This window comes from Sorex fumeus, unplaced genomic scaffold, assembly GCF_029834395.1.
Source record: "Sorex fumeus unplaced genomic scaffold, SorFum_2.1 ptg000265l, whole genome shotgun sequence".
Classification (NCBI taxonomy): domain Eukaryota; kingdom Metazoa; phylum Chordata; class Mammalia; order Eulipotyphla; family Soricidae; genus Sorex; species Sorex fumeus.
Genome location: NW_026606322.1, coordinates 27,120,524 through 27,264,138, shown reverse-complemented (window position 1 = coordinate 27,264,138; position 143,615 = coordinate 27,120,524). Strand labels below are relative to the sequence as shown.

The following is a 143,615-nucleotide window of genomic DNA, read 5'->3' as shown; positions in this document are numbered from 1 at the left end:
GTCCTCTTAGCTATTTCTTAGCTACCGAGAGTATTCCGCCCGCACGGAAGAGCCTGGCAAGCTATCCGTTGTGTATTCGATATGCCAAAACCAGTAACTACAACTGGTCTCATTCACCTGACCCTGAAGGCTTCACCGACATGGCAGCACTGAGAAGGATGAGAAAGGAGAGGCCGACAAAATCTCAAGGCCGACCTAGGCTGCCACAACGAAGGAAGACAAAAATGATCGTCTGTACTTTCAATGCACGTACGCTAGCATCAGATGCATCCATCGAGGACCTGATGGTACAAGCGCGAATGATCAAGTACGACATCATTGGTCTGACCGAGACAAGAAGGCACGAATCTCACCATGCCGTTTTCGACACTGGAGAAGAATTGTTCCTCGGAACATGCGATAAAAGAGGTGTTGGAGGAGTCGGTGTCCTTGTCAACACAAACTTGGCCAAGAGCATTGATTCATTCGAATGCCTAACAACCCGAATCGGATGTTTACATTTGAATAGATGTGGCTCACTGCCTGCAGTTTCTATCTTCGTCGTCTACGCACCAACATCTCATTATGATGAAAGAGAAATCGAGAAGTTCTACATGGAGCTAGAGAAGTTCTATAAAGAAGACCACACCTTCTACAAGATCATTGTGGGTGATTTTAATGCCAAGATAGGATCGAGAAGATCAGCTGAAGAACTTCACATCGGGACCCATGGCCTAGAATGGAACGAACAGGGTGAGAGACTGTCTGAGTTCATCATGTCGACCAAGACCATTCATGGTAACTCACAGTTCCAGAAGGCAGAATCTAAACGATGGACATGGGAGTCTCCCGGTGGACGATTCCACAATGAAATAGACCACATCATATTCAATCGACGGTTTTGCCTGACTGATGTCGCTGTTGTCCCAAAATTTCAAACCGGGATCGGACCACCATCTCCTTCGTGCAAAATTCTACTTCACAGAGCGGGGAGAAAGAGCTGCAAAGTTCAAAAAGAGAACTCCCAGAATGACCACCAACTGGGAACTCTTTGGTACTATTGCGGCAACATGGGAAGATGCCATTGTTGACAACATTGACGAGGAATACGATCGACTGGTTCAGCACCTCCATGAATGTTCGAGGAATGCCAAGAGAGAGATAGCCACAAAAAATCGCCTATCTTCGAAAACTCTTGAGCTAATTCACCAGCGTGGTTTGGCGCATGCCTCAGGCAACCACAAGCTAATGTCCAAGCTCGCAAAGCAGTGCAGAGATGTGATCAAGGAAGACCTCAAAGAGAGAAGAGCAGAAGTGCTGGTAGATGCGGCAGAAGCCGGGAAAAGTATTCATAACGCCCGCCTGTCCTTCGCCAACTACAAGATCAAGATGACTGCCCTCCGACATCCTGATGGATCCATCACATCCTCCAGAACGGCAATGGAGAAGATTATCCCTGACTTCTTCTCAAATCTCTTCGATAGCCATGTCCACTTGCCGACATACCAAATTCCACAGGATGGATATGTCGTTCCCAACGTTCTCCCTTCCGAAATCCGACACACCATTTCGTCGGTAAAGAAACAAACAGCACCCGGCCCAGACAAGGTCAGACCTGAACACCTGAAGAACCTGCCGTCAGTACTCATCAATACACTGGCTCGGCTCTTCACTCGCTACCTGTCTGAATGCAAGGTTCCGTCCCAATAGAAAACCAGCAGGACCGTACTACTGTTCAAGAAGGGAGACATCCATGACATTGGCAACTATCGCCCAATCTGCCTATTGTCTGTCATCTACAAGTTGTTCACTCGAGTCATCCTGAATAGGATTGGCAGAACACTAGATGAAGGACAACCATGCGAGCAAGCCGGGTTCCGCAAAGGATTCAGCACCATCGACCATATCCACATGATAACCAAGCTCATTGAGGTTTCTCGGGAGTTCAAGATGCCGCTCTGTTTAACGTTCATTGATTTAAAGAAGGCCTTTGATTCTGTTGAGACAGAAGTGGTCATTGAAGCCCTAGCCAATCAGGGTATTCAAGCCCAATACATCAGAATCCTCTGTGAGCTGTATTGCGGATTCACTACCAGGATCTCACCATTCTACAAAGAAGTGATCATTGATGTCAAGAGAGGGGTGCGGCAGGGTGATACCATTTCACCAAAACTCTTCAGTGCCACCCTTGAGAACATCATGCGATGACTGGAATGGGAAGGAATGGGAGTGAAGATAGATGGTCGGCAACTACACCACCTCCGTTTTGCTGATGACATTGTTTTAATAACACCAAACATTAGTCAAGCGGCATAAATGCTGGCCGACTTTGACTGTGAGTGTGGAAAGGTTAGACTACAGCTGAACCTTATGAAGACAATGTTTATGAGAAACAGCCTCGTTCCTGACGCCCCATTCGCTCTCAATGGAACGACCATCTCCGAATGCAACAGCTATGTGTACCTAGGTCGAGAGGTCAACATGACAAATGACCTGGCACCCGAGCTGCACAGGAGGAAGAGAGCGGCTTGGAACGCCTTCAAGAACGTCGAAGAAATAGCTAAGAGGACGAAGAACCTCCAGCTCCGGGCACATCTCTTTGATTCCTGGTGGTGCTCAGGGGGACCATATGGGATGCTGGGAATCGAACCAGGCTCGGCCACGTGCAAGGCAAATGCCCTACTCGCTGTGCTAACTCTCCAGCTCCATTTGATCCATTTTTATTTGAATTTTGTGTATGGTATAAGGAAGGGGTCTGAGTTTATTTATTTATTTATTTATTTATTTATTTATTTGCATGTGACCAAACAACACCATTTGTTGAAAAGGTTTTTCTTGTAGTAACTACTCATCTGCCTGAGAATCTGTCTCTGGATTTCAAATTCTATTTTACTGGTCTGAAAGTCTGTCCTTAGTCCAGTATCATGCTATTTTGATTACAACAGCTTTTTATGGGAATGGGAGTGGGGTATTTGAGGAGGTTGGAGCCCGCATTTGGTGGTACTCAGGGATTATTACTGGCTCTGTGCTCATGAATTGCCCTTGGAAGGCTTCAGGGGACCATATGAGGTGCCAGGGATTGAACCCGAGTCAACCACATGCAAGACATTTGTCCTGCTCTTTATGTTTTCTCTCTAGCTTCTACAGTTTCACAGCATAATTTGAAATTGGGAAGAAGTATCTCATCTTCTTTTTTCCCCCAGGATCTCTTTGCCTATTCTGGGGGTTTTATTACTACATATAAAATTTAACAGCTTTTGATCTATGTCTTTAAAAAATGTCACAGGCATTTTTATGGAGACTGCATTGAATCTGTATAACGCTTCGGACAGGATTGTCATTTTGACAACATTAATCCTTCCAATCCATGCACAGGAGATTTGTTTCCATTTCCTTGCATCCTCTTATTTCTTTTAGTACTGATTTATAGTCTTTTTTTTTTTTTGCATAAGTCTTTCACCTCTTTTATTAAGCTAATTCCTAGCTCCTTGATTTTCTGGGGCACAACTGTGAATGCTGTGAATGCAGTTGTTAGAAATTTCTCTATTTCATTATTTGCATGTAGGAAAGCCACGGATTTCTGCATGTTGATTTTGTAGCTTTCCACTTTACTGTGCAAGTCTATTCTATTACTTTAGGAACTTTAAAAAATCAGACTATTTAGGGTTTTCCAAGTATAATGTCATATCATCTGTAAATAATGAAAATTTTACCTTTTTCAACCTGCATGCCCTCTTATGTTTTTCAACCTGAATGCCCTCTTTTTTATTTTGGTCTATTTTTTATGAGCAAGATTTCCAATACTGTATTGAATAGTAATAGTGAGAGTAAACAACCTTGCCTTATGCCTGATCTTAAGGGAAGACTTACAGTTTTTCACGATTGAGTATAATTTTTGCAGTGGGCTGGGGAAAAGACTTTATCTACATTGAGGAAATTTTCTTCGTTCTCATTTTAAGGAAAAATTTTTATCATGAATGGATATTGAATCTTGTCAAATGCTTTCTCTGTTGTCTATTGATATGATAATGTGATTTTATTTTTCTTTGTATTTATGTGGTGTATTATGTTAATTGATTTTGATATTAAGGTGGTTACTTTTTAACAATGGCTTAAAAATTTGTTTTGTTAACCACCTTACCTTTTCATCTATAAGCCTGTGGCAGACAAGACATTAATATTATTCCTGCTTCCCACATTTGTATTCTATTACCCACTTATCAACTAAAAAAATCTTTGGGTCCACATCTGGTGGTGCTCAAGGGCTAGTCCCGATTCTGTGCTTAGGAGTGACCCCTATCTGCACTCAGGAGACTACATATAGCACCAAGAATTTGATACTTGGTACAGCCACATATAAGGCAAGTGCCTTGCTTCCTGTATTACCTACCTGGCCCCTGTTTCCCTTTTATAGCTGAGGAAACTCAGGTTGCAGAAGTAGACTTGGCATCAGAAGGCAACAATAACTCCTCAGTTTTCTCTGTACTCTTCTGGTGTCTTCCAGTTGATAAGCAAAGTCCATATCTCTTTGAGCTCAGTGGGCCAAGGAGCAGGAATAGAGATTCAGCACAGGCCTTTAGATGAATCTATTGCTGTGCAGGCAGGAAACAAATACATTTTGGTTTAGTTCTTGTTTTGACTCAGATCAATCATGTTCATTTGTTTCTGTCAGTTACTGTTGAGGTAAAGGGATAACTTTCTGAATTCATGACTTGACAATATTTTGCTTTCAAGATGCTTAAAAAAGTTTCTGGAAAAAGAACTTCTGAACCACAGTCGAGGATGAGAGTGGTGTCATGCCCCACCCTGCAATTTATTTGAATGATTATCTTCTCTCAGCTGTGTTGAGTGAGTCCTCAAACACTTTTGGATCTTTTTCAAATGAGACTTTCTCTCATTTTCAGAAACCCAAAGGATAAACTGTTGCAGAAAATGTTTTTACTTTCTCTCAGTTCTGTGTACTGATAATTTGTTTTTGTTATTATTAAGGTCAGTTTTTTTTTTAACCCAAAGGAGTCCAGTTTCCTGAATGATCTAAATCAGAAGAATAGAGGAACATGGAAAAATTGCTTCTTCCTTCTTGAAAACAAACAAGAGTTGAGTTTGGACCACAGGAACCTTCGAGAACAGAGGAATTCACCATCCAATTTGGTCATCCCTCAAGACTAGAATCTAGGAGGTTTATAACTTTCCCCCTGAAGTCTTTGTTCTCACAGGTGAATTCTCTGGGATCTGAGACAAAAAAAAATGAAATTTTTAAGGAAGGTATAGTTTCTATTTAGCCTCAAAGATCTACGGCAATACAGCCCATGCCAAAGAATCCAGGCTGACTTCCATTGTCTGCAGGCGAAACAGTCTATGAATTGAATTGTTGATCTACTTAACTCTTCTTCTGCTCCTCCCTTCCAGGAGAAGGAAGAATGGAAGGACCCCATCAAGATGAAACCAAGTGGTAACTATGACACCCATTTGGCTAGCTCAGAAGTGTTCATGCAAAAACACGAGAGAACAAGGGGGGAAGAGTATGTGAACTTCTAACCCTCCACCCCACATGCCACTGGGTTGGTGGGTGGCATGAGCAAGCCTTCAAGTTCCCCAAAGTGGGCGTTTTTATGGGCCCGAGTGACAAAGAACCAAAGACTAAGAACTTTGAGCTGCAAGTGGAAAACTACCAAAAATTACCAAAGCACTGCCCAGCCCTGCCTGTACTGAGCATCATGCCCTTGACGAGAGTGGGTTTAGATTCACTGCCCTGCTCTGATCCTTTAATGCCTGAGGGTGCCAGTAGAACCCCTTCTCATGTGTGTATAGGGTGGCTTGTTAAGAAGTGCATAGGTTTTGTTTCGTTTTTGTTTTTTTAGGGTCACACCCAGAAATGCTCAGGGGCTACTCCTAGCTCTGTGCTGAGAAATTACTCCTGGCAGCCTTGGGGGACCATGTGGGATGGTGGGAGTCAAACCTAGGTCAGCAACGTGCAAGGCAAATGCACTACCTGCTGTAATATCTTTCCAGCCCTAGCGTGAGTCTTAATTTGGTCCTTTTCAATTGCCTCATGTCTCGGTTGAGTGATACTTCATCAATTGGTGGGCGAGAGTGGGTGAACAGAAGTATTAATTAGGATGAGTGATGGTCCTTGCTACCTGGTTCTCCTTGCAGTGTTGGTGAACCCAAAATGTGAAGCCAAGTGATCACATCAAAAATGCAACATCAGCTCAAACGTGCCAAAGACAAGAGTATTTCAACTGCTCCCTGGTCTGGTGATATGAATGGTTCTGTCCTACTTAGAGAAAGATTATAATGTGTCTGAATAATGGTGTTAGGACACAGGCATAAGGAATTCCACAGGGTTTTCTTTTGGGGATTTATAGTTTGTCTTTTAGCATTTTGTAAAAGCATCGATGGAGATGGGGACACAGGAATCTGGGGAGGAATAGGGATATTTTCACGCTGATGATGGAATAGACATTGATTGAGGATGGCCAATGTGTTCAAGTCAACTTAGTTTGAGTGGCATGATTTTAGAGAACATGAGGTAGGAAGCAAGCGTTTTTTGTTTTTTGTTTTTTTTTTTTTTTCAGAAAACACATTGTGTCATGTATTGGAGACATGAGGTGTGGGAATGAGCTTGAATTTCCTTTTTACTGATAGTCCAGGCAAGAAATTCAGTCTTTCTTAAGGTCTGCTAAAATGAACAATGAAAATAAAATAAAATAAAATGGGCAATGATGCGTGACTATTTCAAGCATGGACTTGGGTGAGAGAGTACTTTGGAAAATATGGTGTTTTAATAACACTATATAAAATTTATATGACTTGTAAATAACATTGGTTGTCAATTCATGTATTGATTCAACAAACACAATGAATATCTCCAATGATCTGGTGACATGAAATAAATGACTGCTCCCTAAACCCACAAAGCTTAGATTTGACATATGAAAATGGTCCTGGGATGCAGAAAATACAATGTGGAAGCTCATAAATTTGGCAGTTAACCTGGATTTGAAAGATTTCCAGAAGGCATCTAGGACAACGTGATGTCCCAGCTGAGATTAAATGCTTGGCGAAGATGCCCCAGTCCACTTTATTTAAGTGTTAACCTCTATTCTCTCATACCTTACTCACTATCACTATTGCTATCATTATCACCCTGTTGTTCATCAATTTGCTCGAGCGTGCCCAGTAACGTCTCTATTCGTCCCTATCACGTGCTAGTGTAGCCCGATGACATACTGGGGGCTCTTTCAAGGCCAGGGAAATGAGGACCAAAATTGTTTCTGTTTTTGGCATATGGAGTACGCCACGGGGAGCTTGCCAGGCTCTGCAGTGCCGGTGGGATACTCTCGTAGCTTTCCAGGCTCTCCGAGAGGGATGGAGGCCTTTGGGGCAGCCTCTAATCACCTCTACAGGTGTTCCCAGTCAGGCATATATGTGGGCATGATACAATCAGTAGCCTGCCTGGTTCTCTGAGAGTGAGAATTAGAGAATAAGAGGTTCCAGGAGCTTGGTTTTATAGTCTCTGGATCCTGGCCGTTGATGGGGTTACATGGCAGTTGGTGGGTGTAACTGTCTAGCTACTGGAAGGTGGGAGAGCTGGGTGGAGGAGGCCCAGTCCTTATCCAAGCAGGCTTGGAGATCTCAGCCCCGGGTCCCGCACACCTGGGTTCCTCTGCCAGTCCCTTCATGTTCCTTACTCACCTCTGCTATATTTATTTTTACAGCAATGATCACCATCTGATACACCCTTCTCACTTACCTTTTTATGATGTTTCTGGCTCCAGCAGCCAAAATTAGTGACACAAATTCAATGCTTTCTCCTCTTCTATTTCCTACTGTATCCTCAGTACCTAGTCTTGTGGTACACAGTAGGCATTCATCTAATATCTCTGGGAATGAATGAGTAAGAATATGATTTGCGCACCCAAGAAGGCAGGAAAGTATATTCCAAAGGAGAACTCAACATAAGGAAAGATCAGGAGACAGATCAGGAGACAAATGGATGACTTTTTAAATTAATATTTGTATGTTCTTGGGATAAATGCCAAGAAATGGAATTTCTGGGTTACATATAAGCTATATTTTTAGTTTTCATTTTTTTCCCCAAAAGTTTCCTTTGAGTTTACCAAAGTCTGCAGCTTATACTTCAACAGAAAAAAAGGGATATTTTAAATCATGTTACTGCAGACAAACTGAAACAATAATGGCTATAGAAGTTTGGGTTGGGGTGTTTTGTTTTATTTTATTTTTTTTAGGGTGGACAATCTGTTAAGAAGAAACAAAATCTTATGTAAGCTTTTCTTTTCTTTTTTTATTTTATAAAAATATCAATATTCTTTGTCCAGATTTTAGATTTTCCAGAAGAAATGACTTTTGCAGTACTAAAAAAATTTTCATATTGTTTTTCACAGAAAATGAGTCAGATAACACTCACACCAACAGTGAAAGAAGGTTCCTTTTGAACCATACCCCTGTCAACACTGCTGATAGTCTTTTAAATATATGCTATTTTCAGCGGTGTGACATTGATTTCTCATTGTCATTTTTATTTGCATTTCCCTGATAATAAATGCCAATGAATACTTTTTCATATACCTATGAAATGACTGTATGTCTTCTTCATGGGACGAGTCTCTTCATTGGTCTCCTTTTTGGATAGGATTATTGGCTTTTATGTTATTGAGTTTTATGAATGATATAGCGATATCGTCTCATTTGTTGTTTTAGACTTTTTTTGCCTTTTGCCAATGGGGTTGAATTTTTAAAGACAACTCTGATGTCTACATCCTAGTTTTATTTACCTCAAAGTATTTTACAGATTTGGTTTAATCTTGAGGTCTTTAATTCACTTTGTTTATTTTATTATATTTTATTTATTTTTTGGTTTTTTTGGGTCACACCCAGAGATGCACAGGGGTTACTCCTGGCTCTGCACTTAGGAATTACCCCTGGTGGTGCTCAGAGGACCATATGGGATGCTGGGAATCGAACCCGCGTCGGCCGCGTGCAAGTCAAATGCCCTAGCTGCTGTGCTATTGCTCCAGCCCCCTTTAATTCACTTTGAATTAATTTTTGTAAGATATGGATCCAGTGTCCTTTTTTTTATTTGACTATGCAGTTTTCCTGACAACTCTTGTTTAAGAGGCTTTCCTTGTTCCACTTCCTGTACTCTGTTCCTTTGCCATAGACTAGTTATGCCTCAAGGTTTGTCTCTGGTTTCTTAATTCTATTCCATGGGTCTGAGAGTCCATTTTTATTCCAGTGCCATACTGTATTGCTTATGATTAGCCTATAAGATGATTAAAAATCAAGGAAAGCAATATCACCCATCTTCTTTTCCCCCCCTCAGAATTGCTTTGGTTATTTAAGGAATTTTATGATTTCAAACAAATTTTACTACTGTTTGTTTTAAGTTCCTAAAAAATGTTATTGGTATTTTACAGCTATGGCATTAAATCTATATAATGGTTTGGGTCGAGTTGATATTAAAATGTTATTATAATTAATGTAATGTGTTTATTATGGTGCTAACATGTGTGATCTTAGTGTACACTTTTCTACACCAAAGTGTCCAAGAACCTGCACCTGTGTCCCTGAGTCACCTCCAGTCCATGTACTTCCCCCTGCTCCGGTGTTCTCAGTGTATACTCTCATACTCAGATCAATGCCCTTACTCTGCTTCCATATACATCACAAATAAGTGAGACAACTTATGCTTTCCTTCTCTCTCTGGCTTGTTTCAGTCAACATAGTAAACTCCATTTCCACCCAGGTCGCAGCAAACTGTGTGAGTTCACGTTTTGTTACACCTGCAAAATATTCCGTTGTATAAAATATATATAATCTCACTTAAAAATATGTCTTTAATTTTTTAAGATTATACATCACTTTTAAAAAAATATCTTTCCTACTTTAATTTTTAATTAATATTTTATATATATTGCTCTAAAATCTTTATTTTTTATTGAGATACTGTAGTTTGCAATGCTATTCATAATGGTTTCTTATGCAAATAACTCCAACACCATACCCATCACCAGTGTACCCCTCTCTCTCCAAAGATCCCAGTACCTCTCCCTCCCACCCGCTCCTACCTCACTTGTGTCGATCAGTTCTCCCGTCATGCTGCCTTTGGATCTTTGTTGCTACCTCATTGCGTACCTTTAAATCCAGTATACAAGAGATCATTCCATCTCTCTCATTCTGACTGACTTCACTCAGCATGATATTCTCTAGTTCTATTCATGTTGCTTGCAAAATTGCATGATTTTGTTTGTTCTTAGAGTTGCATAGTATTCCACTGTGTATACACACCACATCCTTTTTAAAAATTTGTATTTTTATTGAATCACCATGAGATAGAGCATTACAAAATTTTTCATGATTGCATTCCAGTCATACAATGTCCTAACACCCATCCCTCCCCCCAGTGTGAATTTCCAGCACCAGTGTACCAGTGTTCCCAGTTTCCCTCCCACCCCTTCAAGCCAACCCCCACCCCAGCCTGCCTTCATGAAAGACACCTCTCTTCTCTTTCTTCCTCTCTCTCTCTTTCTCTCTCATTTTAGGCATTATGGTTTGCAATACAGAAGCTGAAAGGTTATGATCTATATCCTTTTATCTGCTTTCAACACTCAGCTCTTGTCCAGAGTGATCATTGCCAACTAATATTGTCATATTGGACTCTCCTCTGTCTTAACTATCCTCCATCTCCCACACCATTAATCCACCATTGAGCAATCCTCCTGAGCCATTTTCCCTGACCTTGGATATTAGTTTTGTACTTTTTTTTAAACATCCCACAAGTGAATGCAGTCATTCTATATCTGTTCCTCTCCTTTTGACTTACTTCCCTCAGCATGATAGCCTCCAGGTCTATCCATTTACGGACAAATTTCATGATCTCATTTTTCCTAACAACTGTGTAGTATTCCATTGCACACCCATATTTTTTTCTTTTTTGGCTTTTTGGGTCACACCCAGTGATGCACAGGGGTTACTCCTGGCTCTACACTCAGGAATTACTCCTGGCAGTGCTCAGGGGACCATATGGGATGCTGGGACTTGAACCCAGGTGGAGCGCATGCAAGGCAAACACCTACCCACTGTGCTGTCGCTCCAGCCCCCCACATCTTTTTAATAGAATGAACATTTTGATCATGTTAATTCTTCCAGTCTATGAGGATGGAATATTTTTCCATTTCCTGGTGTCCTTTTCTATTTCTTTTAATTGTGACTAATAGTTTTATATGTCTTTCACCTTTGTTAAATTGATTTCTAGATACCTTTTATTTTTGGATACTATTTTAGATAGTTGTCTTTTTTATTTCTTCTAGGTTTTTTTTTGTATATAGAACTGCAACAAATTCTTCTGATTTGAGTCTTTAGTTTGCTATTTGATGTATTGTTTATTTTTTCTAAGTATTTTTAATGAACCCTTCACTTTCACTGTCCTCCCGTTCATCGATTTGCTCTAGCGGGCCCAGTAACGTCTCCATTGGAGACTTTGTTGTTACTGTGTTTGGCATATCGAATACATCACGGGTAGCTTGCCAGGCTCTGCCGTGCGGGAGAGATACTCCCGGTAGCTTGCCGGGCTCTCCGAGAGTGGTGGAGGAATCGAACTCTGGTCGGCCATGTTGGCTGCGTGCAAGGCAAATGCCTTACCGCTGTGCTACCACTGTTCTTCTGGCTTATGTATAGTGAACCCTTCACTATACATAATGTCATTTGCAAATAATGATATTTTAACTTCCTTTATAGCACAGCGGGTAGGGTGTTTGCCTTGCACGCGGCCGACCCGGGTTCAATTCCCAGCATCCCATATGGTCCCCCCAGCACCGCCAGGAGTAATTCCTGAGTGTATGAGTCAGGAGTAACCCCTGTGCATCCCTTGGTGTGGCCCTAAAACCAAAAAAAAAGACACATTTGATCCTTGTCTTGTACCTGATCTCAGAGAAGACTGTATTTTCACCAGTGAGTATAATGTTGACTGTGGATTTGTGGTATATGGCCTTTACTGTATTGAGCGTTAGGAATTTTATCATGAATGAGTATTAATCATATGAAAGCATATTTTTTAATCTGTTGATATGAGCATACAATTTTAATCTTTTCTTTTGTTGGTATGTATATTATGGTAATTGATTTGTGAGTATTTAAATATTATTGCATTTCTGAAATAAACCCAATTGATCATGGTTGATGATCCTTCTTAGGCTTGTTAGGTTAGTTGACAAAGATTTTGTCTAACATCTTTGATTCAAAGTTCATCAAGGATATCAGCCTGAAAAAAATTTTTTTTTAGTAATACCTCTTATGGCTTTTGGTTGTAGGCTAATGTTGACTTCACAGAAGCTGTTGATAAGAATTAAATATCTTTGATATTTTGTAATAACTTTATGAGTATTAGAAGTCTTCTTTGAAGTTCTGATATAACTCACTACCCATCTGGACCTGGGCTTTTGTTTTTGGAAGACTTAAATTATTATTTCAATTTCCTTATTATAATTTATCTGCTAAGGTTTTCTGCTTCCTCCTGATTCAAATATTGGGAGGTTATATGATTATAGAAATATACACATTTCTTCCAACTTGTTCAATTTTTATTGTTGTGGGGGGAGTCACATCCCCACAGAAATGCTCAGAGTTTACTCCTGGCTCTGTACTCAGAAATTAATTCTGGCTGTGGTTGGAAGACCATATGGGATGCTGGGGATTGAAATTTTGTCATCCACATACAAGACAAGAGCCTTACCTGCTGTATTATCACTCTGACCCCTAGTTTATCCAACTTAGTGACATCAAGTTGTTCATAAAATTCTAACTGACATAGTTGTAACTGATATAAAGCTGTAACTGCTTATGATCTTTCATCTGATAATTTCTCCCCTTTCATTTGATTGTTTATTTGTTTCTCTATTTTCCCATGTATCTAAGAGTTTGTAAACATTGTTAGTTCTTTAAAAATAGACAAATAAACAAACTCCTGGTTTTCTCTACCCTTTGGATTCTTTTCTTGATTTCTTCTATTATTAGTTTCTGTTCTAATTTTTATTATTTTTTTTCCTTCTACTTTGGGTTCCTTTCATTATTCTTTTTCTAGCTTCTCCAGATGAAAGGTTAAGTTAGCAATTTAAACCTTTTCCTTTTTTCTGATGTAAACCTGTATTGTTATGAACTTCCTCCTAAGTACTGCATTTGTTGTGTCCCACGGGTTTTGAAAGTTTGCGTTTTTGTTTCTGTTCATTTCAAGGAAAATTTTTATTTCTACTTGGAAATTCTTTTTGACCCAATGCTTGTTTAAATATGTTGTTCAGTTTCCAAATAATAGGTGTTTTCTGCTTTTCTTTTCATAGTTAATATCTACTTTCGTGGCATTGTGGTTTGAAAAATAAATTGATATAATTTCTATCCTCATGATGTTATGGATATTTGAATTGTGCCCTGGCATGTTCTCTGTCCTGGAGAATGTTTCATGTACACCGGAAAAGAATGTGTATACAGCTTATTGGGGATGGGGGTCCTGCATCTGGGGTCTTTTTATTAGGATACGAATCCCATTAATGGGGACTCCATCCTTATATCCTAATCACTTCCCTCAGCCCCACTTCTAAATATCACAACATAGGAGATTAGGTATGAACAATATGAACTTTGGGGATGCAAACTCACTCTTCAGCATTTGGTTTGGTAGAAGATTCACATATGAGGTAGAATATAGATGGATGAGACCAGTGGCCAGATCAGTCAGCCAAATTAAAGAGTTCGAGTTTTATTCTAAAGGTAATGCAAACAGTTGAGGTATTTAATGGAGAAGCCATGCTAAGATATCATCTTTAGAGATATTAGGGTTAATATGGGAACAATGATCAGTGTCATCACGGATCTGGGGACAGGGAAACTAGGAGAAAGGCTCTTACAGTGATTTACAAGGAAGATGGTGATGTCCTGAACTGGCACTACTATGGCATGGTGGGAGGCATTTGGGTGGTAGAATCGACGGATGTGGAGGGCCTGTTGGTGCAGGGGCATGAGGAAAGGGGAGCTCAGGAGTGAGCAGGATTGAGGCAGATTTAAGAGGTTTTGTGCTTGGTGTGTTTTCTTGAGTGGTTCAAGTCAGATAGTAAAGCAGACTTCGATGAAGATGAGTTTAGGTATGGACCTTTCAACGAAACATGTTTTAATTTTATGATTAAACATGTTATTAAATTTATAACACATTCTAGAAGGGACCATGAAAATAACAGATACATTTTTTATAAATATTTTTACAGACTTAGGATCCAGTTCCCATCTTGTGATACTGCCAACTCTAAGGATACTACTTGCTCAATTGATAATTTACATATCTTCATGGTTATAATTCAACCTTCATAGCCATGAAGATTGAGCCTATTCACATGACTCTATATGATGCTTCATTCCCTCACTTTGAAGTGTCTGTGAAGGAGATACTATGTATGATTGCTTCTAGCTTCAGCTGCCAGATTGTTTGCCACTTAAGAATCCACAAATGATATCTGTCGCATTGATTTTATTCCTTTGTTACCTATCAAACAGGACTTGACACATTGATGGCACATAAAGAGCTATTGCATAAAATATAATCTGATTTTTCCTAGTAAGGTTGTAAACACGTGGTCTTCTGCTTTAGAAGGCGTTAGAATGAAATCTTTTTTTTTCCTTTTTGGGTGACACCCAGCTATGCACAGGGGTTACTCCTGGCTCTGCACTCAGGAATTACTCCTGGTGGTGCTCAGGGGACCACATGGAATGCTGGGAAACGAACCTGGGTCGGCCACGTGCAAGGCAAACACCCTACCCGCTGTGCTATTGCTCCAGCCCCTAGAATGAAATCTTGATTTTGAAGCTTTATTTGAGTGGCCTCAGAAAAGTTGCTTAATTCAGTAAAGCTCTGGATTTCTGTGTTTAGGAGTAAAGCTCCATGGAAGGGCATATGTGAAGTGTCTCAATTATTGCAGGACTGAAAGCAGGCACAATGTATGTAATTATTTCCTTCTTCTTCATCCTCCTTCCAGCACTTTATAGAGCAAGCCATTCCCTAAATTGCCACTGATGAGTGTTCTAGAGAGTCAAGTTTTATGGTAAACATAATTAAGAAGGTTACTCTTCTCAGAAAATTATGTAAAATGATTGTGAATGATTTTTGAATCACTTTATATTTTGTATGATCCATGACAGGATTTCCTGGTATTTGTACAGAGTTGAAAACCCACAACCTTTCAGGTACACCCCCACAGGCTAAAAGCATCTCTTGCACAAATGCAAAAGAAATGTCTTCTCTCCATTTTTGCAGACAAAGCTGCTCTTTTTAGGTGAGTTAAGGGATAGCTTAAATTCTTGTCTCCTACTAACTATAGGTTCTGACTCTTATCTTTAGTTTGAAAGACTTTGCTCTTTCAAACGTATTCTGTCTTTGGTTTCCTTTTCTGTGAAGTTAGATAGGTAATTCCGTAGGTGCTCCGAGTTCTAAATTCTGTGCACGGAATTCTTTCACTGCTTCCTACTCCTCTTCTTCATTTCTTATGTTAATCATTCCCTTCTTAAATAATTAAACAGCATAACAAAATCATCTTTCCAGAGGAAAAAATGTGAAATAGCCCCCTAGGTTCAGTCAGCAGGAAAAGGCTGACTGAATCAGGATCATTTGATCAACACAATGAAGCGCTAGCTCTGATTAGATGGGCTGTTTATGATGTCTCTGTCACAGAGGAGAAAGGCTGTGTATGATGTTAAATTGAAAAAAAAAACAGCAGAAAACAATCTCTCTGTTATGATAATAGCCATAGAAATCAAACCGAAGCAAACATGGAGCTGGAAAGAGAGGGGGAGGGCAGTTGCAGTTGCTTCCAGCAGGACTGCAGCACCATCACCTTCCTGGGCTCTCACACTGAATCAGCAGGGAACATCCTTAGCAAAACAGCAGAAATATGCACACATTCTAGAAAGGACCAGGAAAACAATAGATGGAGTTTTCAAAAGTAAAGATTGCTTTTGGGGGCCTGGAGCAATAGCACAGTGGGTAGGGCTCTTGCCTTGCATGTGACTGACCCGGGTTCCATTCCCAGCATCCCTTATGGTCCCCCCAGCACCTCCAGGAGTGATTCCTGAGTGCATGTGCCAGGAGTAACCCCCTGAGCATCGCCAAAGATTGCTTTTTGTCAGTGGGAACAAGTATTCCTATATTTTTAGGCTTCTCTCATTGGGTACCTTGTAAGTTTATCTAATACAGATTCATGGTTTTTGGTGCTTTAAATAATAGTACGGGTCAGGGGATGCTTGACCTCTGACAGGTTAGATGCCCGAACTTCCCTCTTTGTGTCCAGGCTCTTTCCATACCAGGAAACTTGTCCTGGTGGTAAGGATAAAGTCAAGTGTGTCCTCTAAATAGATTTTGCTTTGCTGTTGTGTTTTTTTTTTTTTTTGCCCCCTGCCCTCCTCCTACTCTTCACCTTCTCCTCCTAATTGCTCCCTTTCCCTGCTTCTTTTATTAAAGAATAGTATATGTGAAAAAAGAGGAGGGAAAGAATAGCACACATGTAATTTAATGCCCAGATCTGAAGTATATAGTATCAGGAGTTTTGACACAACACGAAAGCAACTCTTCTTTAATGAAGATATAAGACATTTTTATTTGTAGAAAGTTTCCTGTGTCTCTGTCCAGTAGAAACTGTGGAATCTAGGCAATCACCATTCTTCGTGTCATAAACCTAGATTCTTTTTCCAGTTCTAGAACTTTCTGTAAATAGAGTTACACAAATGTCCTCTATCTTTTGGACTGGCTTCTTCCACTCAACATACTGTTTGTGAGGGTCACCCAGGTTGTGTGCACCTTTTTGTTCCTAAGTAGAATATTCCCATGATTAACAAAATAAAAGCCTCAATGATATCTAGGGACTGATCTCTGCAAAGCTATGAATTTTATTTTATTATTTTTTTGTAGGGCGGTGCAAAGGGAACTTTGTAGGTATGCTTACGTTAAGTGTATTGAGAGTGGAATGTTGATCTCAGTGGGCCCGGAATGTCATCACAAGTAAGTGGAAGAGTCAATAGCAAAAAAATCAGGCAACAGGACAACAGAGGCAGAGAGGATGATGAGCACTTTAAGACAAAGCAGACGGGCACGAGAAGCTTGAAAGCAGCAAAGCTGCAAACAGATCTCCCCTGTATCCCAAAGAAGCAACCGACCCTGCCAATGCCAAGGAAACAGAGTTCAGTCTAGAAGAGAACAAAGTGGTATGATTTAAGCCACGAAGCGTGCAACAAGAGGAAACCAATATCATTCCTTTGCATGGACATATTGCAATTTGTTTTGACATTTATTTCCCATGCGCTTGGGTTGTTGACTGTGGGTTATTCAGAATAAATCTGCTAAGAGTATTCTTAGAAAAGTCCTGTGTGGGGCTGGAGCTATAGTACAGCAGGTAGGCATTTACCTTGCACGCGGCTGACCCGGGTTTGATTCCCATATGGTCCCTTGAACACCGCCAGGAGTAATTTCTGAGTGCAGAGCCAGGAGTAATCCCTGTTATCACCAGGTGTGACCCAAAAAGCAAAAAAAAAAAAAAAAAAAAAAAAAAAAAAAAGAAAAAAGTCCTTGTGTGGATATTAATTTTAATTTTTTTCTTTTAAAATTTTTTGGTTGTTATGCCTTGGAATGACTGGGGCCTAGTGAAGCGTTTTGTAAGGAGCTCCCAGTTTTCCCCGGTGATGGTGTTGTGACACTTCTACAGACAAAGTAGGGTACCTGGTCCTCAAAACAACAAACAAGCAAGCTAGCTGCCTAGAAGACTGGGGTCATTTCCAAAAGAAGTTCTAGAAGGTTCCAGTATGGCTTCATATCTGGATCCTAGTCTCTTATTTTCTTATCTTGAAAAAATAAATGGTTCTCCTAATGCATTGGCTCCATCCTCTTCCACTTCCCCCAGCCCTGAGCTCCCCACTAGCACACACTGTGCTTTCTCTGTGGGTGAGAGTCACACCCCCAGGGGGCAGGAGCCAGGGAGTCTAGACCTCAGGGCCTTGAAACAAGAATGCAGCGGGCTGCATGCCTTTCCCTCTGGGGCAGTCAACCATATTATTCTTCTGTTAATGGAATTTTTCTTACTCCCCTAAGTAGAAAAATACCAGTAGCCCAGAGACCGCCCACCACAATAGTTGATAAAACAGTCTAAGAAAATGCACTGGGAAAGAAGGGGGGGGGGTGAATTTGTTGTGACTTTTTTTAAAGGGGGGGGAGTTGTTTTGCTATTTTGGCTTTGTTTTTTCTACCCAGAGATATTTGCCCAGAAGCATTTCCAACCCTGGCCCCTCTAGGTTCCAAGAAGCCTTCTGAGGTTAAAACTTAGAACAAAGAGGAGATTGTTTTCCAGATGTGCTCTTCTTGGTAGTTCAAGTTTTGATACCTGAAGGAGGGTCTGGAATGAGGGGGTGGGTTAGTGGTGGTAGGTGGGAAGAAGTGTGGTCAGCTTGTAGACCGACCCCCCCTCCCCCCATGATACTTACACATATTGAAGTAGGCAGGCAGGCAGATAGGGAAGGCCCCCTCCCCAGGCGATGGCAGTAAATTTCCGAATAGAATAGCTCAGAAGTTGCAGAGGCCAACCTTGCAGAAAACAGGAACTAAGACCCTCACCTGGTGCCAGCACCAGACCCTGAGCAGATTTGATCCCTCCCCATGAAGGAAATTCCTTGAATACCCTAACTTTAGTGATTCAGCCCAGAAAAGACTTCAGAACATTCCAGACCAAGACATCCCAAGAAGATACTCTATAAAGGCCACCTTGAACAAAGGAAGGGCACGCATATGCTGCTTGCACCCATGTGGCTGAGCACATGAGGTGCCCGAGCATGTGTGTCGCCCACATCTTGAGATGTGTACTTTCATGCTTTCCTGTCTAATGCTGGGATGTGTGTAGGGCTCTCTCTGCCCTTGGAGAAGCTCATGTTCTCTTTTGAGTGCGTTACTTTCTCCCCTCCACACCTTCAGAAACCCTCCAAATAAAATCTTTATTGCTTGTCCACTCCTGAAATTCCTTTCTGCGAAGTGAGACAAGAACCCAGTAACCCTGGGTCCCAGATGCAGAGGCGGATGGAGAGAAAGTGACTGTTTTTCTCCTCCCTGCGTCACATGTCACCCATGGGGCCCACCGACATCAATATCATGGATCCTTAAAAAATAAGAATTCTTCAGCCTGCCAAAACACATATTCCATGACCTTCCCTTCATCATCTAGGAAGCGTTACCTTGCTGAGCACCTAAACTAGAAACCCTCCCCTTCCTCCTGAACCCATGTTCGGATAGGCCTCAGGGAGTTGTCTGTCTTTGGCCCTCTGGCCATACTGAGACTACTGGACGCTCAAGAGCCTGGCTGTCCATTGGCAACCTCTGGGGAACAAGGAGAGTCTTGTCCACAATTTCAGTGGATTTGAACCATTCAGTTGTTAGTGCTGGAGTTCAGGATGCTCTTGGCAGCGTCTGACTGGGCTCCCTGATGAAACCTGGGAGGCCTCTTCACATCTGGCAGGGAAAGTTCTGCCCCACTGGGCAGTCAGAGTAGCTCTGGAATGTGAACACAGCAGGTGGTAAGGGCCTGAACTGAGCGGAGATGAGGCCCCCTGAGAGCCAGTGGCTTGCCGAGGAGGGTATTTGGATGTGCCTCCCGGCTTCACACAGAGTGAGAAGTAGAACTGCTTCATTAACTTGTCTTGATTTGGAAGCCAGATGCACCAGGGTTTAGGCGAGACTGCCTCCCTCTCCCCGAGAATTTTCTATCTCCTTTATTCAACTTTATTCAACCAGGCAAGGCTGAGCTTCTTGACCTACATCATCTCTGGGGCCTCTCACCATGCCAAGAAGGGAGGGAGGGAAACAGTGGGGCAGAGCCCCATCTCTTTCCCAAAAAGTCTCCCCCCCCCACGAAGAACACACACCCTTATAATTCTATGCCGTGAGAGCAACGTGAGATCTGGGCACGTCTGGACTCCTCAGGTGAAGCCACTTAGCTCAGAAGTCGACACCTGTGGGGAGGTGTTGTGTGACATTGTGGAAAGCACGGGGCTTAGTTAGGTTCAGGAGATGAGGACATGAGTGGGGCCCCTAATTTGCTGAATTCTCACATCATCTCTAAAATGGAAGCTGCAGGGCTGGAGCGATAGCACAGCAGGTAGGGTGTTTGCCTTGCATGCAGCTGACCCGGATTTGATTCCAAGCATCCCATAGGGTCCCCTGAGCACCACCAGGAGTAATTCCTGAGTGTGGAGCCAGGAGTAACCCCTGTGCATTGCCGAGTGTGACCCAAAAAGAAAAAAAAATAAAAGAAGCTGCCTTCCTCACTCCCAGGACAGATCAGCGGGTCAATGGAGACCTTGTGAATGGCGGGCTTGGCCAGCTGTGGAGGGTTATTTCCAGGAGATTGTTCTCGATTAGGAGGGAGACATTCAGGCAGCATGAGAGTAACTTATCTGTGTCAGAGTGTGGCACCCAATGGCATCCCATGAGGAAGTTGGCATCCAGAGAGCAAGAGGGCATTGAGGGAGGAGGTGAGTACCTGGGAAGGTGGTGGTACCAGGTCAGAAGGATGGTAGCCATGGAGAAGTTTGTTACTTGGGAAGGCAAGTGATACCTAGGGGAGGTGGTTGGATCTGATCTAGGCAGGGAAGGCCCCTTCCAAAGGCAATGGCAAAGCCAACCTTGCAGAAAGCAGAAAAAAATGGGGAAAAAATAGGAACTAAGGCCTGATAAGACCCTCACCTGGCTCCAACAACAGACCCAGAGAAGCTCCTGCAGGAATAAAAGGCCAGGAAAGGAATTTCAAAGAAGACCATCACCCCCAACCCCCCTGGTAACCTCCTTAGGTAAAATCCCCACATGGGAGCAGGTTGGAGAAACCCTATAAAGGCCACCTTGAACAAAGGAAGGGTGCACATATGCTGCCCATGCCCATGTGCTGCTTGCGCCCATGTGGCCTAGCACATGTGTTGCCCACATCTTCACTCTTGAGATGTGTACTTTGATGCTTTCAAGTCTAATGCTTGGGGTGTGTAGGGGCTCTCTCCGCCCTTGGAAAAGCCCAGGTTCTCTCTTGAGCACGTTACTCTTCACTCTCTCCCACTTTCTCTCCATCCTTCCCTTCAAAACTTCCAAATAAAATCTGTTTTACTTCACTGTCTACTCCTGAAATTCTTCTCTGTGAGGCAAGACAAGAATCCAGTAACTCTGGGTTCTGGGTGGCAGAGGCGGATCAGGAGAAAATGACCATTTTCTCCTCCCCACTCCACCTGTGGCGTCCACCGACATCAGATCCACTTGGATGTAAGAACCAGTGGTGAGGTTGGTACACAACATTGGATCTAGTGGGAGATGTTGTTATCAATGGGAAATTTGGATCCAATGGGAAGGGTAGCCCTGGGCTGTAAAGGGCAGCCACTGGGGGAGAATGGACCTTGGAAAGCTTTATCAATGGATTTTGACTCATTCATTTTTATTATTGACTCCTGGGTTACCACTTGAGATGAACATACCATACTGGGGATGGAACTCACAGCTCCTGAACACAAAGCTTACACTCCAGCTCCTTGAGCTATATCTGAAGGGGCTTCATGGCCAAGATTCAATGAGATATGAAAGAGGTCTTCACGTTTAAATGAAAAGTAGCCCACAGTTAGATATCTTGAAACATCCATTTTGTCCACAATGATTTTAGATTTCCACTCCAGGAACATGAGTTAAGATGAAAGTCAGCATCCTTGTAATCAAAATCATCTCATCTTTCTCCTGCCTGGAAATACCTCTAATTCCTGAAGACAATGTTTCAATGTACTACAAGTCAGGTGGCATGACAGAGTGTAATAGAAATCCACTCTCCTCTTCCTGCCTCCCACTGTGGGTATTTGGCAGATGGCAGCACACACAGACTTCCCATCGAGGGGGAGACGGTCTGTTCTTTATCCCCAGCCCCTCTCTCTCTCTCTCTCTCTCTCTCTCTCTGTGCTGGAGCGAAGAGCTGGGACTGAGTTACAGATTCTGACTGCTTCATGGGAAGGAAGTGGGCGAGTCACAGCTGGGTGACTTGGCGTGGTGTGCTTTCATATCCACCTGATGGGATGTGGAGTGTCAGCTAGAAGGATCCTGAGGCCAGTTGGGGCTTGGAGCAGTTCACTCACTTTGTAAGCTTCTTTGAGCTCCCCTCCTTCCAGTTTCCTGTATTGGTCTCTGTGGTCAAGGCACACGGCCCTTTCCGGTCTCTCGAAGTACTGAATAGAGACCATTGTGAAGGAAAGGTTCAAATTGTGTACTTTCCATAATCAACCCACTGTAAGTAAAGATGCTGATTTATGATTATGTACACCTGAGACGTACATACATTTGGAACGCCGTTTAAAAATAAAGTATTTTTTGTCTATACAGAAGAAGAGAATACACATGATTATGATGTCACACTGATAGGTGATCTCAAAAACTATGGAAAATTCAAAACAAAAACTCCAAGGAATGGGGATTTTCTTTGTTTGTTTTTCTTCGAGTCTTTTGACTTTTCAAGGGATGCATGGATTGCTTAAAAATAAATTCTAAGGTTCGAGGAAAGAAAATATTGTTTGGGCTGCTTTCCAAATGGTCATTGACTGGTCATGTCCCAACCTCCTCTCCAAGTGCCCATGTCCACTGTCAGTGATCCATGCCTTTTATATTACACTATTGACTGTCTCTGTTAAGAGTCCTCATCACGACTATTCAGACTATTAAAAACAAGTTTCTACCTACACAAATGGTAGAGGTGTCCTGTATCTCCTTCTCTGGAAAAGTCTCCATGGATCTTTTGGGGTCAAAGAAAGTCCTAAACATCATCTTTGCTTAGATGAATGAGGAAATGGAGGTTGGAGAAGACCCCTGAGAGAGCGCAAGGGTCAACTGTGATGCCTGGGCTGGAAAGATAGTCCAGCACTTCAGGCTCTTGCCTTGCACACAGACAACATGGGTTTGACTCCCAGGACTATACATGGTTCCCTAAGCTCCTCTAGGAGTGATCCCTGTAAACAGAATCAGGCGTAAACCTGGAGAGCCTGGGTGTGGCCCCAAAGCAAAATGATTGCTGGCTACATTTTGGGGTTTGTTTTGCATTGTTTTGTTTTGGCTTTGCAGGAGGTTTCCCAAGCAGCACTCAGGAGGGTGAAGTTCATGGCTCCATTCCAGAGAAGGGTCCTGATTTGGCAATAAATTAACCAAAAACATTTTCAAAGAAAATAAAGGGCACGTGGCATGCATAGGGGTTTTGAAAACCTTCATTATATTCCTGGAAATCTAGAAGGTTCTGTAAGAATAGAACTGTGGACACGCCCAGGGCTGCTGTGTGTGTGTGTGTGTATGTGTATGTGTATGTGTATGTGTACTTGTATGTGTATGTGTGTGTGTGTGTGTGTGTGTGTGTGTGCATTCAGGAGAGGCCTGACAGGCTGTGAGCTCTTCTGACTGTTTAAATAGAATTGTACTGTGCTTGGCTGAATGATGACTCTATCAAGGCACACACACAAGAACTTCCAGGTAGACTAAAATACTTACTGGTTCCAATGATCTCTCTGTTGCATCATTAACTGACCACTAAGTTAATTTATCAGAGACTTCGGTGACATCATACAACAAATATTATGCTGTTTATAGAATTAATAAAGCACAACAGACAAGCAAACATAGAACAATAATAGTAAATCTTGCCTCAGACCTGATGTTCAGAGTTGGAACATTATTTTATTTATTTTTTGTGAGTATAACCTAAATGTTTAATGACAATGAATGGATAAAGTTGTGTTATATACATAACAATGGAAACTATGCAACGACAAGAAATGATGAAATCATGCAGTTTACTGCAACTTAGATGGATCAAGTCAAGTCAGAGAAGAACAAATTCCAGAATGATCTTACTTATCTGTAGTATACTGAGAAACAAACAAGGAAACAATGGATTAGACCATTTATTTTTAATTTTTTTCAAACAGCAAGAATAAGTTCATTTTATTTTTTATATTTGTTTTTACTAAAAACACTGTGATTTACAATGTTTTACAGTTGTAAGGGCTGGAGCGATTGCACAGCAGTAGGGAGTTTACCTTGTGCACGGCCGGCCTGGCTGAGTCAGGTTTGATTCCTCTGCCCCTCTCGGAGAGCCTGGCAAGCTACCGAGAGTATCTCGCCCACACGGCAAAGCCTGGCAAGCTCCCCGTGATGTATTCGATATGCCAAACACAGTAACAACAAGTCTCACAATGGAATGTTACTGGGCCCGCTCAAGCAAATCGATGAACAACGGGAGGACAGTGACAGTGACAGTAAGTAACTATACGACTTACTCATCATCACTGGAGGCCTCTCAATCTCACTTCTGTGTTTGGTTGGACACTTAACTACAGAACCTGGCTTGCAGCCCCAAAGAACCTCATGTTCCCTTGTGTTTCTACATAACCAAGAAAGAGGCACAAATGCATTGGAGTGGGACACTCCCCTTCCTTTGGGATGACTGCAAATTAATTTAATTTAAGCTGCCGAGAGTATCTCACCCACATGGCAAAGCCTGGCAAGCTCCCCTTGATGTATTCGATATGACAAACACAGTAACAACAAGTCTCACAATGGAATGTTACTGGGCCCACTCAAGCAAATCCATGAACAACAGGGAGGACAGTGCTACAGTGCTACAGTTGTAAATTGTTTCAAGCATGTAGTGTTCCAACACCACCAGTGTGACCTTCCCTCCACCAACATCCCTATTTTCTCTTCCATCTCCAACCTGCCCCCTTAGGCACATGACAAATTTACTTTATACTACTTGTTCCAACAGAATTTTAAGAAATGGCAACGAGAATGATCAGAAAATAAATCAATAAGAGCCAATTTGTGATTGCTATATGATTTTAGTCTATGTAAATAAGGAAAGAAATTCTTTTTCTTTAATAAAAATAGTAAAATGCCTAACCTCATTTATATAAGTTTTCAACTCTGAAATCTAAAGTATATTTTATTAAATTTTATTTTATATGTGGATCTCATTATGGTAATAATTATGATGCCTTACCTGTCATTAATAAAACTTTTTTTTCTTTTTTTTTTCCTTTTGAGCCACACCTGGCGATGTACAGGGGTTACTCCTGGCTCTGTACTCAGGAATTACTCCTGGGGGTGCTTGGGGGACCATATAGGATGCTGGAGATAGAACCCTGGTCGGCTATATGGCAAGGCAAACGCCCTGCTGTACTGTAGCTCCAGCCCATTAGTAAAACTTTTAAAGAAATTCTGTGCTAATCTATTTTGGAATTTACATGAACTATGTAAGGCCTACTTATGTAAATTTTCTCCCTACACTTTATATAAACACTGGTTTGCAAACTTGTTCATGATGATTTGTTAAGGCATTCAATATTCCAACACCAATCTCATCACCATTAACACCTTCCTTCACTCCACCATTGTCTCCAATATTCCCAACCGCCCCTCAAGTCTGCCCCCATATCATGCCCACAATAATTTATTTTATACTGCTTGTTATCAATAAGTTGCTAACAGAATGATCAAAAGCTATTTCCTTATAAGAAAAATTAGTGTGAAGTGTTGTATCTCACAATGGAGATTCTAAGTTCTTGTATGAGATATCACTAAGATATTGTTATAGGTTAAACCTTCTATTTAGTCAGGTGAGATTGGTTGACTTTTATGTTATATCCTACCCAATCTGGTGTGCTGCTATGGATTGTCTGTGTTGTAGTGTTGAATAGTTTGGAGATGTCACACGGCTGCAGAGGCAACCACACACTCCAGCAAGACCAAAATTTTTTACTGCATGATACAGATGGAGTTAAATTTTTAACTGGGGGGGGGGGCGGGGCTGGAGAGATAGCACAGTGGGTAGGGCATTTGCCTTGCACGCGGCCGACCCGGGTTTGATTCCCAGCAATCCCATATGGTCCCCTGAGCACTGACAGGAGTAACTCCTGAGTGCAGAGCCAGGAGTAACCCCTGTGCATCTCTGGGTGTGACCCAAAAAGCAAAAAAAAAAAAATTTTTTTTTTTAACTGGGTTGTGGCTTTGGAGTGTGAATGTGACAGTTGGGGCTTCTGGAAGTACAGGGAGGTGGTGGAAGGTAGATAGGTGATTCCAAGAAAGCCTGGAAATTTCAATCACAAAAACTCGCATACCTAAATTTCCAGCAGGTTAATTTCTGGGTGAGGCCTGATCCTGAGACAATGGAGTCTGGCCAGAAGCACAGAAGTGGTTTTGCCATTATATTATTTTAAATGATCAATTTTCTTTCTGTTTTGTTTGTTTGTTTATTTGTTTTATCTGGGGGAGAGGAAGCCTCTACCCATTAGTGCTCAGGGGGTTAGTCCTGTCTCTGAACTCAGGGGTTACTCCTGGCAGGTTCAGTGGACCAAATGTGGTGTCAGGGATGCAACCTGGCTCAGCTGTGTATCAGTAAAGTGCCCTACTCATTGTACTATCTCTTTGGCCCCTTAAGTGTTCCATTTTCAAGAGATAACTTGGGACATGTAAAGAAGAAAGTGTCTCTCATATGCAGTAAAAAAAGAAAATCAATAGTCTGTAACAGAGGATACATAGACATTAGATTGATTATGCAAAGTAAATCATCTGCTTTAAACATGCTAAAAGGTAAAGGAAATAATAGTTAAATAACTATTTTTCCTTTAAAAGGGAAAAGTTTTCTATAAAGTTCTAAGGAACCTAAAAAATTACAACTCAGTATTAAAAAATTATGGTATGTACTAACTACAATCCAAAGATGAACTTAAAAACTAATTTCTAACATAGAACACAAAAATGCTTTAAAATGATTTAACAAAAGAAGAGACGATGTACACATTGAGCACTACAGAGCTTTGGTAAAATAAACTTAAGAAGTAAAGATATCCTATGTTCCTGGTTTGGAAGATGGAAATCCTTTCCAAGCTGAGCCCAGTACCTCTCTCAAGACAAAGGCGTGATCTCACTCCTTTACATGTGTTATTCCGTTTTCCAATTCTATTTCTGAAGAGATTATTTATTTTCTGCATCGTATTCTAGACACCCTTGATGAAGATTAGTTGATGTTTTATCTATGTGCTTACTTCTAGACTCTATTCTGTAACATTTTTTTTTTGCCAGCTCCCGGAACTGCGCGGCCGCATTTGCGGCGACGCGACATCTTATTATGACATCTCATTATCTTATTCCTACTTTGGACAAACTGGCAGGCTACCGAATGTAGCCTGTCCACACAGCAGAGTCTGGCAAACTCCCCGTGGCGTACCCAATATGCCAAATACCAGTAACAATGATGGGTCTCATTCTCCTAAAGAGCCTTGAATATAATCTCAGGGCTAGGATGAAGGAGATGTTACTGGGGCCTGCTCGAGGCAATCGACGAATAACAGGATGATTTGTGTGTGTGTGTGTGATTCTGTAGCATTAATCTTTGTGGATTTTTATGCCAACTCAAATTGTTTGATTACTACTGTAAGTTTGAAATACAGTTTAAAACCAGAATGTAATGGCCCTTTTGTACTTTTTGCCATCAAGATTGTTTAATTTATTTGGTGTTTGGGCCATGCCGGTGATACTCAGGGTTTACTCCTGACTCTGCACTCAGGGATTATACCTAGCGGTGCCTCAGAGGACAATATGGGATACTGGAATCAAATCCAGGTCACCCATGTGTAAGGCAAGATCCTTACTCACTCTCTTATCTCTCCAGCCCAAATCATCAAGACGGTTTTGAGGTCCTTGTGGTTCTATGTGAACTTTAGAATTTTTTCTTGCGAAAAAGGTCATTGTAATTCTGATAGGAACTGAACTGAATTTGAGTTTCTTTGAATTATATGGATATTTTAGTAACAATGTCTTCCCATCCATGAACATGATATATCTTTTAATTTCTTTTTAATTTCTTTTATTAATGTCTTATGGTTTTTAACTCCTTTAGATAAAGTTATTCCCATGTATTCATTCTTTTTGTTTGTATAGTAAATCAGATTGTTTTCTTAATTTCTATTTTAAATAGTACATTGCTAGTGTAAATATAATTGAAATGAAATCAATATCTCATAGAGATATCTACATTCTCATGTTCACTACAACATTATTCACAAAGCCCAAAGTAGGGAAACAACTAACATGTCAGTTGATGGACAAGTAAGTGATAAATAGAATATTATTAAACTCAAAAAAAGAAGAAAATCTTACCACTTGAAAAAATATGGTGAGGAGCTGGAGCAGTAGTACAGCAGGTAGGGCGTTTGCATTGCACGTGGCTGACCCAGGTTGGATTTCCAGCCTCCAATATGGTCCCCTGAGCACTGCCAGGAGTAATTCCTGAGTGCAGAGCCAGGAATAACCCCTGTGCATCACCGGGTGTGACCCAAAAAAGAGAAAAAAAGAAAGAAAGAAAGAAAGAAAGAAAGAAAGAAAGAAAGAAAGAAAGAAAGATGGCGAACCTAGAGGGCATTGTACTAACTTAAATAAACCAAACATACAAAAACAAATACTGTATAATCTTACATATATGTTAAATCTAAATTATTTTCAGTTTATAGAAGCAGAGAGTTGATGGTTGACAGAAGTTGGGAGGTTGGGAAAATGGAAAGATGCTGGTCAGTACAAAATTTCAGTTATAAATGTGAAGAAGTTCTGGGACTGTAACATATAGATTGGTGAATACACACTTATTGTAATAATTGATGAAGCTAATAATTGTCACTGTCCTGTTGTTCATCGACTTGCTCGAGTGGTCCAGTAACGTCTCCATCGTGAGACTTGTTGTTACTGTGTTTGGCATATCGAATACCTCACGGGTAGCTTGCCAGGCTTTGCGGTGTGGGCAAGATACTCTCAGTAGCTTGCTGGGCTCTCTGAGAGGGGCGGAAGAATCAAACCTGGCTCGGCTGGGCTGGCTGCGTGCAAGGCAAACACCCTACTGCTGTACTATTGCAGCGGGTAGGGCGTTCACCTTGCACACAGCCAACATGGCAGCTAATAATACTATAATATATATATGAAATTTGTGGAGGAAATGGTTTTTAAATATTCTCATCAAAAAACAACCAAACAAGAAAAGTAACTGAGGTGTTGGATGTGTAAATTTGCTTTTTGTGATGGTTATTTCAAATAACATAAAATAAAATTATAAAATTATCACATATTGTTCCTTAAAATATTTATCCATGTTGGGGCTGGAGTGATAGCACAGCGGGTAGGGCATTTGCCTTGCACGCAGCCGACCAGGGTTAGATTCCCAGCATCCCATATGGTCCCTCGAGCACCGCCAGGAGTAATTCCTGAGTGCATGAGCCAGGAATAACCCCTGTGCATCGCTGGGTGTGACCCAAAAAGCAAAAAAAAAAAATTTATCCATGTTACCTCAGTAAAGCAAGGATAGGAAAGAAATTTTACCAGGGTAGAGTGTATCTCGCACACACGGCAAAGCCTGCCAAGCTACCTGTGACGTATTCGATATGCCAAACACAGTAACAAGTCTCACACTGTTACTAGGCCTGCTTGAGCAGATCGATGAACAATGGGAGGACAGTGACAGTAACAGATATGGTTTATAGTCTTCCTTAATATTTATGCCAGTTTTTTCTCTGTCCACTTAATGTAACGATCCAAGTCTTTAACATAGGAAAACTTTATAATTTATTAGATTACAGCCTCCCTTCTATGTGAGTTTTTGCCTATTGGAATTTATTTAATTGGTTAATTCTTTCAATCTCTTTGAATTTCATCTTAGTCTTGAAATGTCCAATTTGGGAGACTTTTATTTTTGGCAATTTTTTAACAATTATTTGCATGTTGAGTTCCAGAAGTATTCATTTTACTTTTGGAGTTGGGGATGAAATTATTTTGATGTGCTTTTCTTTGTAACTTCCAACATATCTTCTTGATTTTCATAGTACCTTGCTTAATAGATGTAAAATCTTTACAAATGTCACTGAGGATTGTCAAGTTGAAGCCTCATTGTCAATGGGATGGTGTTTGGAGGTGGGTTCTTTAGGAGAGAATAAGGTTATAAAGGTAAAATGTTACAAAATTGCAGTTTTTGAGTAGTGCACTATCTACTACTCTTTGGGGGGAAATTTTTGGCATACCACAAGGAAATTTCTGCAGATTCTAGGTTGAAAATCAAGTTAAGCAATCAACATGGATTAATTTCACAAGTGTCTGCGAAAAACACATACTGCAATATTCCATGTATGTGTGCATTTATGTATTTAATTCCTTTTCACATTGTCCTTGTTTTCACTTCACTGTAATAGTCCCAGAGCTAAAATGATTCCTAGCACACGGAGCCATTTAATAAAAACGTGTTCAGTGGACACCAAACAGAGATGCTTCTCTCTTCAATATTACTAAATGTTGCAACCAAGGTGACCAAAGCAGTTACTTGTATTTACATAGAATCATAAAAATTGGACTGGAGCGATAGCACAGCGGGTAGGGCGTTTGCCTTGCACGCGGCTGACCCGGGTTCGATTCCTCTGCCCCTCTTGGAGAGCCTGGCAAACTACGAAGAGTATCTCGCCTGCACGGCAAAGCCTGGCAAGCTCCCCATGACGTATTGGATATGCCAAACACAGTAACAACAAGTCTCACAATGGAGACGTTACTGGGCCCGCTCGAGCAAATCGATGAAAAATGAATGGGAGGACAGTGCTACAGTGCTACATAAAAATTAGACTTGATCTTCAAACCTCTTGCTTGCTTGTCTCTTTGTTTTTGGGTTTTTTTTTTTTGCTTGCTTATTTACACTCTAGAGAAGCCTGTGTTCTCTCATGAATATTTTCTCTTCCCTCTCTCTCCTTTCACATCTTTCTAAATAAGTTTCAATAAAGCTATCTTGCTTCACCAAAAAATCTAATACATTCAATTTAGCAACAAGAATGATAGATAGATATTCATAAAGTTTGCCAAGTGCTGACGTTTCCCACATGCATAGCTGAGCACTCATGATAAAATTATTCTTCAGGGGCTCGAGCGATAGCATAGCAGAGAGGGCGTTTGCCTTGCGTGTGACCGACCTGGGTTCGATTCCCAGCATTCCATATGATCCCCCGAGTACTGCCAGGATTAATTCCTAAGTGCATGAGCCAGAAGTAGCCCCTGTGCATCGCTGGGTGTGACCCAAAAAGAAAAAAAAATTATTCTTCAGGGGGTACCCTGAGACAATTGTGGAGGGAAGCAACACTGGTGGAGGATGTGAAGTTGGAGCAGTGTTTGCGTGACACCAATCATGAGCAGGTTTACAATTCATGAACTTCAAGAAACAAAAATATTTGTTCTTTTGAAACTTAAGTGACTAATTTTTTTTTCTTTTAGGGTCACACCCAGCAATGCATAGGGATTACTCTTGGTTCATGCACTCAGGAATTACCCCTGGTGGTGCCTGGGGGACCATATGGGATGCTGGGAATCAAACCCGGGTCGGCCGCATGCAAGGCATACGCTCTACCCGCTGTGCTATCACTCCATCCCCAAGTGACTAATTTTTAATTTCTATTATTATTGTCAAGATACTTGATTTACAAAGATTTAAAATTCATAGTTGAGTTTTATGCAAGGAGCATGTGTTTGTGAGTGTGTGTGTATGTGTGTGTGACCGTGTGTGCATGCCTGTGCATACAGGGGTTGGGAAAGAGAATACAGGCATGTAAACAATGTCACCACACTGTAGTAAATACAATTATGGAAGTAAACACAGGTGCATAGAGGTGGCATATAGGAAGGGCATGCAAATCTGAAGGGATTGGGGTGGGGTGTTAGGAAAAGCTTTCAAGAGCAACTGAGAACACAGCAGAGTTAAGAACAAATAATTATCCAGAGAACTAGGGGAAACACAGACAAGGCTGGAAGCTTCTTGTCAAAGCCCAGGAGAGGAGGTGCTTTGGGGGATGTGGGAAGTTTGTATGCACATGGAGGGACACACTGAAATCAGTTATGTATGTGTATATGTATTTATGTGTGGAAAGGTTATTCACTTATGACCCTGAGTGTCACTGAATCACCATGCTTGCTCTGTTTTCCCAACATACAGCCACTGCAATCACAGAGACTTTCAGATGAAAAAGCCTCTGAAGGAGCAAATAATGGACAGTTATGGATGGCACACCATGACATTCCTGCTAGTAGAATTTCAGACAGGTAAGGGACCCAGTAACTTTTTAAAAAAAAATTTATTAGTGAAACACCATGAGGTACAGTTGTAGACTTACAAATTTTTGTGCTTGGGTTTCAGTTATACAATGATCGAGTACCCATCCCTCCACCAGTGCCCATTCTCCACCACTGCTGATCCCAGTATCCCTCCCACCCCGCATCCCCCCTATCCCACCCTGCCTCTGTGGCAGGGCATTCCCTTTTGTTCTCTTTCCTTTTGGGTGCTGTGGTTTGCAAAAGTGGCACTGAGTGGCAGTCATGTTCAGTCTATAGTCTACTTTCAGCATGCATCTCCCATCCTGGGAGGATCCTCCCAACACCCTTTATTTGGTACTCCCTTCTCTATCTGAGCTGCCTTTTCCCCTAGTGTGTGCAGCTGGCCTCCAAGCCATGGAGTAAACCTCCTGGTACTTATCTCAGTTATTCTTGGGTGTTAGTCTCCTATTTTGTTACTTTATGTTCCCTAGATGAATGCAATCTTTCTATGCATATCCCTCTCTTTCTGACTCATTTTGCTTAACATGATATTTTCCATGTAGTACCACTTGTCTGTAAATTTCATGATTTCATCTTTTCTAACAGCTACATAGTTCTCCATTGTGTAGATGTACCAAAGTTTCTTTAACCAGTCCTCTGTTCTTGGGCACTCAGGTTTTATCCAGATTCTGGCTATTGTAAAGAGTGCTGCAATGAACCAACAAGTGCAGATATCACCGACTATACTTTTTTGCCTCTCTGGGATATATTCTCAGGAGTGGTATTGTTGAGTCAAATGGGAGTTCAGTTTCTAATTTTTTGAGAATCGTCCATACTGTTTTCCAAAAGGGCTGATCCATTCGGCATTCCCACCAGCAATAAAGGAGAGGGACCCAGTAACTTTGACATTTGAAAGTGGTGATCAACTGGTTGGGAGGAAAGGAATAGGATCAAGTCTATAAGGTTTGCAACTTTTGGCATAATATTTTGGCAACTCTTTTGGGGGGTGAGTGGGGAATTAGGACACATCTAGCAATGCTCAAGGCTTATTTCTGACTCTGTGCTCAGGGGTCACTCTTGGAGAGACTTGGGAAACCATATGGGGTGACAGGGATCAAAGCCGGGTCAGCCTGTGTAAGGCAAATGCCCTACCTACCTACAATTGCTCCAGCCCCTACTTTTTGGCAATATTTTAGGTGTTTGGCGGCATCATTAAAAAGGAAAAGGACTCAAGGAGCTACTACCCAAAGAAGACATATTAGGTTGAATTGGGTTTCTGGTCCAAGAATACTTTGGAACATGTGTAGAAATATTAGAATAACCATCTATAGGTCTAATCATTAGCCAGAATGTGGCATACAGGGTCCTGACGGAGCCTTCCAGGGTGCAGACCTGGGTCTTGTGAGAAGAATAGAGGGGAGTTGACCCAAAGCTGGCTAGGAGGGCTTGGTGGAACCAGAACTCAGGTTTGAAGGCACCAAAAAGGACCTGGACTTTTAGCATTACAGGAACCTGAAAAAATATCCCCAAAGGCTGGGAGTTGTGGATGGAATGAGGAGGGAGAGACAGACGGGGGCGGGGGGGGGGGGGGGCAGGCAGCCTGCCCAGTCAGGGGAGAGGGTGTTGAAACAATAGTGTGATAGCAGGGTGGCTGGGGGAGGGAGGGGTGAGACCCAATGGGATGGGACAGTTCCTGCCTGTGAGTACTTTTCCAGGTACCTCCCTGAGGATTAAAGCCAGGTTCCTGGCTTTTACCTGTGGGTCCCTGGTAAATTTCCCCCCTGGTCTGTTCTGTATACCCTAAAGCTATCAGGGATTCAGGATGGTGCAGCTGCAGGGAGGTTCAGTCACACCCTCCCCACGAGGGCAAAGGCATGTCTAGACTCATTACTCATGCTCTTAAGACCGGCTCCTAGAGTAAATGAGCTATTTTCATTCATCCCCACTTCCTCTGCTCCAGCAAGCCTTTGACCTCTTACCTGAATGCTGGGGAAGTCTTGTTGGAACCTTGGTGCTGGAGGTTTGATGGGTCAAAGGAAACTCTGCCTCTCCCCTTTGACCTGGAATTTTATTTCATAACACCATTTCAGGTGCTTTATGAGTGACGTTCAAGTTTCACCTCTGGCCAGTTTTAATTGGAGCCACTTCCAACAACTTATCGCCTGCTTTGAGTTGGCATATCCTATCAATGTAAGCAGGCACACTATAACACACACACACTCACACACACATGCACATACAACATATTTCAGTTGATATCTTTGCTGCACAAATGAGTGCTGGCTGCAATGCTATTTTTATATTTCTGCCTATCTCACGGAACATCATTTTATAATTATTATAATGAAAAGGCAAAAAAAATTAATTTGAAACCAGGGTTTTACTGAAAATTGGAGATTGTGTGTTGGAGTCCAGAAACAGACATCCAGAATGAGTTATGACATTTCTTTTTCTTTTTTTTTTTTAACTTTTTGGTTCACACCCAGGGATACTCAGGGGTTACTCCTGACTCTGCACTCAGTAATTATTCCTGGTGGTGCTTGGGGGACCATCTGCGTTGCCGAGGATTGAACCTGGGTTGGCCACATGCAAGGCAAATGCCCTCCCCACTGTGTTAATCACTCCAGCCCTGAGCTGTGACATTTCGAGTGCCTCTGGGACTATGTGTTTGTCTCTGCTGGTCTCAGAAGTGTCTAAGCCCGCCTCTGTCTGTCCCATCCCAAGCCTGAAGCATCTCTTTCCTGGAAACTGCTGCTGGCTGCTGCTCCTTGAATTCACGGAAAGTCACCAACCTCTCTTCAAGTGTCAGAGTCCTTACTACCGGTCGATTTCATCATCACTTCTGTTCTAGATGAAGACTTTCACTCGAGAATGTCTGTCCGAAGTCTGAAAGCCTGGGGTCGTGAGGCACAGATGCTTGGATCCCAAGAAAAATGGGTCATGGAGTGCTCTCGGCACGGCAGATATCATCCAATGGAGGACAGTGGAGTTCGGTGATTAAGGAGATGAAACCAAGGTCAGGTTCTTACTTGGTGACCTTGACTAAGTATCTGGGTCCTAGGGGCCTGGCTTTCCTCATCTGGAACATTGAGGGTAGGTGTTGGATATTAACCCTAAGTGTTTTAGATTTCATCAGTGAATTGCCCCTTTTCCTCCTCCTAGCAAAGCTCACAGTGCTCTTGTGAGCATCCCTAATCCCCTTAGTTTATCCTTAACCTTTCCTTTGTGTTTTACCTCTCATTGTCACAGTTCCCCAAGTCAATCTTGATTACTTATAAGCCAAAACTTTTTGGTAATGCTGGATTTTGTATTTGTAGTGAATTACTTGCTTTTCTACTTCCCCTATAACCTTTTTTGTATTTTACTATAGAGCAATGTTCTTTGGTTAAACACAGAAAGACCTTAATGCTATGCTCCTAATATTAAGGAGTTGATTGACTCTGAAATATGTCTACTCCTGGGAGTGATTACTTGGGCATAATTACTTGACTCAGGTTTCACTTGCTATAGTTCCTAAAACCCCAAATGGGAGGTCCTGCTGTGGAACTTGGATGGATCCGGTGGAGTGGCAAAGCTACCCCGGCATCAAAATGGGACATTCTAGAAAGCATAAATGCATGATCTTGATGCAACCTGTTATGACTTAAGAGACAGGACCCACATGGGGAAGGACAAGCTGAACTGGCCTGAGAACTTAGTCTGGGATTTACGGTAAAGGCCTCGCTTGCACTCAGAGCCCAGGTTTTGGGACCTTTATCTCTTACTGTGTTTATCCAAATGACTGAAAGTATTGGTAATAAGTAGAATTAATTGTTTGACTGTTTGACTTAATTGTTTGATATATATGATTAGAAGGAAAGAAAAAAGCAATATAGATAGCCCCGGGGGACAAAGCATCTCCTTGAGTTTATATCTCCCCTGAATTGCCTCTGCTGGAATGTTTTACCTCTGTAAATCACACGGACATGCAATCCTACACCTCTGACCCCTTCAGATGCTCTGAAGTGTGCTAGCAGCTCTGCATTAAATAGGCCATTTTCACCATCAGGCTGTGGTCCCCGTCTCTCTATCTCTCTGCTGGGGAGGCCTGGGGAGGATGGGAGGTGACTCTCAGCCACCAACTGCATACACATCCAGCAGCACCCACAGCAACTCACAGGTAAGGATGGATGATGTGAAAGTATGTGGGAATCACGGGAATTCCGCACATCACATGGGAAGTGTTTAAGAACTGTCCACTGTCAGAACCAGACCTAAAAGGGGAGACAGTGAAGGCCCCAGTGCTCCAAAAGAACACAGTTTAGATAAGCAGGCCTTGCCCAGTTCTAGCTTACCTAGTTCCCTCCTCCTTCCACTGCTGGAGAAATAACTCTGGTTGAAGGTTCTGTGGCTATCCAGGATCTGGGAAGAAGACTGTCTACATGTCAAAGGAATTGAGGAAGCTCTAGTTTGACTCTCCTGAACTTGGAATCACCATCCTACTGCTGATCAGACCTTGATTTTGGGAGTCAGGTAGGATAAGAACCTTCCAACTTCATCCTGTGCGGATGGACTGAGAGTCTCATGTATCCAGGTGTGGGCAGACTCTGACACACACACCCTCCTCCAAACCTCAGACACTCAAGGAAGTGGAAATTCTCCCTATTCTTCCTACAAAAGAAAACAAGGGGTCCATGATGAAGAAACTTCATAGTGGCTCCAAGGTTCTACTGGCTCCAAAATTGCCCGAACCCACACACTAATGCACTTCGGACCTCAGACTTTCATGCAATTGTTCCAGAAACAATGGAATTATTAGTAGAGCTCCCCACTGTGAGGGAATAAGAAAATAAATATAAATGTGTATGTATCTATGTAGTCAGATGTTTATTTAAAATTTGCATCTTTGAGTTTCCTACCAACTTGGGGATAAAACCTTCATAGCCTTCATAAGATTTATTCAGATGCTGCCTTTGTGGGAAACTTAGAAACAGCTATAGTTGCTTTTGAGGTGCACATGTAGCCTTTCTTCTCTTTGCCATTGTTGCTCTTGAAATATGTACATGGGACTAGAAGCAGGAACAGCCATACTAGAACCCAAGACAAGGCATATGTGATAAATGTAGAGTGGCAAATCATAGGAACCTTTTTGTCTAGCCTTACACATACTCAAACCTTTCCGTGAGACAGATATAGATAATCTCAGTTAACTTTTCCTGGGATGTTTGTTTTAGTGGCTGTCCAGTACCTTCATTAAACCTAGCCTTTGTATAGGAAAGCAAAAACAAATAACTATTTTCTTAAAAATTGCATTACAACTCAAAGGAAAAAAAATCAATGTGATTCACTCATTTAACAATTATTTAGAGTCATTAAGGTCTGAATGTGGACAGTCAAGAGTCTTCGTTAAAAGTGTCCCTGGATTGCTGATGAGATGGGGAGTGACCAAAGGAAGATGGAGAGAGGAAAAGGACTGGGATAGACCAGAGAGCTATCTTTAGACATACGAAGAGTTCCTGAGGAAGAGGGAATAGGCTTGTTCCTGGGTGGCTGAGCTGAGGACAATAGTTAATGTAGGGAACTGCAGGACTAAACCCAAACATCTCTACATTAGTCAGAGTTCTTGGCTCCAAGCAATTGGAGAGAAGTCCATCATCTCAGACAATGACATTCATAGGTGTTATATTTGGGGTAATCACAGATTTGGACAGAAACCAGACGATTGGTCAGGAATCAAGTACACTGATGGAGGGTTGGAGGGGCTGGTTAGCAGGAACCATAGCCAAGGGTATGGATCAGGAAGGGCCTGGTTACTATCGTGGATGACCTCATGTTACAGGCCTTCTGTTTATAAACTAATCTTGAGATCCCATAAAGACCCATAAGGACCAGTACAGACATAATATGAAACACAGCTAAGACTGAATCTGTGATAAAATGGTGGCTTATAGTCATTCAGTTATTTAAGAGCCATTTATTGAAAAGACTGTTTCTTTACTGGATTGCCTTGGCAGTTTCGTTGAGCATTGGTGACCATCTGTGTGTGGGTTGCGTTATGGACTCTCTATTCTGTTCTAATGATTGTTGTGTCTATCTTTACACCAGCATACCACAGCATGGTTTATATCCCTATACTCTTTTGGATAAAGCATTTTCATCCATTGACAGAGTAATATTTGTGGTGTGAGCTCTGGAATTGCTCACATACGAATTCTGTCTCCAACATTCATTAATTCTAATTCTTGGGGGAAAGTTACTGCCTATCTTTGTAACTCCATTTATTCACTATAAAAGGTGAATGGTGATAGTATCCACCCCTGGGATTGCTGTCAGCATCAAGTGTGCTTATTTTTAAAAAGCACAGAGAACAATCCTCAGTAAGTTTGTTTTACTGTGACTAGTGCACAAAACCATTATAGGGATCAGGTGCAAATGTCCCCTATCTCTGTGACTAGTACACAAAACCATTATAGGAATTAGGTGCAAATGTTCCCTATCTCAATTTATGGATAAAGAATTTGAGATGCAAAGAGATGCGATGACTTCACCAGTGTCACACAGCCAGAGACCATGCTCAGATCTTCAGAGTTCAAACAATTGTCTTCACTAACTGAGAAAGGAAAGCTCCTTTCTGTTTATGAACTAATCTTAAAATTATGTCACTTCCTCAAACGAAAAAATTTCAATTGGGTTTACAAGAAAGGAATCACATCAAGTATCCACTCAGTAGGTGGGACTGGGGGAGACCCTAGGAGAATCGAATACCTGGTGGTGAGGGGAGTTCTGAGGAGCAACCTGCTGGCTGGTGCTAGGAACAGACATTTCTGAATTCTGGGATGAGGCACTCAGGAGGATATTTTGAAGCCAACGATCTAAGGGACAGGTTTGCTTTTCTCTACAGAGAAAAGGTGACATCTTGCCTTCTTTGTTCACCTTTGCATACTTGGCCACACCTGGAAGAAGGAAGTACGGCCAGAGGTGAAGCGCTTGGAAAGAGTGGAGGCCTGGGGCTGGGTCACACGGTCTTCTGGTCTTCTGCTTTGCGAAGGCCAGGAATGGCCATGGTGTTGATCTCTCTCTTCACAGTTTCACCAACACTTACTCAGCGCCTCAGTACTCTGATCCCTATGGGATGCCCGGGGACACAAGAATCTCTTTTCTCACAATGTAGCTATGAACTGTGAAGGGCACAACGTGAAAAGGGAAATCGCCTGGTGTCTGTGCAGATTCTCTAAGGAGCAGAGAGTAGGGGAGGATTAGCTGTGGAAGAGATTTCTTGGAGGACACGTTGGTGAGGAAAGCAGGGAGGGAGGCAGAGAAGTTGTGAGAGCCTTTGAATGAACAGCCTCACAGCTCTGAAGGGGAAGAAAGGACTGGAGGATGGACACACAATGCAGAACAGTGCCAGCAAAGGTGTGGCCCAGATCCCTGTAAAACTGAGATGAGGGCTTGAGCGATAGTACAGCAGGGAGGGCATTTGCCTTGTATGCAGCCGACCTGGGTTTGATCCCTGGCATCACATATAATCCCCCGAGCATATAATCCTGAGGCAGAGCCAGAAGTAACCCCTGAGAATTGCCGGATGTGACCCAAAAAGCTAATAATAATAAGTAAAAGTAAAGGCCCTCCCGTTGATCATCGATTTGCTCGAGCGGGCCCTGTAACGTCTCCATTGGAGACTTTGTTGTTACTGTGTCTGGCATATCGAATACTCTCGGTAGCTTGCCGGGCTCTCTGAGAGGGGCGGAGGAATCGAACTCGGGTCGGCCATGTTGACTGCGTGCAAGGCAAACGCCCTACCGCTGTGCTATCGCTCCAGCCCATTATAATATTTTAATTAAAATTTTAATAATAATAAAAAGAACTGAGATGAGCCTGGATTTGGTTCCGTCTCTGTGCTCAGCTTTGGCTAGGAGAAGCCCAAGGACCGTGTGTCCTCAGCAGTAATGGAGAGGTGGGCTCTGAGGGACTTCAGCTAAGGATCAGAGAGGCTAGTCTGCCATGGCACGTCCCTTCACGTGGTCTGCAGCGTGGCAGTTTAGAGTGAGGATAGGGGGTAAGCCCAGGTGTAAAGAAATATGCCCTGTTAGGGTTAGGGGGGACTGGAGCGATAGCACAGAGGGTAGGGCGTTTGCCTTGCAAGCGACCAACATGGCTGACCCGAGTTCGATTCCTCTGCCCCTCTCAGAGAGCCCGGCAAGCTACTGAGAGTATCTCACCAGCACGGCAGAGCCTGGCAAGCTACCCGTGATGTATTGATATGCCAAACACAGCAACAATTGTCACAATGGAGACTTACTGGGCCCGCTCGAGCAAATCAATGAACAACGGGAGAACAGTGACAGTGACAGGGTTAGGGGAAGCTTTCTGCAGTGTAGGGGCCGACCCAGATTGCTGAGCAAAGAAGAGGAAGGGGCTAATTCCCATGCACTGCAGAGGGAGGGGTGGCCAGGCTGCTGTCACTGGTTTGATATGTGTGTGTGTGTGTGTGTATGTGTGTGTGTGTGTGTGTGTGTATGTATGTATTTTTAAATCATACCTGGTGATGTTCAGGGGTTACTCCTGGCTCTGCACTCAGGAATTACTCCTATCGGTACATGGATGGACCACATGTGATGCTGAGAATCAAACTGGGGTCAGCCGCGTGCAAGGTAAACACCCTCCTCTCTGTCCTATCACTCCAGCCCCACTGTGCTGTTTTGGAAAAGACTCACTCCAATGTAGTAAGGTGGAAATTCTTTTTACTTCCCGGGAGGAGGCCCTTCATTGCTAGGTATAAGCCCCGTCAAAACTTAGAGCTGTCGCATCTACACGCTGGTCTCCGTGTATAAGAGTAACACTTGCCAGCTGTGTGATTTGGAATCATCACGCGCAAAGGAAATCACTTCTTTCCCTCAGCACATAGATGAGCAGTGCTTGGGATCCTTCCGCAAGAAAGTGAACGCACTACAGCTGCATCTGCCACTGACAGGAAACTCCTAAGCCATGTGCTAAGGGGGAATGACAGCAAGATGCTCAGCCATGAGCTGGAGAGTAGGCAGGTGGGAGAGAAGGGTGAACTCTCTTAGCAGAATCAGGTGAAGAGATGTTGGAGAAACAGTTATTTAAATTCTGTGGTTGTTTCTTTTTTCTTTTTCTTTTAAAGCAGGGAGACAGCTCAAAGGACTGGAGTTCACACTTTGCTTGCTCGAGCCCCAGGTTTGGTCCCCGGTACTGCCTGAGAATGTCGGGGTGCAACCCCCTGAGGATAGAACTATTATTAGTTCCTGAACACCATCGATGTAGCCCCCTATACCACGCCAAGCCAAGCCAAGCCAAGCCAAGCCAAGCCAAGACAAACCAAATCAAACCAAACCAAACCAAACCTAACCATACCAGAATGATAGCAGGCAGAGCTCATGCACACAAAGATGATAAGATGCTAAAGGCAACAGAAAGAGGGAAGGGTGGGCTCTCTTAGCAGAACTACGTGAAGAGATGTTGGAGAACCCATTTATTTAAATTCTGTGGTTGTTTCCTTTTTAAAAAAATTTATTTTAATGAATCATCGTAAGATATAATTACAGACTTATGGACTTTCATGATTGTCTTTCAGTCAGTGTTCAACTACCCATCCCTCCGCCAGTGCCCATTCCCTACCCCCAATGTTCCCAGTATCCCTTCCCCCAACCCCACCCCTTCCCACCTCCTGCCTCTGTGGCAGGCACATTCTCTCTTATTCTCTCTGTCCTTTTGGGTGTTATGGTTTGCAGTACAGCTAACATGCAGCTATCATGTTTGGTCCACAGTCTATTTTCAGCGCGCACCTACTATCCCAAGCGATCCTTCCAGCCATCATTTACTTAGTGCTCCTCTCTCCCACCCAGCTACCTTTTTACCCTCAGCACATGAGATAGGCTATCAAGCCATGGGGCAGTCCTCCTGACTCTTCTTTTAACTGTCCTTAGGTGTTAGTCTCCTCTTATGTTACTTTATATTCCACAAATGAATGCAGTCCCTTTATGTCTGTTCCTCTCTTTCTGATTCATTTCACTAAACACGATACTCTCTATATTGATCCACTTACATGCAAATTTCATGACTTCATTTTTTTTCTAACAGCTGCATAGTATTCCATTACTATGGCTGTTTCTGTGTGATACCTTTCATTGTGAAAATCAGTGCAGGTGGGGAATGCGAGTCAGTGTGGAAGGGAGGGAAGTGTGACGCAGGCAGAGGAGAGGGCAAAGGTTGGTGGGGGCTTGTGGACATGAGGGAGGGGTGTGGTGAGGAGGGTGAAAGGCAGAAGGAAGGGCCTCCTTAAACCCATGGAGGAGTCTGGACTTTTCTCTGAGGGCATGAGGAGCCATTGGTATATTGAAGGCACAGGAAGAATAAACTCATTTTCCCAGAGAGAACCTCCAAGTATAAACAGAAACATGAAGTATCTTAGAACCCCTGGGGCCGGGGGAGAGAGGAGGAAGGAGGTTTTATTGGTTCTGAGGCAGAACTGGGCAGGGGACACTGAATGGGGTGTGGGGTTTGAATCCGTAGTCCTGGGTCCACACAGGCATCAAGTTCAGTGGTACAAACGGTCCTGCCCAAGGCTGGGTCCCCAACCAATCAATCCAGGCAGTGGCCAGATGACCCATGGCTTTGACTAGGGACTTGTCTCTGTCTAGTCAATAACCATGATTATCAGGAGACTCTCCTTACTGGATGCTCTCTGATGTTAATCAGACAAATAATTGATTAAGGAGCTTGTCATTCCTGGTCCTCAAGGCCATCTCATTTTGATTCTGAACACTTTGGAGCAGGGAGGGGGGAAGGAAAACAAAAGCTGGATTTATAAAGAATTGGTGGTAGAAACATAATCCTATGTGGGCAGCGTTGATGAAAGTCCTGGGTGGAAGGTTCTCGATCACCTAAGTGGTCTGTTCTGTTTGCTGAGAGAATAATAGAGGAAAACTTGCTTAAGGTGGTGCTTTAGAGTTTTCTTAGTATTTATGTATTTAATATTCAGCTTTACTCAAGCCGGGAACTAAGTTCCCATACTCCTTACTACATAGTGTAAGTCTCAGTGAACCTGGGCTGAAAGTGCAAGCTGATTTACTGTGAGATTACTATATTGACTTTGTAATCTTAATACCCTCACAATATTTTTCTCAGAATATGTTCCTGTTGCCATGATTGCCATTATGTTTATTTAAAAAAACTATGGAAAATTGGGGGGGATGAGGGGAAAGGTACTCCTAGAGACGAGGTAAATACTGTCTCCTGATTTGACATTCTGAGAGACGAAATCTAAGAGCTTCTGTTGTGGGTTTTGACTCCTTACCAGATCCGTCCTCACTGCAAATGAGCCTTTACTTCTAGTTCATTTCTGTCCTTTGTGGCTCCCCAACACTCCCACCTACCCATCATCTTCTATGTTAGCACAAGGAAGAAGCAACCAAGTTCAGCTGAAGGGCTTCTTCTGTGCTGTAACGGCCATCACCCAGGGCTCGCCGTGTTTCTCCTGGAGATGACCGTGTGTTGTTGGGTTGTTAGGAGGAATACCTTCTAACACAGGTGGACTGCGCCTTTGTTGAGAGGATCCTGCTGGCTTGACCTTCTTCCCAGGAAGTGTTGGCTGGTGAGGCCCTGACACCCACCTTTCAACATTCCTTGTGTGGAAGATCCCACGTAGAACTAGAACCATGACCTTCCTTCCTTCTCTGGGGGGAAAATCCCTGAAGAGAGCCAGCTGTTCTTTAGAGCAATAAAAAAAATCATATTAGTGCTTTAGAAAGATTAGAATCTTATGATGAAGATGGAGGAAGGTATGACAATGGGAGAGAGAAATACCAATACCCCAACTTGTAACCATAATTGTATGGATTAGGGAATGTGGGAAGGGCATTGAGGGGCAGGCATTGATGGCAGGTATTTCTTTTTCTTTTTCCTGAAAAAGAAACCCAGAGGGATGGGAGAGATAGTTTGGAGGGCAAGGCATGTGGCCAACCCCCTTCGATCCCTGGAACTATATATGGTGCCCTGAGCATCACCAGGAGAGATCCCTGAGTGCAGAATCAAAGAAAACCTGGGCACTGCCCCCGCCCCCCACATCAAACCTCCCCCCAAATAAATAAAGAGACCCAGAGTCAGTGTTGACACTTGCCTTATAGCTCAAATAGTTAATCAAACCAGCAAATTCTACCGACTCTTTCTCCTGATTCTCCTTTGGAACCCCACTTTCTCCAAGCCCTACCCAGTGTTCTCGGGGCTTCTCCTGTGGTGTACCTGCCCCTTTTGCAATCCTTCATTCCCTCTCACTATTCTGTCCTCTTCTTTTCAGCCCTCAACCCTGCACTGTGGAACAGACTTGGTGTCACACACTGCTCATCATACTCCCAGCGCCCCACCCACCCCCATCACAGTCCCTAAATTTCTAATACTGTGAATGCGGAGGTCCTGCCTTAAATCCTTGATGCTGGGATGATTCTTTGCTTTGGAGAACCATCACATCCAGAAATGAGAAAGAGAGAGAAAGAGAAAGAGACACACACACGGAGGGAGAAGGAGAGGGAGAGGGAGAGAGAGAGAGAGAGAGAGAGAGAGAGAGAGAGAGAGAGAGAGAGAGAGAGAGAGAGAGAGAGAACCCAGAGCTAGGAGGAGGATTAAGGAGAACCCTCCCAGAGTGCAGATCCCCTGAGTTTTGTAGAGGGTCCCTGACAAAATGTCTGGGAAACTGTTGCTGGAGGAAGGAGGCAGGGGTGAGGGGTAAGGGGGAGACAAACAGCACAGGAAGGATCTTGGAAACTGGAGAAAAGTGGCTGGCAGAAGAAAGAAGCAAGAACATTTGCCAAGACAACAGGACTCAGATAATGCCTAAGATACCTCTGGGTGCCTGAAGGCAGAAACTGAGATGCTTTCCCTCTCGTTTTAGTTTTCTTCTAATTTTCTTATTTCAGTTCTATTTAAAACTGTTTTAAGTTTTAATTTGTTTTGACTTGATTTTTGTCTGGGGATTAATTGGGTGTCTAGTTTTCCAAACACCATTTAATACAGATATGGGCTTTTCCCTGTCTTGGCTCTTTGGCTCACCCCAGGTAGTGTGCAGGGCTTCCTCCTGGCTCTGCACTCCTAGTAGTGCTCGGGGAACCATATGGGTTGCTTGGTCAGCGGCGTGCAAGGCAAGCACCTGACCTGCTGGACTGTCTCTCCAGTCCCACTCTTACTTCTGAAGGTGAGACGTTCCATTCTTTCTTCGACAACAAATTCCTCATTTTTATCTACCCACAGCACTATTTAGTCAAAGAGGAAATTAGTCTACACAAATGAATAATTTGTATTAGAACCAGTGTCATTACTCCTTGGAAGAGGATGGATTGTCACATCCAAGACCAGAGAGTGTTAAAGCCCAGATATTACAAAAAATATTATATTATTTTTTTTATTTGCTGGGGGGGTGGTTAGCAGTTAAGAAACAGAAGAGACTTCTTTGGAGGGGCTGCCTTGCAGTGCTCAGGACTTTCTCCTGGTTCTGTGCTCAGGGATCTCCTTTGGTGGGTTTGGGGGACCACATGGGGGTATTGCAGACGGTACCCAGGGCAGCTGCCTGCACGTCAAGAAACTCACTGCATTATGTCCCTGGTCCCAATAAAATAAACTGTATTGGTCATTTACTTGGCAAAGCCATGGAATATAGAAAATCCAAGGTTGAATTAAGAATTAAGAGATTGAATTAAGAGTAAGGACTCAGGTTTTGCTGTAGCCTAGGTCCAGATTTATGTTTTACTTAGTACAGTTATAGACTCTTTGCTAATTAAGTCTGGGCACCCAAAAATGGGTTTAATAATTATTAGAACCAGTATCATTGCTCCTAGAAAGAGGATGGAATGTGAAGTTCAAAACTAGAACATGTTCAAGGCCAGATATCACAGAAAAGTTATGTTCATAGCATCCTTGTCCTTATCTCTTTGAGGTGGGGGTGGGTTGGGAGGAGAGCGGCAATTAAGAAATAACTGCACTGTGGTAAGGACTTTGTGTGTGTGTGTGTGTGTGTGTGTGTGTGTGTGTGTGTGTGTGTGCGCGCGCGCGCGCGCTCAGGGCTGAGAGACCACATGAGGTGCAGGGAATCAAACCCAAGTCAATGATGTGCAAAGGAAAATGATGTGCAAAGTCGCCCTGCTTCCCGACTGTATGATTTCTCCAGCCCCTGTGGGAAAGATTTGACACACAGAGCAAAGGTCTGTTCGGTGTCTGATACATAGTAAATGCCCATTAAATTTTAACTGTTATTCTCTAAACTCTCCAAGAGCTAAGGAACATTTCCAAACAGACTCTTTCACCAGGGTAAGCTGAGTAGGGTCACAGTGGCAGGGATCTCGTTCTCTAATCTCAAGGAATAAAAAGATGCATTTAGTACAGCGCCTGCATTTAGAACAACAGACTCAAAGCCTGAGGCGGGGTGTGTATGTCTGTGTGTGTATGTGTGTGTGCACTGTGATGGTACAGCGGTTAAGGCCCCCACCTTGCACCCCGTTGACCCGGGTTGGATCCCTAGCACCCCTTATGTCCCGGATCCCTGTGTGCAGAGCCAGGTGTAAGCCCTGGGTACTGGTGGTGTGGCCCCAAACCAAACCAATGAAGGCTAAAGAGGGGAGGCCAGAGTGCACATTTGGGGTGTGCGTGTGTGTGTGTGTGTGTGTGTATGTGTGTAGTGTGAGCCTCCAGCCCAGCTCAGTAAACCAGGCTGTCTCTCAATGGCTTTCCAAGTATCCTTCAGCTGGCCCTCCAACCGAATGGCCAGAAAACATGGACAGAACATGATTAGTTCGAGCCCAAAGTATTGGCCTGCCCTTGGAAGCAACACGTGTGTCCAGGCCCGGGTCCCGCCTCGTTGGGCCTGTGCCAGGCGGTGCGAGCGAGTGGCCCGGGAGCATCAACTCATTCCCAGGCACCGCAGCCCCTGGAAGCAGGTGTCCTTCACGGCCCCTGTCCGCAGCGGCAGCCGGCCCAAGGTCACGCAGCCAGCGGGGGACGAGGTACATCCGAACCCTGGGGCAGGGGCCCGTGGGGGTTGGGGGGCGCACTTGAGGCCGGGAAGACGGCCAGAGGGGCCGGGGTTGGGGGGGGGGACCCGCTAGGGAGGGGGTCCCTCGCTGTCCTTGCACACCCAGCTTGGGGGAGGAGGAGCATAGTCGTGTGCGTGTGGGGGGGGGGTGCAGGAAGGTTCGAGAACAGCTCCGAGCCCCGGAAGGCAGCGGTGGTGGGCTGGGGGAGGGGGGGTGCCCCGCAAGCTTCCCCGCTGCAGCGGCCGCAGCCCCGCTGGGCAACAACAGCGTGGCCACCGTGCTGGGTCCCCAGAGCTCTGAGGGTGGGTGCAGCGGGAGGAACCGCGGGCGAGGGGCGCGCGCACCCACAAGCCCGCACCGTGGCGCAGGCGCACACGGGGGCTCAGGCTCGCCCGCCGCCCAGGACGAGACGGAAGGCATGGAAAGTTCCAGCTGGTTCGAGAACCCTAGGTAGCCAGGGGGTCGGCGGGGAGGCGTGGCGGGCGCGCTCGCTGCACCGCCCACCCCCTCCCCAACCCCGGCTCCGTGCTGCGGGGAGTGTCGGGGACGCGGGAGCCCGGAGAGGGAGCTGCAGGGCGGCGAGCGTACCCGCCTGTCGAGGGGGGCGCGGCGCGGCGCGGCGCGCGGGGGCGTGGCCGCGCCCGGGCGGGGGCGTGGCGCGGTGCGCGGGGGCGTGGCCGCGCCCGGGCGGGGGGCGTGGCCGGCGCTCTGCGCAGCTGCCGGCGTCTTTAAGCCCGGGCTCCCGCGACCGGAGCGTGCTTTCGGCGTCCGGAGCCTTCCGGCTTACCCTGTGCCCGCCCGCCGCCCCGCGGACAGCCCCGCCGGCTCGCCCAGGAGCCGCGCGCGCCTCCCAGGTCGGGCATGCCCCGCTACGAGCTGGCTTTGATCCTGAAAGCCATGCAGCGGGTAAGTGACCTTCCCGTCCCCCCTCGTCCTGGGCGAGAGCGCCCCGCGTCGCCGGCGCGGGTGTCTCCCCCCCACCCAACGCCCCGTGAGCCGCTAGGCCGCCGCCCCCCTCCGGCCGCGCGGCGGAGGGGAGGCCTGGGTGGGTGGGCAACTGGGGCTGGGGACCGCGCGCGCGCGAGGGGGGCTCTCCCGCAATCCCCCCCCCCCACCTCCCAGGCCGGCGCGGCGAGGCCGCGTGCGCGCGGGCGCGGGGGTGTGTGCCGGGAGGGTGTGACTCGCGCGCCGGCCTGCTGGGCGGGGTGGTGCCGGTGGTGGTGGTCCGGGTGGTCGCGGGAGCGGGGAGAGGACCCCCGGCGCCGCCCGCAGCGTGCCCGCCTCAACCGGGACCGTCCGCGCGCGCCCCCCGCACCCTCCTTCCTTCCCTCCCCCCACCGCAATCTCCTCCCGTAGGAGCGCGTTGGCCGGGCCGCGCGCTGGACCGCGCTCTCGGGTGAGGGGATTCCGTGGAGGTTCTTTTGTTTTCAACCCATCTTGGACTTCTCTTTTTCTGACTTCAGCGGGTTAAAAAAAAAAAAAAGCCGGCTCGCGGGCGAGGTGGGCTGGGGGGTGTGTGTATGCTGGGGATGGGAATGCCCTTAGCCCCCAGGTGGGAGGGGGGGGGGGGATGCATGCCCTTAGCCCGGTTTCATTCATCCGATCTGCGGCTTTTCTTGCGCCTTCCCGAAGAAACTTTTCTCCTGCCCTCCCCTGCTGTTTGGAGCCCCCCCCCCCACCCACCAGGCAGCGGCGGGAGGGGGGTGAAATTCCAGGTTTAGGGTCCATGGGGGACGCCCACCCGCAGCTCTGCATCCCCTGGGGGTAGGGGAGGTGGTGGTGTGGCCCGGAGTCAGCGCTTGGTCCTCCTGTGTTCTGGGCCATGTTCGCTACTAGCCTGAATTCCCTGAATTCGGTAATGTAAGGAGAGCCCCTTATGTGCCCTCCCCCTCCCCCCTTTTATTTTCCTCTTCTCCCAGGTATAATAAAAATAAAAAACGGAAGCGAATCTCTGAACTTTGGAAGCCTCTTGTACCACGCACAGCTCTGAGAGGCCCCTGGCGCACGTGGTGGGGGTCAGATTTGGGGAGGCGATAGGACTGGGGTGGGGGTTGGGGGGCGGTTTGGCCGAGTAGCTGTTAGGAAGTTTGGGTGAATTTCAGCCCAGGATCTGGCGCTATTGGAGATAACGAGGCGGGGGTAGGGGGTGGGGGGAATCGTTGCCACTATCTAGACTGGACCTCGGGGGTTTTGTCTAGAGAGTGGTCTTCGGGGGGTTTTGTCTAGAGAGTGGTCTTAAGCCCTGCCCAAAAGCCCCCCCCCAGATTCCAGCTTCCAGTATTTGGCAGAAGATCCCGGTGGTTACCCCCTGGAGAATGAGCCCTCTGCCCTCTGTGATAAGAATTTTAAAACAATCCAAAACACTTAAAAATAACGCATTATTAACATGGATAGACAATTATGTGCAAAAATTGTAAGCCCTGCTTCTAGCTTTTTAGGAGATGCTTTTAGGACCTGGGCTTGCTATTTATTCTATAGAAATGTGTTACCTGTTTTGAGGAAGGCAGGTCAATTTATAGAGGCACTGTTTTGTTAGTCCAGAGGCATTTGCAATGAAAACTCTGGGATATCTCTTCTGCTTTCAGCACAGCTGCCAAGTGCATTGGTTATCGAGCTGCATCTGCACATCGGTGATCTGTATTTCCTTTAATATGTTACTTGTAATTTTTTTGTGTCCTGAGCATATGTTTCAGGATAGTTTAGGTAGACCATGAATTGGACTTTGGCCAGAGGGACTGTATTCAGTGCCTGCCTTAATCTGGGCAGAGGGTGGGGGATGGGGAATCCTAGCAAGATAATGCAGGGGGGGGGGGGGCCCCAAACTGCAGAGAGGACATTGTAACAATAGTAAAACTGCTTCAGAGATCCTTGGCCTAAATGAAGTCACTGACTTGGGTAGTTTGTAAATGTGTAACAAAAGACTTCACAGTTCCAGCAGTCTTGCCTCCAATTTGCAAAAGTTGATTTCTAAACTTTGAGGGCTGGGAATAAAATGAACATATTTGCATGATGCAGAAATGCTGTGGTGAGCTGGTGCATCTTCCCCAGGTCCTGCGAAAGTGGAATCGGAACCCAGGTGGTTTGGGATTCAGCTGCAGAGTGGAAAGTCTCTGGTAACTTGGTTCCATCTTGTATATACTAGTTTTCCATGCTGCAGGCTGAAACTGTTACAGTGTGTCCCTGTACTTTGATGGCTGCTCCCTGCCAGTTATTTTTTGTATGTGTGGAAATCTGCTTTGGTGGCCAGCTCCAGGCAGGTATGGCGCTCAGGTGCCCGTTCTCAGCCCACTCTCCAGTGCCCAGAGCTGCATAAACATCTTAAGTCTTTTTGACTTCAGATGTATATCGGAAGATGTATGTCCGACCCTGTTGTTCCTTTCTCTAGTCTGCCCTCCCCCTACCCCCAAACACACAGAAACACAGAAACACACACACACACACACACACACACACACACACACTCCTTTGAAACTGAGCACACTAGAGTTTTAGAGATTTAAATGCATGATCTCCACATCTGCTAGAGAAGGAATCCTCTGCAGGTGACACCCATGTCCCTATGCCCCAGAGACTCTGGCTGAAGGGTCCAGGGTGTCCGGCCATTATGTTTGAGCTTTAGTCACACCCACTGCCATTCTTCCCCCCCTCCTGAAATTGGGAGCAGAGGCTTTTGTGGGACCTCCACAATGGGGCAAATACTTTTATTTCTGAATACAGTTCTCCCAGGAAAAAACATCGATTGGCAAGTGCCATGTAACTTGAACTTGATTTTACTATGTGGATATTTTTTAAAAAGTTGTTTTTTTTTTTAATTCCTCCTCCTACCCCCTCCCATGTGATCGGTGTGAAGAATAGATGGAGGGGTGCCACCGGACTCAGTGGTGGGTGTGGAGAACCCAGGTCTTTTAACAGGCGAAGACCAAAGCTACTTGGAAAAGTGCACGCTTAGACCTGACAGGGCCAGTCCTAGCCCGTCTAGCTAAGAGTCTTCAGAAACGCTTTTCAGAGTCTCCTGTAGACCCGCGAGCGCAGGCCCAGCTGTGAGCACTATGGAAGAGGCCTTCTAGGTAACTGTGGAAGAACCTAGCTCCAGAGGTGAGACCGGAGGCCGCCGGTGGTTGCATTATTCTTTTTCTTTTTTTCTTCTTTTCAGAAAAGAAAGGCCAGTGGTGAGAGGGTGAGTTCTCCCCCACCTTTCCCAGTCCTCCCTGCCAGGACGTTCTGGGTCCTGAGGAGGGAGACGCATGCTTTGGCCCAGACTGGGCTGAAGCTGATTCTTAAGGCAGCCAGAGAAAAGGATGCCTTTGATGTCACTTAGAAAATTCAGTTAGTGGCAGACTGACTTGCAGTGATGAAAATGGAGAAGCCAAGGGGAGGCTGTGGAAACTTACTTTGGGGATGGGTTCAGGAAGAGGTTTGAGGCAGAAAAAAAAAAAACCCACTATGTAGAACATTTCTATTTGGTGACTTGGGGACACAGCCATTAATGAGCATGGCTTAGTTCATTTTCCCAAAGGATAAGCATGGGTGGTGTATTTCAGAATTGTGAAAACTTTGCTTAAAAAAATTCTTTCCCCTAAAATCTTATTTTGGCTCAAGAATTTTTACGTGAATTAAAAAAAGGTCAGTGGTTTAAAGAATAGCTCACTGAATTGCTAAGTGAATGCCTCTGTGTACAAAAAAAAAAAACATTAATAAATACTCACTTGTATGTACTTTTCTAATGGGAAAAAAAGAGCAGGTAGCATCTTTAGAAATCTTAAGTCCTCTTATTAATACCGATTTCACAAGTTATTCCATATTCAGGACCCCACATTTATTTTTAATTACATTGAAAAGATTAGATTATAAATCTTAGAATAACTCCTTGAAATAGTTCTTTTTAGCTAGAGGGTTTTTTTTTTAAAATGCAGTCTGAATTGAATTTGCAATCTGGTTTGGGAAGCAATTGTGGTGACATTCCAGTTCCCAGGAATTAAAAAAAAAAAAGAACTTTTTAAAAAATATCCACATAGTAAAATCAATTTCAAGTTACATGGCACTTGCCAATCGATTTCTTCCTGGAAGAACTGTTTTCAGAAATAAGTTGTATATTTACTGATTGTGAGTGAAACAGTCTCTCGTTTCTCTTTACTCCAAAGCCTTTTTGATGAAGAGAAGTAATAGTGCATTTGTTCTAAGATTGTATCCAGGCTTTGATCTTCAGCAAGTTACACCTGCAGATTTTAGGTGACTTTTGGTGGAGTTGTAGGAGGCTAATGAATTCAGGTATGGACTGACCAGCTCAGGGGCCTTGCATCTCGTGTTGGTGACTTTTGATAACCAGGGAAAAGTGACATATCTGCTCTCAGGTGGCTGCCCGTCCCCGTTCAAGTGGATGTGCATTCGTTGCAGCTGTTAGCCAGCTAAATTCCCTTTTATCTCTTCTCTCTCGCAGGCCTTCTTTAAACAGCTTGGAGCTTTCATAATTACCCTGTGTATCTTGTCTGCTGGAAAGTAGATCTTTGCAATTCAGTTCCCAGTGATGAAAGCCGCATGTCGTCTTGCAGGCCATGTCATACTTTGCTTTGGTTTTAAAGTATTCTTGGGTGACAGCCTTTTGCCACAGCAAGTGATGGAAGGAGGAGTCCTGGTTCTGCCCCTGAGCTCCAGCTAAGCTGCCCGGAGTGGCTGGTGGGGGGGGGAACGGCCCGGACCCCCTTCCTGCTGGCCACAGATGCTTTGTACGTATGACTTCTCTCAGGCTCACGTTCAGTGTAGTTTTTTGTTCCACATGACTTACATAACCAAGTACTGCCACTCACTTCCTGTGAAACTTAGTTTCTTACATGGAGACTGCCATTGAATCGTCTCACTTTGAGTTTATAGAATTACCTTAAAAACGAAAGAGTTTGGAAGTGGCAAGGGACGAAATCGCCAGCATTTTCTCTTTGTGGCTCTCCTGGGGTGTCTTTGTTGCCTTTGTGGGATAGCACAGCTCACCTGATGGAGGGAAGGAATCCTTCCTCCTGCAGAAGGTCGTATTCTTAGCCCGTGGGAGTACTCAGCATGCCCACTGTCCTCTAAGGGAATCCCTAAGGGAATCCCATGTAAAGTGTTAGTCGAAGGTCAGGAAACTCAGATCTCTGAATGTCCGGTAAGTTACCACTTCACCTAAAGGAACATCTCAAACCTTTGGAAAAGGTGCGTAACTTAGGGCTGGAGATGTAAAGTATGTTTCATAGACCCAGTGTTTCCTGTCGTCTCTATTTACATGGCCTACAAGAAAGGATTTTACTTGGTGTTGGGAAGGGGGAGGACCCACACCAAGCAGTGCTCCGGGATCATCCTGGCGCTGCTCAGGGAACCAGAGAGGTTCTGGGGATCAAACCCAGGTCAGGTGCTTGTAAGGCACATGCTCTACCTGCTGGACACTGTCTGGCTCAGGATTTAACATTTATTTTAAATAATAGTAAACAATTCAAAATCTAAAACACTGTTCCTTTCTTAAAAAAAGATATGAAAATTGCATGAAATTTCAGATTTCAGAGATCATACGCAAATTTATAAAAACAGCCCTGTTGCAGAGTACAAAATAATCCTATTTACTCTCTGGTCCTTGCAGACCCTTGCTAATGCCTAACTTCCATACCTGGTGTAGATGTCTCGTTTCTTGGGCTCAGCAGTTCACTGCATTTATAGTATCACTTTCTGGGGGTTCTGCTTTCATTGATCCCTTCTTTCTCTACTGTGCCTCTGACTATTTTATTGTTTTATTGACCTTCATCTGATTTGCCCCCACCCCCCTTTTTTTTGTGGGTAACAAGCTCTGGCATTTCTGGCATTGGTGCTGGTTACTGACTTTTAGATGTGTGTAGCTTCTGTGGGTTGAACGTAATGAATCACCTAATTCAAGACTTTTCTACCTTTTTTTTGTGGCCGTCTTCTCTTGCCTTCTTGTCCCCCGGGTTTGGCCAGATTCAGTTCTATTCTCGGCTCCCTCCAGCCCCTTCCCTGCCCTGGGTGAGCCACTCATCTTTCTTGTCTGGACTCTTCGAGTTTCTTTGGACAGTCAGTTCCTAGAAACGGGCCTCAGAGTGCAGGGAAGTGAGCCTTCGCGATTTTTCAAAGACTCGAGATGCGGTTTTAACGAGGAAATAAAAGACAAAGCCTTGTAGAGTAATGCCTCCCTGGCGGCCTGGTTGCAATTTCCCTGTTAGTTGGTTGTGTCAGCTGTATTGGGTGCCGAATTCTGTCACACCTCTCTGTTCCAGAGACGTTGAGATGCCCATGGTGGCCTGTGATGGAACACATTCTTTCCTCAGCCTCTCCGGTCCACTCTCACCTGTTCTGCATCCTGTGTGTAGAGCGAACAGCTGCTGCATACGCTACAGACGATTCCTTTTCATTTCCTTTGGCACTGTGTTTTCGTTTCCCTGTGTCACTCTGTGCAGTCCTTTGCGTGCCTCCTTCTCTGCCTTGGCCTCCTCTCAGACAATTGATAGGGCTTCATTTGTGTTCACTTGGCACATCCTGGACCCCGGGGAAGCCTCAATGGTAGCCCAGCAGAGACGCTGCCTTCTTTCTCGGGTGGTGTTCTTCTCAGAGTCGCTTCCCACTCAGCATTCCCCTGAATTGGCGAGAGTTTCTTCCATCCCTGGCCAGGTCACAGACTCCCTTACAGTCAGGTGTGTGCCATTTCTGGTAGCCACTTGCCCTTTGCACAGGACATAGTGGCCCTCGTAGTTGCTGCCCGAGGGTCACCCCTCCTCTCTCTCCAGACCATTCTTGGTATGGGAGAGCAGGGTGCTCATGTATGTGCCCCCTAGTTGCCTGGCAAGCTGTCTGCCAGAGGAGGTTTTCAAGAGCTTTGATGGCAGGTAATCGTGTTTTCAGAATCATCATCTAAATATCATGTGATTGCAAATTCAGTTTCCTCTCTCTGAAAGCCAAATTGGAGTCTCGGAAAGAAGGAAGGTGAGTCCCTAAAGCAGCGATTACAGAGTGAGGTACGTCGCGCAAGTTCCAGGAGGACTTTCATTGATCTGCCATGTCAGTGAAACTGAAAGTGGAGAGTAGAGGCAACTCTTTCATAGATGTGGCGCACAGGATCAGTGGTTTCTAACTGTCTGGTGCCCGGCTGGGTTTCTTGTTGGGCTTCAGACAAGTTTGTGCTGTTTAAAACACGATCCACCTGATTTAAAAAAAAAAATCCATTTTATATCATGTCTTAAAATGAAGATGCAAAATGTGATTATAATAAGTAGTGGTTTTTCTTTTTGCCATAGTGGTCCACAGAATCCCTTTATTACTAAATATCCCTGGGTTTGCCGATGTCAGAAGTTGAAAACCCCGGGTTTAGGTCAAGCAGTAGGAACTTGAAGTCAGCAGAAGACTTCACATCACTGGCCTATTCTCAGGTGCTTTGAACCTTATCCAGATTGGCAAATGAATGTTTCTATATATTAAATTTAAATGTATAAATAATGTCCATCAGTATGGTCTTTGGGATTTTTCTATTGTTAGTTTTAGTTCAGTTTTTACTTATTTTGGGGTGTGAAAGCTGCTGCTTCTGTTGGCGCGCTAATTTTTCATTTCCTGAGTGAACCCAAGCCCCCGCCAGGATGAAGATATATCATGTCAGCATCCACAGGGACCTGGCACGAGGAGACTAGGAAGACGTTAGCAGGCAGATCCCTGGCACCGTCTCCCAGAGCTCTGTCCTGCTTTGACTCCCATTTCCTCACCTGGAAGATGGCGCAGTCCCTGCCGGAGTCTTTGCAGATGATGTGGTAGCGTGGCCTTGGAGGTGGCCATGTCTGGCGTGGCCTTGCAGCAGCTCTGTGATCTCAGGAGATGGCCCCCACTCTTGGATTTCTTTTTCTGTGAAAAAGAAGGACTCGCAGGGCCAATTGCATGGTGTGTCAGTTCCTTCATCAGAAAGAGTCTGTTCTGCCTGGTCTGGCATCCTTGCATTAGTTAGCACGTGTCATAGCCTGCGTGCTAAAGAAGCCGGGGCAAACTTCTGCCTCTGAGGTGGAGTGTATATTTTGGAGAGCGAGAGCTATATGTTGGTATAAGTATTTTGGAGAGCTCCCGGAGACTCCAGTCCCTCCCACGACCTTTGTCAGCCATTGTTGCATGTGTCTTCATCCAGAAGCCGTTGGCCTCTTGCCTGGCGGTGTTTGAAGCGTGAGAACTAAACTCCTTGTTTCTGGACTGCGAGTGCTGTCCGAGTCTCCCAGCTCACCCTATCTAGAATCCACAGGACAGGAGTTCTTCGGGATCAGGTAAAGGAAAGGGAAACTCTGAGGTGTTGCCGTGGGGCAGGCTTCTCAGTGTTCAGGTGCCTGAGGGAGTGTCGGCCCCAGAATCAAGGACTCCTGCTTTTTTACATTTGTCCACACTTGGCTTTGTCAAACCTCTCCTCGACACCTCCCCCGGCTTTTCCAAGGCGACAGGGTTGCATGATCCGAAGAGAAGGCACTAGGGACCTGGCTTTGAAAATGCGTTACTTCCAGTCAGGAGAAGAAACCCAAGTACAGAGGTGACACTTGCTGTGGTTATCGCCCTATCTGAGAAACAGACGTGATGGGCACCAGATCTTGGCCAGGTTGGCCTGCAGGTGTGGGGAGGGTGCCCGGGCCCTTGACTTCTGTTTGGGGCGGAAAACCTCGGCTACCCCTGGACGTCTGCCCTGCTTTCAGTGTGGTTCTGGTGTTGTGTGTGCCCATGGTGGATATGTGGATGTGGGGCCCAGTTCAGTCTGGGGGCAGGCTCTTGACTGGGCGTATGTTACAGAAAGGGGTACTTGAGGGTCCTCTCACCATCACTTGAACCTGTTAAGTCAACACACCATCTACTAGTAGCTTGTCGCCCCTTTGCTGGGGACTCCTTGGCAGTTTCCCGAGAAGGCTGTCGTGTGAAGTGCACCATTTTTATTTATTTATTTAAAAATTTTTTTCCTTAAATTTTTATTAGTGAAACACCATGAGGTACAGTTGTAGACTTACAAATTTTTGTGCTTGGGTTTCAGTTATACAATGATCGAATACCCATCCCTCCACCAGTGCCCATTCTCCACCACGTGCACTATTTTTAAACCCCGAGTTAGATACCACGCTTCCGTCAGGGAGGCCCTGAGATCCGGCCATCCCAAGCCAGAGTCCTTGTCCCCAGGAATGCCGTCTTGTGTGGGGCGGCCAAGAGCCAGGGGTTTGTGTTGCTTAGTCTATGAAGAGTAAAGCGAAGAAAAACTTTCAATATAATTTCCCCAAAATGAGGCATTCTGTCTGATTAGGATGAAGTCATCAGAAGCTGCTCATAATTTCGAGACCTGATGTTTTAGCTAAGTGGTTCTGATCCAGATTCTCTGGCTCTTTTTGCACCAGTTTACTTTTCTGAAATGCAAAAAGAAAAAGCCAGTGGCATTCATGCTTTCTGGTACCAGGTTTCTGTTCATTTCTTAGGTTCAGTTTAGGACATCAGTTCTGTTGGTCCTTCCAGTTGTTAAAAGTTTTCCTGTTTGCGGGCCTGTGGTGTACTTTTTGAGAATGTTTCTGTCTCCAAAAATGGAAAGATCTCTAAATTTCCCAGCCAAGCATCTGAGCAACTGTGTCAGTTTTGGGCTCTTGTATTAATGGCTCTTGTATTAATGACGCAACTTCCTGGGAGAATCAGTATCTGCTCTACCAGGAAGACTTTTTGTTTACGTTTCCTGGCCTCAGCCAGATGCAAGGAGAAATGTCTGGCATCAGAAACTTGGTGGCCCCAGTTCTTCGAGGAATGATTTTTCTAGGAATGAGAAGCTGGAAGCAAGTAGAATGAGGACAGAAATCATGAAGACGAACCCCATCCATGTTGAAGGTGGTCAAGGTGTTGAAGGCTTGATTATTTATAATAATCAAACTCTGGCTGGCTTACACACACACTCATACACACAAACATTCTCTCCCCCCCCCCACACACTTTCTCTCTCTCTCTCTCTCTCTCTCTCTCTCTCTCTCTCTCACACACACACACACACACACACACACACACACACTTTTATATAGAATCCTCTTTGGATGCTCAGGCATCTTAGGGTTAAAATGTGCCAAAAGGTACTCCAATCACAGAGATTAATGATGGCTGAACTGGGAGCCAGATTTTCAGGTTCAGGAGTTACCACTTCCTCCGGGTCAAATTGAATGTGTGCTGTGGTGAGAACCCTGGACTAGTCTCAACGGGAACATTGTGTCAGAGCTCTCTTTGAGTGCCCACTGTGCCCTGCATTGTTTGGGGGATCCGGTATCAACCCTAAGGTAAAGTTGCCTTATTTGTGCAGGCCACCTTTAGTACTGCCAGCAGGTTCCGTGGAAAGAGGGAAGGGGGGGAAGGGACAAAGTGGAGCAAATTCTGTTATCAGAGTGCTTGGGGGCAAGGCAGAGACCTCAGCTTCCGCGGAAGGAAGAGCAAGCCATTAACTGGGGGCAGAATAGCAGGAACAAGTGGTGATAAATTAGGTCTTAGAAGAGGGCTGGTCATAGTTCAGCTTGTGTTGGTTTTGTGCCATGGCCACACCTTCCTTAAAGGAATGGACCATAGCGTGTTGCCATAGTTGCTCAATGCCTGTCACCTGCCCCACTCCCAGATTTCTCTGAATGGAGTCCTCTCTCGATGTTGCCCTGAGATGCGTATTTTTCCCATCTTACAGAAGTAGGAACTAGACCCACTTCTATAAGCTGGAAAAGTGCAGTTCAGTTCGTGTCCATATGCTTTTCCCCTAGAATTACCAGTTTTGTGTAAAAAAAAAAAAAAAAAAAACAAAAACCCAGTGTCATTTGAGAGTTGCAGGTACCACTCAGGAATAGGGTCTCCTTAACCACAGCATGCTGTGCGCACTCAGTCTTGACATCGATGCTCCTATAAAATGTCCAGTTCTTGTTGAGCGTGAACTCTTGCCTCAGCAATCCCCGTTTATCTGTAGATGTAGTCAAGGATCTTGCATTTAGTGGAGTCTCTCTGCTCTCAAAGAGTTGTTTAAACTTTGCCGTTAATGACAGCAGATCTTGGGAGCTTGTCAACCCGCCAACTCTCAGGCGTCTCCAGCTGCGCATGCCTAGTTGCCCTCTCCTGATAAGAGACGGGCTCAGCTGTCGTTGGCTGGAATGGTAACATAGGATGTTGCTATCCTATTGGGAGGCCTGTCAGTTTGTCCCACTGCTGCTTTAGGTGAAATCCACCAGTGTTCTTCCCATGAGTTCTGAATCACTTGTTGCTGGTGCACTTGAAGGTCAAGTAGAGGAGATAACAACATTTCACCTGTGACAGTTTTAGCATCTAAGAGATACAGGTTTCAAACAACCTCGGTGCCTTTGAGACACCCAAACTATAATTCCTAAATGCCCATGATTGGTGTTGGTGCTCCTGTGTTTCTTTACAGGTAGTTTGCTTGAATCTAATCTCTCTGAATCCAAAGAGTTCACAGTTCCTTTTACTAGCCGACCTCCCAAATTCTTTACTATTAGTGCTTTCCATATCCTTTCCTTTCTGAATCTGGACCATGACTTTTTAGAGAGAGAGAGAGTGAGTGAGTGAGTGTGTGTGTGTGTGTGTGTGTGTGTGAGTATGTGTATGTGTGGTGAAGCCAAATAGTTTTTATTGAATGACGCTTAGTAATCTGTGGACTGGGTGGATGGAGGAAGAAGGAAAAGTATACATGTTCAAGAGAACTTGAGCTTGAGCGAGCGAGCCAGCCTGGAGGCAGTGACCAGCAAGGAGAGCCGTGTTCAGGGGAGACCTCGAGCTTGAAGGAACAGGCCTATTGTCGTCTTTGGTTTCAGGTATTTTTTTGTAAACTGGTGTGTAGAAATTTGACTAGACTCGGGTCGTGTTTGTTGTATGCCATCAGGAGGCGCGTGTCTGCCTGTTAGCAATTAGATTCATTCTCATTGGGTGCAGCTCCCAGCAGCCTTTCCAAAGCCCCTCAGCCCCAGTGCCTGTCTGCCTGTCCGCCCGGCATCCACTGTCATCATTCTCTGGGTCCTTTGCCACAGGCGAGTCTCTCCATTGCATTGTCCGTCTGTCTCGATGAGTTAGAGCTGTCTCCTGGAGAGCAGTTGTCAAGTGTTGTAAAAGGACCCTGGCGCCTGCACAGAGCGCGTTTCTGGACTCACCTTGGCGCCGCTCTGGAGTCCTCACTTGCCTCACCTGTCCGCGGGGCCTAGAGTTCACCTGTGGCTTAAGTATTAGCTGATCCGGCCAGTGGGACCCTGCAGGCAGCAGGCTTGGATTTGTGGAGTGGGCTGAAGGGAGCCTGCCCCCATGTGGCCCTGTCCTTTGGGTTGCCTGGACAGTCTCCATGACACACAGAGCACCAGCCAAAGGCAGGTCTGTACATGCCCCTGAAGGCCAGGTCTGGGGCCCTTCGTCGTCAAGAGGAAGCCTGCCAGGAGGAGAAGTAGCTTGCACTGCTGGCGGATGGGGAGAGAGAGAGGTGGGGCTCCAGGTCAGGACTGTGTGACGTCACGACGCACGGTGGGGGTGAGGGCTAGGGGTGGGGGGGGAAGGTCCTGCCTCGACCTGCTGGCCTTGGCATTCGGTCCCTCCATCCTCTCTTAGCCCTCCAAGACTGCTGAGCACTTGGCGTGGCGGAGGAAATGCCCTCCTCCTCTTGGCCCCTCTGGTCTGCCATTGCTTCCTGAGCAGCTGTTCAAGTCACCTACTTAAGCCATGCTTCAGCAGCTGCTGTACAGACAGTGGTGTAGACGCAGAGCGGCGTGGGGAGCCAGGTAAGGACCGCCGTCCTCATGCTAGGAGTCTGCATTCTGGTAGAGAGGAGACTCCAAATGTAGGTAAGTTTTGTGGTGCGTTGGAAGGGGGCAAGTGTGGAGGAAAAACAGGGCAAGGGCGGGTGGAAGGAGGTTAGGGAGCTTCCTTCTAAGCCTTAGTGAGAGAAGAGTGGATCTCGGGCGAATCTGGGGTGCAGAGTAGAGTGTACCCTATCAAGGGAACAGCCCGTGTTGAGGTCCAGAGGGATGTTGAGTGCGTTGTGCCTTGTAAGTAAAGGGGTGACGGCTTTGCGCTGTTTATGTCCTGTTGGGGGTCAGGGCCATGGGCACCAGTGCTGAGGAGGGCAGTTTCCGGGTGATGTGGAAAAGTGACCAGGCACTTGCAGATGGCATGGATCTCTTTTGGGGCAGAGCCCCGGGATCTTTGCTGACGGGTTGATTTTGGCATGGGCTACGAGTGGGAGCAGAGGAGACAGATGATTTTGACCCGAGCAATAGTGAGATAAGAGTCTCTGATTTCTGAGATGAGGAAGAATCTTAAGTCTTCAGGAGACACAAACCATGCCGTTCATGCCTTCAAGCACTTGTTCATGGTGCCTGGCTTCTGCTGTGAGATCCTTATCTTTGCCTCTGTCAGAGCATATAGCTGATAACTTCTTTTTAATTTGTTTTTTGTTTTGTTTTGATTTTTGAGTCACACCCAGCAATACTCAGGGGTTACTCCTGGCTCTGCACTCAGGAATTACTCCTGGCAGGAGTATATGGGATGTATATATATATTATGGGGGTATATATATTACTGCTGGGGGACCATATGGGATGCCGGGGATTGAACCTGGGTCAGCTGCGTGCAAGGCAAATGCCTCTACTCCCTATTGCTCCAGCCCCATTGCTGGTCCTTCTAATGGCTTAAAGAGGTGGGCATTGGCAGGGGAAGGCAGTTGGCCCAGAGCCATACACTCATGGTACCATGCAGGTGTAGCATAGACTGAGGGCCTTGCTGGAAGGGCTGATGAGCGTGGGGGAGGAGTCCTGGCGAGAGCTGCTGACTGAGATGCACGAGAGAACCTGGGGAAGCCCCAGCCTTGGAGCTGGTTTGTCCAGGGGGTTCCGCTCTGCCCGGGGCTGACTCCTTTCCCTCTTTTTCTCCCCCTCTGTATCCCGTTCGTGTCTGACCACACCAAGTTTTTCGTTGGATCTTGTCCCATGTGCTGACTGCCGTCTCCTTTGTTCACCTTTCTCAGAGCTCCGTCTCTGGTGTCTTCTCTGCAGGCAGAACCTCTTGAGGCACGGCTGGTTCTGCATGATGACCGATCAGCCAGTCATGTTGATACTCCTGTCAGTAAAGCAGCAGTCTGGGTTTCTGTTCTCGTCTCTAGAAAGAGAATCTGTCCCCCATATCCTCTGTTGGACCTGTCACAGTTCTCTCCCAAGTGTTGTGTGGACACTGAGCTGGCAAATGTCAGTGCTGGTGAGGACGCTGGGCCACTCCTGGCCAACTGGGCTGTACAGTTTAGTGTGAGGGCCTGAGGTTGTAGGGTCCTGTGGTGCCCAGGGGACCAGCAGTGGGGCCACCTGGGGGGTGGACATGGGAGCCGTGGGGTTCGGGGATTGAACTGTGGTCCCAGCTCATGCCAAGCTGGTGGCCCTGAGTGCTGAGCTTGCTCTTCATCCTCCCCCAACCCCCCATGTCTGTTTCCCACCTTTGTCACTTGGTGCTCCTGTTTGATAACGGGGCTTTCTGATAGAGCAGCTCCCCTTCGCTAGGTGCAGTGAGCTGACACGAATTCTTTCCCCAACAGAGACCTGAATGTTTGGTCTTTTGGGTTTCTGCGGTCAGGGAAATAGATTGCTGCTCCCGTTATTCCATTTTTGTGTTTTATCCCCTAAGAAGGAAATTCCTGATTTGAGTTGGCTTTACAGGGCACCCATGAGAGAGCTGAAACCAGCAGTGGGTGAAGGCCGCCCTCACCCGGAAGGGGGGTCTTCATTCTCTGAGACTTAAGAAGGGAAAAGCCACCCGTTGGTGTGAGCCAGACTCCTCTACTGGTAGAATCCAGTTACCCGAGAGTAACTCGGGAGAGCGAGTATGTGGACGAGGTGATAAAGCTGGTGGTTTACCGACTTTTCTAGCCGAATAAGATTTTTTTTGGAAAGAGATGTCTTATTTGCTCCAGTCTTGCCCCTCTTGCCCATCGGCTGCTGGCACACGGAGACTAGAAAGCCTGCAGAGTTGTCCCGGAGGCCATTGGGGACCAGTCATTACACTTCTCAGGGACTTTCACAAATGGGCATTGCCAAGATTGTAGGAACGAAAAGGTTCTGTCCAACGGAAAGTCTGACTCCGTATTTTAGGGCTTCTGTGATGTCTTAGGATCCTTGCAAGTTAGATGGAAAAGACCCCCTGGGGTAGTTGGAACATGTGCTTTATAAAGGCCCTGGGACTGTCGTCCTCTTTGCTGTACTCTTTCCGAGTGGGCAGGGGATGAAGATGGTCCTGTGGGCACATGCATGCTTGCTGTCAAACCCCAATCGTCAGTTTCACTCCTGGCATTGGCCTTCCTGTATCTTGAATCACCAAGTGGAAGCCTGCATGAAAGGTCTTCAAGTAGAGCTCTCTTACCCGAAGTGCTATGGTTGCCAGCCCACCTTTCCTGAGAGCAACACATGCTTGCCATATCATTTAATCTCGAGCCTTGATCTGTAAATAACTTCTGTGAGGACCCCCGTAGGCCTGGCATTCGGTTGGCAGTTTCTTTTTGGGAGGAACTGAAGTCACCCTCGCTTGCTGCCCGTACAGGTTGTTTGGCCTTCCCAGCATGCCTGCCTGTCGGTGGAGGAGGGTCCGTGCTTGAAGTGGGGACCCCTTTTGGCACCTTAGCGGGTCCCTGTGTCAGTTTGAGTATAGAAACAAAACTGTTCTCTAGTGGAGATTGTTCCTTGAATGAGATCTGTCCGCACTGTGTGTGGGGAGCCCAGGCCTGTGCTTCCTGCCTGTGGCCCCTACACACAGACCAGCTCTCAGAAGGGCCTGGGGTTCTGCAGCCTGTCCGGGTGGGCGCGTCCGGGGACTGTCAGGCGTTGGATGAGGAGCCCGGCCATGCCGGCCAGCCCCCTGCCAACTGGCCTGAACAGTGACTCCAGAGCCAAAAGCACGATGTTGGTCCATGTTACGACAGGGTTTCCCCAACATGGCAGAGTCCCCTCGGGACGGGCTAGGGCATGAGCTGGGATGACCCTGTGGGTAGTGTAACCTCCAGGGCAGCTGTGTTGCTTTCTGCCCTCCAGAAAGGTCCAGCAGGTCCCCAGTGATTGCTGAACCGGTAAAGGGGGCCAGTGGTCACCTCTGCCCTCTTCTTCAACCTTTGTGAACCAGCAGCCTTGTTGGATTCAGTGGGACTTGGGGCTCTGATAGCTTTAGGGATTTTTTTTTTTTTAAGTATAACATTTATTTGGAGGCTTTGAGGAAGGGGAAGGAGGGAGAGAAATTGAGAGAGAATCACACCCTTGAGAGAATGCAAACCTTCTCCAAGGGCAGATAGTGCCCCTGCACAGACCCCAGCATTAGGTATAGAAGCATGAAAGAACACATCTCAAAAGGGGAGATTCGGGCGACACATGTACTCGGTCATGTGGGCACAAGCAGAATGGGTTCAGGCAGCATATATGTGCTGCTTTAGGGAGTTTTTAAAATTTGTTCCCCAGTGGATGTTTAAGATGGGTCCCTTTGTTTGTTTTTTTTTGGGGGGGGGTGGGAAGCATAAAGAGACTTAAGTTTTGAATTTTGTAGATTGTCCTAGAATAATTTATTAGTCTGGAAGTTAAATTACATGGTCAGCTTAGTTAATAGAAGATGTTAGATTTGGCCATTGTGACTAATTATATTTCCGTTATAGTATCTGAAGGAATTTACTGGCTGTTTAAAATTTAGTCTGATCCTTTTTTCTGTCTTAGTTGCATGTTTACATCTCTCTTTGGATTGGTGCTTCGGTTGTAATTCTTCTGAGGACATGACACAGCGTCCGAGTTGTGTTCTAATTTTATACAAAGCTGTCAGTAAAATGCCACTTTCTGAGAAGGAAGGTTCCGTCTTTGGTGGTGGTGGTGGTGGTGGGGGAATCAGTGGTAGAAGAGCTTCTGTGTGAGGCACATGCACCTCTGCTTGACCCTCCAAAACACCTGTTACTGCCAGGAGATCAGAAGCCCAGCCCTGTGCTCTGCCTGTTCCCGCCGGTCCCCACTAGGGGAGCGTTTCTTTGTAGGACACCCAGCTGTTAGAGGCTGCAGAGCGGGAGAGAATTGTTTCCTTCCAAATGCCGCGCCACGGAATCAGCCCACTTCCTTGCCACTTCCATCCCCGCTTTATTACTTGTCCTCTATTTCTCATTTTTCAGAGAGAGAGTCCGTGATTTGTAAAGCCGGCAGCTTTGTTGGCCTATGAAAAGAGGCCATTTCAGCTGAAGAGGGAAAAAATAAAGAGGCTCGTGGTGGTCCCCCAGTGTTGCCCCCATCCTTGAAATAAAAGAAACCCTGGGAGGTGCTGTTCTTTGTGTTTTTGTGCAGAAACCTTTTCTCCATTTAAAAGAGGAGCCAGATCTGCTAAACTTCCTTCCACTTTCCTGCCAGCTTTTATCTTGATCTTTCGGGCCTGGCGCCTTAACCCCTCCAGGCCTGAGGCCACCCCATGTGTTCCTGGTTCATTCTGGCCTGGGAGTCCCCCATCACTCACGAGTGGGATGTCAGTTACTGCTCGGGGCGCCCTTCTGCAAACTAAGGGGCCTTGGGTTGCCTTTATTTCTCTTCGCCTTTCCCAGCTATCATTGCATGCTGGCCGCTGCGTTTTCGGGGTGAGTTTGGCACGCCTGTAGGACTTCTCCCAGGCTTGGGATGGGGTGGGTGGGCCGGAAACGGTGACTTCTGTAGGTTCTGGGGAGCCCCTCGTCCTGGCACATCACAACCCGCATGATTGAGGATGGGAAGACTGCTTTTGGTACTGGACACTGGGTTCTCCCCCGAAACCCAGCTGTGGAGGCCACTCCAGTAGGTATCCTGCAGACTCCTGTATCCCCCAAAACCTCCTGCATCCCACAAACTCTCCTGCACCCTGCACCCCACAAACTCCTCCTTCCTCTCCCCCACAAACTCTCCTGCACCACACAAACTCCTTCCTATACCCCACAAACTCTCCTTCACCCTGCACCCCACAAACTTTCTGTACCCCACAAACTCTTCACCCTGCACCCCTCAAACTCCTCCTTTCTGTACCCCGCAAACTCTCCTGAACCCAGCACCCCACAAACTACTACTTGTACCCCGCAAACTCTCCTTTACCCTTTACCCCGCAGATAATCCATCCTGCACCCTGCCTGCACTCCACAAACCCTCCCCTACCCTATATCCCAAAAACCCTTGTCCATGCTGGCCACCCCCCCCAGACTCCTCCCCCTCCAAAGGCAAAGCCCCCAGGTGTGTGTCCCTTCCGGGGTGTGTGTCCTGTGCCCCTTCCGGGGTGTGTGTCCCTTTTGGGGTGTGTGTCCCTTCCCTGGTGTGTTTCCTTGGCTCACCCCTGCCATTGACAAGAGCCCCCCTGCCTCCATGATCTTGGCTGGGGAGGGTTCGCCCCCAGGGGTGCCACCCACGGCAGGGACCAGCTCAGCTGCCCTTGGGATGGGGGCTTGACTCCTCCGTCCACTCAGGCCTGCAGGTGTCCTCTGGGCTAGTCATGTGTACCTGGTTTCAGTAAACCAGGGAGGGGGGATGGAGGGGGGCGGCGGTGACTCTTCCCCTGTAATATCTGCCCAAGGACCCGTGAAAGCTGGGACCATTTTGGGGGATGGGAAGATGCACACAGGACTGGGATGGCTCTGAAGGGGGTGGGCGTTGAGGGCTCACTTGGGGTGTTTTTATTCTCTCCTTGGGGCGTCGTTCTTTATGCCGCTATTTTAGGAGACCGTTTTCTTGGTAGCCTACAGAGCATACAGTACTTTATTATGTCCATAGGCAATAAAGGTGAGATTAAACCGTTTCTGTGTATGCAGTTTGATGAAGTAAACCTAATAACCTAGGCTGGCCGCTCCAGGCCCTGTCCTGGGGTGTTCTCAGTTCTTAGGTAGTGCTTTGGTCTGATTTGAACAGCTCTGAAAAGAGGTGTTAATCTCATATAATATAAAAATCAAGTTTGCTGCTTATTCTTAAAGGAAAAGTGCCTAGATTCCGTCAAACACATCTTTGTTGAGCATCGAAGTACACTTCTCCCTGAGGTGTAGGAAGAAAGAACCTTGCTCGAATTTAATGGGTAGAAGGCATTTGGTTGACAACAGTGGTTTCCCTGTTCATCTGTCAACTGTAATTATAATTAACCTGGGGTTTTAGAATTTGCCTTTTGCAGGATAAAAGCCATCAAATTTCCAAACTTGATTTTAGGTAAATTTAAATGTCTGTTTCACAGTGATTTTCTTAATCCAGGACTGCAAACTCAATGATTGAGTCATTGAAGATGATCCACTATCTAATGGTTGACAAGTGTCTTTCATGCTGAGGTCTGGAAAGGTGCAATAATAATCAAATTGTTTTCCAGTCTTTCAGAAAACATTTCTGCTTTCCTGCCTCTCTTGCTTTTTGTTCTCATCAATAGGAAAGCAGCGAAAAGAAACATATTTGAAAAAAAAAATCATCATTTTTTAAAAAAGAAAAAAATTAAACTTGGAATTCAGTATCTTTCTTAGAGACTTGCTTGGAAACAATTCCGATTGAACAGAAAGGAAAGGAACTTAACTTCTTTTGACTTTATTTAAAAAAAAATCAAAGATGCTAAACAACCTTCCAGTTTCTTTTGGTAGCAGAAAGGCAATTTTAGGCTTGGTTCTAACTTGTATGCTCCTGTGTTTTTGGGGGTACGGACAGGGGATGGGGGGCTAGCAAATGTTCAAATACCCCTTTAGGGCAGGGCCTTATGATTTCTAGGTTACTATCTGATAGCATAGAAAGACATTGGTAGTTGAAATTTGGGGATATTTCCCAACCGTATATTTGCATGGATTAAGTGGTAACCTGGCTTTTGGGTTGTGTGTGTGTGGATGGGGGGAGGGGTGTTCATGATGGTACCTGGCAGAACTGCCCCTCCTCTGTCTGTTCATTTAGGACCCTGTCTCTTGGGTGGGGGAGGGAGGGTGGGTCTTGGCAATTGGCAGTTGAAGAGGCCCCCCTGTTAATAATCAGTAATCAGTGTTCACCCCTTCTGGAAGTGCTTGCAGATTGCCTGTTCTGTGCTGAGGTGAGCCCAATGGCCTGCACACAATGCCACGGCCTTTAGTTTTCAGAGCAGTGAGGCTTCTTCAGTAAGAGGTGGATACATTTTTTCCTCCTTCGCGCCTAACGGTAAATGTTCTCACTGACTTTAAGTTTCAGTCCTGACAGTATGGCTTGTGGAACGAAGCATGTTTTCAACATTCCCTTGCACCCTCCCCAACCCTCCCCCACCCTCTTAAAAAAAAAAAAAGAAAAGAAAAAGAAAATTTTGTCTTTGTTGCGCCGATTTGCTAGCCTGAAAGTGTCCTGAGCTCGTGGTAAGCCCCTCCTCTAATTCAATCTTTGTCTTTTGTCTTTGCTGCCTTGCAGGGTTGGTACAGTAGGCTTCACTAGACTTAGCGGCAACTCAGAATTTCTCCTCCAGCACCTGAGTAAATGCTGATGGTCTTGTGGAGAGTGGAGTAAGAGTACGAGCTAAGTTCTCGAGCCCCATTAAGAAGCGGAGGAAAATTTAAAACTGAACTCCTTCAGAGTTTATCACAACCACCACCATCAAGACAGCAAACCAAAGGACAAAGACTTTGACCTGCTGTGTTGGCTCTGTGTAGCTCAGTCCCCTACGCGTCCCAGCCTGGGCTGGGGTGACGAATGAGTAACTAAAGTCGGACTCTTCTGTCACTGGACGCTCGTGTGCAGAGTCACCAAGCATGAGGGCTGTCCTGGAGACAGCAGACATTGCCATAGTGGCCCTGTACTTCATCCTGGTCATGGGCATTGGTTTCTTTGCCATGTGGAAATCTAATAGGAGCACCGTGAGCGGCTACTTCCTGGCGGGGCGCTCGATGACCTGGGTGGCGATCGGTGCCTCTCTGTTTGTGAGCAATATTGGGAGTGAGCACTTCATTGGGCTGGCTGGATCTGGAGCGGCCAGCGGATTCGCGGTGGGCGCCTGGGAGTTCAATGCCTTGCTACTCTTGCAACTCCTGGGCTGGGTCTTCATCCCCATTTACATCCGGTCGGGCGTCTACACCATGCCCGAATACTTGTCCAAGCGATTCGGTGGCCATAGAATTCAGGTCTATTTCACGGCCTTGTCCCTGATTCTCTATATCTTCACCAAGCTCTCCGTGGACCTGTACTCGGGGGCCCTCTTTATCCAGGAGTCTCTGGGTTGGAACCTGTACGTGTCCGTCATCCTGCTCATTGGGATGACCGCCCTGCTGACGGTCACTGGTGGCCTGGTGGCCGTCATCTACACGGACACGCTGCAGGCCCTGCTCATGATCATCGGGGCGCTCACGCTGATGGTCATCAGCATGATGGAGGTCGGCGGGTTTGAGGAAGTGAAGAGGCGCTACATGCTGGCCTCCCCCAACGTCACGCGCATCTTGCTGGCGTACAACCTCTCCAACACCAACTCCTGCAATGTGCACCCCAAGAAGGATGCGCTGAAGATGCTGCGTGACCCCACCGATGAGGACGTGCCCTGGCCCGGCTTTGTGCTGGGCCAGACCCCGGCATCCGTGTGGTACTGGTGCGCCGACCAGGTCATCGTGCAGCGGGTGCTGGCAGCCAAGAACATTGCCCACGCCAAGGGCTCCACGCTCATGGCCGGCTTCCTGAAGCTGCTGCCCATGTTCATCATTGTCGTCCCGGGCATGATCTCCAGGATCCTGTTCACGGACGACTTGGCCTGCATCAACCCCGAGCACTGCGTGCAGGTGTGCGGCAGCCGGGCAGGCTGCTCCAATATCGCCTACCCGCGCCTGGTGATGAAACTGGTGCCCGTGGGCCTGCGGGGGCTGATGATGGCCGTGATGATTGCTGCCCTGATGAGCGACCTGGACTCCATCTTCAACAGCGCCAGCACCATCTTCACCCTCGACGTGTACAAGCTGGTGCGCAAGAGCGCCAGCTCCCGGGAGCTCATGATCGTGGGCCGCATCTTCGTGGTCTTCATGGTGGTCATCAGCATTGCCTGGGTGCCCATCATTGTGGAGATGCAGGGTGGCCAGATGTACCTGTACATCCAGGAGGTGGCTGATTACCTGACGCCCCCCGTGGCCGCCCTCTTCCTGCTGGCCATCTTCTGGAAGCGCTGCAATGAGCAGGGGGCCTTCTACGGGGGCATGGCGGGCTTTGTGCTCGGGGCCGTGCGCCTGACACTGGCCTTCATCTACCGGGCCCCTGAGTGCGACCAGCCCGACGACCGGCCCGCCTTCATCAAGGACGTCCACTACATGTACGTGGCCACGGCCCTCTTCTGGGTCACGGGCCTCATCACGGTGATCGTCAGCCTGCTCACGCCACCCCCCACCAAGGAGCAGACGCGCACCACCACCTTCTGGTCCAGGAAGGGTGCGGCGGCCACCAAGGAGAGCCGTGCCGTCCAAGACGAGCCCTATAAGATGCAGGAGAAGAGCATCCTCCGGGGTGGAGAGGTGGGCGGCGAGGCCGGCAGCCCCACTATGCCCAACGGCAAGTCGGAGGAGAGCCTCAAGGGCCTGCAGCCTGAGGATGTGAACCTCCTGGTGGCCTGCCGGGAGGAAGGCAACCCCGCGGCTGCCGCGGCCGCAGCGTCCGCTGGCCACTCGGAGGCCGAGACGCCCGTGGACGCCTACTCCAACGGGCAGGCAGCGCTCATGGGAGAGAAGGAGAGGAAGAAGGAGCCCGAGCAGGGCAGCCGCTACTGGAAGTTCATAGACTGGTTCTGTGGCTTTAAGAGTAAGAGCATGAGCAAGAGGAGCCTGAGGGACCTGATGGATGAGGAGGCGGCCTGTTTACAGATGCTGGAGGAGCCCCCGACCGTCAGACTGGTCCTGAACGTGGGGCTCTTCGCCGTGTGCTCCCTGGGCATCTTCATGTTCGTGTATTTCTCCCTTTGAGCTCTGGACAACTGAGGCCCTAACTTAAAGATGGACTGGTCTTTGGAACACAGCGACAACAAACTTCTCTGACTGTTGCATCTCTCAGGCATTGTTTACGCTGTAGGTATTTAGCCAGGTTTTACTTAGGACAAATTAAAAAAAAAAATCATCTATTTGCAAGACTTTATTTTCCCAGAGATGAGTGAAAGTCACTTTTCCACCGAAATGAAGCAAGACTTGTTTCACAGACTTGAGTTGTGCAAATGTGGTTTTTAAAAAAATTTTTTTCCATACCAAAGTAAGGAGCGATCAGAGATGGTCGGGGAATGCTGACAGCAGAGCATATACAGAGATGCCCCAGGTCAGGGGTCAGGGGTCCTGGCTGCACTGCCAAACCTTGGGAGCCTTTTTTTTTTTCTATCCAGAGGTAGAGCACTCGCTCCCTTCCGAGTCCTTCCTGTTTCTGTGATGTTGACCACAATTTTTACAAAAAGGACTTAGTAGACATTCACTTTTGTACTGAAAAATCTAATGTGCTTGCGGGATCCTAGTTTCAGGACACGTTAGTTTGCCAGGCTCATCTCGTTAGCCTGTGGATCTGGTTGCCAAATGAAGAGAGACGAGTGTTCTCCTGTAGTTAACTCTTGTACCACCGGTATAAGGGATGCTGGGGAAAGGTCTTTTCTCTTCCGTGTTCTTCGCACCCCCGTCACACACACTTTTTTATTTTTTTCCTTCCCCCCCACCCCCCGCCCACTTTGAAGTTGTAAGTGAACCATACCGGACCAACCACCAGATCAGATGTCATACACGTTTGTCATGATTGTGTTGTTGACAGATGATGGGGGAGAAAAATGAACATTGTGGATGATCTGCAGATTTGGGGACCAAATTTAAGGATGTTGCTGTAGTGGGGGAAACAGCCCCTGAGGGTCAGCAGTGCCCAGTGGGGTGGTCACATACATTCCACTAACTCTCTAGGTTTATGTTGGTCACTCGCTGACACCTTTAGTAGCCAGATACCTTCCTTAGTGGGTCTTAACTTACGTGATGGGTCCAGATAGTTGAAGTGGGGGGGGGGGCGGGGGGAATGTCACGTCTTTTGTCTTGGCTTATCTTTCTTGGTGAGCTAATGATAAAGTTGAGATAGTTTTCAGAGGGAACATTTCTGTCTTGAGATGTTGCCACATTCTGATCCGACCCCCACCCCGTTCTCCAGACTTGTCATTTATACATGGCCTCTATAGATTTCTGCTTAAAATGACCCAGAGAACTTGAGGACGTTTCAGTGACCACTGGCCATTGATATCAGGACTCAGAGCTTGTGCTTTGCCATCGGGGGAACCTCAGAGCCTTGCTGTGGAAAGAATAGCGTAAGAGCTACCATGAATAAGCCCTTCTGAGTTCAGTAGTGTGTCTTCTGGGGGGCCTGTTACAGGTTTGTGTATGGCCCTCTGGGGATGGGGGACCCAGTTGCAGTTTTTTTTGGATGGGAGTCTTTTCTGTAAGCTGATTTTCCTCCTTTGTCCAGCAGAGGACAAAAGATAGTCGAGAAAAAAAAGGTTGGCTTGTTGTTCTGTGTCTGTGAGCACCTAGCTCTGTCCTTGTTCGGGACAGGTTGAAGGGACCTAATTGTGTATCTACTTTCTTTGGCCTTTGTTTTCTGTGATCTCTGATACTTTTGTAATTGCATGGTTTTATTATGCTTGTATTCTTTAGGGGAAGTTGTTACTTTTAAAGATACTTTTGTAGCTTTTGAATCAAAACTCAGTCCCAATGACTTCAGTTCTCTTTCTCTTTTTTTCTGGATATTCCCTAAACCAGTTTCCTTATGATGGGCTTGAGGGTCCACAGTTGATTGTAGAAACGACCAGGTGGCATCATGTCTCTGCATCTCCATGAGGGTCCTCCGTGGGCTGGGTGTGTAGATAAAAAAGCAGTTCATGTAAAACTCACATGATCTCTGACAGCTTTTAGAGTGCTTGGTAGAATTTTTTTTTTCCTCTTAATTTCCTCCTTAACCTGGGGGCCAAATAAGGGACTGTCCCTAGGAAGGCTGCCATGCTGAAGTGTACACAGTTACAAAGGCAGGCGCAGAAAACTCAGTATCCATATCAGAGCCCCAAGTTGGTCTTATTTCTTCAGAAGAAATGCTTTTCCTTTGAGACCCTTCCTTACCTTGGGTATTAGGATCTTGAATTTTTCAAATTGGCATGGGTTCCCCCTCCCCTCCCCTCTCCTCCCCTCCCCTCTCCTCTCCTTCTCCCTTCCTCCCTTCCTTCCATAGAATTTTTATTGAATCATTGTGAGATTAGGTTTCAATCATAAAGTGTTCCAACACCCATCCCTCTGCCTCTTTTCTTTTTCAATTTATTTATTCTGAAGATGTTGCTGATAACTCAGCAATGGAATTGGCGTTGTTTGGACAGCCTTCTTACCTCTTCTGTTCAGGGCATAAGCAGTTTTAGGTGGTGTTGGGAGGCCGTACTCTGACAACACCCCCCAACACCCCCCCCCCCCCCCCCGGCCAATGTTGAGTCCTGGTAGTTTGGAATTTTTTGAGTCTGTGGGGGGGGTGTTCCCCCCCCTTCTCTCTGTTGCCAACTTAATAGAATCCATAGAGTGCATCATTTTGTGTCTGTATATAGCTTAGGTCAGTTGAAGAGAGCCCTTTTCTGTAAATAGGGAATGACTTGTAGCACTTCTGCTAGGGTTGTTGGTCTTGCCAGAATGAATGTCACTAGGTTAAGACTGAAGTCCCCGAAGTTTGTCATCCCGCTTAATGCTTCCCAGCCCTAGAGAAAGTGCTGGAAGAAGAATACAGACAGCTGGTAGTATCTTCATTTCCGGGGACTCCTCCATCGGTCTTGTGAGGGGGAGTGTTTGTGGAATGAATCGTGGTCTGTCTTGAGCCTATTAGACCTTTAGCTTCCCAGTGGGGGAACTTGCTTGCTAGACATGAGCATCTGCATCCTGCATCCTCATCTTGGCCCGTAACAAGATCGGTGCTCCTAAGAGTGATTAGCGGAAGTTGACCAAGCTGAAATGAAGGGAGGAGGTTGGCGCTCAAAAGTACAGGGACGTATTCTTGGCTTTTTGTTGCGTGGTATCCAGGCCAAGCTTTTTGTTCCTTGGATCTGCCTTAGTTTCAGGGTTTGCCGAGAAGAGTTTTCTTGCTGTGATCGCAGAACGGCTGTTGACTGTTGGCGGGAGCCCACTTTTCCTGTCCATGTAAGAGCGTCCTGAAGTACAAAAGCTGTTAAAGCTTTTGAAACAGCTGCGCCCACTCCCTCAGGCCCTGCCCTGGTCACTCTGTCCTGACCAAGGGACTCCCTCTTCACCTCCTGCTTAGGGGACCATCAGGCAGTCGTGTCAGATTCAGCACCTCCGGTCTCCGCCTCCCCCCACCCCCCACCCCTGCACCCCGGGCTTGGTGTGGGCTGCTTTGTCTGTTTGTCAGGGAAAGGCTGGCCTGGGTCACAGCCATGCTCTGTGACTGACACCCCATGTGATGAGAGGGCACTCTTCGTCCTGGAAGGTGTGTGTGCAGAGAGCCTGGTTCTGGATGCAGAGGTGAGGCGGGGCTGGAGGCCAAGGAAAACCGTGGCCGTAGGGAGCCTTTTAAGGTCTGTCTTACACCGCCTGCCTCTCGGTGCTGCTGCTCTTACCCTCTCTCGCCGAGTCTTGAGTTGTGCAGCCTGTGATGGGTCTCTGTTGACCCTCCCTATGGCTGCGGAGAGGTTAGACCCTGTCAGAGCCCCCGTTTGGTGGCATCTGTTTCATTTGCTTTCCTTACCCGCTCCAGCCCTTTGTCTTATTTTCCAATAGTGACACCTTGGCATTCCTGTGTCTGGGTTCTGAGACGTACAGAGACCCCTTCTGGTTCATTCCGTCCATCAGAGGTTTGCCAGCACAAACGTCCCTAAGGAGCTGGAGAAACGGGTAAAGGAGCTGTTAGGACCCCTGGCGATCCAGGCTTCCTGTATTGGGGGGAAGGGGGAGGGAACGCGCATGAACTCACCCTGGCAGCAGCCATGGGAGCAGAGCCACAGAACTTTCTAGAACTTGATGCATCTTGGCTGCTGGATGGGAGGAAGCCCCTCTTTAGAAAGACGAGGGTCCCGCTGGCAAGTGAGCTCCAGCCCAGGAGGCCCTGGTGTGTGAAGCGCCTGAGCATGTTTGTGTGTTTGAGATGAAAGTGGTTGCTAGAGCGCAGAGATGTGGCAACGGGGAAACGCATCCGGTTTCCACGCTCGCGAGGGTACCGGGGAGCTAGAGGGTCAGTGACTCCTGTCATTGCAGAGTGGCTAGTAGCCTGAGCAGTCTTGGTCAGGGAGACAGATTCTTGCTGTGAATTCCCCTCTCCAGTGACACTTCCTCCTCGTCCTCCTCCTCGGTCGGTGGCGAGTTGCTCACTTGAATTCCTCTGTCCTCAGCACTTCTCAAAATCCCCTTCTGATCCACTGTCACTTTCCGCCTTCCTGCCACTTTGGCACAAAAGGTGCTGCTTGGCCCCCGTTTTAAAGACTTGGGTCCACAGAAGGGAGCGTTAGGACTGTGTGCTAGTCTACCCTGTTTGTATCACAGCAAGAACGACTCGGTGTTCACTAACATTCCTCAGTATTTTGTTCTAAAATTTTAGTTTCAAAAATGTTTTAAACTGAGAGGCCCGTAAAACTTCAGAGTCATACATGGCCCTGTGAAATAATGCCACAGCAGTGCCCCAGGAAGTGCCAGGTATCAGAGTCAGAGGTGAGACACTGGCGCCTAGAGGAATGCTTGGGTCCAGGTGGGCGCGATGCAGAATCGCTCGCTGGGTCCCCTCGTGCCCACTGATGGCTCTTCTGGGAAGCTTACTGCTCTCCCTGCCAGGGTCCTCAGACTCCCCTCTCTGCCCAAGGCCAGATGCTCTGCTCCTTTTGCTCCCTGGCTAGGATTCAGCTCAGACTCAGAATCATGAATAGGCTCTGCCCACCCGAGTCCACACCAGGACTCTTCGTCAGAAAAGGGAGGGTTTTCACGTAAGGCTCCATCTCCAGTGCTGGGAGTAAGGCTCTAAACTACTGATTTCCCTTGAAAGTTGTATTGTGAGAATTGGCCGTCATTAATGTTTGTCTTCATCTCCAACTCTTTGATAAAATAGGGTAGTTAGGGTGTTCTTGAGAGCCAAGGGTCCCATTAATCTGGTAATCCCGAGCTTTATGTAACCATTGGCATATATACTCTTCTACTCAGAAATCAAACAAACAAAAAGAAGTTTGATGCATCTGTACGATCACTCATTTCATGCACTTTACTTTTTAGGGGAAGTCCATGCTCTGCCCTTAGACCCATTGACTTAAACCAATATTGTAGCTTTGAAGTAATGGCGTGTCCATTGCTTTGGTTACTTAGGTTCATGATATGTTTTTGAGAGAAGGAGGCTGAGAGAAATAACAAACAGAAGACAAAGCACGGCGACCTCAGCCTTAGTGTGGGAGCCACGGTGGCCTTCCCCTCAAAAAGGCACTGTCCGGTTCCTGTTGGTGAGGAGGGGGCCTCTTCCTCGCCCCCAGCCCCCCCCGCCCCCCTTAGCTCAAGACCATTTACAGCCTGTGAGCTCCTCCACGAAGGGTCATACATAGTTCCGTGATTGGGGCGAAAGCACCTGCTAACGCTGGACAGTCAAGTTTTATTTTTTCTTGATGAATTTGCCCTACACCTTAGTGCTGCTGGATTAAGGAGCATTGGCTGGTTGCATCTCGGGACAGACCCGTCTCATCTCCATCACCTCTTACTGTATCAGTCTCATTGTGTTTGAGAAATGGAGTGGAATGTTCCTGAATGACATTTTCCTTTTGTCGTGCTCTCCTCATGGAAATGGAAAGTAAGCTCTTTGCCCTTGCTCACTTTGGCACCGGCCAATATATGGGATATTCCATGATGCCCTTTCCTGAAATACTCTTGTTTGTATTAGTGCCTTCAAGTTGCCATATGGACCCTGCTAGTTTACAGTCTTCCCTTCCTTGATAGAGAATTCTTATTTGTTACAGTGTCTCTGTTTAAGAGTTTGTTATAGCTAGTATAGGAAACATACGAAAAGTACATTTATATTTACATACTTTATATTTAGGTTCTGGGGAACCAAGTAATTGTTGCAGCTCAAGTGTTATTTATTCATCTGTATGTGTTTCTTTTGTGTCCTTGAGTAAATACCTAAGGTTGCTTAGAAGCCATGAATGTGTGGTGTAGGTTTGGTCGCTGTATGTACGCCCAGGAATGTGATGGCATAATGTCATTCCCCGGGAGACGGAAGGGAAAGGTCTAGAAGCACAGTCAAGCAAATGTCGGAAGCACAGGGCTCACTGGACCACCAACTGTTTGCCTCTGGGATGGTGGGGTGAGGACCCAGTACTGAAGGCCTAGGACAGAGGTTCCATGTGGCCTTCTGACCCAGCTGGTGTTACTCTGATGGCAGATAGGATTTAAAGGTCAGTGCTACCATTTTATTTGGGGGCCACTAGAGAAAAATGGGGATTCTGGGCTCTTGGCTACAATCTGGAATGAAAAATTGGGGAAACACAGTCTTTCGTGGAAGGAGTGGTTTCACAAACATCTGTTTTAACCTGTAGAGCCATTGGAGTTACTTTTAAAAAAAGAATTTTTAAAAAAATTGTTTCATTTTTATAAAGTTGTTCACAAAAATTGATTACATTTAATATTCAAGCACCAATCCCACCACCATTACATACCTTGCCCCACCATGTTTTGAATGTTAAAGAATTTTAATATTAAAATCTTTAGGTAAATTTTGCTTCCCATCAAATAGGACCTGATAAACTTGGAGAATTTTCACATTTTTAACCAGAAGATGCTATTTGCCTTATAATCTTTGTGAAGATTTATATGTAAGAGGCAAAACTACCTTCCTTTTTTCATGTACTTCGTTGCACTTTTCAATAGAGAATTTGATTCAAGTGCTTTGATCAGCAAAAAATTGGGAGGAAAACCTGCCAAGTGAACTACTTTGTTCATCTTGGTTGCTGTAAGGATCTTAAAGTGTTTGTTTTGTTTTGTTTTTGGTGGAGAGAGGGGATAGTCACCTGTCCCATTTAGAAGAAACTTGTGGAATGCATGTGCTGAAGAAGAACTAGATTTTTTGTTTGTTTGCTTTTCTTTCCTGTGTCATTGTGGCATCTTTGTTCCCCGGACTTGTCCCTTTATCAGTTGTCTTGGATCTTGCCCCTACATGAAAAGACAGAACTTTCAGAATGGGGGTGAAGTGACTACCTTTGTTCCTGCCCTGCCTTGCCGGAAAGACTCAGTCCACCATATTAGTAGTGAAACGAGGGTTCCAGCAAGTGTGGTTAAATGGTTAAATGTGACATATTTGAGAAGAGTTAAAATGTGAACCCCTGGAGGGAAAGCTGCTTCCTCCTCAGCAAAAAAAAAAAAAAAAAAAAAAAAGGAAAAAATGCTCAGTACATCCCTGCAGCATAGTTGAGTGATGAAAACCTTGTAAGGGGCCAGGAGCCAGGGACAGGGAAGAAGAGAGGTTTGAGGAACATCTCGGTGAACATTACGATAAAGCAAAACCAATTACAACTCCTTACGCCTATACAGGAGGTATTTTGTACCTTTCAAGTGTTGTTTTCGAGTTTAAAAAGAGTTTGTAAGAAGACTGCTTTGGACTCCAGTCTAGGTGACAGTAGTCCTAGCCGTGTAAATATGTATAATTCGACTCTTCTAATTTTCACTGTGAGAACTCCTGACTTTTGAGTGGCAAACAGATCAACAAGTCTCTTGCTCACGGGCCTCTCTTGTGGGGTTGTGACAACGCAGAAGCTTTATTTTCTTTCCTTTTTTCCAGTAATGGCATCCACATTCGTGTGACGTGATGGTATGGACTCCCTGCCCCCGCTTCCCCGCCCCTGCCCGCGCTGCTTCGGTTTGTCGATTGCCAACAGACTTGGGAGCTAGAGCGGGCACTGGCCTTTCCCTGCTTGGCCACTCCATTTTCCGGTGGCCAGACCTAAGTGGGGCGATCTCGTAGGAGCTGTGCCACGCTTCTCAAGTGCTTCCACCACCCCTCCCCCCCTTTGTTCTTTTCTTGATAAGATGGATATCAAAAATAGTTGCTGTGCAAAAGTTAGTAGTCTTCTTCAAGAAGAAAACCATTCCTTTTCTAATATCCTGTGAAATTGCTTCATTCATTTTATTTTTAAGCCAAATGTCAGCAGAGTACTGCTGCTTTTATCTAGCAGTTTTGATATGTAAGTATTAATGCATTTTTAAAAGATGTCTACATGGAGAAAAAATGTTTCCCACTGTCTTGCCTCTTAATGCTTTGTTTGGATTTTCTGTAAGAGACCAGTCCTGTGCGCTGGGGGTGTGTAGAATGTACACGTGTTAATTTTGTCAGTTACTGCATTGTAGACCAAATGTGATTCTAAATGAAATGTTCCAGTTCTTAGTGAGGTTTATTTGAATTGTGAATTGATTCCCAATGTACCTTAATTGTCCAGAATTTTTAAAGCTCTTTTTTTTTTTTTAAAAAAAAAGGTTTGACTAATTGGGTCCATATCGTTGTACAATGTTTTAGTTGCAAGCAGAAAGTAGAATTTGCTATAAAATCCGGTTATTTCCAGATGGAGAGAAATACCATTTAAACGGTAGCTTTAGAATTGTTAACTATACATGGCAATTCTAACTTGACTATTCTAACCTACTATGTACAATCTTGATTTTTAAAATTGTAGACATGTATGATCTTGGTTTAATGTTTTAAAAAGTGTTACTTTTTATTTTTTTTTTAAAGAGGGGAAAAAAAGAGCAAATATTCTTCAGAGCTCTCAGTTTCCACTCCTGACTGTAAAATACACTGTTCCTTGTGTACTGTGTGTTCCTTCGCCAGCTGCTGCATTTAGCCTTCAAAAGTATTTGGAAACTTAAGATGAATTACACTTCTTGCCGAGTATATTCTTTTCTGTGGTATTTCGTCCTGTAACTGAAGTACAGTAATTATTTTATGGAAATGTTAGCACTTCTGTACCAACTTTGAATAAAACGAAAAATTTACAGTGCTTGACTGAGTATGTTCAGTGCTGTCCTCCCTCCCGACGTGCCCAGGGTCTGCGAGGCCACCTCCCCCATCTCCCCCTCCCCTCCCTCCCTCTCCTCCCTTGCTCAGGAATGAGCTGCCCCCTCCAGGGCCCGATACTTGTCTATCTTTACCCAGTAATCATAACCCTTAGAAATGGACTGGGAATCTGACATGACCTAAGAATTTTAAGACATGGAGGAATATTGAATAAGTAAAAACACCTTGGGCTTTCACTTATGATTTCGAACTAATTACAGGCAAGTGGTAAGAGGGGTGTTAGAAGTGCCTGGGGAACCATCTTCCTCCAGATCAGCCCTTAACATCGGGCCCCATTTTCTTGGGCACCTCTGGCGATCCCTACTCCCCGCCAATCTCCTGCCCCACCCGACCTTCCGAGCAGCAGGGTGCGGGTGTCCCCTCTGCTCCCTAATGCTCCCTAATGATGATTTTTATCAAAGCACAATGTTGTTCTCAAAATTTGGAAGGTAATAGTGGGATAATGTCTGTACTGAAGTCTTGACTCATCACTCATGTGTGTCTGCCCTCCCATATACCAGCTCTTTCACCAGATACCACAGGCCCCTCTTTTACCATATACCAGATAGCCGCTCTTTTACCGGACACCATGTACCAGCTCTTTTTACCAGATACCATGTACTAGTTCTTTTACCATATACTCGTTCATTTACCATAGACCAGCTCTTTTACCAGCTCCTACCAGTTCAGGACTGGATTGCAGCTCGCCAGCTTTTCTCTCGCATGCTATTGACATTGGGATTTTGGAGCCGGTTTGGTGAGGGTCTCCTTTCCTCCCCACCTGGGGCTGTCCCTTTCTGCCCTCCCCACCTGGGGATCAGGTTGATGGCTGTGCACAGGGGGCAGGAAACCAGCACCAAGCACTGTGGCCTCAGCTGAGGATTCACACGGGAGGGCACGGAGCCCCCCTCTTCCTGCTGATGGTGCCCTTCCTGCTCGGGGTGAGGGGGCTGCTCTCCAGCAGGGGCTCCGTTTCTCCCCACCATGTTGCCTTTGGTGCGACACCTCCCCACCCCAATGTTGAAGGATTCCCTGATGACCCTTGTCTGAGTAAGCCACAACTCTCCAGTGATTTGAGGACTCTGTGTGTGTGTGTGTGTGTGTGTGTGTATGCATGCGTGCGCGTGTGTACATGTGTGCGTGCATGCGCGTGTGTGCACATGTGTGTGCATGCGTGTACATGTTTGCATGTGTGCGTATGTGTGTGTTGATTGTGTGTGTGTGTGTGTGTGTGCGCGTGCAGTAAGATGTAGACTCCGTGGCTTCAGTAGGACTCCACTGCCATCATGGCTTGGCTGTGATACCTCCTGTTGTGGGGCTGGCCTGCAGGCTAGTCTGTGTCCTCTGAGACCTGTTTCTGACCTGAGTACTTCCTTTGGCCCTGCAGGGGATTCCAGGCTCATCCAGCCTTTCTTCCCTGCCCTGGTCAGGACCAGGCATTCAGTGGGGAAAGGTCCTTAGGACCTCATGCCTAGAAGGCTGCTCTTCCAGGAGCCCTGGGCATCTGGGCCCTTTGCAGCGGGCAGAGCGGGAAAGCTCTTGGGCCCATTCCTCTGTCCCCACCCCCCACCCTGCTGGTCCTCAGAGCACCTTCTCCCCCGCTCTATGTGCAGCTCGCCCCTCCCCCAGCCGCAAGAAATCTGCCAAACACCTTGACCCCATTTCTTTTCAGCCCGAAAGACTCAATCGATGTGAGAAGGCTTGGTGTGTTTAAAAATGTCTGTCTTCCATGTATCAGCTTGAAAGTTTGAATATAGAGTTCTGGGCTTGATACAGATGTTTTTCCCTTCCTAGTTCCTATTGTCTGTCTTCTGGGGCTTCCTGGTTACTGGTGCCTCGAGGAACGTTTTCTTTGGGGGATGATGATGGTTTGGGCCACAGCAAGATGGGACTAGGGGACCCTTGGGGGGTGCTTTGGGTTCCTGTGTGTGTGCTGAGGCCAGACTGGGGTTGGCCACATGCAGTGGGGGGGGGGGGGGGGGAGGGGCAAGTGCCTCGTCCCTGTCCATGCAGCTTCTGTCCCCTGGGACTGCAGCCCACACGGAGCCCTAGTGGCTGGGTGCCCGCGTCCTCTCAGGACCCCTTTCTGTCTGGCTCTTGGCTCCCCAGCATTCTTCCAGTAGGTCCCACACAGGTGCTCCTGTTTTGCTTTTCTTCATTTTCTCCGTTGCTCTGCCCATCCTTGGAGCATTTGGAAACTCTGCTCCTTACTTCTCATCACAGGCTCCTTCCCGCTGCCCACTCTCCCTGCAGCCTCGTGCCCACTGTCTCCCAAGGGCCGCAGCTGCCCTCGAGGGGGCATAGGAATGAACTCTCTTCGTGTTTTCCAGATTCCTTTTTCTTTTTTCTTTTCTTCCTATCTGTTGCGTCTCTCAGGTTCTCAAAGATGCCAGTTGGGGCCACGGGATGTGTGTGGCTCAGTGAGAGAGCCCCTTCCTCGCGAGGCTCCGGGATCAGTGCTAGTACTGGCCCACGTCCCCATGGTCCCTAGCACTGCGTCTGAGCATGTGATGCCCCGGCACAGTGGCACAGTGACTGACCCAGTCCTCAATGTTGTCCCTGACTCTCCACAGTACAGGGAATCATGGGATCAAAGTAGGAGAAAAACACAAGTGCTTGGTTGGGGGATGGTCGAAGGCGTCACAGGGTCCTTCAGTGTGCTGAGTGGGTGGGCGCGTGTGATCGGGCCCTTCAGGGGTGTCTTAGAGCAGGCTGGTCCCCCGAAAAGTGGACCCGTGTTTGGGGGTTGGTTTGTATCGAATCCCCAGGAGATACACAGTTACAGAGTTGTTCAGTCACCCAAGGGCCCAACAGCTGTCCCTTCACCAGTGTCCATTTTCTGCCACCAGTGGTCCCATTTCGCTCCTGAGTCCTCTATGGCAGACACTTTTTTTTTTAAATTAATTTTATTGAATCACCGTGAGATAGTTATAAGCTTTCATGTTTGGGTTAAAATCACACAATGATCAAACGCCCATCCCTCCACCAGTGCACATTCCCCACCACCAATATCCCCAGTATACCCCCCCCCTTCCCACCCTCCCACTGCCTCCATGGCAGACAATATTCCTCATACTCTCTCTACTTTTGGGCATTATGGTTTGCAGTATAGATACTGAGAGATTATCATGTTTGGTCCTTTATCTGCTTTCTGCACACATCTCCCATTCCGACTGGTTCCTCAAGCCATCATTTTCTTAGTAATCCCTTCTCTATTCCAGTTTATGACAGTCACTTTCATTCTCCCCCCTACTCCCTCTCTCCTCCTATGCTCTGTGGTTTACAATACCAACAGGTTATCAGGTGTAACCCTTTCCCTCCTTCCAGCACTCAGTTCTTGTCCAGAGTAGTCATTTCCCACTCTCTGTCCTCACTGCCCTGCCCCCGGCTCAGGGCAATCTTCCTACCTGCCCTGGTTCCTTCTGTCCGCGGGGATTATTCTCAGATTTTTTTAATTCTGCAAGTGAGTGTGATCATTCTGTGTCTGTTCCCCTCCCTCTGACTCATTTCACTCAGCATGACACGCCATAGCCATCCGTGTATGTGCATATGTCATGACTTCATTTAAAAATTATTATTATTATTATTATTTTGCTTTTTGGGTCACATCCGGTGATGCTCAGGGGTTCCTCCTGGCTCTGCACTCAGAAATTGCTCCTGGCAGTGCTCAGGGGACCCTATGGGATGCTGGGAATTGAACCCGGGTTGGCCACGTGCAGGGCAAATGCCCTACCTGCTGTGCTATTGCTCTGGCCCTTCATTTTGTTTTTGTTTGTTGGTTTCACTGAAGGATACACACTCCAGACCCCAGGCCAGTTAAATGGGATCAGAGCAGAGGACTCTGGGACTGCAGAGAGCGCAGAGGGTGCTGAAGCCTGGCACTGCAGGGCCCAGGAGCACTGGATCCCTGAGCTCTAGGATCTCATCATCAGGTCTGATGCTTGCATAACCCTGGCTGTGGCCTCCAGGCCCCCAGGGCTGTTTGTTTGGAAGCGCCCCGCCGCACCCTTTGTGAGGTACTGACATTCAGTACACGCCATCCTTCCTCCCTGGTGACTCCTGTGACTTCCACGCCAGCTGTTCAGAGACCCACATGTCACATGACACCCCTCCCCCCAAACCATCTAAGCATTCACTTACGCCTTGAGCTTGCCCCCACTTGTAACTTCACCATTCCTGTCCACTTCGGAAGGTACCCGGCCTGGCCAGTGCCCAGTTGTTCTAAGGAATCTCACAGTGTATCACAGAATGGATCAGGGCGGGAGCGATAGCACAGTGGGGATCATTTACCTTGCATGTGGCCGACCTGGGTTCGATCCCCGGCATCCTATAGGGTCCCTTGAGCACTGCCAGGAGTAAGTCCCGAATGCAGAGCAAGGAGGAAGCCCTGAGGATAGCTGGGTGTGACCCAAAAAAGCCAAAAAAAAAAAACAAAAACAAAAAAACCCCACAAAAACCAAAACCAGAATGGATCTTCTTTTTCCCACTTTTTTCTACTTGCTTTTTTTTCTTTCTTCCAAAATTGTATTGCTGTTATCTCCCCTTCTTTGAAAAATTCCTTTGAAATCTTTCTAGTAAGTTTTTGTTGTTGTTGTTTTAGGGGCATACCTGCTCCTATGCCCAGGGCACACTCCTGGTGGGCTCAGGGGACCCTACGGGGTGCCAGGGATTGAACCCGGGTCGGCTGTGTGCCAGGCAAGCTCCCTCCCTGTGCTGTACTATCGCTCCAGCCCCTCTAATAGGTTTTCAGGGGGAGCATCATTGAGAATGAGGAGGCTGGCCGAGAATTGTCCCAGTTGCTGGGAACCCCGCGTGTCTAGTCTTCTAGTGCAGGTTAACATGGCAGAGCTTATGCGCCGTTCTTGCCTAGTTGGAGTTTTCTGTCTGCCTCCTCTTTATGTGCAAAAACTCTTGCTTGCTCTCGTCCGGAAGGGGCCGTGGATTCTTCAGTACAGCGCACGAATCCCTCCTTTTCAAACACTCAGAACTCTGGAAAGTCAGTGTTCGTTGATGGACCACACAACGGCCGCCACGCGTGGGCAAGTGACTGATTTCCTGGGTTTTGTTTGGTGTTTTGTTTTTTTTTGGTTTTGGGGTCACATCCAGCAATGGTGTGTGTGGGGGGGTTACTCCTGGCTCTGCACTCAGGAATCACTCTTGCTAGAGCTCAGGGGAACCTTATTATATGTTGGGACTCAAACCCAGGCTGGCTGTGTCCGTGAGCCAAACACCATACCTGCTATCCTCAGGCTCCAGTGGATTAATTGTTTCTGTTTGTAATAGTCACACTGCATCAAGTTGCCCTGTATAGCAACATGGTGAATTTCTAGTCCTCACCCCTTGGGGAAATAATGGCTGTACTCTTTCAAGCCTCAGGTTAGTTACTGCCTTTTATTTTATTTATTTATTTATTTATTTTTTGGCAGCTGATCGATACATCACCTTGTTTTATGTTTCTCTTGGAAGACATCCTCGTTAATATGTATTGCTGCTCCATAAACAGCCTCTCTGGAGGCAGCTCCCTCCCTCATGCCTCAGTGATGCTTATCTAATCAAGTATTTTATCAGACAGGCACATCCCAGGCTCCAGCTCCGGAATGCCGGCTGGCCGCCACTCCAGTGCACTGGGGCCCTCTCAGAGCTCCAGAACTGCCAAGGGGAAAAATTGCCCGATCACTTCTAGCCTTTTAGGACTCGGTTTCAGGCTCCTGCTTCGCAGCCGAATGCAGGGCAGGTCGTATCTTGCAGCTTTCCACTTAAACGCTTCCATTCACATGCTCGTGTCGGAGTCCCAGAACAGACCCTGTGCGCCCGGGCCTGGGGACCGCCAGCCTCTCATCCGATGAGTCAGGAAGAGCCTTGCGGGGTGCCTGAGTCAGGGAGGGGGCTGCAACCCCGAGGTGGGGCCGTGCTCTCCATCATTCCTCAGTGCTTCCAGGCCCTCGATCTGCCCTGTTCTCCAGAGCCTCGCAGTTCCTCAAGTGCTCCCTCCCCCTCTCGAAGGAAGGCACGCTGGAGTGACCGAGCCAACGCACATATTTGCCGCCCCCCCCCCCCCCCCCCCGTTCTGCACATCAGCAGATCCGACTCTTTCCCAAGCCTTGAAACCGAGATTTATTTTTTAAAATACTGGCCCTTCACCCTGGTCCACCATGCCTTTGGCTAAATCTGTCCCCTGGATTTAGAATGTTCGTGGCCTCTAAAACAGCATCTGTCTAACCCCCGGCTTCCACAGCTCTCTGCCTGATGTCCACTCCCTCCCCAGGTCCCCCGCTGCACTTCCCCGCCCCTGTCATTCTAGCGCCTCCGCCCCACTTCTGCAGGCTGAAGGGATTGAAATATAAAGCCGCGGAGGGGAGCTGAATTGTGGATGAAGGGGAGCAATCAGCAGGACAGGTGGGGCGCTGCGATGTCTACCTGATTCTCAGGCTCCTGATCAGTTTCCTGAGCTCTGGCATTCAGTTCCTCGCTGCCATAGCAACCGGGACTCCTGCCAGTCTCTCCCGCTTTCCCATCTTCTCTCGTGCTTCCGTAAGTGCCTCTGGGAGGGGGTGGGGAGAGGGCAGAGATGGGGAATCTCCCCGTGCACGGTCAGTGGGGCTGTGGGGGCCGATTCAGGACAGCAAGCCCCCGTGACTGCTGCCTTCATTTGGGACTTGCGACCTCTCCAGTCACCTGTGGGAGGGACGCCCTTCTCAAGTAGGGGGGAAAGCGGAACTTTCTTACCGCTTAAATCAGAGTCGGAGGGGAAGTTAATAATAACGGAGTCGCCTTTGTCACCTGCTCTGCAGCTCGTCCTATCTCTTAGGAGGGATGAGAAGCCGGCCAGCATCCTCAGTGATGGTGGTCCTTGCCCTTGTTCACCAAAGCCCGCAACCCTTAGAAAACTGCTAGTGCCTATTCTAGAACTTAAGAACGCTCGGGCCAGTCAAGTCCACAGTAGGTGGGAGAGAAATGTCATCCTGCGTATTCTTTGGGGGGGTCCCAGATAAGTCCATGGTGCTTGAGGAGATGGTCTTAGTGTACAGCTGTGTCCCCTCCCTGTGACACACCCAGGTTACGAGAAGAGGGGGCGACCATGTGTCACACCCGGCGATGCAAAGGGGTTACGCCTGGCTCTGCACTCAGGAATTATTCCTGCTTGGGGGACCATATGGGATGCTGGGACTCGAACCCAGGTCAGCCATGTGCAAGGCAAATACCCTCCCTGCTGTGCTATTGCTCCAGCCCCAGCATCCTTGTTTTTTAAATGTCCCTGTTGAGTTGGTGAGGACAGTGTGTTGGCTCGGCTGCCTGCTACTCGGACAGCTCCCTGTTCTCATTTGCTCCCTGTTCTGCTAACTCGGTGCTGTCTCCACAGCCAGCTCCTTGGCGGAAGGGCATGGCAGGTCCTTATGTTCCTCAGGGGCCGTATGAGAGGGGAAACCGTTTATGGCACTGTGACAGAACTATTCATGGCAGGGTTTCACGCTCACAACCTCCCAACCCCACACCCCCCACCAGGGCTTGTGATTGTCTCTGCCCCCCCCCCCCCCACACACACACCCCATCTGCCCACCATGATAAGGCCAGTTGAGGCATACAATTTTTTTCTTGTCTTTTAATTTTTATTTTTATTGAATCACCGTGAGATAGAGCATTGCAAAGCTGTTCCTGATTCGGTTTCAGTCATACAGTGTACCAATACCCATCCCGCCACCACTGTAAGCACCAGGGTCTCTGGTTTTCTTGTCCCCTCCCCCTCCCCCCTGCAAAACCACCCTCCACCTCAGCCTGTCTCTGTGGCAGGCACCTCTTCTCTCTCTCCTTTTGGGCATTATGGTTTGCAGTACCGATGCTTGAACGGTTATCACGTATGTCCCTTTACCTGCTTTCAACGCTCAGTTCTTGTCCAGGGTGATCATTGCCAACTAGTGTTGTCATAAAGGACCCTCCTCTATCTTAACTGCCTTCCACTCCCCACACCCTTGTGGTAATTTCCAACCATTGTCCACATTCCTAGCCTCGTTTTTCCCTGGTCATGGATGTTAGTTTCATGCTAATATGTGTGTGTGTGTTTGTGTGTGTACATATATGTGTATAATTATATATGTAATATATATATAATTATATATAATTAAATGGGCTGGAGCGATAGCACAGCGATAGGGCTTTTGCCTTGCACGCAGCCAACATGGCCGACCCAAGTTTGATTCCTCCGCCCCTCTCGGAGAGCCCGGCAAGCTACAGAGAGTATCTCGCCAGCACATCAGAGCCTGGCAAGCTACCCGTGATGTATTCGATATGCCAAACACAATAATAACAAGTCTCACGATGGAGACGTTACTGGGCCCGCTCGGGCAAATCGATGAACAACGGGAGGACCGTGACCGTGATATAATTAAATATCCCAGGAATGAGTGCAGTCATTCTATATTCTATGTCTGTCCCTCTCCTTCTGACTCCTTTCACTCAGTATGGTACTCTCCAAGTCCATCCATTTATAGGCAGATTTCACGACCTCATTTTCCCTGACAGCTGGCCACACACATTCTTACACTGATGTCTACCGCTCAGTTGTCCCCTGGAAATGGACAGGCCTCCAACAGCCCGGCCATGTATGAGGGTCTTTGAAGACAAGGAAACCTGTTCTAGACAGGGAAAAGTTGCTTTCAGTCTGTGTGTGCTGGGGGGAGGGAGGGTTGGCTTATTCTGAGCACTGGACCCACGTCTGTCCTACCCCGGGGATCTTTCTGTCCCCTGCCCCCTTCAGGGGTGCTTCCCCTCTGGCAGGAGGCCGTGGTTCTGTCTGGGTCTGCTGGGCCCCGTGGTGTGTCCAGGCCATGTGACCGGCCCGCTCCCACCCCACACGCACTGTCCAGGGCCCAGCCATGCCCTTGGATTCCCCGGGGAACAGCTGGAAACTGCTTGTCTGGAAGGAGACAGCTGCAGAGGAACGTTTCCAGATAAGCCATCCTCACATGCTGGGGGGAAGGCAGCTGGGATGGAGAAGGGACCACCAAGTAAAGGATGCTTGGAGGGCTCGCTCGGGATGGGAGATGCGTGCTGAGAGTAGACTATGAACCGAACATGATGGCCACTGAGTACCCATGTTTCAAACCTTAACACCCAAAAGGAGAGAGAGAGAGAGAGAATGACGAAATGTGCCTGCCACAGAGGCGGGGGTGGGGGGCATGGTTGGGGGGGCAGGAGGGATCCTGGGAACATTGATGGTGGAGAATGGGCACTGGTGGAGGGGTGGATGGGTACCCGATCATTGTATGACTGAAACATAATCATCGAAGTTTGTAAGTCTGTAACTACACTTCACGGTGATTCATTAAAAATAAAAATGGAGGAATGTTTCCAGATAAATACTCTGCCCAGCCGTAAGAAATGGCCCTGGTGTGACTGTTCTGGAACCTTCTGGGTGGCAGTGGGACCAAGGGCTTGCCTGTGTTTCAGCTCCCTCCAACTGCCTCGGATACATTATAATGTATATAACGTACGTAACTGGTGACGGTTATCATGTTTATAATTAATACATTATATTGGTGGCCTTCTCTGCTGCCTTCCTCCTCTTCCCCACTTATATTTGGTGGGGAGGCTTCCCTAGCGGTGCCTGGAGCCCTCGGGAACAAGTCCTGGGGACCCAATACTCAGCCTGATGGTTTGGTACCCAGCAGTGCTCAGGTGGCTGCTCCATGCTGAGGAATCGAACTCGGGGCTCCACACAGGGAAGGCCTGGCCTCCGCCACCTGAACTACCTACTGGACCCCTCCCCCACTGAAATCTGTTTAAGACTGTTCGGCGGTTACTCCGTGTTTGGTTTTTTGGGTTTGGGGCTTGGGGCCACACCAGGCAGTGCTCAGAGATTACTCCTGCCTGTTCACTCAGGAATCGCCCCTGATGGGGCCTGGGGGACCATATGGGGTGCTGGGGATTGAACCCGGATTGACCTCGTGTGAGACAAGCACCCTACCCACTGTACTATTTCTCCATCCTTACTTGTTACAGATAACCTGTTAAATGTTTCGTAGATAAATTCATAGCGCAGTTATGTACGCCAATATGTTTTTTCTTTGACCTCAAAAACCTTCAAGACCGGGCCTGAGTGGTAGTACAGCAGGTAGGATACTTGCCTTACGCCCTATATGGTCCCCGGAGCCCACCACCAGAAGTGATCCCTGAGCACAGAGCTAGGAGTAATCCCTGAGCACTTCCAGGTGTAACCCAAAAGTTTAACCCAAACCTTCAAAAGTAACTTTCCACAAATTCCTTAGTGCATAGGTTGTAGTCTAATTGGTGAGTAATCCCATTCAAAAAAATATTTGTAGCTTTACTTTTTTTCTTTTTTCTTTTCTTTTAAAGACAGTCCAGGCATGATTTAGATGATATTATAATTTTTTAAATAGCTTCTGGGTTTTATCATTTTCCAGTCCTTCGTTGCTTGGAGTATTGTGAATTGTGGGCCAAAGGGTTTTTTGATTTTGGCTCATGAAAACTGCAGTGAGTCATTTCCCACTGAATGAATTTTCTTGGTGGAGTTTGAAACCCAGCCCAGGTGTGGCCGGGTGCAGGCCTTGCAGGTGGAGGTTATCTGTGCCTGCCTCCCAGGTCTGCCTGGCTGCGCGCCCTCAGGGGACACACACAGTATCTAGCCAAACACCTGCAGACTCTCGTTTCTTGTGTAGGGGGCCCCCACACCTGCAGGGGTCACTCCTGGGACCAGAGGGGTTGCTGAAGATTGAACCTGGTTCAGCCATGTGCAAAGCCAGTGCCCCACCCACTGGTCTAGTGCTCCAGGCATGAGGACTTTCAAGGCAGAATTTCCAGGGACACTCACTCTCTCTGGAATGTTCCTGGAAATTTATTTATTTATTTTGCCTTTTGGGTCACACCCTGCAATGCTCAGGATTGTTAAGTCCTGGCTCTGCATTCAGGAATTACCCCTGGCCGTGCTCAGAGGACCATATGGGATGCTGGGGCTCAAACGCATGTGGGCCGCGTGCAAGGCAAACGCCCTGCCAGCTGTACTATCGCTTCGACCCTGTTCTGGAAATTTTAAAAACAAAGTTTTCTTTCATTTTCTTTTTATTTTCTTTTTGGTTTTTGGGCCATACCCAGGGTACTGCAGGGCTGCTCCCCATTCTGTGGCTTAGGGGTTCAGTCCTAGTGGTGCTCAGGGGTTAGACTGCTTGTGTTTCAAAACCCATGCTCAGCCGTTGAGCCATCTTTCCGTGGAGCCCGAAGGGTCCAGAAAGGAGATTATACCTTGAGGTCAAAATGTAGCCAAGATTTTTTAAAAGTTGTGGTTTTTTTTTTTTCCGAAGAAGTATTTCTATTTTCTCAGGTTTGGACCTTTCTTGGTTGGGTGGCAACTTAAAGGCAGGGAAGGCCCCCGTGTGGCAGACGACGCTCCCTTGTGTGAATTGCTCAGGTGGGGTGGCTCATGCATCCTGGACTCTGGGGGTAGGTTTGTTGACAAAGCCCTCTTCTGGGATGAAGCTACCTGTGGTTAGATCAGACCTTCATCAGTGATCCTAGATTCTTAGTCTCGGTAACCTTAATGAGAAGGCATGGTGAAAGGGAATTCAGGAGAGGGAATTAATTGAGGGGGGCCAGGATGTGGTGTTCTAATAAGAGTTGTATTCCCTTTATATGTCCCACCTCTTTGCTCCCTGGGTTGGAAACTTGGCCCTTCAGCATCTCCACACCATCAGTTTTCAAAAGGGGCCTGACAAGGGCCAGAGCGATAGTACAACGGGGAGGGCGTTGGCCTTGCACGCAGCTAACCTGGCCTCGATCCCCGGCACCCTGTAGAGTCCCCCAAGCACTGCCAGGAGCGATTCCTGAGCACAGAGCCCAGGAGTAAGCTCTGCACTTCATCAGGTGTGACCCCAAAAGGGAAAGAAGGAAAGCAGGGGGAGGGGGCCGTGACAGGCGTGAGCTTCACAGGGACCCTCCCTGGGGCTCTGGGTGCAGACGGCAGTGGCAGGCTCGCCCTCGTGCCCGTGTGCTTCCAAAGCAAGAGCGAGTTCCTGCTGAGACGCGAGCTGCAGGAGCAGCTCTGGAGGCGAGTGCGAGAGTGGGTTCTCCTGAGTGTCGTGTGAAAGCCCACAAGATGAGGAAGGGTAAGACGAAAGAGTTTACCGTTAAGGAGACGGGCGAGGTCCCGCCCCAGCATACAGACCTCTCCTTTCGCCTGCGTACGTCCAGCAATGCCCCGTCCCCTGTACCATTTCCTGACCCTGCCCCCGCTTGCCCGTGTGTGTGTGTGTGTGTGTGTGTGTGTGTGTGTCTGTGTCTGTGTCTGTGTGTGTGTATATGTGTGTGTGTATGGGGAGTTACTCAATTCAAGGAGAATTGAGCTCATTCTGCAATCTCTCTTTCCTGGTGTGTGTGTGTGTGTGTGTGTGTGTGTGTGTGTGTGTGTGTAGGGGAAGTTACTGATGTGCGGTGAAGGAGGAGAATTGAGCTCATTCTGCAGTATCTCTTTCCCAGTTCCCACTCATTCCTGGGTGCTTTCAGTTCCTTTTTTATTTTTTAACACCCCCCCCCCCCCCATGTGAACCTTCCAAGCCCCTCCTTCTCAGTGCTCCCCCCTTTCCCACTTCCCCCCAGTCTGAGCCTTGGCAGAACAGTGTCACCCACACTTGGGAGGCTGGGGAAAGTGAGGGGGGGACGCTGCTCTCTGAGGGCCCGCACACCCCCTCGCAGATGAGCTGGAGCGAGGGCAACGCTGCAGGGCCGCGCCATCCTGAGCTGCGGGCGGCGGGGCTCTCTGCGCCTTGTGGACCATATGTTTTTACAACTCGAGTAGCTGAGGGAGTGAGAAGAGCCGCCCTCCTGGCCCCCGCCCGCCCCGATCACACACGTGCTGATTCCAGGACTTTGTATTTCGGGTTTTCGCACAGGAGGCTGAGGCCCAGGTTGGCAGCCTGCGTCATGGGCAGGATCCGGGCCTAGTGGATGGAGGGGAACTTTGGGGAATCGCCAAGGAGTCCGCACCCATGTGCCATAGGTCTTTTTTTTTTTTTTTTTTTTTGCTTTTTGGGTCACACCCAGCAATGCTCAGGACTTGCTCCTGGCTTTGCACTCAAGAATCACTCCTGGCAGTGCTCAGGGGACCATATGGGATGCTGGGGATCGAACCCTGGCCTGCCACATGCAAGGCAAATGCCCTACCCGCTGTGCTATCTCTTCAGCCCCATGCCATAGGTCTTTGTCTCTATATGCCTGCCTGCATGGTGACCCAGCTTGGACTGAGGGGCGGGGATGACCTACTGCCTGGAACTCGGGACCCCCGATGTAGCGTCTCCCACGAGGTAGCTGTAGGAAACATGGATGGAGGCCTTGCCAACACTCCCTGGCCAGTTACTGTGTGGGGCAGAGAGCTCGCCTGAGAGTAAATAATTTAGGCTGTGCTGGCCAAACCATCTCTGCCGTCATCACAGATGCACTGTGAGCATGGGAGCAGCCGTCCACGCTGTATCAGTGCGTGGGCTGGTGGTATGCCGGTCAGACTTGATGCGTGACAGAGCTCGAGCTAGATGGAGCCTCTGGGGGGTTCCTTGGTTTAGGGGGATGAAGTAAGGTCTGTGGGACAAGCCATGTTCCCCGAATAAACAGGACAGAGTCTGTCCACCTCTGCCTCTTCTTGTTAAGTCGTCGGGTCATCTGAAATTATGGTGAAATAAATAAGGCCCTTGAAGCCGTCTGCAGTTTGACCCTGACATACCAAAGTTAAACAAAATGTGCTTTGATAATTTCCTAAGTTGCATTCTTGTTAGGTAGCTTTCCCCTTTTTTGGATAGAAGAAAACCTTTTCTTTCACAAGGCTCTTCGTTCAGGAGAGGGTGCTGTGTGTTCCAGACCATAAACACTCTCCTTGGAATTTAAACAAGACAAAGAGGTATTGAGAGATTGTCCTTTTTCTTATCTGGGAAAAACAGATTAAAATTTATGACCTGAGTAGATAATCGGGAGTCTGCAAACAGTATCCATTCTTCACTTGCACAAACTGTTCGTCTACCATATCATAAGTTAATTGATGCAGCGTCAGGTTAAGAAAGGGCCATTTTGGTGAAATGAAATATTACTCTGCTGGTAGCAAGGAGCGTTCTGTAGAAATGTGGAGATGACTGTGAATGGAGGAAACGTGACAGAAACTGACTCCACGTTGACTGGAGCTATAGACAAATCGTCCAGGGCTCGATGATCTTTTTACTGAGTTGGGGTGAAAGGAAGGAGTTCCGACTCCTGTTTTTATTGTTTTTCAGAAAATTTCTGTGTAATTACAAGGTCAGTTAAATATATAAACAGTTTCCAGTTAAGAAAGTTTTAAAATCCCCAGTGGGCTACAGTGTGCAATGGAAAATAATAAACATTTTTCTTTCTTTTGGGGGGCCGTGGGTTGAGCCCCACATGACAGTGCTCAGGACGTACTCCTGGCTCTGTGCTTGGGGATCACTCCCAGATGAGCTGGGGATGCTGGGGATTGAACCTGGGACCATGAGGTGTAAGGCAAACACCCTATCCGCTATAATGTTGCTGAACATTGAAATTTGTAAATCTTTCTGAAGGCAGTGGCTAAGGCAGTGGCTAAGGACCATCCCTCGGTGCTGAGGGGTGCTGAGGGGAGACCAGCAGGCAGGAGGCTGAGGAGGAGGCGCTGTCCCTGACATCTGAATTGGGGGTGGGGGCTCCAGGCTGGCAGCAGGGCTCCCCCCTGTGCCACAGCATCCTCAGACGCTGCTTCATCCCTGCCACACCCCACTCCTGAGGCCTGTGTCTTGGGGTGGACTTCCCTTCCGACCCTTGAGCTCTCTGCAGTCCTTCTAGCCCGTCCTACCACACTTTTCAATTTTTATTTTATTATTATTATTATTATTTTTTTGTAATTTAGTCACCATGAAATTACAAAGTGATTGCTCACGGTTAGGCATGTAATGGTTCGACACCACACTCCCCCCACCCCCCAAATGCCTCCCACCTACCAGTTTGCCTCCATGAGAGAAATTTTTTTTTTTCATGAGGTTTTGTGCTGGGGCCGGAGTGATAGCACAGCAGGCACACGGCACTTGCCTAGCATCCGACTTCAGTCCCCAGCACCCCGTCTGTTCCCTTGAGCCCACCAGGAGTGATCCTTCTGCTCAGAGCCAGGAGTAAGCCCTGAGCGTTGCTGGGTATGGCCCCAACCACCCTGCACCCTCCAAATTAAAAATTTTGCACTGTGGTTTACACTACCGTTGCTGAGGGGATTTTATCCATCACACGTTACCACCTTCCACCTTCCCGCACCATCTTCTCATCCCGGTTGAATCCTCCTTCATCATAGAAGTCACCTTCCTTCCCCCCCCCCGCCCCCATCCCATTCCCCTATCAGCCTATACCTGTCCTATTCTCCAGCCTCCTCAAGTGGCGTGTTTCTTACTGAATACCGGTTCTCATGTTCCTTGTTTCCATTGTCTTTGGGTATTTATTATTCCACCATTACATTTCTCTCTATCTTGCATATGAGAGAGATTATTTTGTGTTGGTCTCTCTCCCTCTGACCAGCCTTCACTTAGCACGATACTCTTCAGGTCCCTTCCTGTCGCAGCAAATCTCATGACTCTTTCCTTTCTCACGACCGAGTAATATTCCATGGTGTGCCTGTGCCAGAGTTTCTTTATCTAGCCACCGACGCTCGGACACTCAGGTTGCTTTCAGCCTTTGGCTCTTGTGTATGGCGCTGTAGGGACCGTGGCTGTGCAGATGTCTCTTCTCCATTTTAATTTTTGAGCCCTTCCACCCCCATGACACTCCTTCCCTGACCTTCTCTGCCCATGGAGCTGTTAGGATCGGGACCAGATCATCGGGCAGTGATCTCTTTGGGTTTTGTTGATCCTAATGTGGTATCTCTCTCTTTTTTTTTCTCTCTCTCTCTCTCTCTCCCCCCCTTTTAAAAATGAAAACAAACCACGGAAACCAGCCGGAGACGGCCGCTGCCCTGAAGCGCACGCTGGAAGCCCTGCTGGACCGGGGGGCCATCGTGCGGGCCCTGGAGAACCTGGGCGAGCGCGCGCTCCCTTACAAGATGCGCGCCCACAGCCAGCGGCACAGCCGGGGAGGGTAAGTGGCTGGTGACCCCTTTGCGAGAAAGGCCCTTTTCTTTTTTATTATTGAATCACCCTCAGATACAGTTATGAAGCTTTGATGTTTGAGTTTTAGTCATACAGTTATCAAACACCCATCCCTCCACCAGTGCACATTCTCCACCTCCAATGTCCTCAGTATACTCCCCCTTTCCAACCCTTCCCCTGCCTCCATGGCAAACAATTTCCCCCACACTCTCTCTCTACTTCTGGGCATTCTGGTTTGCGATACAGATACTGAGAGATTATCACGTCTGGTCCTTTATCTACTCTCAGCACACATCTCCCATCCCGAGCGACCCCTCCAACCCTCATTGACTTAGTGATCCCTTCTCTATTCCAGCTGCCTTCTCCCCCAGCTCATGAGGCAGGCTTCCAACTATGGAGCAATCTACCTGTCCCGTGTATCTACTATCCTTAGGTGTCAGGCTGATGTTATGTTGTTTTATACTTCACAAATGAGTGCAGTCCTTCTGTGTCTGTCCCTCTCTTTCTGATTCATTTCACTTAGCATGATACTCTCCATGACCATCCACTATGTGTCGGGGTGGACTTCCCTTCCAACCCTTGAGCTCTCTGCGGTTCTTCTGCCCTGTCCTATCACACTTCAGTTTTTTTTTTTTTTTTTTTTTTTTTAATAAGCAAAGAGCAAGGCCCTTTTTGCGCAGCCTTTTGAAGGCCCCGTCTGCCCTGGAGAATGACTGTCATTGCACATCCGGGATGTGCCTGGTGGAATCCAACACCAACCTTGAGCCGGTCCAGCCCATGCAGCCATGGTCCCAGGGTGCAGACGGCAGGTAAGCAGGCGGGGAGCGCCGGGCTTCCGAGCTGCTGAAGTGTGGGCGACTTTTCTCTGGTCCCGGGGCCTGTCCTGGCCGTCGTGCGGGCCCCTTCCTCACTGTGGCCCTTGGGAATAACAGTTTCCTGCTGCAGCCAGAATGGACCAATAGCCAAAGTCCGTCATACATGAGGAAAAGGCCTTCCCGTTCCACACAGTGAACACAAGTTCGTTTTGTGGTTTTTTATTTTTTTATGTTTTTTGCTTTTTGTCATACCCGGCAATGCTCAGGGGTTACTTCTGGCTCATGCACTCAGGAATTACTCCTGGTGGTGCTTGGGGGACCATATAAGATGCCAGGGATTGAACCCAGGTTGGTCGTGTGCAAGGCAAATGCCCTCTCTGCTATACTATCACTCCAACCCCCCACTATTTCATTTCGGTTTGTAATGTGCTTCTGCACCCCGCCCTACCCCCCCCCCCACCTCAATGGTACGCAGCCAGTTTCTCATTATGGTCACCAAGGGTTTTGCCGGGTAGCAGCACCGCACCTTCTATTAATCCTGGGGAGGCCAGTTTGTTGGTAGGTTCCAAGCTTCTGCCATCCCGAACGGCACCTCTGTCAGACCCGGGTTTCCAGCTGGAAGGAAGAACCTTCCCGTGTCACTGTGTTTCCAGGGAGCAGGCGATAGGGACTGAGACCAGTGTCAGCCTGGTGGGGAAAGTTCCCGGGCCCAGCCTCCCTCTCCCCGCTTGCCCGCCCCCCAGACCCCTGTCCTTTCTCTTCTCTGATTGCAGCGCCTGGGATGCTGGTCTCAGGACATGGCTCTCCACCCAGCCCCCACCAGTTATGGGCCCAGGAAGACCCTGAGAATGACAGGGCTCTGGACAGCAGGGCTGGCGTCCAGCTGCAGCTGGGGGCTCTGTGGACGGGCACACTACAACTGTGTCTCTGGACAGGTGCCTGTGATTCGCAGCTGGTGCTGAAATGAGCTTCAGCACTGGCCTGAGCAGAGTCACACTGCACACCACGATAGGGGGATGTGTGTGTGGTGCATGTGTGCATGTGTGTGCGCATGCTGTGGGGTGGGAGGCGTGTCCTTGGCCTTCGAGGCCCACCGTGCATATTTCGTTCTTTGATCGGTTCCCCTGGTTGCCGGCCAGTAACCCCTGAAGAGTGTGTGGGAGGCGTTGCTAGGCAACATGGGAGGCATCGTGGCTGGCCGTGTGGAGGGGAGTGGAGGGGGGCGGGCTGGAGGTCACCCGGGCAGCATTTCTGAGCCTTACCCACACCCCACGCGGCGGCTCGGGGGAATGGCGAGGAGGGCTCTGAGTCATGGGCTTGTTGTGTTTCCAAGGATCCTGTAAATCCAGGCCGGGCCCCCAGCGGCCCCTTACCCAGGTGCAGGATTTGGCTTCACCCCAGCCTGGTGTGACCAGCAGCCCAGAGTCCAGCCTCATGTCTGGTCTCCAGGTGTCTGGCTGCCCCGTCCAGCAAGGTGGTGCTAATGTCCCGGGTTGGGTGGATGGCGCAAGGTCCTGGCCCTGCACCGCCGCAGACAGCCCCCGCCCCACCTTCCCGGGCCTGCAGGGAGTGTGTCGCTGTCCCATCACTCATCTTCACGTTGGGCTTGTGTTTGTGGTTCTTTTCCTTCTGGGCTTCCCTGCAGGGGAGAGAAGCGACGTCCCCGGGTGTGTTATATGGACCCATTAAGTGGAGACACAGTCGGGGATTTCAATTGTCCAGTGAGCCAGGGGATTCTTACTTCAAGCTTGTTTTGCTTTTCCTGGGTTTTTGGGTTTGTTTTGTTCTGTTTGGGTGCCACACCTGGCATGCTCAGGGCTCTGCTACACTCAGGGATCACTCATGGTGGGACTCTGGGGACCATGTGGGTAGTGGAGATTAAACCCGGGTCCACAGCAGGCCAGGGCGAACGCTCTGCCCACTGTACCATCTCTCCAGTCACTTTCAGCTTATTTTTCTGTGATAAATTTGTGTTCTTTATCAAAGGGTGATCATTGAGTCACAAGTCATATCACTAGTCATATGGATATGCTTCTCCTGGAAGTGGAATGAGTGTGTATGTATGCATGTGTGTGTGTGTGTGTGTGTGTGTGTGTGTGTGTGTGTGATGTGAGGAGTCTTACATCATCTCATCCCTTCTAGATGTAGCTAATGCACATTAGCCGATAAACGGGCGAGACGCCTTTCAGCGGCGCATCCTCTGTTACCAGTTTTATTTGACCGCACTGCACTGCCTTCTGTTCCGATTGTACTTCCCAGCCGTCTTCACGGAACTTCCGCTCAGTGCCCAGCGGAGGTGGGGTCGGGCTAGTTGCCCCCTGGCAGTGAGGGGTGATGGTTCGCACAGTGGAGGCAGAGGGCAGACGATGTTTCCTCGGCTCCCGCCCGGCCATTCACCCTGCAGGGGTTTGTACTGGGCGTTTGGCTGGTTTGGTGAAGGTGTGAGAGACACGCAGTCAGTGTCTCCCGTGGCTGGGGTGCTCGGCCCTGGGCGTGCCCGCACTTTGGGAGTGATGAAGAAGGGACAAGGGATTTTTTTTTTTGCTTTTTGGGTCTCACCCAGAGATGCACACGGGTTACTCCTGGCTTTGCACTGAGGCATTACTCCTGGTGGTGCTCAGGGAACCATATGGGATGCTGGGAATCGAACTCGGGTCAGCCATATGCAAGGCAAATGCCCTACCCGCTGTGCTATAGTTCCAGCCCTGAAACAGGGGATTTGAACCTTGTCTGGTGCAGCCTTTCAGATGTTTGCAGCGCTGTTTCAGCAGGCCTATATTTATGTCAAATGTAACAGGCATTTGTAGTTTTGGGGAGGCACTGATTTGGGGGTGTGGGGTGCAAGAGCCCTCCCCTTTTAAAATTTTTTTATTTAGTATACATATATATATATATATCTTAATACTTTATTTAAACACCGTGGTTTACGGATTGTTCATAGTCCAGTTGATTTGGGCATTGGATGTTCCAGCAGCAATCCCCCCACTTGAGGGGTCTTCCCTCCAGCCTGGTCCCCTTTTACCTCAGCCACAACCCTGAAGCTTGCCCCCTTAGCAGGCATACAGCAGTGATTTGTGCTATGCATGGCTTGACAGCTGAATGGCTAAAGGAATTGTCAAAGATGCTTCAGTAGGGGCCAGAGTGATAGTACAGTGGTAGGGCTTTTGCCGTGCACGTGGCCGACCCGGGTTTGATTCCCAGCATCCCATATGGTTCCCGAGCATCACCAGGAGTAATTCCTGAGTGCAGAGCCAGGAGTAACCCTGTGATCGTCGGGTGTGACGGGAATGAGACCCGAGCCTCTCACTGGACTCCAGCCCACTGTGCTCTCTCCAGCCCTCCAGGGGGTGCTGGCGACTGTCGAGGTTCTCCAGTCTCTAGGATTTGACTGTGTGGGGCACACGGGAGCCTACAGGGTCACCTGCCCAGACTGAACCTCGCCTCCCTGTTGCAATCACTTCCGAGATGTCTGCTTTTGCCGCCCTGTTCACAAGCCCGAGTAAGCCAGAGACAGGTGAGAACAGAGTGTCCCAGTGACTTGAAGGGGTCACTGGTGTGCGTTGGTATATCAGATGTATGCCTGCCCCCTACTCCAGATGTGGTCATTATATGCCCAACTCATTAACATGGTCAGTTCCTACTGTTTTTTCCCCCTCTCTCCCAGAAACGTGTGAATCTGTGAGTTCACTTGCCCCACCAGAGTCCCTGAGGGTGACGCTCCCAGAGTGATGTACAGAAGCTGGGCAGGCCACTTCTCCACAGCTGGGCGGCGTTTTAAAGTGTTACTACGAGAGGGGCTAGAGCCATTTCACCGTGGAGAGGGCGCTTGCCTTGCACCCGGCTCTACCGGTTTGGTCCCCCCCGCATCCCAGATGGTTCCCCGAGCCTACCAGGAGTGATCCCTGAACACAGGGCCAGGAGTAAGCACTGAGCACAGAGCCAGGAGTGAGCCCTGAGCACAGAGCCAGGAGTACGTCCTCAAGTGCTGGCCGCTGTGTATTCCACCAGGCCTCCCGGTGGAGCTTGGGGGCGGGGTGGGTGAGGGTTCACTTTTTCAGGACAGGACTGTCTCTGATCCCTATGATGCCTCTGCACCCCTTTCCCTGGCGCAGTTGCTGCCCCCTGTCAGCTGTCCCCTGGGTGGTGTGAATTTAGAGGCCTCCCCCCTCCCCCCCGCCCCCCCGACTCTGCTCCGAGCCGGGCAGCCTTGGAAGAGCCCCCTGTCAAGGGGTTATGTCTATTGTCTGTCTCATCCATTCTGTGGGCGAGGCCATGAGGGCTCAGGAAGGCCCCTGGGGATAGAGGTGACAGCGCCCGCCCTCTCAGTCCCACATCAGCCGCCCGTCTCCTGGCTTTCCCTCCCGGATTGCGTGCCTCTTCCCCCAGGAGGGACTGGATTTCCGGGGCAGCCGTGGGACAGTTGGAAAGCCACATGGCCAGTGTGCCAAGAGCTCCCTGATGGGGTTGGAAGGTCCAGCTAGGATGCCCCCTCCTGCCCCACCTCTGCACTGCTGGACAGCAGGTGAGGGTCGGTGCTCTGCATGGCTCCATCGCTGTCCTCTGTCCTCCCCTCCCTGGGGCTGGGAACCGTGGCCAGGCACTGGTATGGTCCCCTGCCCCCCCCCCCCCCTCGACCCACGTGCGCGATGCCCTTCTGTTTACGGGGAAGCAGGATGATAAAAATAACTGGCTCAGGCTGAATCAGTGGAATTTTACTGACTCGCTTCCCTGCTCGTCACTCCTGCCGGGCTGGCGCTGGCGCTCTCGGGGAGACGCCTCCCTCCTCCCTGGCTTCTCTGTCCCAGCATCTCGTGGCCCTGCCCCCCCCCAAGCCCCGTCCAGGCCAGCCCTCATCTCCTCCCTCCTCCCCTCTGGGCACCAGAACCTCCTTTGGGCCCCAGGATGTGCTGAGGGAGCCAGATAGTGGCCCCTGAGGCAGGTAGACAAAGGAACAAGGAATGGAGCTTTTCCTGCTGCGGTGTCGGTGTCGGGGCTGCCCTCTCTCTGTGTGTGGGGGGGGATCCTTCCTACCTTTACCGAAGCGCCCCGAGATGCATGCGGCTGGCTCTGAAAGCCGCCCCCCCCCCCCAACTCTCCGCCTCCCCGCCCCCTCCCACCCTGAGCCCCGAGCTGGAAAATTCCACTTGTCTGCCAGGGGGGAAGGGAGGCTGGGAGGGAGTGTGTGACACAAAGAACCTAACCCAGCCTCCAGCGGGGCTCCCAGGGGGTGGGGGCGGGGGGTAACCAGGAGCTCAGCTCAGCCCTTCCCACGCCTGCCACGCCAGGCCACCACGTGGGGGACAGTCCCAGGAGCGAGGGCTGAGAGCTCTGTGCGAGAGCCTGTCTGGTGGGGCGGGGGAGGACCGGGCGCTGGTGGGGTTGCCATCTGCCCTTGCTACGCTGCATCGTTGGAGAACCTTGAGTCTGGTGGCCTGCACTTTGGTGCTGCGATGGGCCCGAGCCCAGAGCAGGGGACCGTGGCATCCAGGCGGGGGTTGCTAGCTCTCACTCTGGCCTCCAGCGCTGGGAACTGGGGACTGCCCAAGCCTCAGGGGTTGGACCTTGGCTGGGACAGCCTACCCTGACCCAGGGCCCTGCAGAAAAGTGGGCGCTATTCTATAGGATGGAGAGACGCATGGCAGAGGCTGGCGCCCCGTGGACACACACACACACACACACACACACACACTGTAGGGGGGGTCACACTTGTGGTCTAGCCTTTGGGTGGCCCACTGGCCCACGATACCCTCTCCCGGACAGCCTGCTCCCCGAAGCAGAGACCACCCAGCAAGTCCTCTCGGATGGTGGAGCTTCCCTTCCTTTCCAGAGGTGCCCACCCCGAGATGCCCCCGCTGGCTCCAAAGCCTGCCCTCCCCCTCTCACCATGAACCCCTGGTGCTGCTGGCCAGGCTCTGAGCAGGCCCAGACCATCCAGCCTTGCCCCCCGCAGGGCAGAGCCCTTCCCCCCCCCCACGCACTGTAGTTGTGGCGTCTCCCTGACATGGCCCATCGTGGGCAGCGGGGCAAAGTGGCTCTTTGGAGAACATTTCGCCCGCTCAGGACCTGCTTTTGACCTGAAGGTGGTCACTGTCACCACCACCTTTCTGGACTGTTCTGCTGGAATCTGGGCACCCCAGGTTTCGTTCCTTTCCACACCCAAGGGGGCAGGGCCACAGAGGGAGCCCCTATCCCGCCCCCCAGGAGGGGAGGACTCCCAGCAAACAGGAGTAGCCACAGGGGTTGGTGTCTATTCCTCAAAGAAGTTAGATTAGGGGTGGGATGGGGGGGGTGGTGCTCATGTTGTCTTTGAAGTGGGGCCATCAGGCGACGGGATCCCCACAGCAGAGAGAGAGGCAGTCTGCTCTCTGCTCGGTGTTGGAAAACACCTGTCTCACCCCCAAGGCACCTGTGGAGGGGACAGCCGTGTGTGTGTGTGTGTGTGTGTGTGTGTGTGTGCGCGCGCGCGCACATGTATGTGAGTGCGTGTGCGTGTGTGTGCCTGTGTGTGTGCTTGCATGTGCGCGTGTGTGTATATATGTTGTGTATGCCCATGCAGCTGTGGTTAATAACGTTGCTTTGTAGAGTTTTGATAAATGGAATCACAGGAAGGGCCTGAGGGACATCTCAGTGGTTGAGGACTGGTTTTGATAGTGTGAAGCCCTGGGTTGGACCCTCTGCACCCCAAAATAAATAAAAGAAAAACTGCCCCGAGCCGTGACATGGGATGAATTTGGGTGGAGTGGCCTCGGTTTCGTGTCACTGGCTGCTCGTGTTCTTCGATCCCGGAAGCAGAGGTTCCTTCCGGCGAGCTCCCTGCCAGGGCACGTGGGGGGGCTCTGTTCGTGACTACCCTCATTTCTGGGGCCCCAGGAGCAACTCCTCAGGGGCGTCCTGAGGCCTAGTTCCCGGCAGCCCTTGGGACTGACCTCTCTCTGGCCACTGTTCCCGAAGGTCAGGATTGAGTGTACCCCACTTGGGGGCTTTTGTTTTCAGTCATATCCGTGTCACTCAGGGGCTATCCCTGGCTCTGTGCTCAGGGATCACTCCAGGTGGGGCTCGTGGGTACCTTACGGGATGCTGGGGATCAAACGGGTAGACCACGTGCAAGGCAAACACGGCCACTGGACCTTCAGCTGGCCTGAACTGGCTGCAGTTTTCACGCACCAGGTCTGCCGGAGAGGGGAGAGGGCAGCCCTCCTGGAATTGGAGAAGTGCCGGAGGGATGCGCCCAAGGGGGCTGTGGAGACCAAGAGGCACGGGGTGCCAGGACAAAAAGCAGCCGTGGCAAGTGGCGCCCCCACCAGCCTGCCCAGCCAGCACTGCCCAGCACTGTCCAGCACTGTCCCCAGCTGTCCTGCCCCCAGCCCAGAGCCAGTGTTGGCCCAGACACAGATGGACCCGTGCCCATGGTGACTGTCACTTGGTGCTTATCACCCTCTGGTCATCTGTGCCCCAGGGCTCATGTGAGTGGAGGCGGTCACCACCCCCACGGTCTTCAGGATGCTGGAAAATTCCATAAGGTGCCCGAGGCTGTCTTCCCAGATAGACAGGGTCCTGGGGAAAGGCTGGAGCCTTCCCGCCTGCCAGGAGGGACCCTGCAGATGCAGGACTAGCTCTGCACACAGTGCTCTCCGTCCCGGCGCCCATCTGGCCCAGGCCCCCGTGGATCCCTGACCCTGCAGGTCTCTCTGTTCCGTCTCCTCCCTTGTGAGTCCTGGGCACACAGCACCTCCAAAGGATAGACAGGGTGCCCAGGGCCAGAGTCCCAGGTGTCACCCCATGGGGTTCCCACGCATCATCCTGTGTATCCCCTGTGTATCCCACCCGCATCACCCTGTGCTCCCCCCCATCCATCCTCTCATGCACACCCTGCCCTCCCCCCCCCCCCCCCCCCCCCCCGCATCCTGTTCCTCAATGACACCTGTTCTGGTGCTTCCTTCTTCCCCCTTGGCTGTGGAGAGCAGCGGAGGTTCTCCCCCGTGGAGAGCTGACACTCCCCTCTCGCTCCCTAAACGTGTCCAGGCATCTGGCCTCTGGTCCCGTCCCCTGCTTCCTGCAATACCGCCAGGCTCGCAGGCCTTGGGGGCCCTGGTCTGGACTGTTGAGGACACAGGTCTTCATCCTGCATCCCATAGGGCCCTCCGAGCACCACCACGAATCATTCCTGAGTGCAGAGCCAGGAGTAGCCCCTGAGCATCACCAGGTGTGATCCCCAAATGTGGGAGACATTGCAAGGCTTAGTTGGGGCAGATAGGGGTGAGGATTGAGCCCCCGAGACTTGACCCCAGCAAGACGAGGGTAGCCCCGGAAGCTCCCCTTTTGGCTTCCCGGCAACGGTCCCTCTCTCCACTGGTCAATGTCAGCTCAGTGGAACAGTGCCAGGGGACATTGGGCAAAAGGGACCCCAACCAAAAGGAATTAATTATCATCCATTTTACCTTATTTTATTTTTTTCTTTTTGGGTCACACCCAGCAATGCACAGGGGTTACTCCTGGCTCTGTACTGAGGAATTAGTCCTGGCCGTGCTTGGGGGACTATATGGGATGTTGGGAATCGAACCTGGGTCGGCTTCGTGCAAGGCAAACACCCTAGCCACTGTACTATCATTCCAGCCCCCCCCCCCCTTTTTTTAATGTAGGAGTACTGCTATTTATTCAGCTATTGATTAAGCTGATCGAATTGGGCATGAACTCCACATTGCTTTTTTTTTTTTTCTTGAATCACTATGAGAAACTTGTTCTTATTTTGTGCAAGTGTGTTCTGGAAGTGCCCCTCAGGTGTTTGTTTCTTGCCCCTTAGGGTATATCAGGCTGACCGACCTGGCAATAAAAGAATCTCTCTCCCAGGTGCTCCCTGAGCCTCTGTCTCTGTCTCTGTTTCTGTTTCTCTCTCTCTCTCTCTTTTTCTCTCTCTCTCTCTCTTTCTCTCTTCCTTCCCCCCACATACTACTCACCCCCCCCCCCCCCATAGGGAGAGCTGCCACAGCCTGCAGTCAGCCCAGTGACTCCTGCGTGTCGAGAGTAATACTGAAAAGCCAAAAAAATGCTTTTAAAAGGAGGAAGACTTGGACCAGGCCCAGGAAAGAGGTGGTAGGGGCTGCCTTTAGGGTCAGAGATCAGCGTGGTGGAAGGTGGCAGGTGAAGGGGGTAGGACCTGGCCCTCCTGGGTGGTCTGAGTGGAGATCAAGCTGCATACTCTGGTGGAAGAGGAGATGGCTGGATGACGGGTTAGATCCTGAGGCTGTGTGGAGTGGAGCGTTCCTGCCCAGGCCAGTGGACACTAGGGTTTGTGATACTTTTATGTCGTTTTAACATCAGCCTTACAGGGGCGCTATTGAGGCACATATTTAAAGTGTGCAATGTAATAAAGATCCATGTCTGTACGTGCGCATCGGATCACCATAGACGAGAGTGAAGAGTTTGGTTAATCCACAGGTTTCCTTCTGCCTGTGGCTTTTTTTTCTGTCCAGTTGACCTCAGGTCACTGCTGATTCTTTCTTTCTCTCGTGTTCTATAATTCTGCTTAGATTGACTCAGACAGTATGTACTCTTATTTTCTTTCCAGTCTTTTAAAAAGTTATTTTATTTACTTCCCCCTTCATTATCGCTTTTGTAGCTTAGGTAATGCGGTTGGTTAGACGTTAGTTAATGTTTATGATTTTCATGTAGTTCTGCATCTCACCGTCACCAAGCGGTCCAAGACCATTTGTCATTGCCAATCCCCCCCCCCACCCACCACCACCACCATTGCCCTTACATTAACTTCTAGCCTCGCCTCTTCCTCCCCACCATCCTCCCCTGCTCTCTCCCTCCTCTGCTGGCTAACCACGCTTCTGGCATCCAGGGCCAAGGGCTTGTCATTGTTCAGTCTTGGAACCCTTTCTATGGTTTGTCACTCTTGTTCCTTTTTGCTCAGTTTACTTTTCAGGTCATCATCCTACACTGTACCTTTTGTGCAGGGATTGACACTGTTTTATGGATATACCTATGAACTTAGCACGTTGGTGGGTCTCCCATGGTGGCGCCCATATGGTGGTTAGGGTCGAAGCAGCTGTGAGCATTCAGGTACAGGAAGTGGTGGAGACTCAAAGCTTGAATTTTCTGTAGAAACACTTAGGAGTGGAATGACTCGATCATAGCAGCAGGTGATTTTCTAAGAAAATGCCAACGTCTCCCAAGGGGTGTGCAGGTCCACCTTGCCCCTTGGCAAGAGATGCCAATTCCTGCTCATTTTTGCCAGCACCAGTCATTCTGATGAACTGGTTTCTTGCCCACCAGTCTGACCCTGCCTCTCTGTGCTTCTAATTTGCATTTCTCTAATCTCTCCGTGATACTGAGCATCTTTTCATGTGCCGCTTTGCCACTGTATTATCTTTTCATCAAAAGCTTGTTCAAATCTCATGCCTGTTTCTAAAATTAAATTTTGAACGTTTCTTTTTTTTTTTTTTTACATTGTGGATGCAAGTTCTTTGGCAGATACGTGATTTGCAAATTCTTTGTCTGTGGCATGTCTTTTATTATTTGTGTGTGTGATGCTGGGGATGGAACCCACAAGCTTTGTTTGGGATGGGCAAATGCTCTATCCCTGAGCGGTGTCAGCCCTCTCTCGTTATCATTTTATCTGTATCTTTCAAAGAGCGATTTTCAGTTGTGATAATTAATTCTGGTAAGTTTATAGGTTTTTGCCACAGAGATGGTATAAGGGAATCTTCCTTAAATCAAGGTTCAGGTTTTCACTTGTGTTTGCCTCTAGTTTTATAACTTGAACATTAAGATCCATGTTCAATATGAGTTCATTTTTGTGTGTTTCATTTATGAATCAAATTTTTGCATATGTACATCACTTTGTTCCCACAACATATATTGAAAAAACTGCCCTTTCTCCACTGAATTTCCTTTGTACCTTCTTTCAAAACCACCAGCATGGAGTTTAGGTTCTGTTCCTCACTCTGTATCTGATTCTCTTCCTGTTTGTGTGTCTTTCTATGACCACCGTTCCATGCCAATTGCCATAACTTCGTCTTAATTATTTTTTGCAATAGCTTCATAGTAAGTCCTGAAATCTTAATCTCTTTAATCTTTAATCTCCCAACTTTAATTTTTTTTTTTTATCAGCGTTGGCTATACTAGGTCCTTTGATTTGTTGTTTGAACTTTAGAATCAGTTTGTCAGTTTAAATGGGTGTTCTAGAATTTTCAGTGAGATGCTTTTGAATCTATATATCCATATGAGAATTGACATTCAAGCAGATTGGCTCTTTCATATCCATGAACATGGTCTGTCTCCAGTTCCGCAGGCGTTCTGTTTCCCCCAGCAAAGAGCATTGTTCTTATAGATCTTATGTACCTTTTGCCAAATGTGTTTAATTAGTGGTATATAACTTTAGGGTCAGGTTATCTGTTGCTTGTATATAGTTGATTTTTGTTTCATGCAACTTTGCTAAACACACTATTTTAACAAATTTTGTCTCCTGGATTTTTAAAATATTCACACACAATCATATCACGTACAAATACAGTTATTGTATGCCTTTTACTTCTTTTTTTCTTCAGTGAGAATCTTCAAATAAATGGAGATCAGCAACAGTGAGAGAGATCCTGTTTATTCTCCCTCCTAAGGGAGAATCATTCAGACATATCATATGGTATAATGTTAATTGTAGATTTTCTGATATGACCCTTAGAAGGTTGAAATGGGTTCTTTTAATCCATCTCTGCTGAGAGAATTTTATCTGGATTAAAGAAGGGGTATTTTCTTTTTTGCATTCGATAAGTTACATAAGTTTTTTATTTTTTCCATTTGTTGGTATGATGACTTACGTTCTTGATTTTGAAATGCTAAGTCAACTGGTCTTGAATTTGTGGGATTAATCCTATTTGATCTTGATATATCCTTCTCATATGTGATACTAGCCAATTTGTTTTTTTGTTTGTTTGTTTGTTTGTTTTTTTATGTAGGAGTACTGCTATTTATTCAGCCACTGATTAGGCTGATTGAATTGGGCATGGACTCCACCTTACTTTTTTTTTTTTCATTTTTTTCTAATTTTATTTATTGAATCACCATGAGAGCAGTTACAAAGTTTCTGGGTTTAAGTCTCGCTCATACAATGAAACACCCGTACCTTCACCAGTGTCCATTCTCCACCTCCAAAAGCCTGAGTATAACCCTCTTCCATACCCTTCCCCTACCTGTGTGGCAGATGATTTTCACATTACTCTCTCTCCACTTTGATTACATTCAATATTTTGACACCAGACCCACCATTATTATTTGGGATTTTACCCCAACACTCAGATATGCTGAAAAGGCAACAGTAGACAATTTGTTTTCTATTTCTGGTTATGAATAAATTATGATGTTGCGTGGCTGCAGTAGTGGCCGCGCAATTTTGAAATTACAAAATTTTAACGATTAAATCTGGGGGGATTTCTGCCAAAATCTGCTGGGTTCCGAGATTTGTTCCTGAGTCTCTTGGATCATGGCCGTTAAGCAACTTGATCAGGAGCCAGAGAGGCCTTTCGTGGGCAGCGACTCGGGGTCTCATTGGGGCAGGGAGGAAAGGACCGGCTCCACCCCCATCCTGTGAGACCCCGTGTGTCTCGTCACTGCAGGACCAAACCTGACTGTCCAATGACCTTTGGAGGATGGTGGCCACAGAGCCACCAAGGGGGAGCAAGCGGAGGGACAGCAATCTTTCCCCCTGGGGTGGCCCAGCGACAGTAACCTACTGCAGGGTCCGGATGCATTTCTTCCAAAAGCCACTGGGTTTCGAGATTGGTTTCTGAGTCTCTGGGATCATGGCCATTAAGCAGTTCAATCAGGAACCAGAGAGGCCATGTCTCCAATTATATAGCTGAGCCAGAGGTGGTTCGTGGGTGTGTCTCCCACATACCTAATTTTTGCCCGTTTACTTTCTTGGTAAACCTTGCCCCAAGTTTTTGGGGTCTGACCAAAGGCACAGCAGCAATTTTGGGGTATCTGGAAGTCTGAAGGCGCCATCAGGCTGCTGATACACTCGCCTTACAGGTGCAGATTGACCTGCTGGCAGCACCATACCCCCAGCCAATTTGTTAAAAGTCTCGTGTAGAAACTTTCATTTGTGTTCATGAAGATACTGCTTATTTTTGTTGTTGTTTGTTTCTCTTTTGTGTGCTTTCTGGTCTTAGAATCAGGGTAGTGTTGGCAGAGAACAGACTAGAAGGTCTTTCCTAGACTCTGGGCCACTTGTGTCAGAAGTGGGATTTCTGTCTTGCTTGTTAGGGAGAATTTTGTCAGTGATGCCATTTGGGCCTGTGCATTTCTTTGATGAGTTTGTTGAGAAGGTTTTCCACTGCGGTTTAAATTTATTTGAACAAGGAAGGCCTAGTTAATCATTCATTTTTTTCTTGAATGAGTTTGTGTTTGGGGGTTGGGGTGGGGCTCGCAGGCCTTATTCAGGAGACCCCCAGCAGCGGTGGGGGTGGGGGCGGGGGTTAGGATGGTCCCATTGACTCCCTGGCAGCTGGGCCTGTGAGGATGCTGTGCTCTGAGGATCCTGTTGGGGTGGGGGGGTGGGGGCGGACCACTTGGGTCACCCTAGCAGTGCTCAGGGACTTCCAGGCCCACGGAGGTGGTCTGTGGTGCCTGTAGTGAACCCATGAACCTTACCCAAGCAGCATCTCTCTGGCTCCTGAATAAGTTTTACATGTTGGTATTTTTCAGCTATTCCCCTCCTCTTCCCTCTTTCTGTCCTCCTCTTCCTCTTTTCCCATTTATTCTGCTCTTCTTTTTATCTAGTTTCCTAGAATGGAAGCGCAGATTGTTTCCTCAGATGGTTGATTTTGCGACCTTGCAAGGTGCTAAAGTAAGTTTCTGCTGAATATTGTTTTATTTTGTTTTTTGGGCCACACCCAGTGATGCTCAGGGGTTTCCTCCTGGCTCTGTAGAACTGCACCGTAGCAGTGTCCTCTCGTTGTTCATCAATTTGCTCGAGCGAACCCAGTAATGTCTCCATTGTGAGACTTGTCGTTACTGTGTTTGGCGTGTTGGATACGTCACGAGTAGCTTGCCAGGCTTTGCCATGCAGGCGGAATACTCTTGGTAGCTTGCCGGGCTCTCCGAGAGTGGTGGAGGGATCGATCCTGGGTTGGCCAGGTTGGCCGCATGCAAGGCAAAAGCCCTACCCACTGTGCTATTGCTCCAACCCTCCTGGCTCTACACTTAGGAATTACTCCTGGTGGTACTCAGGGAACCATATGGGATGCCGGGGATCAAACCCAGTCAGCCATATGCAGGGCAAACGCCCTCCCCGCTGTACTATCGCTTCAGTCCCTGAGTATTGTTTAGTGGCATCCTCCAATTTTTGATACATTTTTTAGTTCATTCAAAATTCTTCATAATTCCCATATTGATTCTTTCGTTGACCCAAGCCTTATTTATACCTGTGTGTGGTTTCCAAATATTTGGAGGTTTTCCAACAAGCTTTTCCCCCTATTACTCATATCCCTTTAGATTTTTATCTTTGTCCATTTTTATTTATTTCCTGGTGTTGGGGCCACACCCAGCTGTGTTGGGGCTTACTCCTGGTACTGTTTCTGGTGGGCTGGGGGACCCGACAGGGTGCTGGCAATCGAACCCAGGTCAGCCGTGTAGGGGTGCTATCTCTCTGCCATCCTTTAGATTTCTCGAGACTCATTCTGTGCCCTCGAGTTGGGGGGGGGGGTGGTGGATATGGACGCTTAGTCAGTGTTCCTTGTGCCATGAGAGCAGCAGTGCATTGGGGGAAGGGTCTGTGGAGGCCAGACCCAGCTGACTGGTGGTCCCGTTAGCACCCCTCGCCCCACCCCCCTTCTCCTTGCAGAGACACCCATCGGTGAAGGGTGTTTAGGAAGGGCGTTTCCACCCTGCACCACGAGACCGCCAGGTGGTTCTGCCTCTTTCTCACTCCTGGCCTTCACACCCTGCGTGCTGACCTCTGTGACCTGGCACGGACACACCCAGGGCCGCGGCCTCTTCTCTGTGACCCCCCAGCTCTGTATCATTCCCTCCACCGTCACCAATAGTCACTTGAGTGACTCTTCATCCCCCCACCCCACCATCCCCCCAAGCTTGGCGAAGAGTAAATGGCTGCTCAGAAAGTTTGCGTAACCGTTTTGAGGCTCTTTGAATGAAATTGCACAACACGCTAGCCTTTTTTTGGTTTGTTTTTTCACCGCCTCCCCCTCCCCCCTTCCCTTCCAGCTTTCTTTCATGGCTGGGTTTTCAATTCGGTTTTCCCTCTGGTCCGTGAGAATCCTGCCATTCATGCCGTTGCTGCTGCCATCAAATATTTGCCAGGGCTCCGCTGGCACCCACCACCCTTCTTCCAAGGCAGTTGGATGCCAGTGGCGAGAGACAGACAGTGAACAGAGGACACAGTGCGTGCCCGTGGTAGCAGGAGGAAAGCAGTGGATGGGGCCAGAGAGTCGGGAGGAGGCGGCGGTTGCTTCAGGGTGGGGCGGAAGGAATCCTGGATGGGATAAAGCCCCGGAGAAGGCTGCAGACCGAGCAGAGCGAGTGGAGGTGGAGGTGGGGGGCCCCTTCTTTTGTCGGGTGGTAGGTGGGCGTGTCTGGGGGCCTCGCAAGATGCCCGTCTCTGCTGGCCTATGGGCAGAGGCACGTCCTCACAGCCAGGTTCTCGCGGAGACTGTGTCCCTTGCCGGCTGTGTCTAACTGCAGGGTCGTCTCAGCCATCCTGGGCCCTCTTTCTTTCTTTCTTTCTTTCTTTCTTTCTTTCTTTTTTCTTTCTTTCTTTCTTTCTCTCTTTCTTTCTCTCTCTCTTTCTCTCTTTCTCTCTTTCTCTCTTTCTCTCTTTCTCTCTCTCTCTTTCTCTCTTTCTCTCTCTCTCTCTCTCTCTTTCTCTCTTTCTCTCTTTCTCTCTTTTTCTTTTTTGGTCACACCCAGCGATGCTCAAGAGTTCCTCCTGGCTCTGCACTTCGGAATGACTCCTGGCGGTGCTCAGGGGACCCTGTGGGAAGCTGGGAATCGAACCCTGGTCGACCCTACCTGGTCGGCTATGTGCAAGGCAAATATATACCCTCCCCACTTTGCTATCGCTGCAGCCTGACCTGGACCCTTTTTCATGCCCTTCCTTTTGCGCAGAGGGGGAGCCTGGGGACCCTGCTCAGGGGCAGGAGGTCGCTCTTAGAAAACGGAGGGGGCCACAGACTGATGGCCTTCTAGACGTTTCCACGAAAGGGTTCTGCCACCTGGTTGGAAAATTCCGCCTTGGGGGATAGCAGGTGCCGCTCCTGATCCCGCTCACTAGGGCTCATCGTGTATGAAATGTCACATCACAGGTGTGTGTGTGTGTGTGTGTGTATGTGTGTGTGTGAGATTTTGCTGGCTGCAGAGTTTCCCCAGTGTGTCATGGGCAGGAGAGGTTGGCACCCCTCACCGATGCTGGCCAGGCAGGTGTGTGGCACCATCCTGCGGGGAGGGGGCAACATGAGGACATCGACCCTGAAGCGTGGCGTGGCTGCAGGGCCTGCTGTCGGCACTGACCCCATTTTCCCTGTGATTGCAGGTACTTCTTGGTGGACTTCCACGCACCAACCACCATGGTGGAAAGCATCATGGAGCACTTGTCCCGTGACATCGATGTGATCAGACCGAACATCGTGAAACACCCTCTGACCCAGGAAGTGAAAGAGTGTGCAGGGATCGTCCCCGTCCCGCTGGAGGAGAAGCTGTACTCCATGAAGAAGAAGAAGTAACGGAAATTCACCAGCTTGTAGCCCTGCATGTCGTTCTCTCGCTTTCGAGCATCCTGGATTAATCATTGATGAGCCTGACCTTTCTCTGAGAGTGTCTTACAGGTGGCGTTTGATTTGTCAGAGGTATTTTTAGTGCTAGGGCCCCCCACCCCCTCTGCTGGCCCCCTCTGCTGGGGAGCCACTTGCTTAGGGCAACGCTCTGTGACCCGTGGCACCAGGGCCTCCCCCTTGGTGTCATTTCATTATCATCAGTTCCTTGCCAGTGAGGGTTTGGGGCCCGACATCAACGCTTGAACACCGTGTGGAAGAGAGCAAACCGTGTGAACACTACCTCGGTTGATGGAGCTATTCAGACCGTTCCACCATGAAAAAAAAATAACAAATTGAAGACCACCATATTAGGCGAGGAATAACATGATCAGGGGAATAAATGCGATTCTAAAAGCTTAAGCAGGTTTCATCCTTTATCGCCTGCTGTGGCACCTGGGGGCAGCTGCTGTTCTTCATCAGAGCGTCAGAGGTGGGCGGGAGGGTTAGCTGGTGGCCCACGTGGCTGCGGGGAGGGAGGGGGCCGGGGAGCGTCTGCCCTTGACTGCTGGGCCCGTCCACAGAATCAGCGTCATTTTCTTTCATCTCACTGTTTCGTGTGGGCGCTGCTCTTGGTGCAGTGACGTGTGTGTTCCGTGACTGTCCCTTGCTCCCTCCCCTCTTTGCTGTCCCTGAGCTCCCATTGAATTCTGCTTCTCTCTCTCTCTCTCTCTCTCTCTCTCTCTCTCTCCCTCTCTCCCCCTCCCCCCCCAATCCCATCTGGCTCCTTGCTTTGGACTAAGTCGTGCATCCAGGCCTGTGACCTGTAACAGGCTGAGCTCCGAACTTAGAGGCACTTGTAATAAGACACATCTCTCCCCACCCCAAACCTACTCCCACCCCCACCTATTTTTTCCCCTCATATTCATAGATTTATTTATTTATTTATTTTTAAAAAACAGGCCCAGGAAATAAAGAGACAAGTTCTGTTTTGAGGGTGTTCTGCTCTGGCAAGGGAGAGAATCAGGGTTTGGGATGTTGTTAAATTTTTGACACAAAGCGCCAACTAGTCATGGCTGGTAATGGATGTAATTAGAGTTGCCATATTTAGCTCTTGGGAATGCTGGTACCCCGCAACATTTGACTGTCAGGTAAACAGCAAATCGTTTTGTTCACACAAGGTGGCTCCATATTTTGCATGGAATTTACCAAGAGGAAAAAAAATAAAATACTACCTTGTTTGTCTGAAATTCACAATTAGCTGGGGGATCCTGGATTTTATATGGTAGACTTGGTGTTGGTGGGCTCCACAGTGACTTATGTAAAGCCAGGAGTAGAAAGACGGTCACGTTCTCTCCATCCGCCTCTACCATCTGGGACCCAGGGTTACTGAGTTCTTGTCTTGCCTTGCAGAAAGGAATTTCAGGAGTAGACAAGCAGTGAAGTAAATGGATTTTATTTGGAGGGCTTTTGAAGGTATGGGGGGGAGGGAGGGAGAGAGGGAGGGAGGGGGGAGAGAGAGAGAATGAGAGAGAAAGAGAATGAGAGAAAAGAGAGAAAGAGAGAGGATGAAAATAACACGCTCAAGAGAACCTGGGTTTCTCCAGGGGCGGAGACAACCCCTACACACATCCCAGCATTGGGCATGAAAGCATGAAAGTCCACATCTCAAGAGGGGAGATCCAGGCAACACGTGCTCGGATGCCACCTGTGCTTGGCCACATGGGTGCAAGCAGCACTTGGGCTAGGACAGCATATGGGCACACTTCCTTTGTTCAAGGTGGCCTTTGTAGGGTTTCTCCAACCTGCCCCCATGTGGGGCTTATACCTAGGTCAAAGTCCGTTGCTAAGGAGGTTGTCTAGGAAGATTGAGTGGTGATTGGTTTTTAAAATTCCTTTCCTGGCCCAGGAGCTTCTCTGGGTCTGTTGCTGGTGCCAGGTGCGGGTCTTATCAGGCCTTAGTTCCTGTTTGTTTTTGTTTTTTTTTTTCTGTTTTTTCTATTTTCTGCAACGTTAGCTTTTGCCATTGCCTTGGGAGAGAGCCTTCCCTATCCTGCCTACGTCAGACTCACATAAGGGAATACATTTTTTTCAAATTGGGGGACCCACCTTCTGTGCTGGGGAGCCACTGTCCAAGGTGCTTCTGGCTACAGAGCACTGCCCCGCCCTCTGAGCCGTCTCCCCTCCCCCATCAGCCATGAAGACCATCTAGCCAAGGAGGTAGGGGGTCTGCTTGGCTCAGCAGAACTTTGAAGATGGAAGAGAAATCTTGGCCTTTCCTGACCTGCAGTGGGTGGTGATGAAGGGAGATTCGAAGAATCTAGAGGCTTTTCAATGAGAATGACTGGCTGAGGGGCCTAGGGCTGACTTCACACTCTATGCAGCCAGCCAGCTGACGAGCTCTCCGGTGAACTGAGAGTTCCTTCCTGGCCAGCTCTAGAGCTGCTGTGCTGTGAGCAGGACCCTGAAGCCTCAGGACCAGGGTCCTGTCCCCGCCAGTCTGCACCTGGAGGCGTGTCACCTGCCTGTCACTAAGGTGTGTCATCGCCTTGGAAGTGTGGCTTGGGAGGAAGAGGCTCTCAGCAGCGGGAAAGCTCCCCAGCTTCTCAGCTTCCCTCAGCAGCCCAGGGACAAAGCTCACCGCTTAAATTCAGGGACGTGTCCGTGACCTGGGGAACCTCTGGCATACTGGATCCCCTCAGCTGAGAGCAGGCAGCGACTGGGAGATGGGTTTCTCCCTCATTTTTCCTCCTCCTGAGGTCATGGGGCGGGTGTGGGAGGGGAGGAGGGCAGCGCCCCTGAGCCAGACACCAGGCTTCTAACCCACTCCTTTTTTTAAAAAAAAAAAAATTTAATGAATCACCGTGAGATAGTTACAGACTCACAAACTTTCATGATTGCATTTCAGTCAAACAATGATCGAGTATCCATCTCTCCACCACTGCCTGTTTTCCATACCAATGTTCCCAGTATCCCTCCTGCCACCCCCAGTATCCCTTTCCCACCCCCTGCCTCTGTGGCAGGCACATTCCCTCTTATGCTCTATGTCCTTTTGGGTGTTATGGTTTGCAATACAGGCGGCCATCATGTTTGGTCCATAGTCTACTTTCAGCACACATTATTAAGAGTCCGGAGTCGAACACCCCTCAAGGACAGAGAACAGAGCCGGTTGTGCAAATCACATAGGAGGTTTATTGCTCCAGCTAGCTGGGGTGCAAGTATCCACTTGGTGCAGTGGGTTTTAAGAAGGACCCCGAGCACTAGGTTCAGCAAGTTCTTGCACTTTCATCTTGGCAAGTAAGCATTACTCAACAAATTTCTATTACTTGCAGAGTTCACATATATTTGTTGTTTTGGCCTGCAACACCCTGTCCACCTCCCTGACAGTTACATTCCGGACACCTGATCTTATTCCGGGGAATGTAATCTTTGACTACGGCATCTGGTTTTTCTGCTTTCCTTGTTCCTGGAAGAGGCCTAAGTCACTCTGAGTCTGTCATGGCAGTTCTCCAGCTAAGCGGGTCCTAACAGCATCTCCCATCCCAAGAGAGCCCTCCCACCATCATTTACTTAGTGATCCCTTCTCCATCCCAGCTGCCTTTTCCCCCAGCCTGAGATCGGCTTCCAAGCCGTGATAACTCACTCCTTCTTGCCCGCCCCTGCCGTTGCTGCCCTTAGAGGCCTCCCCCCAAAGATCTCCTCTGGTATCCTATGAGAAAGGTGAAAAAAAGGCCCCTTTAGAGAGCAGTGGTTCACTCAGTCGCTCAGACCTGGAGGCTGGAAAGAGAAAGTCAAGTTGACCTTCGAAAATAGCCACTTCCTGTCTTGAGGAGTTTCCGGAAGGCCTGTGTGGGTTCAAGGTCCCTTCTGAATCCCCATGTACCCAGGGCTCCTGCTAATCCTCTTGGAGAGATTTGACCTTGACCCTTCGTGATCACATGCCATCTGGAATCCTCCCGAGGAGGGGCCTGAAGCCAGGTGCTAATCTCCAGCCAGACTCATGTCCACTCAGGTTAAGACAAAGCCTTTGTCTTTTGGCTCCAAGTGTGGCCACCTTGTTTTTTTGTGTGTGTTTTTCTCTTGTTTTTTTTTTTCTTTTTAAATTGAGGCGCCACAGGGCTGGAGCGATAGCACAGCAGCCTTGCATGCCGACATGGCCGACCCGAGCTCGATTCTCGCTCCTCTCAGAGAGCCCAGCAAGCTACCGAGAGGATCTCGCCCGCACGGCAAAGCCTGGCAAGCTACCCATGATGTATTCCATATGCCATACACAGTAACGAGTCTCACCATGGAGATGTTACTGGGCCCCCTCGAGCAAATCCATGAACAACGGGAGGACAGTGACAGTGAGGTGCCACAACTGATAGTTCTGTCAATGACAGTTCCATGCGGACATTGTTCCTGCACCGGGACCCCCCACCAATGTGCCTGCGCCCCTTTGCCCCTCGGTTCTGTGGACCAGCTCTCCCGTTCCGCTGCCTTTGAGCAAGCCCGTCACATGTCTGTTTCCCTCCTTCCTGCGACTTCTCTCAGCACCAGGCCCGCTGGGTCCCTCTGGGCTCGATTACATCTCATTGAGCCGCCTGGGATTCCTCTGTGCACAGCGCAACTTGATGCATTTACCTGCCGTGGGATGAATCTTTGGGTGGTTTTTCCACATCCTGGGGATGCTACTAAGAGCTGCTATGTTCACTAAGGTGCCCTGTGCCCTGTGTTCAAATGTGTGGCTTTGTATTGGGGGAGTAGATGCCAAGAAGTGAAATCCCTGAATTGTCTGGGACTTCTGTTCTTTTTTTAAAAAAAAATTTCTTTAAATTTTTATGTTTTTAATGAATCACGGTGGGATACAGTTACAGACTTACAAACTTTCATGATTACATTTCAGTCACATAATGACCCATCCCTCCACCAGTGCCCTTTCTCCACCACCGATGTTCCCACCCCACCCCATCCCCCTCCTGCCTCTGTGGCAGGCACATTCCCTCTTACTCTCTCTCTCCTTTTCAGTGTTATGGTTTGCAATACAGGTACTAAGTGGCCATCATGTTGGTTCATAGTCTACTTTCAGCACACACCTCCCATCCTGAGCGAGCTCTCCAAGTATCATTTACTTGGTGTTCCCTTCTCTATCCCAGCTGCCTTTCCCCCCAGCATGTGAGGCCGGCTTTCAAGCTGTGGAGCGATCCTCCTGGCCCTTATCGCTACTATCCTTGGGTGTTAGTCTCCCATTATGTAACTTTATATTCCACAGATGAGCGCAGTCATTCTATGCCTGTGGGACCTCTTATTCTTGCTTTCTTGGGAGACCTCCATGCTGCTTTCCAGAGAGGTTGAAGCAAACAACAACCCAGCACCACACAGTTCCTTTCTCACCACATCCACTGTGGGCACTCTGTGGTTCTGCACTTCCTGGATCCCAGGAAGATGATGGAAGCCATTGGGCAGCTCATGTTGAGAAGCCTGAGTTGAGGAAGAAGCCAGCTTGCAAGCCAGCTTGCAGCCTGCTCCCTCCCCAGAGGCTCCAGAACGAAGCCCCTGGCCCTTCCCTCAGGGCTGCCGACTCTGGACCTGCAGCCTGGTCATCAGCCAGGAGTCCTGGGCTCTGGGGGAGCACGCGTTTAGCCTGCAGAGGCATTTGTGGACAGAGTCTGGGTGCCAGACCCTTCCGCCCAGGCCAGCAGTGGCCAGTGGTGATTCTTCTGGTCCCCATCCTTTATGGATGCTGATGGGCACGGCCATGCACAAAGACAATTCCTCTCCTCAGGCTGGTAGCTGGGGTGGCCAGGGAGTGTGTATGGCAGGGAGACTGCAAAGCAGGAGTGCAGTGCACAGGAAAAGAGAGCTGCAAGTGGCACAAGGAATCTGTCCTGAGGTGGGTGGGGGTGGGGCCCTGAGCTGGACATGACAGGGAAGGAAGACCTCTGAAGGGGTGCAGAGCTCTGGGGAAGAAACTTGGGGCAGGAATCAATTGAATCTTTGGGGTCTCAGGCATCTTTGGGGTGAGGGTCTCCAGGGGGAGCATTTTTTCTAGAGCTCCTCCCCCTCCTTTGGATTCTTCATAAGAGGGTTTGCTCCTTGATCTGTCCTGGCGTCTTCACCTTTGTCTTCCAGAAAGACTTTATGGTTTGCACGGAGGATGGGGGCCCAGGGAGGTGGGAACTCAGTGGAGACTTGTGGATCTGCGCAGTGTGTGGTGTGTGTGTATGTGTGAGTGTGTGTGTGTGTGTGAGTGTGTGTGTGTGTGTGTGTGTGTGTGTGTGTATGCACACACGCAGGGGGCTACTTCATGAAGTGAGTTACAGGTCCTAAAAGCTTCGGTGAGGGTCAGATTTGGAGTCCACAAAGTCTCTTGTCTTGGAATATCAAGGAAGGACCACTGGGCCCCGAACAACCTTTCAGCTCGGAGTTGGGTAACCACATTGATGAAGGTTCCATGTTTGAGTCAGGGGCAGGAGCTTCACTTCCCACTCAATCTAGAGAATCAAGTATCCACTGGATGTGAGGGATCGACACAATCCACCCTCAAGACACTTCCAGCAACAGCTCCGGATGGACTTTCTTCCTTCGCCCTCTCTTGATTCCACAAGGCAAGTATGATAACCCATTTCACACAGAGGCACTGGGGCCCAGAGAACAGAACACCATGGCATCTGTGGAAGGAGTGGAAATTGCTGATTTCAAAGTCTACAGTTCGATGGGGCTATTCCCTGCGGCCAAACCCCCAGTTTTCAGGTCTCTAGTTGTCTCACTGAAGGCAGAAGTCACACGAGATTTGGCAACAGGGAAAGATCCCTGAACGTGCAATGGCCAGAAATTAATTCAAAATCGGAAAGAATCATGAGTTTCTCTCATGAATGTGCCACAATCTTGAGGTGTTGCTGGTGGTGCTCACCTGGGTTGCATTTCCAGGGGGTGAGTGGACAAAGTGCCAACATTGCTGGTCTAGGCACCCAGCACCCTGGATTCTTCCTACCAACTCCAGCAGCAAGACCCCATAGTCATTGCCAAGGAGGGAACCTGGCCGGGCTTTCCTTGGGAGTTATTGATTGGTTCACTGATTGATTTTTTATGGAATCACCGTGAGTTATACAGTAACAAAGTTGTTCATGATTAAGTCTGAGTCATACAATGTTCCAACACCCGTCTCTTCACCATTACACGTTTCCCACCACCAATGTCCCCAGTTTCCCTCCTGCTTGCCTCTCTTGACCCACCCCTGCAGCTGTCTCTGTGACACACACACACACACACACACACACACACACACACACACACACACTCTCTCATTTTCCTTTTAGGGACTGTGGTCTACAGTACTGTTACTGAAAGGGTATAATGCATATCACTTTACCTCTTTTCAGCACTCAGTTTTTGTTTAGTGAAATCATTTCCAACTATCATTGTCATAGTGGTCCCTTCTCTGTCCTAACCACCCTGCCCTTCCCCATTGGTGTCATGCTTCATACCATGGACCAAACCTCCTGGCCCTCATTTTTACTGTCACCGGGTATTAGTCTCATACCATGTTATTTTTAAATATCTCCTTGGGAGTTTATAAAGGGAGGAATTGAGAAGACGAGGCCCTTGGCCTTCCCTGGAGGCCTCTTCACATCATCCTCCTTACTTCCTCACCCAGCTCAGCCTCTCCCTCTGTGTCTCCATGGTAGATGCCCCCATGGGCAGATTCAAAGGCCAATGGGCAGTGAGGGGAGGTGGAAACACTCAACTTTGGACACAGCCCACAGTGATCAAGACTCAAACCTTGAGTATCACGGAAACTGGGAGAACAGGCTTCATCGGTTCTTGGAAGGTGCGGGACAGATGTGGCATGGGTATGGGGGATGTGTTTGTGGATCCCCTAGGAGCGGGCAAGGATGGTATGAAAGAATGTGAGGTGTCGGTATGTTAGGGATATGGGGGCAAGGTCCGAGCCACCATCTGCTGAAGAGGTATGACTGCAAGGTGGTCCAGAAACTGAGGGGAGGGAGGACTGTGTTGGGGAATCTGCTACCTTGCTGCCAAGATGCCCCACCCACCCCGTGCCATGTGGCCTATGTGGTCATATGGAAGATATGGTTGTACCAGTGACCCACCCAGTTTGATTGATTGATTGATTGAATTGCCATGAAATACAGTCACAAAGCTTTCATGATTGAGTTGCAGTCATACAATGATTGAAAACCCATTCTTCCACCATTTTCCACCACCAATGTCCTTAGGATCCATCCCACCACCCCCAGCCCAGCCCACTCCACCCCCTGCCTCTATGACAGGCACTTTCCTTCTTTCTCTCTACTTTGGACAGTATGGTTTGCAATACAGATACTGTGAGGCCATCATGTTTGATCCGTTGTCTACTTTCAGCACACATCTCCTGTCCCAAGCAATCTCTCCAACTGTCGTTGACTTAATGGTCCCTTCTCCATCCCAACTACCTTCTCCCCCACCACTTGAGGCAGGCTTCCAAGAATGGAGCAATCCTCCTGGCCCTTGTCTCTAGGCCCACTCCTGTTTGGTCCAGCACCACATAATGGCCCCAAGAACGGCCAGGAATATTTCCTGAGTACAGAGCTAGGAGTAAACCCCAAGCACTAACAGGTGTGGCCTCAGAACAAAAAAGCCAATTTGCAGAGGCTCTCTGTTGTTCCTCAGCAGCACACAGAGCACTGGGCAGTGTGGTGCTCACTGCACAGGGACACGATTGGCCAAAGAAAGCTCAGTCTCTCTCGTGGTCAGCACCCAGAGACAACCCAGAAGTCGCCTGTCCCTCTGCCCTGTCTCTGCCCCTGGGAGCAGGCAAGCATAGTGTGGAAGGTGAGACATCAGCAGCACAGTTGAGGGCACTTTGCGATCACTTGAAAAGCACAGCAGTTGGGGATGGGAATGATGGTACAGTGGGAAAAGTGCTTGTGTTGCATACAACCGAACTGGTTCGATCCCCCGCACCCCATCGATCCCCTGAGTACTGCCAGGAGTGATCCCTGAATGCAGAGTCAGCAGTAAACCCTGAGCACCACCAGGTGTGACTCCCAAAACAAAAAAAGGACAGAAAAGAAAAGCAGAGCAGAGGATGACACTGAGAACATGTGCTCAGAGACCTCCTCAAGGATCCTGCAGCAACACACAAGCCTCATCTTGGTCTGGATCTTGGATATGATCTTGCAGTGACCTCAGACCTCAGTGTCTCCAAAAGGAAGACGTGGCCAGTGAAACTGCTGGTCTTGGAGAGGCTTTCCAAGTCTGGAAGATCAAGACCAATTTCCACCATCTGGTTTGGTAGTTGGCAGAGTAGAGAAAGGAAGGATTCCAAAGGTTTCTCTGAGGCCTAACCTTTGCACCCTTCTTTCCTTGTGATAAACTTCTTATGTGAGAGTGAGTGTATGTGCACGTGTGTGTGTTTGTGCATGCATGTGTGTGTGCATGTGCACACGTGTATGAGTGTGCACGCATGTGTGTGTGTATATGTGTGTGCGTGTGTGCATGTGTGCGTGTATGTGTGTGCATGTGTGTCCGTGTGTGTGTGTGTGTGTGTGTGTGTGTGTGTGTGTGTGCAGCTGTGGTTAATAACATTGTTTTGTAGAGTTTTGGTAAATGAAATCACAGGAAGGGCCCGAGGGGCCACTCTGTGGTTGAGAATTGGCCTTGATTGTGTGAAGCCCTAGGTTGAACCCTCAGCACCCCAAAATAAATAACAGAAAAACTGCCCCAAACCAGGACATGGGATGAATCTTGATAGAGTAGCCTCAGCTTTGTGTCACCGGCTGCTCATGTTCTTCGATCCCAGAAGCAGAGGTTCCTTCCAGAGAGCTTCCTGCCAGGGCGTATGCGACAGGGTCACCCCTGCAGGCCTGTCTCTGAACCAGGCATGTTCAAGCCCACGGCTTTTTGGGCCACACCACAGTGAGCGTTTGTCTCTCTAGACAAGGGACTCGAGCTTGATTGTTATGTGTGCTTTGGGGTTTTGTCCAGCTGTATCAGGGGCCACTCCTGGCTCCGCTCAGAGGAACTCCTGGCAGTGATCAGCAGAACATTCGGTGCCAGGGACTGAACCTGAGCATCCTCCTGGCCCAGCCCTTTGAGCTCTTGCTCCAGCCCTTATTTGGGTGTTTTCAGCTCCCTCTGCAGTAGTTGTTGACAAACATCTCTCCGCGTCATACCAGATTCCACACCCACCCGAGGATGGAGAGTTCCCATTTCCAAACACCCCCTAAAATATAGCATCATGTTAAACACGATAAACACTTCACCAGTTTAAGAAGCGTCCAAGAGATAGTTCTGTCATTTTCTTTCTTTTTCTCTTTTGCTTTTGAGGTGAGGGAGGGCCCCTGTGTGGTACTCAGGAGGCCTGGGCCCCTTCCTGGCCACTTCAGCTAGTTGAGCCGCAGTTCAGTGCAAAGATCCCAAAAATGTGACGCAGCTCTAGCCCTCTGGTGACAGGAATGAACTAGCCCACCTTGAGGGGGTCCAGGGGTGAGGGGGCCCTCCAGGGCTGCTATATGGTGCTGGGATCAAGCCAAGACCGACTGCATACAAGATACTTTAACCCATGTCCTATCTCGCCAGCCCTTGTAATTTGATTTTTATTAATGTTTTACTCATACCAGGGAGTAAGCCCAACCTCATGCACATGAAACCTGTGCTTGAGTGCTAAGATACATCCTGGCCCCAAGAACCTTTTTCTTTAAAAAACAACAACAACAACAACAAAAAAAGTGTGTTGGGGTTGGGAGTTCCCTAGCCCTGGGAGGCACGAAGAGACCAGACAGACAATGTTCCTGCGGGAATTCAAACGGGGTTTTATTCAGACCAGCATGCTAGGGCTCTGCAACATACCCAAGAGTGGGCAGAGGCTGAGAGCCTCGAACTCAGAAACAGGTCATTTTTTATACAGTTTGAGAACAAAGACCACATATTTTGCACATACATGTTTTGCTAGGTTCCTTGCGGCTTTTCTTGCAGTATCTCAACCCAAACATCTTGACCCGGTCATATAGTTTCAGTTTCCAGAACGGTCAAAACACTCTATCTATCTTTAAATAGTTATGTCTAACCCATACCTGACACATCTACTGGATTTAATCCAGCTTTGTAACCGAAAGGCTACTGAACTTGTTTACAGAAAACAATTTTGCAAGTGAATTCAAGCAAGCAAGGATTTTAACTCCTTCCTAGCCTTCCTAACTCCGTTCACTTGATGAAATGTCTCTACTATGAATAAACATAAGCTCATTCCCCTGGTCATGATTTCATCCACTCCCCCCAACCATCACCATTAATTACCTTTTTTATGTACTTCATTACCTTCCTGGATTCTTGTCATCTCTCTCAATAAGAAAGCAGAAAGGCTACCCAGCCCATCATGGCTCTCTCGAGGCAGAGACCACTGCCCCAGCCGCACCCACCTTTGGCCAGAGTGAGGGGGGCGGTGTTTGCTTGCTTGCTCCTGCCAAGGCCTATCCCATGCCAGATGCCCCCAGCCCTCACACACACACACACACACACACACACACACACACACACACACACACACACGCAAAGACTGGGCCTGGTTCTGCCTTGGGGACCAACGCCGTTATACCTTTATTCTTGCTCCAGAAGATCTCATGAAAAGACCAGGCTTTCCAGAACATCTCCCACTTCTGCCAACTCACTCCCCATGGAGCCCAGGACAGCTTCTCTCTCTCTCTCTCTCTCTCTCTCTCTCTCTCTCTCTCTCTCTCTCTCTCTCTCTTTCTCTCTCCCCTCCCTCCTCTCATCTCCTCCCTCTCTCCTTTCACTCCTCTCTCCTCTCTCCTCTCTCTCTCCTCTCTTCCCTCTCCCCTCTCTCTCCTCTCTCTCTCCTCTATTTTATTTTATTTTTTTATTGAATGACTGAGATACACAGTTACAAAGCTTTCATGGTAGGTGTTTCACTCATAAAATGCTCCAACACCCATCCCTCCACCAGTGTACACATTTCCCACCACCCATGTCCCCAGTAGCACTCCCACCACACTACCCCCACCCCACCCCCAGCCTGCCTCTATGGCAGGCACTTTTCTTCTTACTTTCTCTCTACTTTGGGGCATTTTGGTTTGCAATACAGATACTGAGAGGCTATCACGTTTGGCCCTTTACCCACTTTCAGCACACATCTCCCATCCAGAGCCATCCCTCCAACCATCATTGTCATAATGGTCCCTTCTCTATCCCCACTGCCCTCTCTCTCAGCCCTTCAGGCAGGCTTCCCACCGTGGACCAATCCTCCTAGCTCTTGTTTCTACTGTCCTTGGATATTTCTCTCTTATTGTTACTTTATATCTCAGAAATGAGTGCAATCACTCTGTCTCTCTCTCTCCTTCTGACTCATTTCGCTCAGCATGATACTCTCCATGTGTCCATCCATTTATAACTGAGTATCATGACTTCATTTTTTTCTAACACACACACACACACACACACACACACACACACACACACACTCTGTTCCCCTCTGTTCTCTGATCTTTGGGGCTTCACCTGAGAAGGGGTCGCCTTGGAGCTCCTGATTTCCCTGGAACCTTCTGTGTTACACACTTGCCTTGCACATGGCTGACTGGGATTCCATCCCTGGCACCTCATATGATCCCCGAGCATCCCCTGGTGTGATTTCTGAGCTCAGAGCCAGCCCTGACACCAGCGGGTGCCCCCATTCCCCTCCAAGAAAGAAAACTCAGCTACAGAGGAGTAGCGGAACTTGCTTATACAGCCTTGTGATGGGTCCGATGAAGAGAGTAGAGTCCCCTGACTTCCTGTCATAGTTATTTATTCGTTTATTGGTACTGGACATGGCACCCAGGGTCGTATGTGTGCCAGGCCTGTGTTCTACCTCCGGGCTACAAGCCTGGCCCGGACTCAGGCTCTGACGAGCCTGGCACCCCCTTGTCCTTCAGGACTTGTTTGGGTATCACCTTCCAAGTGGAATATTCCCTGAGCCCTGGCTTCGTGATGCAACCCAGCCCCCCCTCCATCCCCCGCCTGTGCCCGCTGTGTTTTCCACCACTGCCCTTCTCTGCCACCTGATACAGGTGTTATGTACTTCACTTGTTTATCTCATAAGCTGCCTCCCTCTAGGTGGATCGGAAGCCCGTTGGGCTGGGAATTCGATCTGGCTGGCCCAGGCAGGCCTCCTCAGGCACTTGGGATGAATGGAGACTCCTCTGAGAGAAATGCTGGGTGGACAGTGTCCCATGCTACCCCCCCACCCCCTCAGACTGGGCGAACCCACTCTCTTCCTGTCCTTCGTACGTTCCAGTTGGAGGATGGATGGTTACCAAACTCAAGAAACATAATGCCGCATATTAGCAGGGAGATGGGGTTCATCTGTCTTATTGCTCAGCCAGCAGAAGTGCTAGTCTGTACGGAAAATGGATGTTAGCACACCCTTTGGGGAGTGCATGGAGCAGGGAGGATCTGGACAACTTAGAGCCACAAGTTGAAGCATCATTTATTGAGGATCTTGGCATCCGACAGTGTTTGGGGTCTATGTGCTGTGTGTTGGAGATCAACCCATGGTCAGCTACATGAGAGGCAAGCACCGTAACACCTGTACTATCTCTCTGGCCCCTTGCATCATAAAAAACTCAGTTCCTATGTGTAAATGTAATACATTAAATGGTCATCTAATATAGAACATGGTTTCTCTTCACATGAAAGATAAAGTCAAATAATAGCAGATACCTTGATTAATTCTATGTACATCTTACATTGGTTCACAACCAGTACTAATCAATGATTTATGTGTACAAACCCTTCTCTCTCTTTTCCTCTTTCACCCCTGCTACTGTTGAGATAGATATATATCCTGAGTAATGATGGTGTATGGCATTCAGGTACCAAAACACTCAACAAACTATTCTTTAATAAAACTCCAAATGCTGAAAATCATCAAGGTTTTCCATAGCAGATGACAGGAATTAGTTATGCATGGATTTAGTGGACCTTTAAGAAAACTCATTCCCCAGCAGTCTGAGAGATTTTTTTTATGTGCTATCAGAAGTATTTAATTGGTCTATCATTTTAATCAAATGACATTTAAACTATACCTAATAGCATTTTAGATTCATCAAACTTAATGTGCAAATAAAGTAGACTTGGACGGAGCCAGATAGAACCACTTGTATAAGGAGTACATTGAGAGATCAGTGCAGCCTCTCTGGGAGACGCCACAATATACCCGAGTCAGCGCCTGGCTTTGGGAATAATTTTGAACATGGAACCCTGTACCAGCGTGGGAAAAAAGCTCTATCCTGAGAGTTCTCTGGGCTGAGAGTGGTTAGGAGTTCAGCCACAACCACTCACCACGCTTGCGGGCTGGGCTCTCACAAGGCAGCCTGGGGTCCACTGGGGGACCCCGATTCCTAGGAGAAGGTCCCTGGCGTAAAGATGAGGGGACTGAGAGAAGGGGACAAGGAGACCCCTTCTTGTCAGGTTTCTTCTCTGCCCCAGTCTTCCCCCTGGAGCCCCTTGGGAATATACGCCTCTAGGGTATCATTCTCCCTCTGTTCCTCAACTGGTTTCTCCTCAAATTAAATACATCATCAGGGCAAAGATGATCTTTTACTACAAGGCACTTCCTCATCCAGTAGTCTATATTTCACAGATCAGTGAGTTCATCCTGTTTCTTTCTTCTGGCTTACTTCATTCAATATATCTTCCATTTCCAACCAGGTTGCAGCAAATTGCATGATTTCATCGTTCCTTGCAGCTGCATAGTGTTCCGTTGTGAGACAGAAAGGAAAGAAACCAAGGTCAGGGGTGGAGAGGAGGAGGAAGAGAACAAGAAGGAAGAGGCTAATAGGAATTCAGTTATCCCAGTGATATGCGTGAGGGGTAGAGGCATGTACACAAAACACAGATACAACAGATTGAAAACATGAGATCTAAGCGGCAACCACTGAAACTTTGTAATGTGCCTGTCAAGTTGATGGGTGGGCAGAGGATTGGAGTGGGGGTTGGGATGGGGAGGGAATCTGGAGGGAAGTTGACCCCGCTGGAGGGACTGATGTTGAATTATTGAGTGCCTAAAATGAAGATATCAGTAACTTTGTATATTGTGGCTCTTTAAAATGAATAAATCACTGTCACTGTCACTGTCCTCCCGTTGTTCATCGATTAGCTCGAGCGGGCCCAGTAACGTCTCCATTGTGACACTTGTTACTGTGTTTGGCATATCGAATACATCATGGGTAGCTTGCCAGGCTTTGCCGTGTGGGCAAGATACTCTCAGTAGCTTACTGGGCTCTCCAAGAGGGGTGGAGGAATCGAACTCAGGTCAGCCATGTTACCCGCTGTGCTATCGCTCCAGCCCAAAATGAATAAATAATTAAAAAATTAAAAATAAATAAATGTGTCATTGTTGGTGGACGGGTTTTATTTTGCCTCCAAAAACCCAGTCTGAACTGATGCTGAGATTTCAGCTGCTTTTGGGTTGAATTGGACCATCATAAAGAAGACAGCCTACAACTGGGACCCCATAGCCCTGGGAAGCCCTGAGAAGGGATGGGGACAGTGTTGGACCCTGGTCGTGAACCATACCTGGTATCTTTTCAGAAGATTCAGGAAAGGGACGGAAATGACTTGAGTGGTAAACAACGAGCCTAGGATGAGCCAGGCCCTGGGTTTCATCACAACATGACCTGTCGCCAGCCTCTGTTGCCAGCACCACTGGGTGTGACATGAACATAAAACATAAAACATTTGGAAAAAAGACTCAGTGGTTCCCCCACACTCTAGTTGCTGTAGCTGTCTCAGAGGCTTGTGCTGATGGGAAGTTTTCGTCATTCTGTCCTTGACCATCACTGCTTCTTTCTGAAACAATGACTGAGTGGTTAGAGAAGCTACTGGGAACATTTCCAATCCCAGTGAAGAAAGTCTGAGCCAGCGAGCAAGCACCCAGGGACCCAGTCATTTGGGTTGTGTACCAGCACCAGCCGAGTCCTGCCCGGTCTGTGGCATCCCTGCGGGCTTGATTATGCGCTTCTGATGTCAAGAGACCCAAGAGGGCTCTGCACAGCACAGCTAATAATAGAATTAAGACGATGAGAGCAGTCTGGAGTCTTTAGCTTGAAATTAAAATGTACAAAGATCATCTTCGGTTAAAAAAAAAGATGAAGCCCCCAATCAATTGTGAATCGTTTTCACAGAGGATAGAGGAAGGAGAAATGGATTTGGGTGGAGTAAGAGCAAGGTTGCAGAAAACATCCTTTCAGAGTCTGATGAGAACCTGGCGGGGCCTGGCAGTGGGTCTGGTCAATCCTTGGGGACTAAAGTCAGGAAATGCCATCTGTCCTCAGAAATCCTGGGGGTTTCTTGGAGGGGGCGGTGTCCAGAAGGCCCCTGGGAGTCCCAATCCCATGATGTCTGGATGAAAGTTGAACTCCATCCGTCCGCTCCTCACGGAGTGCTGAATGTCTGATCCAGGACCTGGTGAAAGAGTGCCGGCCATCTGGGTGGAAGGCGAGCTGACCAGTTACTCTTTCTCCCTCATGACACTCGTTCTTTAGGTGTCAGGAGTCCAAATGGAGTGTGAGTGGCCATCTCAGGCTTTCTTTTGTCCCTCATTTTCTAAATTCAGGAAGGAACAAGCACGGGGATTTTTAGGTAAGTTTTGAGTTCTCTCTTTTTAGGGACCGTCAAGAAAAATGGCCAATGGTATGCCCACGGCTTGTCCTTAGTGCACTCAGAGCCCTGCCAAGTATTGTCTGAGGATGGTTTATATCGACAGGTCACCAGCTGATAGTCACAGATGCTGGAAAGTTTCATACAAGCTTGTCAGTCTGTGCTCTCAAGGCAGAACCCATCAAATGGGACTTTGGTTACTCTAGGAGTCTGACCTGGAGGGCATCTGCTCACAACTCAGGAAAGAGTGGGGAAAGGGTCAGGAGGTAGAACACATGCATAGTTTGGGTTTGATCCCAATCTAACATGTCACCTCTTCCCACCCCTCCCCTCCCCTCCCTTCCCCTCCCCTCCCCTCCCTTCCCCTCCTTTCCTCACCTCTCCACGCCTCTCCTCTATTCTCTCCTCCCTTCCCTTCTTCTTTCCTTCCCTCCTGTCTCCCTTCCCCCTTTCTCTTATCTTTCCTCTCCTAACACCCCCTACCTTTTCTTCTTCTCTCTCCTTCTCTTTCCTCTCCTCCCCTCCTCTCTCCTTTCTTCCCTTCCCTCCTGTCCTTCTCTCTTTCCCTCCTCCCCTCCTCTCCTCCTCTTTCTCTTCTCCTTACTCCCCCTCTTTGTCCCCTCCCCTTCTCTCTGTCTCCTCTTCCCCCTCTTCCTCCTTCTCTCCTTCTTTTCTCCTTCCCATACTCAACAGTCCTTAGAGCTTACTCCTGGCTCTGTGCTACGGCATCAATCATGGTATGCTCAGGGGACCAGATATAGTGCCAGGAATAGAACCAGGGTCAGCCATGTGCAAGGCAAGCATCTTAATCCCTGTATTATCTCTAGGGCCCCACAGTGCTTTAAACGCTCTTTCCCCCCTAGGTACTTTGTATTTGGGTTTGAACTTAGCTATGTCACAAAATTATGTTGTATTAAATTTGAAACGTGCATAAGTTTGTTTCGACACATTTTCTCATCATCTATGTCTTCCATATTGACCAGAATGTCTCTGTTCTCACTGGTTTCTTTGTGGACTCATTGTAAGAGAATAAATGTTTGTATTCCTCCCCCCTCCCCAAATTCCCATGCTGGAATTCTCCCCTTCAGTGGCATGTAACAAGAACAGAGAAGGCTGATTAAGGCATTAGAAGGGGGCCCTCATAAATGGGATTCGTATGTTAGAAGGAAAGTTATGGAGCTTGCTTCTTTATTTGCTTTTTTACCTATTATTTGTTTTTCTCTTTCTGTCCCTGTCTCATCTCTCTCTCTGTTTCTTTGTCTCTGTCTGTCTCCTGTCTCTGTCTCTCTGTCTCTGTCTGTCTCTGTCTGTCTATCTGTCTCTCTCTCTCTCTCTCTCTCTCTCTCTCTCTCTCTCTCTCTCCAGGTAAGGATATTGCTGCTAAGCACCTAACCATGCTGGCATCCAACCATGATCTTGAATTTCTAGCTTCCAGAACTGGGAGAGAGATGTTTGTTTCAGCCACCTTGTCTGTGATGGTCTGTTCTAGCAGCCTGAACTAAGGCCTTAATCAGGCTCAATTTTCATAAAATATTTTATGAATAATGCAGGAGAATTTGTTTTCAAAGTTTAGTCTCAAGCATTACGTAGATCTCTGAGGTTTGACTTCTTTGTTATTCACTTGTTCCACAACATGAGCTGTCGTTTCAAAGAGCGAAGGTGGCCTACGAAGGGGATTGTGGATTCATCTGTTTCTTCTTTTATTTTTGAAAGGTTTTTCCCTATATATTTAGAAACAATGTCATTAAGGAGTATATTATGGCTCATGACTCACTTTCTCTTTGAAGTGTACCTATTAGCATTGTAAAATATTCCCTTTTGTTCTTTTTCAAGCTATTTGTCTTAAAATCTGCTTTACCTAATCTTCATATTGCTTCCATTCTCATTTTGTTTACTCTTGCCTGATACATATTCCCATCTCTTTCTTTCAAGTGTCTTTTTGAAGTACTTTTGCTTGCCTGTGTTTTTCATAAACAGTATCTAACTCATAGTGCTGTAAGACTATTTTAGTATATCTCTTATTCAGTGGAGGAATTTAATGCAGTCACAATTGTTGAGATGTCCAAAATCTTTGGACTTAGAGTTTTTTTTTTCCCTTCAATTTTTATTAGTGAAACACCATGAGGTACAGTTGTATACTTACAAATTTTTGTGCTCGGGTTTCAGTTAAACAATGATCGAATACCCATCCCTCCACCAGTGCCCATTCTCCACCACCACCAAAGGACTTAGAGTTTTAAAACTGAAGTTAAACTGTTTTTTGACATTTATAGATTTTAGTTGTATATCATTAGAGGACAACATGTGTATGTATGCTATTATATTCTCCACTGGAAGGGGAAATTCTTTTACCAAAAGTGAATAATTCCATTCTTGATCATTCAGTTGAGCCCACCTGACTTACCCATCTTGGTTTCCCACGACTCATTTGGTGTCCACTGACTTGATCTTAATGCCTACAAGTTTATTTTTGTCCCATTTAGTTCCTTCATTTTGTTTTGTTTTCTCACCATCTAAGAATGGAATCACTTGGTAATTGTCATTCTCCATCAGACTTATTAAGCATAGCATACTCCCCTCTAAGTCCTTCCGTTTTGTTGTAGGTGGCAGAATTTCCTGTTTATTAGCATATTTTGTTGTTGTTTTTGGACCACACCAGCTGTGCTAAAGGCTTTCTCCTGCTCTGCACTCAGGGATCACTCCCAGCAGGGCTTGGGGGGATCTCATGGAATGTTGGGAACGGAACCTGCATGCGAGGCAAATGCCTTATGCATTGTGCTCTCTCCCCAGTCCCAGGATTTTATCTTTTTTGATAGCTGAGTGATATTCTGTTGTGTGTATATGTACCAAATCTTTATTCTAGTTTCTGTAGCTGGACACTTCTGTTGGTTCCAACTCTTGATTGTTTTGCTTTGTTTTGTTTTAAAGCCTGGATACGTATCGGGTTGTACTTAAGAGTTTACATTGTGGTAAATTTAGAATCTCAGAAAGTCTTTACTCTGTTTTTCATGCTTATTTTTCTATGTTGTCTTTTCTTTCTCCCTGGTACTCCTAATATTCAATATTTAATGGTCAAAATTTTGCCAGTGTACCATATTTTTGAATCTGTATTAAAAAGATCACATATATAAATAAATATATAGACAGTGCTACAGGGTAGTGCTACATATATATCATTTTTATGATATATATCATATATATACATTTTCAAAAAATTGAATCACCATGAGATAGAGCATTACAAAACTGTTCATGATTGGGTTTCAGTCATACAATGTTCCAACACCCCAAATTCCCTCTATCAGTATACAGTTCCCACCACCATATTCCCACTTTCCTTTCCACCACCCCACAACCCCCCTCCCCCAGCCTGCCTCTATGGTGAGCATTTCTCCTCTCTCTCTCTCTCTCTCTCTCTCTGTCCTGTCTCTGTCTCTCTGTCTCTGTCTCTCTCTCTCCTCTTGGGTATTATGGTTTGCAATCAGATGCTATGTCATATTTTTTTATTCACTGTTTCATTTAATGAAATTTTGGCTCTATGCTCTCATCAGGTAACACTGATCATGTGGACCAGCTTCTCTCCTGGTATCATTATGAAGAAGTTCAAGGCTGAACTACAGGTTTAAACTGTTAGAACACTGTGTTTTTTGTGCTAAGTATATGGGGATATTTTACACTGGGATGGATCAGAATGCAAAACCCTCGGATAGGAAAAATACTTTGATAAGGGAGTATCTCCGACTCCAGATGGGATTTTTCAGTCTGACTACACTCAGAACAAATACTGTTTTCATTTATTTTTAATTTTTGAAAAAAAAACATTTATTTTTACTTTTGGGGCCACACGTGGTAGTGCTCAGGGATTCCTCCTGGTTCTGCACTCAGGGATCACTCCTGGCAGTGCTGGGGATGGAGCCCAGAACAGCCACGTGCAGGCAATGCCTCACCTGCTGTGCTATCTACACAGCCCTACATTCAGTGTTAAGCAGCAGCAGAAGTGTTGCCAGTTTTGACACAGATCTTGTCTCTTTTTGGTTATTTGCTGGAATCATTCCCCCCCTCCTTGTTATCTGTTTACAGACTCAGGCACTTCCTCACTCCTCTCCTCACCATATGTCCGCTGGGAATTGTTGCTAACTGTATCTGGGTCAGGCACCTACAAACTCTTGTTCATATTCTTGCCTTGGTATGGGCAGCTCAGTTAAAGTACCACACATGGGGTGGCATTACTCCAGAAATTCATTTCTCACAGTTCTGGAGACAGGAAGTCCAAGATCAAAGTGTCAGCAGATTTGGTTTCTTTTGGGGGCTCCCTCCATTGCATACAGATGACCATGTTTTTGCGGTGTCCTCTCATCTCTTTGTGCAAAAACTCTCTTCCCTAGGTTCAAATTTCCTCTAACTTGGAGGACTTTAGTCCTAGTAACTCAGGAGCCTACACAGGCCATCCTCCTTACACCTCTGGAGGCTGGACTAACGTTGAAACTCAATATGGTTAGCTGAATGCTTGTGTGAAAATCTCAGTCTTATTCTCTTTTCTGATTTTGATATTCAAAGAAGCCGTGATGCATACAATGACATTAAATGCTCTCTTAAGGTAAACTAAGAGAAATCAAATGAATGTCTCTTTATCATCTATTTTCTCCTCTCTGAATCCTCTGCTATGGCATGAATAGGTGGTCTCCCCCCCCTTTTCCCCCCACCATCAAATATCCTATTCCATGGCAATTAAATGAATTCTATGCCTGAGCTCAGATTCAACCCCTGTTTTCTCTGGCAAAGTCACTAGATTTCTCACAATAGCTCTATGAGTGTTTATCTGTGGGGATTTAAATCTGTAATTGCAAGCTGTATTTACCTGCCTGCCTTGGGAATTTAATTCCTTTTTTCCTTTGATTTCTTAACACACTTTTTCTGTTTCATCATCTTGGTTTTCATGCTCAGCCCCAAGCTCTGACACATTTTATTTTTTCAGGAAACATAGAGAAATGCTGTGTACAGATCATGACAGTTATTTGTGGTTGATCTGGTTTACAATAATGAAAATATGGGATACACATATTTTCCTTTGGCTATTTTATTCTTTTGAAATCTTCGTTTTTATATTTTACTTTCAGTCCTCTGAAATTTTTGATCTCGGAAATAGCAATTTAAAACAGCTCTCCAGTAATATACACATCCACAGTGGTGTTTGTGGCCAAGCATACAAAATTCATGGATTCTTCGTTTAAATGTTAAATGGCTACATAACCAGATTTTCTGTATAGGATAGAGATCTCTATTTGGAATTGAATTCTACAACGGATACCACGAGACGAAGGCTTATAGTGCACATTAGAATTTCACTGAATGTAAGAGTGCCCCAGTGCTCTCTCATGAAATGATGTGATTATCTTGTGATTGTCTTCAGTGCCTCATTTCAAGAACCAAGAGAAATTCATGTTCTAGCCCATTCTGAACTATATACTAAAAGCCACCATTTGCGCGAACTGATTCTTATCTGGTTCATAAGCATGATTCTATTCTACTAAGAGCAGTGTTTTTCCTTTGCTTATTGGGGCCTTCCTGGATTATGAATTAGACTAGATGTATCCACGGGCTTCCGAAATTCCTTACCTTCTCTTACGGGGCATGTATTCACAAGGGACTATTGATATGCCTGCCCCTCCCTTTAGACAGAGGATTCTTTCTGTGCCAGAAACATCTTGGGAAGCTGATGAGCTCTATGGATCTTATTTCAGAATCTTTAAGTGCATAAATTAAGACACTTTGGGTTCTGGCTCAGGGCAAGACAGAGTAAGCACATTTCACTCTGCCTGCCAACTAATGCTACTCTAGACCCCAGATAGGATGCATTGGAGGCTCCAAAAAACAAATGGCAGCTGTCTTATGAGTGAAGAAAACAGAATCTGAAATACTATCAAATTGGTGGTGAGTGACCGTTCCCCCCACCCTACCCCCCCCAAAGGATCACCCAGCCTGGATTTAACACAACCAGAAACAGAAGTGGGCATTGGTGCTGCTGGACAGAAGCCCAGGAGAAAGCCCACAGAGAGAAGGGGTTTAGGAGAGATGGAGTAGTAGAGAAAACCCTTGTTTTATTTATTGTTTTCTCTTCTCCCTTCCATGTGCTCCTGTTTCCCCGGCAATCCAATGGTTTCAGGAACATGAGTTCACAGGAAACTAAAACTGATTAGAGGAACTGAGCTTCCAAGGGAGTGTGTGTGTGTGTGTGTGGGGGGGGGGCTTCCCAAATGCCTTTTTTCCTTCTCTGTCCTTTCACTACTTGTCCTTGGACACAGAAGCAGTTGTAAAGAGTCAGCATATGTGAGCACATTAAGTAAAGCCTCTCTTTCCTGCCCAGAGGAACAGAAAATTGAGCCCCCAGCAACAGAAGAGGAGAGACAGAGGAAAGGTCTTGGGAAAGCCAGAGAAACTGTTTTTGAACTTCTGAGCTCACCTTGATGCATGAGAACAGACCTGGTTCTAAGTAGACTTCGAGAACAGACTTCAAAGTAGACCGTTACCCATGTTTCAGATTGGCTACCATATAATGAACATAGGGATAAACCAGCCAAAACCATGCTGAGACCACTCTTCACACGCTTGCATGAGCCTCACGCATGAAGGGACCAGCAGAGAAACCCAGGTGTGCAGGTCCTGGGGCTGAGATCTCCAAGCCTGCTCGATTCAGGACTGGGCCTTCCAGTAGCTAGACCGTTACACCCACCAACTTCCGTGTAACCCCATCAACGGCCAGGATTCAGAGACCATAACACCAGGCTCCCGGAAGCACATGGCCGCATTCACAGCCGCGCGACTTTTTATTCTCTAGTTCTCACTCTCAGAGAACCCAGCAGGCTACTGAGAGTATCATACCAGCACATATGCCTGAATAGGAACACCTGTAAAGTTTATTTGTATTTTCAGGCTACCGAGAATATCCCACTCACACGGCAGAGCCTGGCAAGCTATCCGTGGTGTATTCGATATGCCAAATCAAGTAAATACAATGGATCTCATTCCCCTGACCCTGAAAACAGCAGTGTTGAGAAGGATGTGGAAGGAGAGGCTGGTAAAATTTCAAGGCTGAACTTGGCTGCCAAAACGAAGAAAGACAAAAATGACTGTCTGTACTTCCAATGCATGTATGCTGGCATCTGATGCATACATCGAGGACCTGATGATAACAAGTGCAAAAGATCAAGTAGAACATCATTGGTCTGAGCGAGACGATAAGGCATCAATCACATCACGCCGTTTTCGACACTGGAGAAGAACTCTTCCTTAGAACATGTGAAAAAAGAGGCGTTGGAAGTGTCGGTGTCCTTGTCAACACGAACTTAGCCATGAGCATTGATTCATTCGAATGCCTAACAACCCGAATAGGATGATTACACTTGAATAGATGTGGCTCACTGCTGGAAGTTTCTATCTTCATTGTCTATGCACCAACATCCAATTATGATGAAGGAGAAATTGAGAAGTTCTACATGGAGCTGTAGAAGTTCTATAAAGAAGATCACACCTTCTGTAAGATCATTGTCGGTGATTTTAATGCCAAGATAGGAACAAGAGGATCAGCCCAAGAACTCCACATTGGGACCCATGGTCTAGAATGGAACGAACAGGGTAACAGACTGTCTGAGTTCATCATGTCGACCAAGACCATCCATGGTAACTCACAGTTCCAGAAGGCCGAATCAAAACGTTGGACATGGGAGTCTCCCGGTGGACAGTTCCACAACAAAATTGACCACATCATATTCAATCGATGGTTTTGCCTGATTGATGTCGCTGTTATCCCAAAATTCCAAACGGGATCAAACCACCGTCTCCTTCGTGCAAAATTCTACTTCACAGAGTGGGGAGAAAGGAATGCAAAATTTAAGAAGAGAACTCTTAGAACGACCACCAACTGGGAGCTCTTTGGCTCTGTTGTGGCAACATGGGAAGATGCCATCATTGATAACATTGACGAGGAATACGATCAACTGGTTCAGCACCTCCATGATTGTGCGAGGAATGCCAAGAGCGAGATAACCACAAAAAAAAAAGCCTGTCTTCGAAAACTCTTGAGCTTATTCACCAACGTGGCTTGGTGCATGCTTCAGGCAACCACAAGCAAATGTCCAAGCTTGCAAAGCTGTGCAGAGAAGCGATCAAGGAAGACCTCTAATAGAGAAGAGCAGCAGTGCTGGTAGATGCAGCAGAAGCCGGGAAAAGCATTTGTAATGCCCACCTGTCCTTCACCAACTACAAGACCAAGATGACTGCCCTCTGATGTCCTGATGGATCTATCACATCTTCCAGATGAGCAATGGAGAAGATTATTCATGACTTCTACTCAGATTTCTTTAATGGCCACGTCCACCTGCCCACATACCAAATTCCGCAGGATGGATATGTCGTTCCCAATGTTCTCCCTTTCAAAATCTGACACGCCATCTCGTTGGTAAAGAAACAAAGAGCATCTGGCCCAGACAAGGTCAGACCGAAACACCCGAAGAACCGTCAGTACTCATCAGTACACTGGCTCGGCTCTTCACACACTACCCATCTGAATGCAAGTTTCCGTCCCAATGGAAAACCAGCAGGACTGTACTACTATACAAGAAGGGAGACATCCATGACATTGGCAACTATCGCCCAATCTGCCTATTGTCTGTCATCTACAAGCTGTTCACTCGAGTCATCCTGAATAGGATTGGCAGAACACTAGATGAAGGACAACCATGTGAGCAAGCGGGGACCCGCAAAGGATTCAGCACCATCGACCATATCCTCACGATAACCAAGCTCATTGAGGTTTCTTGGGAGTTCAAGATGCCGCTCTGTTTAACATTCATTGATTTAAAGAAGACCTTTGATTCTGTTGAGATGGAAGCAGTCAACAAAGCCCTAGCCAATCAGGGTGTTCAAACTCAATACATCAGGATCCTCTGTGAGCTGTATTACAGATTCACAACCAAGATCTCACCATTCTACAAAGAAGTGATCATCGATGTCAAGAGAGGGGTTTGGCAGGGTGATACTATTTTACTGAAACTCTTCAGTGCCACCCTTGAGAATGTCATATGACGACTGGAATGGGAAGGAATGGGAATGAAGATAGCCGGTCGGTAACTTCACCACCTCCGCTTTGCTGATGACATCATTCTAATAACACCAAACATCAGCCAAGCGGCACAAATGCTGACCGACTTCGACCGTGAGTGTGGAAAGGTCGGACTCCAGCTGAATCTCATGAAGACAATATTTATGAGAAACAGTCTTGTTCCTGATGTTCCATTTGCTCTCAATGGAACGACCATCTCCGAATGCAACAGTTATGTATACCTAGGTTGAGAAGTCAACATGACAAATGACCTGGCACCTGAGTCGCGCATTAGGAAGAGAGCAGCTTGGAACGCCTTCAAGAGTATGGAAGAAATAACTAAGAGGACGAGAACCTCCGGTTCCGGGCACATCTCTTCGATTCCACTGTTCTTCCTGCATTAACATAAGCCTTAGAGACCTGGGCCCTATGAAAACAGGATGAGAACGCCATTTGGGTCTCTCAAAGAGGAATTGAAAGAGCTATGCTTGGAGTATCATGCTTCACTCCAATGAGAGAAAGAATCCAAAGTTCTGACCTCCGTGGATGCTCAAGAATCAGGGACGCTGTCTCGTTTGCCAAGGCACCAAAAATCAGACGGGCTGGACACATAATGAGATTTGGAGACAACCACTGGACTAGAGCTGTTACCGACTGGATTCCATGGAACATCAAAATATTGCGTGGCCGCCCATCTACAAGATGGTCAGACTTCTTCGTCAAGACCCTGAAAGATCAGTTTGAGGCTCTTCGTGTTCCTAGAAGAGGCAGATGCTCTTGGGCTACGCTAGCATGCAACAGGTATGAATGGAGACGTTACTGGTGCCTGCTTGAGCAAATAGATGAGTAACGGGATATCAAGTGATCAAGTGATCAAGGGACAAACCTGAAGTCTTGGAAAACGGGACTTTGATTACAACCACAAGCCATAAAGGATTGGTGGAACTTGTAAACTTCATTCAGTCTGGTAGATTGTTTTGTTTACAAAAAAATTAACGTTCTTCTTAAAACCAAGACAAAATCCAGAGTCTTACTTATAACAGAATCATTAAAATATCCAGGATCATTTAGATTTGCTCAGCTGCAGATAGGTATAATCTGAAAATCTCAATTTAGCTGATGAAAGATAATCAAAACAGAGTTTATATTTAGATGACACAGAATTTATAGCTGCTGTTGTTAAAAAAAATAGAAATCACTCTCTAAAGACAAAGGTCCCCAAAGGGAAAGAGAGAGACACACACATGAAGAGAGAAATTACCAGAAATTTTAGAACGATCTTTGTCATCGGAATTCTATATAGAAAGTTGGGCTGCATAAAGATATGGTGGCATAAAATTTGATAAATTTGTTAAACTGCAGAATCAAGAAGTTTGGGAAGTCTCATGCAAAATAAGCCCGAAGACATTGTTGCAGGTGCCATGATAAAGAGTGGAAGTGAGGAGGTAGACTCGAGAGAAGTGCTCCCACCTCTCTGCTCAGCCTCTGCTTGGCGGGTGTTTGGGGAAACGCCTGGTTTGGGTCAAGACTGATAAAGGCTGTGAGTACCTCCAAGCACACGTGCGCACATTCTGCCAGTCCCACAAGGCAGCCGTCAGGTGTCAATGTCAACGTCGCTGTCAATGTCAAGGGCACCTGGAGTCCCCTTGTTCTGTATGGTGTGGGAGATGATCCCTGCCTCCTGTGGATTAAGCCTGTAAGGAGGAATTGCTCTCTGCAGAAAAGGAAAGGCGGTCCTCACCTCAGCTCCAGAGAGTGATTCTGGAGGTGCCCAGCATGGCTGCAATGGCCTGGCTCTTCCCAGCCCTGGGCATCTGAGCAGCATCCTCAGAGCTTGTTTTGTAATGCCTGTTGTTGGCCCAGGATCACAGGTGGGGCCCGTGGCCCTCTGAGTCCAGTTTGAAAATGAAGAAGAAAGAAGGAAAGAGAACTAAAAATGTTTGAGTAGCCCAAAAGAAAATTAAAAAGTCAAAAGTCCAGAAACTAAACCTAGAGAGAAAAAAAAAGACAGATAATCAAATGACAGACTTATATCTCAAAGTATCAGTAATTCAGGCTGGAGCGATATTACAGAGGGGAGGGCGTTTGCCTTTCAAGTGGCTCCAGCATCACGTATGGTCTCCTGAGTAACACCAGAAGTAATGCTTGAGTGTAGAGCCAGGAGTAAGCCCTGAACATTGCCAGGTGTGACCCAAAAAGTCAAAACAAACAAAAAGAATAAAAGTATCAGTCATTATATTAAATGCTAATAGGCCAAGTAAAATTCAAAAATTTCAAAATAAAAGTTTTACATGAATCAGTTATATAGTTTCTTCTAGAAATTGATTTCAGGAGCCAGAGTGATTATAGGGCAAAATAAATCCCAAATAAGCAAAAGAAAGGGAATAATAGGAGCCAGAGAGATAGACCAGGTGTTAAAGTTCTTTCCTTGCATATGGCCAGCCCTGTTCCATCCTAGGAGTAAGCTCTCAGCACTGCCTCATGTGACTCAACACCTCCCCACATATATAAAGTAAATTATAAAGCATCAATTAAATTAAGAGTGATTTCAAACACAGTGGGCTGGAGGATAGCACAGTGGTAGGGCGTTTGCCTTGCACGCAGCCAACATGGCCGACCCGAGTTCAATTCCTCCGCCCTTCTTGGAGAGCCCGGCAAGCTACCGAGAGTAGCTCGCCCACATGGCAGAGTCTGGCAAGCCACCCATGATGTATTCAATATGCCAAACACAGTAACAACAAAGTCTCCAATGGAGATGTTACTGGGCCCACTCGAGCAAATCGATGAACAATGGGAGGACAGTGTGTGTGTGTATTCAAACACAATAGAGAAAATCAAAATTATTTGTTTGAGAAGTTCAATAAAATTGATAAATCTCAATTGTGACTTGGAGGACCAAGAGAACAAATGACTAGCATAAAACAAAGACTTTATCATTATCAATTTTACAATTTGCTATCCTGCAGAAAAAATACAAATTACCAAAAACTTACTCAACATAAAATATAGATAATTTAGTAACCATGCAGCTATTTAAAACAATGAGTTTGTAGTAAAAACTTATGCAAGAAATGCCCAGATGCACATGGTTTTACTAGCAAATTCTACTAAACCTTTAAAGAAAAAGTAAAGCAAATTCTATAATCTCTCATGAAAAATTGAATAGCAGGGAACATTTCCTAACTCATTATTTGAAGCCAGAATTATCCTGCTGCCCAAACCAGACAAAGATCCTATAATAAAATGAAATTATAGAAAAATATCCCTTATGAACACAGATGCAAAAATTCTCAATAAAATATTGGCAAATATATGGCAATAAATAAGCATCTAATTTGATGCTCCACATCATTGACCATTAGAGAAATATCAATGAAACCCTGATGAGACATAGCTATTCTCTAGAATTGCAAAATTGTATAGTGAAAATAAAAATTACTGAAAATACCAAGAGCTCATGACAAAGTGAAGCATCTGGAACTCTTGCCAGTGAGAATACCACATTGCCCAGTTTCTCAGTGTTCTGAAAAACTCAACACACACTCAGCATTTAAGCTTACAGTTCCACTCCCAGGAATGGCTTTACTCAGCTGAACATAAAACATGTTCAACCATCAATCTTTACAAGAATGTTTATAGCAGTTCTATTTATAATCTTTAATCACTGGAGACAACCCATATGCCCTTCAACGTGAGTCAATTGATTGTGGTACGTCCCTACAGTGAAATACTGCTCAATTTAGCAATAAAAAGGAATGAACTATTGACATTTGCAAGAACTTGGATAAATCTCAATGATGTTATATTGAGTGAAAGAAGTCCATTTCAAAGACTCTACATAGCTTATGATTCCATTGACATTAAATCTCAAAAAAAAGTTACAAATGCCAAATCAGTGATTTTTAAAGATGAGAAATAAATGGGCGTGGTCCATCTCTCTCTCTCTCTCTCTCTCTCTCTCTCTCTCTCTCTCTCTCTCTCTCTCTCTCTCTCCCCATCTTTCTCTACATATCCATACTATCCATATT

General features: G+C 47.5%; 2 protein-coding genes across 2 annotated transcripts; both read left to right on the top strand.

Annotated features, from left to right (window-relative positions):
* Positions 1–47,952: 47,952 nt before the first annotated feature.
* SLC5A3 (solute carrier family 5 member 3) lies at positions 47,953–71,173 on the top strand. Its single transcript, XM_056109268.1, has 2 exons — positions 47,953–48,090; positions 68,553–71,173. The coding sequence occupies exon 2, from the start codon at positions 68,891–68,893 to the stop codon at positions 71,066–71,068; it is 2,178 nt and encodes a 725-aa protein (XP_055965243.1). The 5' UTR covers positions 47,953–48,090; positions 68,553–68,890; the 3' UTR covers positions 71,069–71,173.
* Positions 47,956–114,241, top strand: MRPS6 (mitochondrial ribosomal protein S6). Its single transcript, XM_056109269.1, has 3 exons — positions 47,956–48,090; positions 96,124–96,263; positions 113,636–114,241. The coding sequence occupies exons 1-3, from the start codon at positions 48,046–48,048 to the stop codon at positions 113,823–113,825; spliced, it is 375 nt and encodes a 124-aa protein (XP_055965244.1). The 5' UTR covers positions 47,956–48,045; the 3' UTR covers positions 113,826–114,241.
* Positions 114,242–143,615: the final 29,374 nt, after the last annotated feature.

What these genes read in the sequence shown, in the direction of transcription:
- MRPS6 (XM_056109269.1), top strand. Translation starts at nt 48,046, where the DNA reads ATGCCCCGCTACGAGCTGGCTTTGATCCTGAAAGCCATGCAGCGG. An exon ending in TCCTGAAAGCCATGCAGCGG is followed by an intron (nt 48,091 to 96,123) that starts GTAAGTGACCTT and finishes CACGGAAACCAG; the next exon opens with CCGGAGACGGCCGCTGCCCT. An exon ending in CAGCGGCACAGCCGGGGAGG is followed by an intron (nt 96,264 to 113,635) that starts GTAAGTGGCTGG and finishes CTGTGATTGCAG; the next exon opens with GTACTTCTTGGTGGACTTCC.
- SLC5A3 (XM_056109268.1), top strand. Translation starts at nt 68,891, where the DNA reads ATGAGGGCTGTCCTGGAGACAGCAGACATTGCCATAGTGGCCCTGTAC.